Source organism: Lycium barbarum, chromosome 1 (genome assembly GCF_019175385.1).
Source record: "Lycium barbarum isolate Lr01 chromosome 1, ASM1917538v2, whole genome shotgun sequence".
Taxonomy (NCBI): domain Eukaryota; kingdom Viridiplantae; phylum Streptophyta; class Magnoliopsida; order Solanales; family Solanaceae; genus Lycium; species Lycium barbarum.
In genome coordinates, this window is record NC_083337.1 from 155,343,883 (window position 1) to 155,469,729 (window position 125,847).

The 125,847-nt window shown below is 34.9% G+C and overlaps 11 protein-coding genes and 2 non-coding genes across 18 annotated transcripts; 7 read left to right on the forward strand and 6 right to left on the reverse strand.

Moving 5' to 3' along the window:
* Positions 1–7,149: 7,149 nt before the first annotated feature.
* LOC132620957 (probable 2-oxoglutarate-dependent dioxygenase AOP1) lies at positions 7,150–10,077 on the reverse strand. Its single transcript, XM_060335189.1, has 3 exons — positions 9,627–10,077; positions 8,772–9,093; positions 7,150–7,614 (listed from the first exon to the last, which is right to left on the reverse strand). Exons 1-3 carry the CDS (start codon positions 10,001–10,003, stop codon positions 7,366–7,368), a joined length of 948 nt encoding a protein of 315 aa, XP_060191172.1. The 5' UTR covers positions 10,004–10,077; the 3' UTR covers positions 7,150–7,365.
* Positions 10,078–13,383: 3,306 nt separating this feature from the next.
* On the forward strand, positions 13,384–13,500 carry LOC132618440 (U5 spliceosomal RNA). Its single transcript, XR_009574103.1, has one exon. It is a non-coding gene; the product is annotated as a U5 spliceosomal RNA (small nuclear RNA).
* A 2,987-nt stretch (positions 13,501–16,487) lies between these two features.
* On the forward strand, positions 16,488–19,270 carry LOC132598558 (V-type proton ATPase subunit c''1). The gene is made up of 4 exons (XM_060311505.1): positions 16,488–16,680; positions 16,752–16,829; positions 18,537–18,707; positions 18,822–19,270. The coding sequence occupies exons 1-4, from the start codon at positions 16,568–16,570 to the stop codon at positions 18,991–18,993; spliced, it is 534 nt and encodes a 177-aa protein (XP_060167488.1). The 5' UTR covers positions 16,488–16,567; the 3' UTR covers positions 18,994–19,270.
* A 14,073-nt stretch (positions 19,271–33,343) lies between these two features.
* Positions 33,344–50,570, forward strand: LOC132598573 (uncharacterized). Of its 2 annotated transcripts, none has more exons than XM_060311538.1 (7): positions 33,344–34,012; positions 35,008–35,315; positions 35,522–36,193; positions 36,536–36,664; positions 37,455–37,658; positions 38,467–38,667; positions 50,061–50,570. In XM_060311538.1, exons 1-7 carry the CDS (start codon positions 33,736–33,738, stop codon positions 50,181–50,183), a joined length of 1,914 nt encoding a protein of 637 aa, XP_060167521.1. In that variant the 5' UTR covers positions 33,344–33,735; the 3' UTR covers positions 50,184–50,570. The 2 variants fall into 2 exon arrangements, with proteins under 2 accessions (XP_060167521.1, XP_060167513.1); XM_060311530.1 differs by lacking the exon at positions 50,061–50,570 and adding an exon at positions 41,093–41,610 and having other exon boundaries at positions 33,346–34,012.
* LOC132598593 (boron transporter 4-like) lies at positions 48,299–50,060 on the forward strand. 2 transcript variants are annotated; one of them, XM_060311567.1, is made up of 3 exons: positions 48,299–49,026; positions 49,123–49,261; positions 49,944–50,060. In XM_060311567.1, exons 1-3 carry the CDS (start codon positions 48,626–48,628, stop codon positions 50,025–50,027), a joined length of 624 nt encoding a protein of 207 aa, XP_060167550.1. In that variant the 5' UTR covers positions 48,299–48,625; the 3' UTR covers positions 50,028–50,060. The 2 variants fall into 2 exon arrangements, with proteins under 2 accessions (XP_060167550.1, XP_060167546.1); XM_060311563.1 differs by having other exon boundaries at positions 49,938–50,051.
* Positions 50,571–53,278: 2,708 nt separating the features above from the next.
* On the forward strand, positions 53,279–58,098 carry LOC132598564 (boron transporter 4-like). Its single transcript, XM_060311518.1, has 13 exons — positions 53,279–53,505; positions 53,636–53,718; positions 53,820–54,012; positions 54,109–54,247; positions 54,744–54,909; positions 55,108–55,274; positions 55,692–55,865; positions 55,971–56,066; positions 56,178–56,294; positions 56,492–56,817; positions 57,145–57,424; positions 57,516–57,653; positions 57,827–58,098. The coding sequence occupies exons 1-13, from the start codon at positions 53,396–53,398 to the stop codon at positions 57,857–57,859; spliced, it is 2,022 nt and encodes a 673-aa protein (XP_060167501.1). The 5' UTR covers positions 53,279–53,395; the 3' UTR covers positions 57,860–58,098.
* On the reverse strand, positions 58,011–61,932 carry LOC132598587 (protein DUF642 L-GALACTONO-1,4-LACTONE-RESPONSIVE GENE 2-like). Its single transcript, XM_060311550.1, has 3 exons — positions 61,800–61,932; positions 59,825–60,337; positions 58,011–58,799 (listed from the first exon to the last, which is right to left on the reverse strand). Exons 1-3 carry the CDS (start codon positions 61,867–61,869, stop codon positions 58,264–58,266), a joined length of 1,119 nt encoding a protein of 372 aa, XP_060167533.1. The 5' UTR covers positions 61,870–61,932; the 3' UTR covers positions 58,011–58,263.
* Positions 61,933–62,470: 538 nt separating this feature from the next.
* On the reverse strand, positions 62,471–62,578 carry LOC132618579 (U6 spliceosomal RNA). Its single transcript, XR_009574195.1, has one exon. It is a non-coding gene; the product is annotated as a U6 spliceosomal RNA (small nuclear RNA).
* Positions 62,579–66,812: 4,234 nt separating this feature from the next.
* On the reverse strand, positions 66,813–73,632 carry LOC132598606 (cytochrome c1-1, heme protein, mitochondrial). Of its 2 annotated transcripts, none has more exons than XM_060311579.1 (9): positions 73,433–73,632; positions 73,327–73,359; positions 73,146–73,231; positions 68,778–68,965; positions 68,124–68,403; positions 67,985–68,056; positions 67,626–67,742; positions 67,475–67,540; positions 66,813–67,158 (listed from the first exon to the last, which is right to left on the reverse strand). In XM_060311579.1, exons 1-9 carry the CDS (start codon positions 73,449–73,451, stop codon positions 67,042–67,044), a joined length of 978 nt encoding a protein of 325 aa, XP_060167562.1. In that variant the 5' UTR covers positions 73,452–73,632; the 3' UTR covers positions 66,813–67,041. The 2 variants fall into 2 exon arrangements, with proteins under 2 accessions (XP_060167562.1, XP_060167570.1); XM_060311587.1 differs by having other exon boundaries at positions 73,448–73,631.
* A 6,147-nt stretch (positions 73,633–79,779) lies between these two features.
* Positions 79,780–84,315, forward strand: LOC132598616 (putative cytochrome c oxidase subunit 5b-like). Its single transcript, XM_060311601.1, has 6 exons — positions 79,780–80,308; positions 80,920–80,999; positions 81,134–81,184; positions 83,241–83,307; positions 83,409–83,488; positions 83,838–84,315. The coding sequence occupies exons 1-6, from the start codon at positions 80,143–80,145 to the stop codon at positions 83,898–83,900; spliced, it is 507 nt and encodes a 168-aa protein (XP_060167584.1). The 5' UTR covers positions 79,780–80,142; the 3' UTR covers positions 83,901–84,315.
* Positions 84,316–96,304: 11,989 nt separating this feature from the next.
* On the forward strand, positions 96,305–100,233 carry LOC132598622 (uncharacterized). Of its 2 annotated transcripts, XM_060311621.1 has the most exons (10): positions 96,312–96,450; positions 96,570–96,718; positions 97,379–97,493; positions 98,078–98,114; positions 98,199–98,268; positions 98,342–98,446; positions 98,731–98,881; positions 99,157–99,239; positions 99,674–99,767; positions 99,857–100,233. In XM_060311621.1, the coding sequence occupies exons 2-10, from the start codon at positions 96,688–96,690 to the stop codon at positions 99,939–99,941; spliced, it is 771 nt and encodes a 256-aa protein (XP_060167604.1). In that variant the 5' UTR covers positions 96,312–96,450; positions 96,570–96,687; the 3' UTR covers positions 99,942–100,233. The 2 variants fall into 2 exon arrangements, with proteins under 2 accessions (XP_060167597.1, XP_060167604.1); XM_060311614.1 differs by having other exon boundaries at positions 96,305–96,718.
* A 721-nt stretch (positions 100,234–100,954) lies between these two features.
* Positions 100,955–105,189, reverse strand: LOC132598638 (monothiol glutaredoxin-S15, mitochondrial). Its single transcript, XM_060311633.1, has 7 exons — positions 105,030–105,189; positions 104,053–104,159; positions 103,486–103,620; positions 103,235–103,334; positions 102,916–102,982; positions 101,248–101,326; positions 100,955–101,176 (listed from the first exon to the last, which is right to left on the reverse strand). The coding sequence occupies exons 2-7, from the start codon at positions 104,122–104,124 to the stop codon at positions 101,117–101,119; spliced, it is 513 nt and encodes a 170-aa protein (XP_060167616.1). The 5' UTR covers positions 104,125–104,159; positions 105,030–105,189; the 3' UTR covers positions 100,955–101,116.
* A 3,414-nt stretch (positions 105,190–108,603) lies between these two features.
* LOC132598647 (uncharacterized) lies at positions 108,604–112,176 on the reverse strand. 2 transcript variants are annotated; one of them, XM_060311644.1, is made up of 3 exons: positions 111,919–112,175; positions 111,464–111,803; positions 108,604–109,885 (listed from the first exon to the last, which is right to left on the reverse strand). In XM_060311644.1, the coding sequence occupies exon 3, from the start codon at positions 109,835–109,837 to the stop codon at positions 108,899–108,901; it is 939 nt and encodes a 312-aa protein (XP_060167627.1). In that variant the 5' UTR covers positions 109,838–109,885; positions 111,464–111,803; positions 111,919–112,175; the 3' UTR covers positions 108,604–108,898. The 2 variants fall into 2 exon arrangements, with proteins under 2 accessions (XP_060167627.1, XP_060167633.1); XM_060311650.1 differs by lacking the exon at positions 111,464–111,803 and having other exon boundaries at positions 111,919–112,176.
* Positions 112,177–125,847: the final 13,671 nt, after the last annotated feature.

Genomic DNA, 125,847 nt, shown 5'->3' on the forward strand with positions numbered 1-125,847 from the left:
TTCTTATGGATCCGGCGTTTAACAATATTTGTACTTCTTCCTCTATGAATTTACTTCTATCATCAGGGAATCTTCTTCGGGATTGTTTTACGGGTCTGTGATAAAGATCAATGTGCAGTTTGTGCGTTGCTACCTCTGGTGCTATTCCTGTCATGTCAGCATGGCAAAAAGCAAAAATATCTATATCGTCACATAAAAATGAAATATACTTACTCGGTTGTTGTAGTTTGCATCCAATGAATGTACGCTTTTTCGGAGATGCATCATCAAACGGCATTGGGTCGAGATCCTTAACTACCAACGTTGATTGCCCCTCTATTAAAGGATCTTGTATAGTTTCTATTTCGGCATCGTTAATGCTTGATTCCGTTTGTTGCAGTATTTAGTAGACTTGTTTATCCCTTTTACCTTCGCTTTCCGATTCAAACTATTCTACCCTTGGCACGCGTTTCTTTATCGCCACGGTATAACAGTCTCTCGAAATTCTTCGCTCTCCATGAACTTCGCCTATGCCCCACGGAGTTGGAAATTTGACCACTTGGTGAAATGTTAATGGTACTGCTTTCATGGCGTGAATCCAGGGACGTCCAACTATCATGTTGTAAGCCATCGCAGAGGACATGATTGAAAAGACAGTTTGCAGCTCAACTCCACCTGCTACTACTAGTAAAATGATTTCACCCAGAGTTTTTTCTGTTGAATTATTGAACCGAGTGAGCATGATGGATTTGTGGATGATTTTATTTGTCAATTTCATCTCCTCTATAACCCTGATGTTTATGATGTTGGCAGAACTTCCCTGATCAACAAAAACATGCTTAATATCAGTATCTACGATGCGCAAAGTAATTACTAACCCATCATTATACGGAAATTGCATATTATCGGAGTCACCTTCATTGAAGGTGGTACAATCTTCGGCGAGAGCCAGCCTATCCTTTTTTTCACTTCTGGTTGTTACTGTTTTGAACTTCACGCCTGAAGTGTAAGTGACTTTGTTAATGTCCAGCCCTCCTGTAATATTGATATCTGCACCACCTGTAATAAAATTAACTACTCGCTTTGGCTCGAGAAATGGTGGCGGCGCTCCTTGCTCCCTGTTCCGATAATATGCTTGCTTGCCTTTCTCCGAAAGCAACTCCGTCAAATGCCCTTGGTGTAAGAGTTTGACGACTGCCAATCGCAATGCATGGTAATCCTCAGTACTGTGACCATGTATTTTATGACAACAACAACAACAACAACCCAGTGAAATCCCACATCGTAGGGTCTAGGGAGGGTAGAGTGTACGCAGACCTGACTCCTACCAAGGTAGGACGGTTGTTTCCGAAAGACCCCCGGCTCAATAAAAGCATAAAAAGAAGTCAGATACGGTTAGATAAGGTTAAGAGATTCGGATAAGAGATTTAAAGCGATATGGAAATGAAATAATGCAAGCGACACAGATAATACAGGATAATCAGAGCACAGAAAATAACCGATAATAGCAGAAATCAGAGCAGATGACACGGGATAACCAAAGCACAGGAAATAACACATAATAACAGATAATAGCAGAAATCGGAGCACAAGAAATTATATTGCAATAATGCGACTACTAATAAGAACGGATAACGAAACTATCTACTAGCCTTCTGCTCTAATTTGGGTCCTCCAAACCCTCCTATCTAAGGTCATGTCCTCGGTCAGTTGTAATTGCGCCATGTCGTGTCTAATTACCTCTCCCCAATACTTCTTCGGCCTACCCCTACCTCGTCTGAAACCATCCATGGCCAACCTCTCACACCTCCGCACTGGGGCATCTGTATCTCTCCTCTTCACATGCCCAAACCATCTCAATCTCGCTTCTCGCATCTTGTCTTCCACCGAGGCCACCCCCACCTTATCCCGAATATCCTCATTCCTAATCCTGTCACTCCTGGTGTGGCCACACATCCATCTCAACATTCTCATCTCGGCAACTTTCATCTTTTGAACGTGAGAGATCTTAACTGGCCAACACTCTGCCCCATACAGCATAGTCGGTCTAACCACCACTTTGTAGAACTTGCCCTTAAGTTTTGGTGGCACCTTTTTGTCACATAGCACTCCGGAAGCAAGCCTCCATGTATTTTATGAAATTCACAAAAATGTTCTTTTATGAAATTCACAAAAATGTTCCGGATTTCTTTTACTCGGATCTGATTTCATTTTCCTAAGCCATTTGACCCTATTACCCAATTTGTTCAATGCTACAAGTATTTATGATGTCGAAACACAGAAATTATAGTCCGTGCGTTTTGGAGCTCCCTGTTGTAAATTCTTTGGGAAGTCCCTGCTGCTGGTGGTGATCTATGCCGATATTGATTATTTCTTCGTGTACCTTCGCGGCTTCCTCGTGAATAATATAGATCATAACGTTCTCTTCTATACGTTCGATCTCCGTCGCTTTTTCTGGAATTGCTTCTACTTGATGTATCCCTAGTTGATGGTAATGATTTCTGTCACGCCCCAAACCTGGGCCTGGACGTAACACGGCACCCGGTGCCTGACTGCATGTGACCGAGCGAACCAACTGGCTGGCTGAATCAACATGTGATACCAAAACATAACTAATTTATAAAATAAAACTAACACATCCTGATTAACTAAAAGTCTGACTGAAATATCATAATGCGGAAATACTTAGACAATCTGAACATATCTGAAAGTAGCCAACATGGCTAAACCAAAACAACTGAACGAAAGAGTATAACTGTCTACAAGGCTAACATAACAAATATCTGACTGTCTGAACTGTGTCTATGAAGCCTCTACGAGTACTGAATAATAGAGCTGTCTATAAACTGAAATAACTAGATAGCTGACAACGCCCCGAAGGAAGTTGGGGCTCACCAGTAGCTGATACGTGCACTCCTAAATAACTGAGTCGTCAATCTGTATATGCATGCCCCAAGCAATAAAAAGGGACATCAGCACATTTGAATTGTATTGGTATGTAAAGCAACTGAAGCAATAAAATACTGAAACTGAAACTGATAACTGTAACTGTAAAAGCAAGGAAGTAGAGATATGCATACTCCCTGCTCTGTATCTGAATCATCTGTATTATTTGTGTTTGTATATGTGGGGCCTCGGCCCAATAATAAATGCACGCTATGGCCTCGGCCTAGTAGTGCGTCAGTTAATGGCCTCGGCCATGTATACGTATACACAATACTGTGCTGTGCCCTCTGGCAAAATCACATATGTATAATTATGGTTAATTAATAAGGACTGAGACCATAACAACAATGAACAATGCTGAACTGAAATAAACATGCTGGACTGAATTGAAAACACTGACTGTTTCTGAGCATACTGAATTTCTAGACTGAGATTCATGTGGTAACAATACATAAGTCTATAAAGATTACGTGATGAGTTCATGATATTCAAATTTATAACCATGAACGAATTCTGTAACTGCAACCTAGAAGATAACAGTTCTACAACATATCATAAAACTGGGCTAAACTGTATTCTGAGTCAAATTACTGACAAGTATGAAGAATGAGGCGTAGGGAGAATCATGAACATTCCCTAACGTAGATAGTTAGCCTCACATACCTTAATTCCAGCCTTTGAGCGTAATACAATGTTCGTCAACCGTTTCAACTCTGATCTATATCAATACAAGTCAAAGGGATTCTATATTAGCAATAATATCCATGCTTTTACTCATCTAAGCATTTTATCAATTACTTAGTGGGCATAAAGCTCCACAATCTCCATTAATGGTGATTTCTTCAACCAATTCCCATTCTATTACTTCTAGGTGATTCTACAATCTCAATTGGGTGTAATTAACATCATTCTCCATCACCCATATGATTATAACAATCTCAAGTCAACAATCCAAAACCTTACTATAGTTCGTGTAATTCGCTTTACTAAACCCATTTACTATTCACCCAAGAACTCATCAATTCACTATTATGAATGATTAGAGTGTAGAAGCATTACCTTTTTGACGTTCAATCCTCTTGAATTCGAGTTCTAGGGTTTCCACGCCCAACAATAATGTTTCACTCACAACTCTATCGATTAGAAGGGTTTACTCAAGTTAGAAAGAGATTAGGGACTTGAATTCAATCTAGAATCATGATAAAACATACCTTGTAGGGTTCTCGAGGCTTGGGACTTGTTCTCTCTGACTTTAGGGTAATTTTTCGTGACTAGGGGTGTTAGGAAAATAAACCCTACACTTAAATATAACTTAAAACGCGAACTCCCAACTTTTGACCCAAAACCCGACCTGTTATGCGATGGGCCCGCGCCGCACATGAAGCGCACGACCCTCTGCAGGTCAATATTCAGAGAGGGTGTTTTTGTGCTATTGGCCCGCGACGCGGGGTCATTGCACGCGCCCTCACATGCCCTGAAAAGCGACGTGTGTCGGTTCTGTGCAATGTTTGGTAAAATGGACATAACTTCTTGTACAAAGCTCTTTTTGGGCTCCACAATATACCATTGGAAATATATTTCAAAGGGCTACAACTTTCATGTTTTAAGTTTCCTCAAATTCCTAACAGATTTTCACGAAATTTGACTGGAAGACAGATGTATCGAAAACTTAGCCGATTCTATAGAATTTTAAGTGCCTTACTATTAGCCATATTTAGACGATCATATCTCCTTGCTCCGACCTCTGATTGGCCTGGTCCTTATGTCGTTAGAAAAGTATTTCTACGTACTACAACTTTCATTAAGGGTACTTTCCCAAATTCCTCACTAATCAACGAGTTATGACTGCCCGAAGTAGGCCTATCAACCATTTTCGTAAAACGTCCAACCCTTCAGTTTTTCCACTAGAGCTCTAATGATACGGGGTGTTACAATTTCCTCATGATCAGATTGATGATATCTTGAATTTTTTATCAGTATTGATAATATATATCGTCCCATGTCTTCGCCGGATACTCAATTAAGTGTTTGGCGAGATCCTTTGTTGCAGGCCTTCCATCGGGATGTAATACATGTCGGAATGCAATCCCATCCCATTTGTCTTTAATTTGCGGCAAGGTGTTGCGGTGTTTCAGGAAGCGATGAATAAATTCTTATATAGTTTCATCCCTCATTTGTTTGATGTTGAATATATCTTCCATTCTTTTCTCTGTTTTCCTTGCTCCAGTGTGTGTCTTCTTGAATTTATTTACCAAATCCGCAAAGGATTCAAGCAAATTTGGGGGCAAGCTTTCATACCAATCTAGCGCTCCTCCTATTAACACTTGACCAAACTGTTTAATCATAACAGACCGAGTCATCTTTGGCCCAAGATCACAGGCTCGAATAGCGGATGTATAGGCAGTGATGTGATCTTGAGGGCCGGTAGTTCCATCATATTTTTTGATTTTTGGTAATTTGAAACTTTCTGGAACGTTTTCCAAATCTGCAGAATCTTTCCATGGATGATATATGTAGTCACTATCGTCCTCTTTTTTTATAACGGGTAGTGCCCCAGGTATTTTACTGATTCTTTCCTCGTGCTTTTTGAATTTTTTCATATGCTCCTCGAACCGCTGCAATATTGGAACAGGTATAATTGGGTTGATATCAGCATCGCCATGACCCGTTGCCTCTGCTGTTACGCGGAGATCATAGGCATTGGTTGGCTCTCCGTTTAAGTTTCCTTGTTCAAGGGGTACTGGCCGACTTGAGCTAGAAATCCCGTTTAGTGGAGGTGGTTGCGAGGAATTATGTCGTATTTCAACCATCATTTGTTTCATCACCTCCGCCATCTCTCCTATTGGGTTGAAGCTTGATTTGGGTCCGCCATTGATGTGTTTCCTGTTGTCCCGTTAGTTGGGTCAACCAGTACCTCTTCATTGACATTTTTGTTTCCGTCAATGGGTGGTGTAGGTGTAGCTCCTGTCATATCTTAATGCAAAAACAGAAGAAAATACCAAAGTAATAACGCTTGCGTAAACGGAGATCAAACTACAAAGCCAATTGTAGAATTCCCACAGACGGCGCCAAACCGTTTGAGTCAAAATTCGTATTTTACCCAAATAGTTAAATTTGAATTTGTTCTAAGGTTAATCACAGTTGATAGTAATTTGATACAGATGTTAGAATTAACACATGCAAGTTATTTAAAGGTTAATAAAGAATGAGTAAATAAAAGGAAAAAGTAAACTTATGCCAATCATAGATGAACAACAGTGATGGATTTCTTCGTTCTCCAGAATGAATAAGAGTTTGATGATAAAAGAATAATGATAATGATAATAAGGAGTGAATAATCAATAATCGTCTATTTTTCGGTCTGTCTTGGCTGCCCAGATATACAAGTGAAAGTCCTATTTATAGGTATCTGGTCCTATCTGGTGCTCTTCCCGTTGTATGTATGTAACATCAATCATTAATTGCTGAATTAATGATTGTCATTTAATTCCTTAATTCTAGCTGTTAGAAACTGTTTTGCCGTTACTGTATTAATTATATTTAATGCGTAATCAAGAGGGTCTCGTTTTCCGATGATGCTCTCTTCATTGACCACATCGTCGGTATCAGCTACTTTTCCGCAAATGCTTTGCTCGGCATTACCATCTGATTTCTCTACATCATTGTATAAACTGACACGTGCCGACTAGATGTTGGTCCACGTGTTAGGTGCGATTTTTTACCCATACATGTTCGTCTATGAAGTCAAATTTCTCATGGATGCCTGGGTATATATTTAGTAAAGAGTTTAAGTTATAATATATTCAAATTATAATTTACGCGTAAAATATGAGATTTGTAATGATAAAATTGTATCAAAATCCTAAGAACATTCACCAAAACCCTTTCCCCCTTCTTTTAGAGAACGTGTACGAAAGTAAAATCAATTACATTGTACGCATAGAAGTAGAACATATGTGATCTATTCTAGTTTTATATTTGAAGGAGACTGGAATTTGCTGTTTCCCGATTTCTAAGCCTTTAATTATTTACAGATCATCTCATTGGTGGTTTTCGCTTGTATTTGTGTTTGACACCTCTTCCCAAAAAAAAAAAAAAAAAAAAAAGAACGCGACGGAGTCATCTTAATTTTTTTAATCAAGAATTTAGTACAGATTATTTGTGCTATATATTGTAATTATGCTCCTCCTAATTTGACTACGGGACGAGTAAAATTTTCGATATGACAACCAAAAAGAATTCCCAAATTTTGTGATAATTTTATTTGAAAAATTACATAGAGATATGAACCTCATGGTAAGAAACTTATTCGTAATCAATATTTACACCAAATCATATTCACTGAAACTTAATTATAAACCAGCTGAAACTTATTTTTTTTCTTTTTTCCCTCTTTTATCTCCTTGAAATTAAAATAGTACAAGTAATTTAATTTGCAGGTCAAACACCACAATAGGTTTTGAGAGCACATTCGAGCCTTCTGTTCTCTTCTTTGCTAAAGAAATGAAGATAATCAAGATGGTTGAATGACTTGAATTGTAAAGGGTGGTCCTCATCAACCAGCTCTTTTGGTGTTTCAACCATTACTGAATCTTCCATGAAAGAAAATTGTGCAATGGAGTATCTTGCTCCCTTCTCTTCCATCATCACTCTATGATGTGGAGATTTTATCCTATTGTTGCTCCATGCCTATATCCAAGAAATATCAAATATCAGTACATATCACTGATTGAAGGAAATTTAGTTTTATACATACACACACACACTAAATTTACACCAAAAATATTACACTATTGGTATACATTTATTTGTTGTATTAGGTTATTTATCTTATTTTTCAAACATATAATTATTTCGCAAATTATGAGTTGTTACTTGTAGTTATAACTAGTATTTGTTAGGAATCTTATCATTTTTAGCTAGCCGACTAAAAGAGTTTTCACTGTACATAATAGTTTGTAATTGTCATCGTTGTATACTCAATGCATAGCAAGTGTGAAATGTACAGACAATGATTATATGTACATTGTCTATACAATGGTATACGTTGATTATATATCGTATACTAATTAACCAACATTTGTAAATAAATAATTAAGACTCGGGTTATTTTTAGTTGTGGAATTTATTTGGCTGATCGTATGTAGTGCAAAACTTATTTTTAAATAATTAAACAGTTCTATACAATGGTATACGTTGATTATACATCGTATAATAATTAACCAACATTTGTAAATAAATAATTAAGACTCGGGTTATTTTTAGTTGTGGAATTTATTTGGCTGATCGTATGTAGTGCAAAACTTATTTTTAAATAATTAAACAGTTCTATACAATGGTATACGTTGATTATACATCGTATAATAATTAACCAACATTTGTAAATAAATAATTAAGACTCGGGTTATTTTTAGTTGTGGAATTTATTTGGCTGATCGTATGTAGTGCAAAACTTATTTTTAAATAATTAAACAGTGTATATTATAAAAGCACTTGTATACTATATATGTCTGTGTATAAAAGTTAAACTCGTAATTTATTAGCACGTCATGTATTTATCACTCCATTTATTTTATTTATGCGTCTTATTTTTCATTTTAGTTTATTTAAAAAGAATGTTACTTTCAAAGAGCTTAATATTATACAAGATTCAAAAATCTTTCTTACTGTCTTAATTAAACTCTGTATTCAATCAAACTAACACGTAGCTCAGTTGGTTGGTTACCTGACATCTTGTTGGTGAGGATTTGAATCCCCACGTTGTAATCCCCTCCCCCATTTTCCTAACTCCTGCCCCCTATGTAATAAGAAAATCAAACTAACATATATAAAATAAAACGGGATACCATGATTGCGTCGCCAGCCATGACGACAATGGAGGAAGGGGAAAGCTCAACACCGAACCACTGACCATCTTTCCCTTTGATCTCCAAACCATTAACTTGATTCTGATGAATTGTTGACATGAAGCTCTTGTCCGTATGAGCAACAAATCCCAGTTTTGCTTCTTGTTCTTGGGCTTCTTTATATTTCATTACTCTAGCTAGATAGTTCACTGATTTGACGTAAGAATCATAGTACTTCTCTACACCATAGCTCTCGAAAACCATTCTCACCACCATTTCTTCTAGTTCTGCTGCTGCTTTCGAGTATGCTAACAAAGCTTGACTAACAACATCAAGAAGACAAAAATAAATAAATAAATAAATAAATAAATAAATACATAAATAAATAAAGAAGAATAATGAATTAGGGTATGTTTGGTGTGGAGGAAAGTATTTTTTGGAAATCATTTTTTGACTTTCTCATGTTTTGCTGGATCAAAAGGTCTAGGAAACTATTTTCAAGGAAAATAAGTTCCTTAAAAATTAGGAAAATGCTTCTCTGTTAATAGTAGGAAAAACAAGTTTCATCAATGGTATTCCACATTGATCGTCTCTTATCTGTATACCATCCCCGCCTTGCCCCCACCCTACAACATCTCCACCACCCCCACCCCCACCCCATAATGTTTGTCAAGATTATATATAAATATTTTTGGGATAGAATTTTTCTATTTTTCGGGAACATTTTCGTGGAAGAAATTTTCCGTCATACCAAACGCCCCCTTAGTGCATTACGTTATGAATCAATCAACAGTGTCTCAATCTCAAACTAGTGGGGGAATCCGCAAAATCGAAATGACATAAAGAAAATAATACCTGCAAACATTGTTCCCGTTAGGCCACATGAAATTGGTGAAATTTTGGATGCCTTCGAGTGTATTGGCGTTATCAATGCCCATGCTCTCATAGAGAGGAATAAATGGGATTTGGCCAACATAACCATACAAAGGTTTGCTAGACTTATTTTGGACTTTAGTCTGAGTGGGAAGATCAAATAACTTTTCTAGTGATTGAAAAACATCATTATGGATCTTTAATGAAATTTGATCGTACAATGCTACAAAACAACCGTACTCTTCAAGAGCACAAACAGCTTCTTTACGTGTCTTGGACCATGAATTTGTGCCTGGTTCCAAGTTCTCCTTTGTGAAATCAATTATGGGAAGTTTGTGGGAAACAGTTAGAGAACCCATGGATTATACTACTCTTTTTGTAAATTTAATTGCTTGAAATTGATGTGTTATACTATTGTGAGAAACAACTTCAATTTTCCACCTCTCTTATATAATGGTTGTTAATGGACTCACAGACATATGATAATATTAATATTGGGCTGTCATAGCTTCAATTGTTGTTACGTTCTTGGAGGCTAATGATACAGAATATTCTGTATATTTTCAGGACCATAAGTACGGTGCAAAATTTATTTATGCGTGGTTCTTTTAATGAGTTCCTATATGACAAAGGTAGTGAATTTAGATTCAATTAAGTACAATTTTACCATGCTCGCTATCACTTGGAAGCAAGCTGTCTTGAAATATTTTCTTTTATTATCATGCAATCATGGTATTGGAGAAGCCATTAGTGGATGATTAAGGAAGACAAAGGAGCTAAGTTTTATTTTTCTTTTCTTGGGTTTTAAAGATGCGATTTCTTCTAGCGTTATAGCCTATAGGTAGTATAAAAGCTAGAGTAAATTACACCATAGGTCAAGTACGGTAGCAATGCTATCAAAATCGACCTATTTTTTTTTTTAAATCTTTCAAAAAATGACCCACTCCCTCCTCTTCCCTCTCTCTCTCTCTCCATCCTCCTCCCCACTCTCTCTTTTTTCGCTTCACCCCCATCCCAACGACGGCGCCGGCGGTCGGCACCATTGGAAAAGACAGAGAGAGAGAGAGTTCGTGGCCCTTCTCTCTCTCGCTCTCTCTCCTGCCCTCCTCCTCCTCCTCTCTCTCTACCGCGCTTCCTCTCTCTTTCTCTGACGACTACGATTTTTGGCGGCTCAGATCTGGGTGCCTCCTCCCAGTGATGGCTCATGTCTGATTAGAAATTACCTAGATCTAGATCTGTCATCTATCGAAAAACTCATCGAGGTGGTGGTGGAGCGGAGGTGACGACGGTGGGGTTCGCCGGAGGTAGTTGAGGTTGGCAATGGAGAAATGAGGGATATGGGTTGGGGTAGTGAAGGTATGATAGTATATAATATTGTAGATGGGTGCAGATGGGTGTATATGGGTATATGAGTGTATATGGGTGTATGGGTTATAATATTGTATATGGGTGTATATGTATATAGGCGTATAAATATGTATAAACCTTCAAACAACTATATACATAATGTACTTGTCTTTTATATATAAGTGTATAATATTGTATAACAATGTTTTTGGGTTAAAGCTTTGCAATGTGAGTTTTGAGCTTTTTTTGTAATGTAAGTAAGTAAACTGTATACTTATGAAATTTCCCCTAAAAGCTATTCACCGACAATATAATTATCTACTACAAGTATGGAATTGCAACCTGAAAAATAAAGTAAGCTACTAATTTTTCAATGTAAGTAAAACGTTCAATCACGGATTACATGGAAAAGGAAACAAAACTGAATCTGACAAAAGAATACAACAACATACCCGGTGTTGACAAAAGAATGAATCAAATAATTAAAGGCCCCTTGAGAAGTTCCTATTCATTTTTTTGCGCGGATTGTCCTTCAAAGGCGCTGGTATATAATTTTTGTTCCTCAAATTGTTGGTCTTTAATTTTTTTCCTTCGCTTAAAAAAGTGGCCGAAAATACTCTGAGGTTCTGGATTCGAACCTCCGCTCAGTAAAAAAAAAAACAATTTTCAAGGCAAAGCTTCGCGAAAATTTTGCCTTATAAGGCAGAATTTACTTTGCGAAATTTTACAAGGCAGATATTTTTTTATTACTCTGCTAGAATTCTATAAAAGTTGGGTCAGGCCTAACTTTTGCACGAATAGGCCTAATTTTGCTACGAAATTCCGCCTTGCAATTTTGTTTTATTTTTTGTTTGAGTCGAGGTTTGAACCCAGAACCTCGGGATATTTTAGGCGAAGGGCAAAAATTCAAGACCAGCAATTTGGGGGACAAAAATTAAAGACCACCCCCGAATAAGGGCAATCGTGAAAATTGTCCGTTCATATTTTTGATGAGCCCCGCACTTTTCTAACCAAAAAAAAAAAATTGGAACCAAACTAGGCTTCACGCACAGATTATGTGCATGAAAGGGGTATTTTATTTTTTTTATTTTTTTAAGCTATCAAAAATCACGTTTTTTTCATACTTTGGGCAAAGATTAGTTATGTTTTAAAACCCCGAAATATCAATATTTTATATAGAACTTAATATATTTTTTTGCGTACAATAACGTCGACTCATTACATCAAGTATACCTAAACGTTTGGATCGTCGTTTTAGGGGTTGTAGAGTGCCCCGAAGTAAGTTTTGTTTGCTAGGAAACTTGACATCGCGTAAATCGGACATCCGAGCACAAAGTTATGACCATTAAAGTTTCAACAATTTACAACTAGTTTTCTACCTATGCTCCGGTCCTTATTTTTTATTTACGTGAGTGAAGAGGCATATGTATACTTGATGTAATGAGCCGATATTATTGTACACTAAAAAAAATATTAAGTTCTATATAAAATATTTATATTCCAACGTTTTGAAACGTGACTAATCTTCGGACAAAGTATGAAAAAAAAAATTAAAGATAACAAGTTTCCAAACTTACTTCGAGGCACTTTACAACCCCTAAAACGACGATCCCAACATATATGTATACTTGATGTAATGAGCCGACATTATTTTACGCTAAAAAAAATATGAAGTTCTATATAAAATATTTATATTCCGGTGTTTTGCAACGTGACTAATCTTCGGTCAAAGTACTGAAAAAAGCTTAATTTTGAGTTTGATTTCCAAAAAATAAAGTTTCCAAGCAAACAAAACTTACTTCGGGGCACTCTACAACCCCTAAAATGACGATCCAAACGTTTAGGTATACTTGATGTAATGAGCTGACGTCATTGTACGCAAAAAAATATATTAAGTTCTATATAAAATATTGATATTTCGGGGTTTTGAAACATAACTAATTTTTGCCCAAAGTATGAAAAAAAAAACGTGATTTTTGATAGCTTAAAAAAAGAAAAGAAAAATAAAATACCCCTTTCACGCACAAAATCTGTGCGTGAAAGGACCAAACTTAAAAAAGTTACAGTTTGGTCCTTTCACGCACAGATTCTATGCGTGAAGCCTAATTTGATTCTTTTTGTTTTTTTTAATGGGTTAGTTTGATTTCAAAGTTTTTTTTTTTTTGGGGTTACAAAAGTGTCGGGTCCTATTTTTGATAGGAGTATCTAGACTGAATATAGAATAAGGAACTATTTCTCGACCAGATAGTAATTCAGTGTATCCATTGAAGTGGAGGCCATAGTGGTAGCCACTGCCGAAACTAGAAAAATCGTCCCACATCAAATATTACTGAAGAAGCGAGCAGCTGGTAGTCGTATATAAGGAGCTCAAGCGCCTCAATATAACTCACACAGCCACGCAATGAGCACATAGCGAACTATTCTTTCGCCTTTTACTAAAGAATACCGTGTGCGCGTTGCATATAGTGGCATACGCTAATTTTTGGAGGGATTCCTTCAATGGAAACCCCAACAATACTAGTTTTAACTTTTCAATAAATTTAACTAAAATGGGTAAACTAAAGCCAGAGCTTCTCCACTAATACAACGATCAAAGACAATATTAATCCAAGAGATTCACTAATGAATATAAACATGATTGCTGTTCCTTAACTCTGCCATATTATGCCACAATTTTATTTAAATATAGAAGTAGAAACTACAAAATTTGATAAAGAATGAGCTGTTTTTTGCTCTAGGCAGTCTAAAATGGTCTTTTATTTTTATTGCCTATCCCCTCAATCAAAGCTTTTCCTTTTGGAAAATTTCAAGTTACGGTTGGTAATTGCAGGAGTCAACATGAACACTGGGTCTTTGTTTTTTTGACAAAATCAAGTGAGCTACACCTATATTTGCAACGTTAGTTTTAACTCCAAAGAGCCTCATTTTCTTAGTTGAACCAAAGGTGCTCCACTTTGTGTTATTAAAAGATGCTCAAGGGTATTTTTAAGCTATAAAAATTAACCTACTCTTAAACACAAGCGACAATTTTTTAGTTTCAAACTCTGGCTATAGTTTACCAATTTATTTTTTCACTATTGAGTCGTTTGGACATGATTTGAAATCATGATGATTTGAAATTGAGTTTTGTTTGGACATGAAATTTGAATTTCTTAAGTTTTATTTTTTCTCATAGACATAAAAACAGTAAAATTGAACATGAGTTGTATAAGTAGGCATTTGGACATGCGATTGCATCTCATGAGATGAAATTCTAAATCATCCAAAAAGGCATGATTTGGGATATCAAATCATGATTTCAAAATTTTTAAATGTAAAACTTGACCCATAAGTTTATATTTTGTAAACATAGATCCATAAGTTGGTAGATATATTTACCAATCATGTTTACCAACTATTTATATCAAATATTAAAAGATCTACAAGTTGGTAGTATATTTATAACAAATTTACTATTACCAAACATGTGGAGGATTATATTAAAGAGTAGTTACACTACAACTCGTGTTCAATTTTCCATTTTATTAAACTAAAGTTTGATCAATTGATGTTGTATTTTTTAGAAAGGTCTTCTAGTAGCGTATTAATTTTGTTATGAACTATGACTTGCTCATTTGGTAAGATTGTATAAGAATTGGGAAAGTTTTTATGGTTTTCACAACTTGTGGGGTTTTTTTATGTCTATAAGAAAAAATACAACTTAAGAAATCTAAATTGCATATCCAAACATGATTTCAAATCATGTCCAAACGACTCCTAAGTAAATGCATTTGATAAATGGTTAGTAAGAGTAAATTTGTCATAAATATACTACCAACTTGTACATCTTCTAATATTTGATATAAAAGGTCGGTAACAAGGTTGGTAAATATATCTACCAACTTATAGGTCTTTTTTTTACAAAATATAAACTTGTGTGTCAAGTTTTACATTTGAAATCATGATTTGGAATCCCAAATCATCCTTTTTTGGAGAATTTAGATTTGCAATCATGACATGAAGTTGAAACTGAAATTTTGTGCAAATAGTTTAAACAAGTATTGATTTGAAATCAAAATATGAAATCATGATTTCATATCGCATGGCCAAACGCCTACAATTTGCAGGATTATCCTTCACTGGCGGTGGTTTTTAATTTTTGTCCCCTAAATTGGCGGTCTTTAAATTTTGCTCTCTGCCTTTGGGCCTTAAGGCATGCAAATTCTGGCTTAAGGTTCAAATTCTGCCTTAGAATTTGCATGGCCAGTTTGCAAAAGGCAGAAGCAGAATTTGCAAAGACAGAGGCTAAAATTAAAGACCACTAATTTGAGGGCCAAAACTTAAAGACCACCAATTTGAAGGTCAAAAATTAAATACCACCCCAAATGAGCACAATCTGCGCACAAAAAAAAAAAAGAAGCTAAAAATGGACTGGACCTTACTAATAACAGCAAATTGGGCCACTTTCTGCCAACTTGTTACTGGGCTGCCAATTCTCTACCGGCCTTTTGCGCGGATTGCCCTTCTTTTGGGGTGGTCTTTAAATTTTGCCCCTCATATTTGCGGTCTTTAAATTATACCCCTCATATTGCTGATCTTTAATTTTTTTCCCTTCTCATTGCAACCCTGAGCGTTCACGCAGAAATCATGAGGTTCTGGGTTCGAACCCCTGCTCAAACATGAATTAAAAAAAAATTGCAAGGCAAGGTTTGAGTCGCGTGTATGTCGAACTCGACATACACTTGTTAAGGAATTACCAAAGTTATGTCGGATCCGGCATACTCATGCCTTATGGGCAGACTTCGCATAAGTATGCCGGGTCCGACATAACTTTGGTAATTCCTTAACAAGTTTATGCCAGTAGGGGCATAGTTATGGGCAAACTTTTAATGAGCAAACTTTTAGTTAAGCCTTAACTAAAAGTCTTGTCCTAGTTATGCCTTATGGGACAGACTTTTAGTTAAGGCACAACTAAAAGTATGCCCCATAAGGCATAACTAAAAAGTATGCCCATAAGGCGAAACTTTTCCTTAAGGCAAAACTAAAAAAATTTAAGGAAAAGTTATGTCTTATGGGGCATACTTTTAGTTACGCCTTAACTAAAAGTTTGCCCCATAAGGCATAACTAGGAAAAGACTTTTAGTTAAGGCTTAACTAAAATTTTGCACATTAAAATTTTGCCGAACCCGGCATAAACTTGTGAAGGAATTACCAAAGTTATGTCGGACCCGGCATACTTATGCCAAGTCTGCCCATAGGGCATAAGTATGCCGGATCCGACATAACTTTGGTAATTCCTTAACAAGTGTATGTCGGTGGGGGCATAGCGAAATTTAAAATCTATCTTACGATTTTCTTTTTAAATTTTGACTGAGTGGGGATTCGTACCTGGAACCCATGAGTTTTCGCCGAAGGGCAAAATTTAAACATTTCAGGGAAAATTTTAAAGACCAGCCCAAAAGAATGTGGAAATGGCCCAAATAAGAAGGTAGTGACCCGATCCAACACGACACATGGTCTTCTTTTCTCTCTCCATTGATTCGTCCTAATCAGTCGATTGAGATCAGGATTCATTTTTGTGTGGAAACTAATCAAGAATGGCGGGTCACTCGAGTTCATGGTCGCGAGCGTTGGTACAGATCTCTCCCTACACATTCTCCGCTATCGGAATTGCCATTGCCATCGGTGTTTCTGTGCTTGGTGCTGCCTGGTAATCTCCTTAATTACTCCCTAGGGTTTTGTATTTATCTAATGACTTACCTCTCTTCTCTTGGATTTTAGGGGAATATATATAACTGGAAGTAGTTTGATTGGTGCTGCCATCAAAGCTCCCAGGATTACATCCAAGAATCTCATTAGGTAAATTTACTTCTCCTTTTCCATTTTTATTTACTTTAACGCGAATTTATAAGGGCTAATATCAATGGGGACACGTAGGGTTAGGAAAAAAAGGGTCCTAGCATTAAATTCTGTATTGTTAATACTAGTATATTTGGTTATGCATCACTAGTAAAAATATTTGGTTTGTGGTGTATAAGAGCATAACTTGCTGGAGTTTATGTATTTCCTTTTTGTTTGCCATAGAATGGAATATAAATATGTTTGTTAGGCTATAAGCAATATTAGGATGAAGCTAATTATTGACTTTGGTCTCAATCTTTGTATAATAATCCCTTTATTATAATTCATCGCTAACAATTTATGGTTCTTTTTAAGTGGATAACTATTGTGTATAACTAGTTCGTGAAACCAAACAACCCCTTGAAGAATTTTAAGCCGATGTCATTATGTGCGTTAAAGTGTATAACATAGATTGATATTTAACTTCAAAGTCAGAGGAATTTGTCTTAGAAGTATTGCTTGTGCGAGATGAGAAGTTGAGTTAAACTTAGGGAGACCAAATTTTCTAAGAACGTGTTGTTTTACCTTACTCTTTACTTGCAGAGGTGCAGGTTATGTTTTTGTTCTGATGGTAGTTTGGCCCCGTACTGTGAGCTTAATTACTCAGTTTTCTTTATCATTATTGTCGCTCTTCAAGAGTGGTAATTCTACATCTGAGCTTCATTTGGTCAACTATCCCATTATACTGTCTGCCTTTTTCATGAACTTGTGTCTCAATCTTGTCCTGCCTCGAATCTTGATAAGGCATCTATTAAAGTTGTACATATGAAATGTTGAAACAGTGTGCCTTGATGAGAGAGTAGAGGTATATGGATCTGGGTAGCGGGACGATTATGGTCCTTGATATGCTTGTCTACTATTTGTAGACAAGTGTGAAATGGACCTTGGGGCTTGGACTGATAAGAAAATGAACCCGGGCCTAACTCAACCCTAAAAACTAGCTTATAACCATATAAAGAAAACATCCCATCCTTAAAGAGCCCATGTGGGAACTCATCAACCTCCCAACTAGAGCGTGGATAATATAAGCTAGGGGCCCAACATCAGAATGAGATGGATGTGGCTCTGATATCATGATTAAAAAGTGGCCCTTGGGCTGATAAGAAAATGGACTTGGCCAAAGAGCCTGTTTGGATGGGCTTAAAAAAAGCAGCTTATAAGCTGAAAATAACTTATAAGCCAAAAAAAAATAAGTTGGGGTAGCCCAACTTATTTTTTTGGCTTATAAGCTGCTTTAGAGTAGCCCAATTTTTTTTTTTTTTTTTTTTAGCTTATAAGTTGTTTTCAGATTATAAGCTGCTTTAGATAAGCTAAGCCAAACGGGCCCAATTATTCTTTTGGGCTTATTTTAAGCATAAAATGGCTTATAAGCTGGCCAGCCAAACACTCAAAAAAGCTGAAAACAGCTTATAAGCTGTTTTCAACAACTTATAAGCCAATCCAAATGGGCTCTAACTCAACCCCAGAGTTAGCTCATGAGGTGAGGATTTTCCAAAATATAAAAAGATCATCCCATCCATAAAGAGCCGATATGGAAACTCAACAGAGTCAAAGGCTCATAGTCTACTGGATATGCATAATGTTACTTATTATTGATGATTCGAATCTTTAGTTTGTTCCCAGTCCTTTGTATTTGTGCAATGACTTATAAATTTTGTTTGTCAGTGTAATTTTTTGTGAAGCGGTTGCTATATATGGTGTTATTGTGGCCATCATTCTTCAAACAAAGCTCGAGAGTGTTCCTACCTCTCAGATTTATGCACCAGAATCTATGAGAGCTGGATATGCAATTTTTGCTTCTGGAATCATTGTGGGCTTTGCCAATCTTGTCTGTGGGTGAGTCTGAAATATACTTTTTCTAGCACATGGATTTCTACTTTGTGGTGTCAAGTTCAAAGCAATATGTTTCTGTCCTTTAATTATTGTTGCTTCTTTTATTTCTTTACAAAGGTTGTGCGTTGGAATAATCGGAAGCAGCTGTGCCTTATCCGATGCACAGAACTCCACGCTTTTTGTTAAGATCCTTGTAATCGAGATTTTTGGTAGCGCACTTGGGCTGTTCGGTGTTATTGTGGGAATTATTATGTCAGCTCAAGCATCTTGGCCATCCAAGGCTGCATAAGTCTGCGCATGATGTGCTTGTTATTATTTTTATAACAAACACATAAATCTTGGCCATCCAAGTCTGCATAAGTCTTTGCATTATGTGCTTGTTGTCAATGTTCAAATTATATTGTATTATGTATTATATGCGTCTGCACGAGTCCTCATTTTGTCCCTTTCTTCTTTTTGGCCTTTCGCAGTGCATTTTGATGTGCAATTACTTTGTCAACTACTTTTGTTAGTCTGTTCATTGATGTAATTTTTCTTAATAAAGCTATTGAATACTAGTTCTTCTACTCTGTTTCAAAAATTGTGCTATTGAATACTATTTCAATTTGTATTGATGGACCCCATCTGTAGCATTTCACAATACATTGGTAAATAGATTTTGATCCTCTAGCATGCCTGATTTCGGCATCCAACTAAGGCTAAATCTTACTATTTGTTTGATTGCCACTGATTTAGAAATGGCCAAGCTGCCCAGTGGACTGGCCAATACAACCATTGTGCGAGTGAGACTTGTTACTTATCTCATGACAGGGATAGTTCCATCTTGCTACATACTTATCCACCCCCCACCCCCCGCCCCACAATTCTTTATCCTTGGGGAACACTCAATAGTCTCATAGAGAAGGTGCATCGGGCAACAGGAGAAATAGTGGGAGAAAGGTTTAGTAGATAAGATATTTATGGGATAAGAAGCAAAGCAAGAGCTGCAGTAAACACCTTTCCTTTGGATTAATTGTCATAGAATCTGCTCATTCTAATGGCAAGAAATCCTTGCCATGGAAGAGCTGTTGAATAAGTGACTGATTATGCAGAGGCTGATTAATCTGTCAATGCCAAAGGACGCCATGGCCAGCTAAAAGACCGGATTCTAACCTCTATACATCAATCTGGCTCAAACAAGGTAAGTTGTGGAGTGTGGAGGGATGAAAGTAGTTCAGTCTGAGTTTCAAACTATAGTCCGTCATAAAAGCGTTCGTAAATTCACTGCTTATTCTGTGGGGACACCCACGAAATCAGAGCAAAGGCAAAACTTCAGGTGAAGCAAAAGCTCTGTTCAAGCTGGATATATTTTCTCATACATATGAGGATCTAACTTCAGTTCATCTTATGGGATCTTCAAATTGAAATGGGAACTCGTTTTACAATTCGCTAAGTCAAATTTGCTGCCTTAAAAATTAACAGAAACTTTTACGCAACATTTTGTACGTTTTTTTGCCATATTAGCACTGCCTGGAAACCTCTTGGATTGACAGCAATTGTTCTTAGTTCCACAGGATCTTTAACCGGTCTTGCCCACCATTTTGTTAAACAGCATTGATGCCCACGTGAAGGCTGTCCAAATTGCAGTCCATACATGAATTATTGTACCTTCATGTTGCAGATTATAAGTAATGATGTACTGCAACATGAATTATTGTACCTTCGGCCTTCCTGTTACAGAGTAAAAGTAATGATATACTGCAACATCGAGGACCAAAACAATCTTGAAAAGTTTTCTTGAATAACAAAAGAAGAAATGTGCAATACATTCTAAATTGTGAAAGATCCTTCGACCAGTTTTTGCTAGCGATCCTAAAATTGTTGTCTTAGCTCTTGAGCCTTTTTTTTATGGGTAATTTGACGTTCAATTCAAACTCATTAATTAGCATGACGTTCTTCTTTAGTCTACACTAATTTTGGGGAAAAAAAAGTTATTCTGGGTCACAACCAATAAAAGGTCGCTGATTTGATAAAATGCTAATTTAAGAAGCATTAAGTTGTAACTTTGAGCTACTTTATAGTAACACCTTTTCTGAAGCAGTGACACAGTTTCATAATTCTGAACATAAGAGGGCCAGGAATCAACTAGTATTAGTATTGCATATACAACCCACATGAAAATAAAATAAACACGTTATAAAAAATTTCATGAAAATATTTGCTTGATTTTATATAAATAAAAAATATGAATAACGCATGACGTCCCACCTTGTCGCTTGTATCCTACATATAATACAATTTTACCGCATGGCCAACACGGCAACACCCATGCCAACAGAAAGAAGGATTATCATTCCAAGAGAATATAAACTAAATGAAGTAGATGTGTAGATGTTTAGGCCAATTGACTAAAATAAAGATGTTCTTTGCAGGGTCAGCACACATTTGTAAGATATTCATTAATTTAGAGCCTGTTTGGATGGGCTTATGCCTATAAGCTGTTTGCTAAGCTAAAAAAAATAAGTTGGATAGTCTCCAACTCTAACTTATTTTTTTTGGCATATAAGCTGCTTTAGATAAGCTAAGTCAAATGGGTCCAATTATTTTTTTGAGCTTATTTTAAGCACAAAATGACTTTAAGTTGGCCAGTCAAACACTCAAAAAAATTAAAAACAGCTTATAAGCAACTTATAAGCCAATTCAAACAGGCTCTTACTCCATAGCTAGGCTCTTACTCCATAGCTTTAATAAATAATCATTTTCTTGTTACAATATTTTTGTATCTCGAGGCAACAAAAATTATGAAAAGAAGTGTGACGCGTGGTAGGTATATAGGAGTCATTGTTCATGCTTCTTATTTGATGATCATCTTTCTTAAACCAAACCATCAATAGTTTTATATTATATTGCTTAGTTGTTGGACTGCACTAAATGAGTACTCTTTTAGAATCTTATTTTCTTTGAATCTAAAGAAAGGCAAAAGGAAAAAAAGGGGTAAGCCCAACTTGAGAGAAAGTCCAAGAAACAGTATAAGACGGCAAGATTCGTGTTTGTAATTAAACTTTCAGATGATGAAAGAAACTGGACAATGCACAATATGACAAGCAGGCAACCAACAGAGAATCAGACTTGCAAATATTAGAATTCCAAATATTAAAAGCACTTGTAAGTCAACTTCAACAGAGGAAAATTCTAAAAGGCCAAAAGAGTGTGAGTTTCTTTTATCACATGGTTGGTGGCAGTAAACGTCCACATGAAATTAGGCATGGCAATGGGACAGTGTGGGGAACTCTTCTTTGTCCACATATTGTGAAAGAACCGGACTACGCAATCAAGGCACAATTACCATCGATGAGGGGCGGTCCGTTGAATATAGTGGTGGATCGGAGGTTAGAGGCGGAGCTAGAGGTCTAGTAACGACTTCGGCGGTACTCAATAACCTCAGCCAGAAAATCCTATACATGTATTACGAAGTTCACTCATTAATATAATATATATATATATATATATATACAACTAATTTTTTGAAAAGCAAGTAAGATATTTTTTTTAAAATTCAAAAATCATATACTCAAAAGCATGGATTCGTCCTCTGGGCCGAGCCACATGCAATGGCCCTTTGTCAATAAGTTATATTGCATAGATGTAAAAATAAAACTTTGCTCCCCTTAGAAATATAGATTCAAATGCTAGATGTGATTTCTCAATTTTATGAATTCCGTAATCAAAATTCCTGCCTCCACAATTGATTCAACAACCTTCGTCGAAAAATTATATATTTTTCACGAATCTCTCCCTCACACACAGACACTTGTCCTAATGTGAAAGAGTAAGTTCAATAGGACTATTATAAACTACAAGGGCTATATTTATAAGAATTAAACCAAGAGTAGAAAATTTAAATTATTTAGAACTTGATATATATTTGGTAGTTTGTTTAATCTATCTCTAATCCAGCTATAAGGTCATCTAATTTGTCGAGCAAAATAACAGTGACTTTCTACTTATGCAAATCTTAAAAATCAGGATTTAATTCGATGTGATTAGCGATAAGAAAAATATAATTACAGTGACTAACTTTATTTATTTACTTAAATTTTGATAGGTAAAATTATCCGATATCAATAGAAGATAACAGATGAATAATAAAATAGTTTAAATAGGCACTAGCGGTCAAGACACTACCATTATAAATTGACCTACCAACATGGATCATGGGTTCATAAGCTGCCTTTTTTGTCCCAACTATTCCCTACATGTCTTAAAGATAAACTCCTAGTACACTCGTATTTCGTCCCTACATGTTCCGAACTATATATTTCCTGTCATTTCAATCTCTAATCTAATTTTTCAATGTAAATAAAATTAGATCACAGGATTCATACTGCTGTGTTGGTTCGTTTTCTTCGGCTTCCAAATGCTTCTTAATTCAAGGGTTAAAATACTCTGAAAAAATTAGCTGAGATGATTAATGAGTGCTGAAAACTCCACTTTATAATAAAAACTAACTTGTGTGAGGAAGTGCATCATTTCTTGATGAGGAAAAGAACACATTAACAAATCTCCCATGCACGATGAATAGATGTTATGTTGAACATTTTTCTTGTTTGTACCCAAAAAAAAAAAAATACTATTTTCTCCGCCTCAAAATGTTTGTATGGTTTTGACTTGACACGATGTTTAAAAAAATAAAGAATATTTTAGAATCTTGTGGTCTTAAATTAAAGAAGTGTAGATTGTACCAAAATACTTTTTAAATTTGTGGTCTTAATATGCCCCGTGTAAAGTTGAAATAAGAATTGCAAAAAAAAAAAAAAAAAAAAAACCGATACTTATTCTTTTTTAAACGGACTAAAAAAAAATTAAGATAAACCTTTTGAAACAGAGAGTAGTAAACTCTTTTTCAGAAGTGCTACTCCCTCCGTTTCAATTATGTGAACCTACTTTTTTATTAGTTTGTGTTAAAGAAATGACCCCTTCCTATATTTACAAATAATTTACTTTTATGCAATGTTTTATAGTCAGACAAAATATATATGACTCATTTAACACTATAAGTTAAAAAGTCTTTTCTCATTTCTTAAATTCTGTGTCTAGTCAAATAGGTTTACATATATTGAAAACGGAGGGAGTATTTCTTGATGAAAAAGAAGAACAAACACATCTCCCTGGATTTCAATCATGTGTGAACTAAATATAGATGCGTAGCTATGACTAACACGGTGGCATGCCAACCAGGAGAGTACTAATTTCATACGTGTTTCATATTGCCTCATTTAAAAAGTTAATAAAAACAATCAAGTATACAGCATTTAATTCAAAAATTTCTTCTATCTGAAGTAAAAGCATCATTCTACTTTTCATTCTTGCATAAAAAAGATATTACTACTAAAAGAAAAGTAAGTAATCATTCAGATGTTTTGTTCCATTATGTGACAGTTATGAATTAAAATTCTGAAAATCCACCCAACCTTTGATCTTAACTAGTGCCCTATTTCATTTGAATTGAAATAAACACTGCTCGAGATTGTTGGAAATTCTTTTATTTTGACATAATGCATCTATGGTATATTATAATTTAAGTTGCTCCCTTAATTTGTCAGACAAAATTATTATTTATGTATTAGAACTTTGCTGGTGATTTAGTACTCCTTCGAAGTGAAATTAATGCTCCGCCGTTATTAATACACCACGTCTCATGAAATTGGTACTACACTGTCGTCATTGCATAACATTTTTTCATTATTATCCAACCTACGAACAGTTTCTATGTTTTAAACTTTTCATTAATAGCATATGAACCAAAGATCATTAAAGGATATGGTCGGGTGAATGAGATTTTTTCATTTTTTAACAAAGAAGTCTCGAAGTTTAAGCCTTAAAATAAAGAAAAACTTGATAGAGAGTGCTCTCTTCTTTCATGGGTCATAATGGCGTGAACATAAATTAATCGCATAAGTGAATAATACCAAATAACTATTATTTAAAAAAATGTAAGAGAACTAAGGGGTTGTTTGGTTGTTGGTTAGAAGTTAAATTATTCATGTATTAAATCATGCATAAGTAATATCATGTTTGGGAGCATTATTTTGCTATGTAAGTATAAAATTTGACAATTCCTCCATAACTGACACATGTATAAGTGATCAGGAATTTATGTATTGTTTTATGCAGGATAGACTATGGAATACATAATGCTCCCTCTATCCAATTTATGTGTACAGTTTAGTTTCGAAAGTCAAACTTCTTCTACATAAAAATTATTATAAGTCACAAAAATAATAAATTTAAAATATTTAAAGAACATATGAATAAATTGCGGTCAAAGATTTTCTTGTTTGACTTTCGAAAAATGAAAAGTATCACATAAATTGAAACATAGAAAGTACATAAATAATTATATCATAGATTCTCTCATAACTAATTCTTACATTTTTACTAATACATGCATAATTCTAACCACGACCCAAATAACTCCTAATGTTATTAGTGAAAAAAAATGCTAAATGCGGTTAAAATACTTTTACCAGATTAGCATATGCAGGAGTCCAAAGGAGATGTGACCCAACACCAAAATCTTTTTGAATTTTGGTCCAGACCGCGATCTCCTGATAAGACCCCACTCCCCTCCATTGCTAACTGCGAAACCAACGGTCACGTTCTTGGGCTTTGTTTCCTTTGAATTTTGCCGCACACGTTTCCCAATTACACCCCACTCCACCTTTTTTGTTCCTTAATTACCCTAAACTTGCTTCTTTTCTGTAATTTACTTCATTTATTTATTTACTTATTTATAATTATTTAGTATCCAGTGATCTTAATTTAATTGTGTTGGTCTTTTAGAGGTGGAAGCTGTTTATCATTAATTATATATTCGTATGAGGCTCGAACGAAAACCTCTTATTAATAGTTAAGTGACTTAATTTGATTGATCATTGCAGCGTGACCCACTTTGAGGGTAAAACGCTCACTTTAAAATTGGATTCCAAACTCAAGAGTTCAAATCTATTTTATTGAGGACTAATAAAGAAAAAAAAGTTCAATTTTTTTTTCTTTGATTTGTCTTTACATTTAAAAAACAAAAGGTGGGCTTTTCTCTCTAAATTATCAAATTAACTTATTTATATGTTCAGGTTCTACAATATTTTAAATTATTTATTGAAAAATTGAAAAGATTTGATATATCCATAGCAATTGAAAATAGTCCAATTATACTTTCACGTGGCTTATACTGTATCAGCCGAATTAAATCAAATTTTTTCACGGTGAAAAATTTATTACTAGTAGACAAGTAGCACATATTATAGGTATATTTGAAATTAGACTTTACGATCATTCGTTATTTACGTCAAATTAATAGATGCATGATATATATTTGTATATATTTTTTATCACTTAGTTATGACTAATTAAAATATATTTTTACTTTATTTAATCACTTAATTATAGTTCATTGATATAATTTGATGTAAATATTAATGAAGGGATTACATATTTTGTATATTTGGACCTTTCGTTAGTACTCCCTCCGGATAAAAAAAATGTTCACTTATCAAATCAAAAAAGAATTAATCTTATCTTTTAAGATTTATCCCTATTAAGTGTTATGTGATCAAATCCTAATATTTATTTAATTAGGAGTAGTTTAATCAAATTATTTATTTTTGTGTAGAAGTTAATATTTTTTTAAAAGATGTGTAAATAGTTAGGTGGATAACTTTTTTTTATCCTAAGGGAGTATTAACTTGTGGACTGTGTCATTACTCATTAGGACATCTGGGCCTACTGTACAATCCCAAAAAAGTGCATTTTAAATAACGGTGTGATAGTTCTTTCGGTTAAAAAAAAAGGGGGGTGGGGGGGTGGGGTCACGGTAAAGGTGCACTACTGCACTGTCAACAAAAGAGAACGGAAAAGGTCAAGAAGAAAATTTGCAAGCACAATCTTTGGGATACACAAAAGATAGGTACGATCAAATATAAGGGCAAGGCAGTAAATGGCAAAAAGCTGCCAGGTGGGTAAAATCACTTAGCCAGCTAGTGTAAGGAATAATTCAGAGTCTGACGTACACACATAATTTTCTTAAATAAGAAAAAGAAATGCCCACCTAATTAATTACTTTATTAATCACGATTACACTAACCCATAACCCCTAATTGAAAACTGAAGAAGAAAAAGAAGTAAAAACTGCTTAATAAGTTAAGTTAACATATACTACTACTATAGACGTAGTAACGAAAAAATAAAGAAAATAATATCAATATGGTTAAAATTATTCTTTCCTTTCTTTTTCTTTTATTCACGATTCACGTTTTCATAAAAAAAGGGAAATAATTTAAAGAAGATTGATCATTGCTTTTAGATTTTTCATCTTCAACCATGAGATTGAAAGATCAAGTAACTAAAGAAGGGCATTGCAAGGTTTAAATCTTATTAAGATTCAATTTTCCATTTTTTTGTACTATGGGATTTGGTAATTGATATTTGAGTAATCAAAAAAGGAAGGATGGAGTTACAACTTACAAGAGTGGGGTTCGAGGCTCGAGGGAGAAAAGAATCAACTAAGAAAAAAGATTGTAAACGATACAATCAAAGCATCCCATTTATTTAGTCATCAACAACATATCGTATAATCTCACAATTGGGTTTCATTTATTTAGTCATATCAAATAAATAAAGAACTTAAATTGTGTATATATTAATTTTTAAGATATTCTTAGTATCAATGTTTAGTTTATTAATGCAGATTAGTTATTATATTTATTAATTTTAATGAATATTATTGTGAAACCTTATTTATAGTATCTTATAAACAAATAGTTTAAGTTTTTATTATACTGTCAAAGTAAAAATCTTTTCTTTTTTATTATATGGGATCAAACAAGGGGCAAGGAAAAGGAGGTATTGAGAATCTAATCCATCCTATTGTGATTTGTGAGGGATGTCATCTTTAAGCATTGATGATCAGTTCAAGTAATTTAAACTCAATAAAGAGAAAATATCCATTTTTTCGATATTTTATTTGATTTCCTCAGTTTTTGTAATTGTAATAATTTATGGTTCATTCATACCCTTATTGTTGTATGGGGTGAAAAATGCACTCGGGGTTAGTTTGCGAGACCAGATACTCAGTAGGACCGGAAGATCTATTCAGCTAGCTTCCACTCCCGCCAACTCAAGTCACGTCCACAGGTCTCGATCAGAATGCCGCAGCAAGTATACACGTTAGGTTTGCAGAAAGGTCACATCATCCATACTGCAGGTTTGAAAAGTTGAATGTTGGCTTATAAACACTTAGCTTAGGGCAGAAAGAAGGGGCTTCAGCTTCTTCCTTTTTTTTTTTTTTTTAATTTTTTTTTTATTCAGCTTCTTCCTCATGCTCATGTAAACTCTATTATTTTTTCTCTCACCAAGCAATGTACAATGTACGGGAGACCAACACTTACTTATTTTTAGCTTCTTGGATCCTTTTTCATTATCTTGGTTTCTTATTAAGCCTTACCCAAGATCCACACTACTCCGGACCGGGCTCATAAAAGAGTTCTCGGGATTAAATACGTCCCACTTATCTTCAAATCCTGTAAAAATAAATCTCTAACTGATTTTCTAATTAAATCCGTTTTTACCGGAAAACAGTTGTTACTACTCCTTCCGTCTCAAAATATTTGTTGTCCTTACTAAAAATACTTGTCTTAAAATATTTGTCGTTTTATTTACCCAAGATAAAATTAAGTAGCTTTTTCCCATTTTACCCTTGTATTAATTACATTAATAGGTTGATTATGTGAGTTCACATACCAACATTTAAGAGGTTTCATCATTAATGGAGTAAATATTTATTGAGAAGACAGAACACGCTGAAATATGTTAAGAGGGTAAAATAGTTAAATACTCCCTTATAAATGCTTTTTTAATGGACATGTAAAAAAATACGACAAATATTTTGAGACGGATAGAGTACTGATTTCATAGTTGACGTGTCATTTAGGAAGTGTTACACCTCGGAAATTTTTCGTTGGTACGCAAGTGAACGAACTAGTGAGGAACGACATTTGATGACTCTAGTTGAGATTTTAAAGATGTTAGAGATGAGGGAAGAGGATTGCCAAGAGAAGGCGAAAGCATTTGATAAGTATCGAGAAGGAATTACGAGCAATGAGTTAGCAAGGACTTAATGATGCCTTGGAGAAGAGTTATAATGTCCCTTAGATCGATAATGAAGTGTTGAACAAGTGTTAAGAAGGTTCCATAAGGATCGGAGATCAAACAAAGTGACGAGAATAAGTTCAGTGGACTGATGGGTTATACGACTCATTATACGGACCGTATAATGTTATACGGACCGTGTAATGGATCGTAAAACCATCACAGAGAAGGTTGCTCGCTGGTGGGATTATACGGTCAGTTATACGGAATGTATAAATTTATACGAACCGTATAACGATACCGTAAAATGGTCACAGTGAAGGGGTGCAAGGCAGCCCCATTTCACGGATGATTATACGGATCGTATAATGTTATATGGACCGTATAATGGTCCGTATAATGGGTCCCGACAGATCAGCTGTATGTCATTAAATAAGGGACCAAGTTCACAAAATCATTTCCACATTTCTTTCCTCTCTCTAAAACCTCTCTCTACATTTATTATACAAGATTTCAAGGATTATTAGCCATCAACAACATCAAATAAGGGAATCAAGAGTAAGAACCCATCAAAGATCATCTAAAGTCAAGAAAGCCAAATGGAGGAAAACTAGGGTTTTGCTCAAGGAGGAGTATTATCAACTAAGGCTAGTTTCTACCACTTCTAAGGTAAGATTCATGATATTTACATGATGTTTAAGGTATTGGAGAGTTAAAATACATGGATTGTAGAAAATATGGTAAAATGGGTCATGAATGATGAATAGTGACATTTTGAGGAATAGTTTGAGTTGAATCATGAATGTTGTTGTGTCGTGATATGAATGTGTTATAAATGGTATTAAGATCATGAACTAGACACTTTAGGAGAATGGAAAATGTGGATAATGTGGATGACTAATGGCCATTGTTATGATATTAATGAAGGTAGAAACGCTAACATTGGAAGGGAACGTGCAAGTGTAGAATAGTCCGACGAGAAGGTATGTAAGGCTAACCCTTCTTTCATAAGGCATGATTCTTGGCCAAATTCCTAATTCCTCTATATGAGTATGTTGTCTTCACATGGTTGATATTCCGAACTCATAAGCTCACGATCCTTGATATGTGCTACGATTGTATTACGCTCCTCACATGACGAGTAGGCCTATAATGTAAACGTAACGATAATGATAATGATAGTAATAATGATGCTAAAGGTGCCTATGGGATATTATATGTATGTGTGCCTATGATGGGCTATAATGAAACCCCGAGCTTATAACGCCGGGTAGAATATATGTATATGAATATGTATAAAGTATGTATATGATTACGTAACGCGCGCACACCTCTGCAGATGGTACGGATATCCCTGATGCCTTGGTAGGGCCAGGTATGTATGACCTTGAGCCTTGGTTGGCCAAGTATGTATGAAACACAGAACCTTCATGGTCGGGCAAGTTATGTATATGTATGTATATATGTGAGTACGTTATGTATATGAGATGTAAATGATTATGAGAGTAATTAAGTACGGATGTGGATGTATGTATACGAATACGCAATAGAAACGGAATGCCCCTATGGAAAGCAAGTAAGTGCCATGATGATGATATTGTTGTCTCTCCTCCTATGTTACTGCCTAAGTTGTCTATTATGCTTCTATATTGATGTTGATCATGCTTTACATACTCAGTACATTCTTCGTACTGACGTCCTTTTATTTGTAGACGCTGCGTCATGCCCGCAGGTGCACAGGGAGACAGACTGGATTCATAGTTACTTATTCAGAGATTGCATAGTAGAGCTCCATCTCATTCGGAGTCATAGCTTTTGGGTACTTATTCTTTTGTGTACATAGTTATGGGCATAGCGGGGTCCTGTCCCGCTCATGTGATATGCTATACTCTTAGAGGCTCGTAGTCACGTGTATGTGGTTAGTTATGTCTGGTCTTGTCGGCTTATATTTTGTATATCATTTTGTTGGCCTCGTTGGCCCATGTACATTGTTGTGGCATAGCTGCCCATGATGATTAAAGATGTTGTCGTCCAATGGGACTAGTATGATTGATGCTTAGAGATGTATGATTAATGATGTGGCTCACCTAGATGCAAGCATAAGTATAAGTTAAAGGGTACCCGGGTGGACTAGCACCGGGTGCTCGTCGCGGCCCCCTAGGCGGGTCGTGACAGGAAGCTTCAACCTAAAATGAATGGACTCACATGGTGCGGTGATAATCAAATTTACTCCTCTATTTTCACTAGTAGTTTAAATTACTCTTACATTGGAGCTAACTTAAAGAAAGTACTCTATCCGTTCCTATTGATGTGATATGGTTTAGAACCTGTTTGGATGGGCTTAAGCCTATAAGCTGCAAACAGCTTATAAGCTAAAAAAAATAAGTTAGGGTAGTCTGACTTATTTTTTTTGGCTTATAAGCTGTTTTCAGCTTATAAGTTGCTTTTGATAAGCTAAGTCAAATGGGACCCATTATTTTTTTGAGCTTATTTTAAGCACAAAATGACTTTAAGTTGGCCAGCCAAACACTCAAAAAAGCTGAAAGCAACTTATAAGTCAATCCAAACGGGCTCTTAATTAAGTACGGAGTTTAAAAAAAAAAAGATTTTAAAATTTATGGTCTAAAATAAGTCATAGATATTTATGTGACTGTCAATTATTTCATTAAGGATAAAAGAGAAAGTTTTAGGTTAAATTATTTTTAAATATAAAAAGGGAAAATTTCAGTAATGTACAATTTAGCACACAAAATTACATTTGGGTAGCCATATTTTTAAATTACAAACCTATGGCCCAACAAATTATGGCCGCAGCTTGTATATACAGCATTATACAACAATGTACAACTTTATACAATAATATACAACTTTATATACCTACTGTAGACAAAGTATGAACCTTGTATAAAAATGTATAATTACGTATAAGAGGTGTTTATACACACTTCTGCAGTGTTATGCAGTGTTATACAGTGTTTATACAGTGTTAAAAGTGCAACATAATGTATGTGTTTTATACACACTTTACCCTTAAAAAAATACCAACATTAGAAAGAGATTTGGAAGGAAAAAATAGCATCTTCGAGTTTGATTTTTTTGGGGGGGGGGGTGGCTATCTCGGGTAATAACTTTTTTTAAAAAATGGGATGAAGACTACAAAATGTAAATAAAAAAAAAAAACTATGGCCATTTCGGGTAAATACTTTACCCAAAATGCCATAGAGTGTTATTTCCCCATATAAAAATGCATCATTCTTTTTGAGACAGACAAAAAAAAAAGTGTATCACATAAATTGGATAGATGAAGTAGTTTTTCTTTTTTTGCCAAACCCATCGACGGCCCCTTGTGGTCGTCAAGATTTTTCACTTGAACACCTCAACTAAACCTTGTTTCATTTAGACACTTGAGGTAGGGTTCGACTGTGCCATTAGACACTTTTTGCTAACTTGACAACTTGCGTGATTTCCACACCAAACTGGCGCGTGAAGAGCTCAAAGAGCAATTTTTTTTTCTTTTTTATTTCCTTCTTCTTCTTTATTCTTTTTCTCTTTCTTCTCCATTTAATAAACCTTCCACCATTAACAAATCTTCCACCATTGATATCTTGTCCACTGGAAAAAATGAAGATCGTCACCACCCCATCTCTCCCTAAGCGTTTACAAGATAAGAAAGATGATTTTTTTTATTGGTAAATATATTTAATAAACAAAAGAAAAATAACATTCCCAAAAACTTTTTTTTTTTTAAAAAGAAAAAAAAAACTTGCCTTTAATAGAGTCTTTAGAAAGCTTGAAGGTTTAAATGGGTTAATTCATTTGATGAATATTTTTGAAAATTAATGTTGGGGTTGTCATTGGATCTTCGTGGGGAATCTTTAGCTGAAGTTATAACAAATTTGGAGGAGTTTCTCTTGAAAATTTGGATTAAAATCGTGGTTGGAATAATAACAACATGAAGATTGTGAAGAACACTAAGAACAACCATTCATTTCAGAATTTTCAATGTGTCCATTTTTTTCTTTTTCTTTTTGTTAATAATGTGTCATTTTCTGATTAGGTGTAAATCAAGTTTTTTTTTAAGAGTATTACTTTTATTTTGTTATTAAATATTTTAAATAGTTTTTCCTTTTTTATTTTACTAAAAAAGACACATGTCCTCATTTTATTCGTCATTTGCCACGTCAGCTGCGAGTTTATTACACATACTTTGTAAAATTGGCTGATTTAGCGAAAAATATCTAAATGATACAATTAGACTCTATCTCAGGTGTCTAAATGTTGAGGTGTTCAAGTGAAAATCTGAACCACCACAAGGGCCGCCAATGGGTTTAGCCTTTTTTGTTTCCAATAATCAAGGAATATAATATCGAAAATTTAACAAATGGGGTAAAAATGCTCAATTTTAAATGGTACACTAGTGAATCCTCAATAAATAAAGGGGAAGATTTTTTTTTTTTTTTATTAAAAGCAAAATACAACTCGTCGACACAAATAAGGAAGACACAACACAGACGAAGACAAAGAGGGGAAGGTGCATGCACGGGGGGGGCAAAAGCCTAAGGGGAGAGAGAAAAAAAGAAACAGTTCAAATAAACTCCCGGCGATAAACCAAAAGTCTCCTCTCTGAATTTATATTTATATATAAACACTTTTTCAACGCATAAACAGAGAGGAAATTTCTTTTTATTTCCCCCAAACGGAGAAAAATCATTTAAAACTTTTCTCTAACTTTAAATTTAATCAAAGCATCATCGCTGACCCGACCCGGAAGGCGTTATATTCGCCGCCGGCGAGATATGGCCGCTGCGCCGCCGCCACTTTGCCACGTGGATTTATTTCATCTTCGATCTGTTTTTATTTCGCCAAGCCCTACCTAAAAAGAAAATATTATATTCTTTTTTGAATTATGATAATAATGGGTTCGGGTGGAAAAGGAATGTTAGAGAAATTGAAGAGATTTTTGAAGATTATATATTTTATGGTGGCAATGTTGGCATCGTTGCTTGTACTATCAGCACCACTACTTGTGGCAATTGGTGATGTATTGGTACCAAGTGTGTTGATTTCGAGCTTTACGTGTGTTAAATGTTACAGTTTTAAAGAGCATTTGAAGAGATATGCTTTTAAAAGCTCTTTGACGGATATTCCTCTTGTTTCTATCATGAGATCTCTTATCATTACATGTATGTCATTATTTCTCGGTTTCTTTTTTGCATTTTCAACAATGTATTGTGTTTGTTATGTTGTAATAATTAATGATAGCAAGGATTGTTTAGTGTAGTGTTCTTCTGATTAATGCATACTGTACATAATTCTAAAATGTTGGTTTTTGATTAAAGCTTGTTTACAATTTGCGTCTGTACTTGTGTCCAACTTGCTTATCCTTTTTTCTTAGTTTGACTGAGCACGGAGTTTAAGAAGCAAAAGTGAGACTTTAGAATCTTGCGGTTTAAACTTGTCATACAGAATCTTGGAATTGGAAAACTTACCAAATGTAGAAAGAGTTTGGGGACAGACGGAGAAGGAAAGTAAGACATTTAAATTGGGATGGAGGGAGTGCTTTTTTTTTTTTTTTTTTTTTTTTTCTCGCTTCAACTTGAAATTTAGTTATTTGCTGATATTACCTGCAGCTTGATGTTGTATTTTGGCTTTGCACTTATAGTTCCCTAATGTAACATCTTTAATTTGTATATGGATATCTAAACCCTTTTCATGATGTCCCTTAAGATGTTTTCATTTTAGTTTTGATATGGTAAACCTCAGTAACACTTTCCTGTGAACCAACTTCCCTACCTAGGAGACCAACAATTGCCTTTCCTGCTTTGCTCCCTTAGTGACTCGAGGTTGAGAGTGTTTACCAGTAGGCTATCTCCCCATTGCCATGTGTTCAGATGGCTGAGTTAGATTAATTTCTCCTTGATTTGAGCTTCTTCTTCCAAGGTCTAATAATTTGTCAAGATTTAGTCTTTTAACTAAAATGGCGTAGTTAGATTAATTTCTCCTAGGCTTGAGCTTCTTCTTCCAAGGTCTAATAATACGTAAGGTGTAGTCTTTTAACTAAAATGGCTAGATGGGGTGATCTGAATTTAACTTTTTAAACATCTAATGACCTTTTTTCGGGTTTATTATCCAGTTACTGTTTGCTACAAGACTAATTCGTTTTTGTTTTTGATCATAGGTGTTTATTCTTTATGCGATGGCCCTGCTCTTTCACATGGACCATACCTTGGAACAGTTACATTCTGTTCCATAATTTCCGTTATTCTTCTTTCCATCAAAGCTTGTGTTTTCTCTGTCAATTCATATCTTGAGGTTGAAGCTTCATCTTCTATCTCAAGACAAAGGATTCATTTGAAGAAGTCATGGGGGATGCCTGTGTTGTTTCTTTCTTCGGTAGTTTTTGCTCTTGGACATACTGTAATTGCTTACAGAACAAGCTGTCGAGCAAGGAGGAAGCTTTTGTTTCACCGAGTTGACCCAGAAGCTGTAAGCTATTAATATGCCCTCTGTTTAGTAACTTTTACTTCTTGAATGTGTTTCCCTCTGGGTGAAACAATTCTCTAATTTTCACAAAATGAGCATGCTCTTTGCCTAACTATTTTTTTGAATCAAGGTTACATCACTGACCTTTGATGATACAGTTATGGTGAAGCCTATAAGTTTTTGACAATTGGTTTCCTCTATAATTACAGGTCCTTCCTTGCAAAGTTGTTTTCTCTGCATACAATAAGGTACCACGATCTCCAATTCCGGCAGGTAAAGCAAGAACAGATAGTGAAATTAGGAGAAAACTTGCAGGATCGGCTCATGAGGAGGGGGAAGTCCCTGCTATATTGCTTGCTGATGTTGACAGTTCATTCATTTCTTGCCTTGGTCTCTCTGTTCATTACAAACTTTGCTTGCCTGGCTCAACTTACCGTTCTTTGTCTTCCACGACTTCTTCTGCTAACCCGTTGCATGTTTTATCAAAAAGTGATTATCGTATTCGGAGGAGCTACAGTAGTCAATTTCATACCCACACTCTCTCTATGCCTCTTTTAGATGTGTCTCCAACTTCCCCAGTTCTGTCTGAAGAAATCCCTAGTTTCAGCCTAGATGAAACTGGTGATGAAGATGATGTTGGTAATGCGGGATGTTCATTCCCGATACGAGATGTAGAGGGGAATAATCAGTTGGGAATTGTTCTAGTGCATGGTTTTGGAGGCGGGGTTTTCTCTTGGAGAAATGTGATGGATGAGCTAGCCCAACAGATAGGTTGTGCTGTCACAGCCTTCGACAGGCCAGGATGGGGATTGACATCTAGGCCACGTCAGAGAGACTGGGAGGAGAATCAATTGCCTAATCCCTACAAGATTGATAGTCAGGTATTCTCATGCTTTTGATCGTATGTTCTAATGAAGTCTGTTGTCAAATTTAGCATGAAATCCAAAGAAAAGAAAAAAAAGGGCAGCCCGGTGCACTAAGCTCCCGCTATGCGCGGGGTTGGGGGATGGGCCGGACCACGAGGGTCTATTGTACGTAGCCTTATCCTGCATATCTATAAGAGGCTGTTTCCGTGGATGACAACAATTAATTAAATGGAAAAGAAGTGAGAATGTTAAGTAGCACCAGAGAATGAGGAAATTTCTGGGTCTTTTGGTTTGGGGGATCATTAGTTTATGATATTTTAGGCGTTCTGTTAAACTGTCCTACTTTAAACTTTTCAGGTTGACCTGCTTCTCTCGTTTTGTTCGGATATGGGTTTTACTTCAGTTGTACTTGTTGGTCATGATGATGGTGGATTGCTTGCACTGAAGGCTGCACAAAGAGTTCAGTCATCCACAAATTCGATTAATGTGAGTTGACATTTTTTTAGGATAAGTAGGATAAGTCAACAAATTCGATTATTGTGAGTCGACTTTTTTTCTTTTTCTTTTTCTAAGTCAATTAATGTGAGTGACTTGCGACTGTGCTTTCTTCTTGTCACGTACTTTTGTGTGCTCTACTATTATCAGAACTGCATGAACTGAAAACTTGATGAAGTCATGATTTAATAAATAAGAAAAAATTCCCAGTGGAGGCAAGAAACTCTAGGGGATTTCTTCACCTCTACAGAAGCCTTACCAGGTACCTGTGCTGGTGGGAGGTAGCAAGTACCCAGAGGAATAGTCGAGATGCGTGTAAGATACAAGGACACCAGCTTCGTAAAAAAAATGTCATTAGCCCCAATTTTTGCTTGAGTAATTTCAGTTCCCGTAGTGAGTTGCACACCTATATGTTTTTTTTTTTTATTAAGCACCGGGTGTCCGGGTCTCTTTGAGCCCCGACTAATCCCGGGGGTGCACAGGCCCTCGGCAAGGAGTTTCCCGCAAGTGCACCACGGGTAATTCAGGGTTTTACCCCAGTCCGATGGCCCTCAGTAATTGTTTGCACCCAGTGGGTTTCGAACTTGAGACCTTGAAAGGGAGCAAACCCCAAGGCTCAGAAATTGTTTGCACACCTATATATTGCATATTTCATTTGAAGAAAATTGATATGGAGCTCTCTAGAATCAGTTTTAAATTCAAGTTGCCAGTAAATGATGTGCACCTCCTTTGCATGTGTTCCTGAGTAATATTAATCTTCTTGATTGCTTTTGCCTTCTAGGTCCATATTAAGGGGATTGTATTATTGGATGTTAGCCTGTCAAGAGAACTGGTTCCAGCCTTTGCAAGGATATTATTGCGTACTTCTCTTGGAAAAAAGCACTTGGTGCGTCCACTGTTGCGAACAGAAATTACTCAAGTTGTTAATAGACGTGCATGGTATGATGCCACCAAGTTGACAACTGATGTTTTGAGCCTATACAAGGTATAGAATGTGTTCTTGCTGTTTGTTTATTGATACTAGGTAATAACTGCTCTTCTGGATTAAAACTGATACCGTTTGGAATAAATTAATGTGCTCCTTAGATTCTCTCCAGTCGGACGTTTTGTATTTCACACCTGTGTGATCTAAACCTGATATTGCTTGTGTTAGCATATGTCTTACCAGGATTAACTAAACAGGACAAATGCTACAATAAGAATTAAAGTAAATACTTTCTTAGATTTTCTGATTTTAAGGAGAAAACCAGAAGATTTGATCTATTTATATTCTATCATTTTGATATAAACAAGAGATTTTGGTGGGAAAGAAGAATGGGGTATAAAGTGCTCACTGAAAGTTTTGTCTGTCATATTCAAAGAATTTGTTCCTGCATTTGCAATTTTGCTAATGGTGGGAGGCCATTAAATGTTGTACACAAGGTACAGGCTTCTTTTCTATGCTACTGTTTTTTGACTGATGAACTCTCTTTGGGGCAAAATTTATAAGAAAACAGAGAAGACAGTGAAAGGTAGAGAGACTAACAACTTGGTAGAGACCGTAAAGGATGCATCTACACTTAATTCACTGGATCATATAGTATATGTACCTAAAGTTGAAGTATCTTAAATGAGAAGATTGATGGTGCTTAGGACACCTTTAGTTTGGCCGCTATTCGGACAAATATTTCTTCTCATGTTTTCTTACTTTGAGTACTCAAATGTCAAGTCGTCCAGTCTTACATTTCCACTCTAGATATTTATAGATTATGATATGATCATGATATCGTCCTTCTGGTTCTGTGTGTAAGCAGGCCCCATTATGTGTGGAAGGATGGGATGAAGCACTCCATGAGATAGGAAAACATTCATCTGAAACAGTCCTCTCACCAGAAAATGCAGCACAACTACTAAAAACAGTTGAAAGTTTACCAGTTCTGGTGATCGGAGGAGCTGAAGATGCACTTGTACCTATAAAATCTGTTCAAATCATGGCATCAAAACTTGTAAATTCTGTGAGTTCTCCATCTCTCTCATCATATTTGATCTTTGTAGCAGTAGTCTATTTTATATCACGGTGTAGCTTTGTATGAGATAGAGTATGGAAGGATTCTTCTTATTTTTTCTGTTTCTGTGTTTTATGATTTTGCATGTGTTTTCCTTCTTGATTAAAAAAAAGAATGTGTTTTCCTTAACCTCGTACCACCCGTTTAGGCATTTGTGCAACATGTTGTTTCTGATGGGAAAACCCGTTGAGTTAATTTCAAAAGCTGAAGTTCTATACCTCTAGGAATTTTGGTTTATAATTTACTCAATTTGATGACGTGCTGTACCATGTGGGTTGAAAACTGAACTGTTCAACAGTTGTTTTAGTTTATCATTCTTGGTGATTAAAAGCCTGTTTTGTTCTATGTGGTAATTCAAAATTGATTTTCTCGTCTTAGTGCTGTTTTGGATTGTTTTCTCAAGCAAGCTTGAGAGTCTTTCTTCTTGACCTTCTATGATGGGGTTTTGGAGTATATTCTTAAATATGAAAATTTCCGTTAAAAGCGTAAAATGGAACTCTCTGGGAAAACAATATCATAACACGTCATCCAAGGAAAATAAAAGTATCATGGACTGTTGTAGACTAAACGGAGTAAACCACAAAAGCAAGAATTACTGTTGCTTAAAGCCACACTACAACTATTGGTGCACAAAGCAAAACAATAGAATTAAAGAATTTCGTGAATGCGTACCTCTTAAAGATGGTTTCTGAGATTCCATTTTGTTAAAGTAAAAGAACATTCTGGTTTGAATGTTAAAGTAAAAGATTGGAAGACACAATATGGGATAACATACTATAGGAAAAATGTTTTGGACGGGTGAGCTTCCATAGCACAAGAAGACACAGATACAATTCAAGTTTGTGATTTTAAGAGAAGCGTATCTGAAACATCCTTCATATAAAGAAGACAAAAGTCATAGATAGCCCACTAAACTTTGCCACATTTTCCTCTGGGGTACCTAAACCGAGGGTTGTACCTATTGAGTACCTAAATCAGTCCAAATTTGATCCCATTGGGTACCTTTTTCACAATAATCAGCAAAATTAAGAGAGTGTATTACACTCTCCATGACATGGCAACTTTGTCAAATGAAAACATGACACGTGGCGGTGGGGGGGGGGGTCCATAATAATAATTAAAAAATAAATTATACAACCCCCCTCCAAATTTCATCTCCTTCCCCCTCCACCCCCCCCAACCCCCAACCGCCGTCCCCCCACCCCACCAATAATTTATTCCCCTTTTCTTCTCTTATTTAGGTCTATCAATGTCTTTACAAGACCCACCAACCTTTAAATAAGTTAACCAATAAAAGGTGAGATAAAAAAAAAGTCATAGTAATGGTGAATTCCCATTTTTTCCCGTGAATAAGATGGTAATGTTACTTTTCAGATCTAAAAAGGACAAAGAAAATGGTGGTAAGAAATAACATCCAATTCACAAATTAATTTTATATAAATAATTAAAAGAAATGAAGTGTTATAATGAAGAAGAAGAAGAGGAAAAAAAAAAAGGAAGAAGAAGAGGAGAACTTACAGTGGAGAAGAAGAAGAAGAGAAAAAAAAAAGGAAGAAGAAGAAGAATAAGAAAAGAGGAGAACGTACAGTGGAGTGGGCGAAAGGGAAGGGGTGGGGTGGGGTCAGGGGACAGACGGGGGGAGGTGGGTTATTTTTTATTTATTTACCTAGAAAATTTTATTTAAAAGAGGTAAAAATTTAATCAAGAAAAAAAAATTTAAGGAAAAAAAGGGCTGTCCACGCACCCAACAAAAAGTGGACCTAATTGCTGCGCCACGTAGGCAAAAGGTACCCAATAGGATCGAATTTGGACTGGTTTAGGTACCCAATAGGTACAATTCTCGGTTTAGGTACCTCAGAGGAAAATGTGGCAAAGTTTAGGGGGCTATCTATGACTTTTGCCTATAAAGAATGTGCATTTACTAGGTGGTTTACACATGGAAACCCTACCAACCATCTCTATTAAATTAAAAGAAAAGAAACCACTTTCAGATATTCCGAACACAAATGACACATTGTTCAAAAAGTGAAAAAGAATTATTTATATGTTCCAACTTTATTGCTCGTATTTTTCGCATTATATGTCTCAAAAGCATATGTATAATATGTCGGTTTCGTCACATGTCTGCTTGTCTAACTATGGTAAAGTTCAATGTATTAGTGCATGTCATGAAGAAGCATTCATACTTACAACCCTTGTAGTAGAAACTAAATTGATTTCTGTCCGACCGTTTTTTCGCCTATTTTTGGAGTCACAAGAATTTTTAACTAAAAGTGCAAGTTCGGGAAAACATACATGTTGTGTGTTGTTCCTGTGCATTAACTGCAAATTTGATGCTTAGCCCTGCTGATCTGACAATGATCTCGACTTACAGAGACTAGTCGCCATATCTGGATGTGGACATCTTCCACACGAGGAATGTCCGAAAGCATTACTTGCAGCCATGTCGCCATTCATCAATAGAATTTTAGCGGAACCACAACTGCAACATCAATAGGGGTGCTTTATGTCAATTCGCAAGTATTTATTCAACTGAGCTTTTTGTCCCTTTTTTTACATATATCTTTTGTAATTTTTCTTTTCTAAATTTACTCAAAAGGTAGAGTCCAATTCCATCTCTCCTTTTGGTAGTTTTAATTGTGAATTTGCAGCTTGAGAGTTAGAGCTTTCAAATGTAATCTTTCCACCTCCCTCTTTATTTTCGTTTTGCAGATTCTTACGTTCGGTTTTGGTTTCTGTTATCCACCACATAAGAGTGGAGATAACATCTGTGTACCATTTCTTTTTCTTCAGAACAGTGTAGCAGATTTCCTGCTAGAATCTCTCTCTCCCTCTCTCATATTTGTGAAAACTCTGAGTAACACTATGTTGAATACAAGAACAGTTCTTTCTTTTTTCTGTTTTATACGCGTTTGTCATCATGAACGACATGCACTGATATATTTAGTTGTAAATAATAAACAAATAGGGTTTTTTGCCAGGTTGGTTGTGGATTCGTGGCTAATTATTGTGGGGGTCCATCCCCATGATTGCAAAGAAAGAATTTGACACCAATCAAATTGCAACTTTTGTCGAAAATAGTTGGGTATAACACTATGTTAAAACTCTTGAGTATAACACTATGTTGAATACAAGAACAGTTTTATACGTCTTTCTTTTTTCTGTTTTATACGTGTTTGTCATCATGAACGACATGCACTGATGTATTTAGTTGTAAATAGTAAACAAATAGGGTTTTTTGCCAGGTTGGTTGTGGATTCGTGGCTAATTATAACATGAACATCAGTATCATATGTTATATTTTCGCGTTTCCATTTGTCACGCTCCCTCTTGAGAATATTTCATTTGTAAGGTCTTTTTAAGTATTATCAAGATGAATATTCTCAATTCAAATTAGGAATGTAATTATTTCTTTCTTCATATTTTTGTGAACTTGGTCATCTGTTGCATAACACAATTATAATAGCCCTTCAATATACGACTAATACCAAGAAGTTAAATGCTGATAATAAAGTCGTAGATACTAGGAGGCCGATTTTACCCCGTGCAAGTTGCTTGACATAAAGGAAGCAAGATTCAAAGCAGACCAAAACAGGAAGCAAGTGAGAAGCTTAGTTTTAGGGTAAATTACCTAAAAACACTCCTATATAATGACTAACCTGTATATATCACTTCTGCAATTGGAACTCTGTGATATAAAATAATATTTGAACTTCTTTGCCACTTTATAAAACGAATTCCATGCTAAGGAAATTCAAACATCACGTGGGGTTTGGTAGAGGATAGCTGGGAAGTGGAAATTTAGCAATTGGAATATACAAATGATAATTCTATGAACATGTATGCTCATTTGACCAAACTTTCGTTATTTGCTTTTCTTAAAATGACGTCTTATCAAAAAGTACTTGGGAGAGCTGCAATTTATGTTTAGTCAAAACATTTTAAAAAGCTTTTGTCAATACAAGAAATATAATTTATTTTGATCAATATTTCATTTTTGTTGAGCGTTAAATTACCCACAATAAAAGGATACACAAAGATTTACTTCCGATTAATATGGAAAAATTACGTGTTATAGCTACTTTTAGTACATAATTAGTGATATTAATTATCTTTTGTTTTAATTACTAATAATAACTAAATACTTTTTGAATTTAACTAATATAGCTACATAGTAACTTTCAGTTACTGGTGCACAAATACATCTGAAATTTAGCACCCCCAAGACTTTTGGGTTGTGGACTAGTACCCATAAATTTGGACCGAGTTGCATTTGATCAGTGGCGAGGGTTTTTTTGGTGGTCTAGAGTTTTGAGAAGATGAAAAATATATGTATGTTCTATGACATAACTACCAATTGTTGTGGTTGGTGGTGTATTTATGTAAGTTTTTCTATATTTTTGTGTATTTTGTTCAAATTAATTCCATCAGTTCATCTAGTTTCAAATACATGAGTGACGAAAATACATTGTAAGTTTCTATATATTTGTGTATTTTGTTCAAATTAATCTATCAAATACATGTGTGATGCAAATTGTTACTCACACAAATACATGAGATTTAATATAAAAATACATGGGGTTTGATTGGTAACTTCAAATACATTGGTTATGCTATCAAATACACGTGTAAATCCAAATGAAATCAATATTGAAAACTTCAAATACATTACCGCTAAAATACTGGGTGATGCAAATTGTTACTCACACAAATACATGAGATTTAATATAAAATACATGGGGTTTGATTGGAAACTTCAAATACATTGTGTCACGACCCAACCCCATAGGCCGTGACTGGTGCCCTAATTGGGCACCCTGACATACCTATCCATATCGATCACATACAATTAGCATATACGACCACAATTACTATATGCCGTCTCAAACTATATCAAATTGTATCGAACATATTTCAACGCAACCATATGCGGACATATATATATATATATATATATATATATATATATATATATATATATATATATATATATATATATATATATATATATATATCAAAAAGCCGGCAAGGCTATCAAACATATCAAGAGCCGACAAGGCTAACAGATGTATCAAAAGCCGACAAGGCTAACGTGTGGCACAACGACCCAAAACATATACAAAGTGCACACCGACAAGGCTGCCATAACGAATAGGGTCGTACAAACACATCTGTACAGAAGTAGGCACACACACCCACAAATACGTCTACAGACCTCTAAACAGACCAACAGAACATATGGCGGGACAGGGCCCCGCCGTACCCCTGAACAAATATGTACATACACAACGAACAAAATGTATACCAAAATATGTGCTCTGAAATGAGAAGAGCACTCCAACGGCAGAAGGGGGTGTCCTAGACTGGAGGATCACCAAACTGTGCGTCTGTACCTGCGGGCATGAAACGCAGCCCCCGAAGAAAGGGGGTCAGTACGAAATATGTACTGAGTATGCAAAGCAGAATGTACAAAAAGCAAATCTGAGATATAAACGAAATGGAAGTATCAAACATAAGTGCAAATCCAACATATCAAAATTTGTTTACTTTAAAAAAAAACATGTAAGTCATGCATCGGGTACAGAAGAATATGGTCGCCCACCCGTCGATGGCGCCATAACACCAGAAAGTCTCAAATCTCCGTATCCCCGTCACATATCACATCACAACATAACGCCATACACAACATAACACCACAATATAGGTGGAACCCGACCCTCTTTTGCGAGTAGCTCGGTGAACCATAAACACAGCATAACTCCGGAGTATATCAAAATGCGCACGACAACAGAGCCGGCCCGGGACTCGGCGAAGGGATAACAGAATGCACGAGTAGAGTCGTGAGTAGTTATATGCACAAAATTATTATCACAAACTCAAACATAAGTAAAAATGATCATATTCGAAATCGAAATAATAGTCATACCAAATTCTTTCAAAGATTCTCCGAATTACATAAAGGAAGGTCGCGGGACCCACGGACGGGTATCGACCCGAATCAGGCCCGCTTATGGAAAACATACTCATTATACATCATGCAAACTCTTATGGAAATGTTGGAACAATCCGAGCCTTTATGCGAAAGATATGACATTCAAAAATTACGAAATTCATTAAAGCGAAACCTTTTTGTACAAAGTTTGGAAATCCCTTCTTTCAAAAACATAATGGTTCGTTTTTCATCAAATCATACCTGAGAGTGCCAAGGAATATACATATAGATCATATCATGCTCGGATTTCGGATTTGGAATTTCCTTAAGGCTCTAATCTAGCCTATGTGAAACTAAGGCATGCCAAGAAAAGAAGGTTGCTTTACATACCTCGTACGCACTCCAAGATAGCCAATTTAAAGTAAATCCCAATCTACGCCTCGGGCTCCCCAAGGTCTACAAATACGCCAACGAATACCAAACATTAGCTAAGGGCACTTAAGCCATTCATTCCAACTATTCATTAAATTCTACAGAAAATTCGGCAGCATTTTCCCCTGTAAATAGGCCATCCCGAGAAATTAACTCGCTCAAAATCAACAACAACAACCACAATAATCAACCTAGCAACATCGATAATCAATTCGAAAGGCAAAATAATAATAGCAGCTCTCTTTTACACCATTCGACAACTTTCCAATCATTCAATTCAATGGCTTACTTCCAAGCCACAATATCGTTCGTACATTCGATTATTAACCCAAACCCATACTAACAACATTCTCATAAAATATACGAATTACATCAAACGTACAATAAGCCTTAAATCAGCCCCTACCATTCCAACATCATTTTTGAGTCATTAAATGCTCAATTCCAACTAAAATTCATAACGACGACAATTAAAACGCTAAGCGATAGTAATGCGATCTTCGACATATTATAGGACTCACATTCGTCCACACTACACATATACATAGGTTAATGGTCCTCATATATAAAGATTGCATTAAATGCACAAAGTTCTTCAAATCAGTCCGCACATTTATCATATCAAACTTGGGACATTAAACTCTCATTTCCAACATAAAAGTCATCACAATAACCATTACGACGCTAAGCGATATTAATTCATTCTTTGCCACACATTGGGACCATATATACGGCCACACCCACATCTATACATATACACATTTAGATGGTTCTAGTCTATCTCTTCACCCTATAACAATCAACAATCTACAAGGAACTAATTTATCAACTCAATCACACAACACACTCATACCCCTTACACGACCCACATACCAAACACAAGACCCAACTTCAACATTCCATATTTCATGATTTTTATCCATTTTAGCATACTACAATACTCATACAACATTTATAACTCAAAAACAAGATTAGAACTCACCTTTCTTCTTCAATCCACCAATAGGCTAGGGTTTGCAAATCTCTTAAATGAAAGACTTGATCACTCCAACAATGCTTCCAAGTTACTTAGGGACCTCTAATTAGTTGATTTGTACCCAAGAAATATTTTTAGAGTGGCTCAAAATGATCTTGGTTTTCCATGGTCTTGGCCGTGAGCCATGGTTTTGGTTCCTCAACCTCTTGTTTTATTTTCTAAGTGTGCGAATGTGAAATGAGCGAAAGATGACTAAGTGGTCATCTTTTAAGTCCCCTTAAAATATCTCCTATTGTCTTTGGCCCACACAATGTGTTGGACCAATTAAAATTGGCCACACAATGTGTGGGACCAACTCCCCACTTACACGGCCACAAGGCCTTTTTTGGCTAAATTTTTAAATTCCAAATTTATGAATTGTGGTCCCAATTTTTCCTAAGTGTTCAATACCAACAATTTCATATATAACATATAGCTCAAAATAAAATCAAATGGTCAAAAGTTCCGACTTCAATTCCCGGAATGGTCTTGGCCTTAAATTATCATAGTTACTCCGGGTTGTCCCAATGTTTAAAAATACGGGACATAACACATTGGTTATGCTATCAAATACATGGGTAAATCAAGAGCGAAATCAATATTGAAAACTTTAAATATATTGGCTGTTGAATGTTTTCAAATTTTGAATTTTTGATTTTTTATGTTTGAATGTTGAAGATTGAATGGAGGAATAGAAAATGGTTATGGAAAGGTAATCTAAAATTTGATTTTGTGGAAGGGAATGGTAAAAAATACCAATTAATAGCTAATTAATTGATCCCACCGTTATGGCCTTAAATCAAGGGATATGTTTTATTTTTTACTGTGTTACTATGTATTTATAAGCATAAAATGCATCCGAAAAATACCTTAATTTGGAAAAACATAGCTACAAATAATCATTTTTAAAAGGTAGCTATAAATGATAGAAAATTATCAAAAGGTAGTGTGTCAATTTTACCTAATAATATTTCATTCTAAAATTTCCATAAAGAATAGTCCAGTCCAGACTGTCTCTTTCTCTTTTCCGGCCTTTGTCGATAAATGAAAGTTGAATACATGAACTAGTGAAAGTAATTATGTTCGCACATAATAACCTTAAGAATTTCTTGCACATAGTCTTGTTTTCAATTTTGGTTGGCAGCATAAAACCGAGTTCTCTAATATTCCAACTTAATTGGCCAAAAACCTTCATGCATTTTGACCTTAAAAAATCCCCATCCCTCCTTTGTTTCCAGCTAACCCTCAATTCTACTTTTGACAAAAGAGATTGGAGGCGTTATATAGATAATTACTTACCCACGTCGAGTTCTCTAATATTACATAAGCACTGGGTACTTGTTCTTAACTTGACATTGGTAATTCTTTTTTTTTTTTTCCTTTTGACATTGCTACTGAATTCCAAATAATATTCCACACTAGTTGGGTTTTATTCCACCAAAATCCACTTTTTTTTTTTTTTTTTTTTTTTTTTTTTTTTTTTTTTTAAATTTCATTCAGTATTACTACTTGTACGTATTATAAGTCTACTCACCAAGACTTTCCTAAGGCGTGTGATCGAAAAGGAAAAGTAGGAGAAGAAGCAAGCACGCCATCTGCTTAAAATACTTTTCCACCTACTACATAGTTAACTTATAGAGTACTAATTTATAAAAATTAAAGAAAAAGAAAAGAAGCAGCAAATTAATACCATTTGCATCTACATAGCTTTGGGAAAAAAACAGTCAGTCAGTTTAAGAGTAGCAATATTAGCTACGAAAACGCATATTCCCTGAAATTTCAAACACGTTTATTTAAATAAGCCCATGGTCTTTGTGCTTCGTCTCTTAGGGTATTTTGTTTATGTTGTTAAACCATTTTCATTTGTCCGCTTCTTTTGATAAGTCAATTGAGACTGCAATACATATATTCTGTTCCCATATAAACCCCGACCTGGTACAACTTGACTAGTACTTCTTGTTAGGTGTAATTTACGTATGGACCTATACAAAGAAGCAGCTACCTACCAGCGACAAAATCTTCCTATTTTTTTTCTTTCTTTTTTTCTGTTTTCCTTTTTTTTTTTTTTTTTTTTTTTTTTTTTTTTAGAAAAAGAGACTACTGTGTTTGCCAATGACCAGTAATTCTATAAGTCATCACTGAGAAGTTAGGGCTGAAAGACAACTCAACTCAAGTCCACAATATATAGTAGGAGTATGTCTTTATTAATTTCCTAGTGAGATTGTACACTTCGATTTTTTTTAACAGTATCGCATGTTGAATAGTAAAATACTTTTGTATCATATAACATACTCATCAATATTCCTTGATGATCAGCAGAGATGATGAAGAGTACTCTCAAAACTCCATTCAGAGGCATTGTCCATGATTTTAGAGGAAGAGCACCTTGCTACAAGCACGATTGGCTTGCTGGACTTACATCCGGAATATCGTAACTATACTATCCTTTTCAGAGGGATAATATTGTTTTCAGAAATTTTCTGAAAACAATATTGAACATATTCTTGTTTCTTTTTCTTATCTAACTGATGCTTCTTTTGAACATATATCAGGATATTGGCTCCAACTACTTACATATTTTTTGCATCTGCTCTTCCAGTGATAGCCTTTGGAGAACAATTGAGCAGAGATACAGTTTTTTTTTTCTTTTTTTTTCTTTCATATTTCGACTTTATTACATTACTAGAAAATTAATGAATACTAATATACTATGGATTTATTTTGCATCTAAATTAGATGGGAGCGTGAGCACTGTGGAAACTTTAGTTTCAACAGCTATATGTGGTATAATACACTCCATATTCGGTGGGCAGCCTCTTTTAATATTAGGAGTTGCAGAACCAACTATTATTATGTACACTTATATGTACAAATTTGCCAAAGGAAGAGAAGATTTGGGACAGACCCTTTACTTGGCTTGGGCTGGATGGTATGTTAATTAAAATCATCTGTGTTTTACATTTTCAGATATATACTTAAATTATTTGTGTTGAGATGAGAAATTATTTTCATAATGATTCTGCAGGGTTTGTGTGTGGACGGCACTTATGTTGTTTCTTTTAGCAATATTTAATGCCTGCAACATTATCAATCGATTTACAAGGATAGCTGGGGAGACATTTGGGATGCTCATTTCTGTGCTTTTTATACAGGAGGCAATTAAGGTAACTGCAAGAAGAAACAGGTGGTCTTCTTAAAAATTATATAGCTCTTGGTAATATTGATATACTACGTAGTATGAAGTCTTGACTTAGGATGTCAAATTTAGTCCATCAAAGTGTACAACCCGTCCAATCCATTCACATTTAAGCGGAATGGTCTGGGCATGTATTCATTGCGGGTCGATTTGAGCATAACACAAGTTAGCCCATCTAAAAGTTTGGGCCAATTTGGGCGCCGTATGTAGCCCATGATCCAAAGGAAGCTATAACACATAGAAAAATGTTTTTGGGTTTTGTTGGGTTATTACATGCAAAAATTACATCATAAGTCAAGCTTTTAGAGTTAGGTACATAAATAACACAACTTTTAAAGTTTTTGAAAAATAACACCTTTTATACTTTAAAGAAATCACTTTCAGATATTCCGAACACAAATGACACCTTGTTCAAAAAGTGAAAAAGAATCATTTATATGTTCCAACTTTATTGCTCGTGTTTTTCACATTATATATCTCAAAAGCATATGTTTAATATGGCGGTTTCGTCACATGTCTACTTGTGTAACTATAGTAAAGTTCAATGTATTAGTGCATGTCATGAAGAAGCATTCATATTTACAACCCTTGCAGTAGAAACTAAATTGATTTCTGTCCGACCGTTTTTTCGCCTATTTTTGGAGTCACAGGAATTTTTAACTAAAAGTGCAAGTTCGGCAAAACATACATATCGTATGTTGTTCCTGTGCATTAACTGCAAATTTGATGCTTAGCCCTGCTGATCTGACAATGATCTCAACTTACAGAGACTGGTTGCCATATCTGGGTGTGGACATCTTCCACACGAGGAATGTCCGAAAGCATTACTTGCAGCCATGTCGCCATTCATCGATAGAATTTTAGCGGAACCACAACTGCAACATCAATAGGGGTGCTTTATGTCAATTCAACTAAGCTTTTTGTCCCTTTCTTCACCTATATCTTTTGTAATTTTTCTTTTCTAAATTTACTCAAAAGGTAGAGTCCAAGTCCATCTCTCCTTTTGGTAGTTTTAATTGTGAATTTGCAGCTTGAGTGTTAGAGCTTTCAAATGTAATCTTTCCACCTCCCTCTTTATTTTCGTTTTGCAGATTCTTACGTTCGGTTTTGGTGTCTGTTATCCACCACATAAGATTGGAGATAACATCTGTGTACCATTTCTTTTTCTTCAGAACAGTGTAGCAGATTTCCTGCTAGAATCTCTCTCTCCCTCTCTCATATTTGTGAAAACTCTGAGTTACACTATGTTGAATACAAGAACAGTTCTTTCTTTTTTCTGTTTTATACGCGTTTGTCATCATGAACGACATGCACTGATATATTTAGTTGTAAATAATAAACAAATAGGGTTTTTTGCCAGGTTGGTTGTGGATTCGTGGCTAATTATTGTGGGGGTCCATCCCCATGATTGCGAAGAAAGAATTTGACACCAATCAAATTGCCACTTTTGTCGAAAATAGTTGCAAAGGGTTGAATTTGGCACCAGTCAAATTGCAACTTTTTTCAAAAATAGTTGTAAAAGGTTGAATTTGGCAGCAGCCAAATTAAATGCAAGGATGAAAAACGGCACATTTCATCCCTATAAATAGCAAGCTGTCCACCATCTTTAAACACCAGAGAAAAAAAATTATAGAGAGCAAGGTATTCCATAAACTGTAAGAAAATAGTTTGTGAAGAAAAATAAAGTGTGAGGGATATTGTAGTGAGGTGGGAAAAATCAAAAGAGTGTTTTTTTCTTTTTGAGTGTGTAGTGGTCTTTGGAGTATTTATACTTGTGACTACACAGTGTAAAATTTCTTACTATAGTGATATCAGCTGCTCCTCTTGGCCGTGGCAGAAGGGTTTTCACGTAAAATCTTGGTGTCATTATTGCTTCATTTAATTCTTGCTGATTTAATCATAACTTAGTGTTACGCGTTTATCACTAATACCGTGAATATTATTTTTGCGAGTCTATTTTATTCCCAACAATTATAACATGAACATCAGAATCATATGTTATATTTTCGCGTTTTGCTCCATTTGTCACGCTCCCTCTTGAGAATATTTCATTTGTAAGGTCCTTTTGAGTATTATCAAGATGAATATTCTCAATTCAAATTAGGAATGTAATTATTTCTTTCTTCATATTTTTGTGAACTTGGTCATCTGTTGCATAACACAATTATAATAGCCCTTCAACATACGACTAATACCATGAAGTTAAATGCTGATAATAAAGTCGTAGATACTAGGAGGCCGATTTTACCCCGTGCAAGTTGCTTGACATAAAGGAAGCAAGATTCAAAGCAGACCAAAACAGGAAGCAATTGAGAAGCTTAGTTTTAGGGTAAATTACCTAAAAACACTCCTATATAATGACTAACCTGTATATATCACTTCTGCAATTTGAACTCGTGATATAAAATAATATTTGAACTTCTTTGCCACTTTATAAAATGAATTCCATGCTAAGGAAATTCAAACATCACGTGGGGTTAGGTAGTGGATAGTTTTCCGGGGGGGGGGGGGGGGGGGGGCGGGGGAAGTGAAAATTTAGCAATTGGAATATACAAATGATAATTCTATGAACACGTATGCTCATTTGACCAAACTTTCGTTATTTGCTTTTCTTAAAATGACGTCTTGTCAAAAAGTACTTGGGAGAGCTGCAATTTATGTTTAGTCAAAACATTTTAAAAAGTTTTTATCAATACAAGAAATATAATTTATTTTGATCAATATTTCATTTTTGTTGAGCGTTAAATTACCCACAATAAAAGGATACACGAAGATTTACTTCCGATTAATAATATTTCATTCTAATATTTCCATAAAGAATAGTCCAGTCCAGACTGTCTCGTTCTGTTTTCCTGCCTTTGTCGATAAATGAAAGTTGAATACATGAACTAGTGAAAGTAATTATGTTCGCACATAATAACCTTAAGAATTTCTTGCACATAGTCTTGTTTTTCAATTTTGGTTGGCAGCATAAAACCGAGTTCTCTAATATTCCAACTTAATTGGCCAAAAACCTTCATGCATTTTGACCTTAAAAAATCCCCATCCCTCCTTTGTTTCCAGCTAACCCTCAATTCTACTTTTGACAAAAGAGATTGGAGACTAAGTTTACGTTAATTAGTTATATAGATAAATACTTACCCACATCGAGTTCTCTAATATTACACAAGTACTGGGCACTTGTTCGTAACTTGACATTGGTAATTTTTTTTTTTTTCCTTTTGACATTGCTACTGAATTCCAAATAATATTCCACACTAGTTGGGTTTTATTCCACCAAAATCCACTTTTTTTTTTTTATTTTTTTTTTTATTTTTTTAAATTTCATTCAGTATTACTACTTGTACGTATTATAAGTCTACTCACCAAGACTTTCCTAAGGCGTGTGATCGAAAGGAAAAGTAGGAGAAGTAGCAAGCACGCCATCTGCTTAGAATACTTTTCCACCTACTACATAGTTAACTTATAGAGTACTAATTTATAAAAATTAAAGAAAAAGAAAAGAAGCAGCAAATTAATACTACATAGCTTTGGGAAAAAAAAAGTCAGTCAGTTTAAGAGTAGCAATATTAGCTACAAAAACGCATATTCCCTGAAATTTCAAACACGTCTATTTAAATAAGCACATGGTCTTTGTGCTTCGTCTCTTAGGGTATTTTGTTTATATTGTTAAACCATTTCCATTTGTCCACTTCTTTTGATAAGTCAATTGAGACTGCAATACATATATTCTATTCCCATATAAACCCCGACCTGGTACAACTTGACTAGTACTTCTTGTTAGGTGTAATTTTCGTATGGACCTACAAAGAAGCAGCTACCTACGAGCGACAAAATCTTCCTATTTTTTTTTTTATTATTTATTTTCAGAAAAAGCGACTACTGTGTTTGCCAATGACCAGTAATTCTATGAGTCATCACTGAGAAGTTAGGGCTGAAAGACAACTCAACTCAAGTCCACAATATATAGTAGGAGTATGTCTTTATTAATTTCCTAGTGAGATTGTACACTTCGATTTTTTTAACAGTATTGCATGTTGAATAGTAAAATACTTTTGTATCATATAACATACTCATCAATATTCCTTGATGATCAGCAGAGATGATGAAGAGTACTCTCAAAACTCCATTCAGAGGCATTGTCGATGATTTTAGAGGAAGAGCACCTTGCTACAAGCACGATTGGCTTGCTGGACTTACATCTGGAATATCGTAACTATACTATCCTTTTCAGAGGGATAATATTGTTTTCAGAAATTTTCTGAAAACAATATTGAACATATTCCTTGTTTCTTTTTTCTTTTTTCTTATCTAACTGATGCTTCTTTTGAACATATATCAGGATATTGGCTCCAACTACTTACATATTTTTTGCATCTGCTCTTCCAGTGATAGCCTTTGGAGAACAATTGAGCAGAGATACAGGTTTTTTTTTCTGTTTTTTTTCTTCATATTTCAACTTTATTACATTACTAGAAAATTAATGAATACTAATATACTATGGATTTATTTTGCATCTAAATTAGATGGGAGCGTGAGCACTGTGGAAACTTTAGTTTCAACAGCTATATGTGGTATAATACACTCCATATTCGGTGGGCAGCCTCTTTTAATATTAGGAGTTGCAGAACCAACTATTATTATGTACACTTATATGTACAAATTTGCCAAAGGAAGAGAAGATTTGGGACAGACCCTTTACTTGGCTTGGGCTGGATGGTATGTTAATTAAAATCATCTGTGTTTTACATTTTCAGATATATACTTAAAGTATTTGTGTTGAGATGAGAAATTATTTTCATAATGATTCTGCAGGGTTTGTGTGTGGACGGCACTTATGTTGTTTCTTTTAGCAATATTTAATGCCTGCAACATTATCAATCGATTTACAAGGATAGCTGGGGAGACATTTGGGATGCTCATTTCTGTGCTTTTTATACAAGAGGCAATTAAGGTAACTGCAAGAAGAAACAGGTGGTCTTCTTAAAAATTATACAGCTCTTGGTAATATTGATATACTACGTAGTATGAAGTCTTGACTTAGGATGTCAAATTTAGTCCACCAACGTGTATAACCCTTCCAATCCATTCACATTTAAGCGAAATGGTCTGGGCATGTATTCATTGCGGGTCGATTTGAGCATAACACAAGTTAGCCCATCTAAAAGTTTGGGGCCAATTTGGGCGCCGTATGTAGCCCATGATCCATAAGGAGGCTAATAAGACATAGAAAAATGTTTTTGGGTTTTGTTGGGTTATTATATTGGATCATGATTCATTGTTTAGCTTAAATCGTCCAACAATCTTGATCCAAACAGATTTGGACGGATTATGAACCAAACAGTTTTTTGGTTTAATAAGTTTTAACCCCTTCAAATTTAGTCCAAGTCGCTTATTTGACACCCTTTTATAACTTAACTTGAGGTTGCATTTTTAATGTGGATTTGTAGGGGTTAGTAAGCGAGTTCAAAGTTCCCAAAGCTGAGGACCCAAATTTAGAGAAATATCAATTCCAATGGCTCTATACAAACGGCTTACTTGGAGTTATATTTTCCTTGGGCCTTCTCTACACATCATTGAAAAGCAGAAAAGCAAGGTCATGGTGGTATGGAACAGGTATATGAATTGTGATGTAACATTAATTAGTAATATCATACAGTAGCTTTTCTTAAGAGTTTAACTTTATAGGTTAAATTATAGTGATAGTGCAAAATTTCTTTACACATCAATGTACATAATATAAATTCTTTTTCACGAAGTTGCATGTATATATTGTGTGGTGACTAATAGTACTTTCTTTTCCTATTAAATCAGGTTGGTTCAGAAGCTTTATTGCTGATTATGGTGTTCCATTAATGGTCCTTGTTTGGTCAGCACTCTCATATAGTGTGCCAAGTAAAGTGCCATCTGGAGTTCCCAGAAGGCTCTTTAGTCCCCTTCCTTGGGAATCTGCATCTTCACACCACTGGACTGTAATTAAGGTGTGTTAATTGTGAACGGATCGATGGATTAATTTTCTAATGCCTGATGGTTATTGAAAAATCTTGAATGGAAGCAGCCATTGATATTTATGTTGGCATAAAATGAGGCCCTTCTTTGCTCCTTGCATGAATGCAGGATCCTTCTTACACGGGGCTGCCTTTTTTTATAGAAAAAATCTTGAAATTCGTGGAATCAGTCATTGATGTTTATGTTAGGATAGGATGCGACCTTTCTCTTATCCTGCGTGAACGCAAAATACTTCGTATACCAGGCTGCCCTTTTTTATTATAAAATCTTGAAATTTTTGGAATTAGCCACTGATGTTTGTGTCAACATGAACGCAGGATGCTTCATGCACGAAGCTGCCTTATTTATTGAATAATCTTGAAATTGAACACATGATATCTCAATTGCAGGACATGGGGAAGGTTCCTCCAACATACATCTTTGCTGCCTTAATTCCAGCTCTAATGATAGCTGGACTTTATTTCTTTGATCACACTGTTGCTTCACAAATGGCACAACAAAAGGAATTCAATCTTAAGAATCCTTGTGCTTATCATCATGACATCTTGCTCTTGGGATTTATGGTATCTAGCTATTCATCTATAGCTGATTTCTTTTATTGTTTTCCATTTTTCATCACTGGTGTAATAAATCAAGATTATCTAATTACACGAATGGTATCTCCTTAGACTTTGCTTTGTGGTTTGATTGGAGTTCCTCCTTCAAATGGTGTCTTGCCACAGTCCCCTATGCATACAAAGAGTTTGGCTGTTCTCAGGAGACAGGTAATTACCAATTAGCATACTAGAAACTCTAATAACTACTTGTTATATATGCTAGTGATTTTGTGGATGCTACTCATTCGAATCCTGAAAACTTTCTGCAATGTGAACCAGCTGATTCGGAGGAAGATGGTCAAAAGTGCCAAGGAGAGTATAAAGCGAAAGGCTAGTAATTCCGAAATTTATGGCAATATGCAAACAGTTTTTGTAGAGATTGATAGTTCTGCTGATGTAAGTCTCTTCTAAGTTTACTTTTTGTTGCTTATCTTGGCATTGGTTTTGCGAAAATATATCAATTTTAAGCTTATTTGTTCAAAGGATTATTCATTCACTTGTTAAATGATGTTGTAGTCCGTGGTGGTGCACATCTTACTTCATGCCGGTGAATATTGAGCTTTGTAAAATGAATGGTTTGTGTCCTATTGCAGACAACAGTAGCTAAAGAGTTGGAACACTTGAAGGAGGCAGTAATGAAAAGTACTGAAAATGATAATGAGGGAAATGCAGAGTTCGCATTTGATCCTGAGAAACACATAGATGTCTACTTGCCTGTCCGAGTGAATGAGCAAAGAGTGAGCAATCTATTACAGTCGCTACTAGTAGCAGCGTCAGTTTGTGCTATGCCAGTGATAAAGAAGATACCAACCTCAGTTCTTTGGGGATATTTCGCCTATATGGCTATTGACAGCCTGCCTGGAAATCAACTCTGGGAAAGAATATTGCTTCTCTTCATCACTCCTGGGAGGAGATTTAAGTAAGTCCACCTGGTAATTCACCAATAATGTTTTAAGTACTTCAAAAAATAATGAAGTACTTTTTGATGCCATACATATATGAAAAAGATCTAAGTTGTTTATACACTGATAGTATAAAGAAATTTTATGATTTAACTTTTTAAAAAGCAAGTTCTCATTCTGTCTCCTAGAGTACTATATCAGACTTGATATGAAAAGTTACTTGATGGCGTTAAAAACTTATGCATTGGTAGTGCACAGAACTTAAACTCGTAGGTAAACATGAGCATTGCTGCATATACGAATCCTATTATTTCTTCAACTGATTTGAGTTACCATGTTGACAGGGTCCTTGAAGGGGTGCATGCATCTTTTGTGGAGTCGGTCCCATTCAGATACATTGCAATTTTCACAGTTTTCCAATTTATGTACTTATTATTATGCTTTGGAGTCACTTGGATCCCCATAGCTGGCATTCTCTTTCCCTTGCCATTTTTTCTCCTTTTAAGCATAAGACAACATCTACTACCCAAGATTTTCCAGCCTCATCATTTGAGAGAGCTAGATGCAGCTGAGTATGAGGAAATTCCTGGTGTCCCTCAACGTTTGCGCAGCTTCTCTTCTAAGGTATTCCAAAAGTTCAATGTCTGCTAAATTGTTGATTCTCTTTTCAAGTTTATCAAATTATGAAATGTCAAATACTACTTGTTTTTATTAGGAAAAGGAAGCACCTCCTTATGGAGCTGAGCAAGGTGAAGTAGACATTTGTGGTGCTGAGATATTAGATGAACTTACAACCAGAAGAGGGGAATTCAAGATCAGGAGCAAGAGCTTTAACGATGATAAACGCCCACAGGTATCTTGAGTCACTTTAGCCTATAGTTGGAGACCATATAAGTTATTGACCCTTCAAAACAGAAGTGCACAGAGTTGGTAAAATTGAGAAAACACCTATCTAAAGCATTGCCATTTGCATAAATTTGCCTGGAGACTTTGAAGTATAGCACAGTTGGCATTCTACTTTTTCAGGTTCATGCAACAACAGAGAATTTGAGTAGTTGATCAGCTGGGGAGAGTCAAGGAGACAGAGACCAAAAGTAGTCTTGAATATTTTTCTCACTAAGACTAATCCTGGAATTTTTGCTCATGTACACTTTTTCAAATGGAAATCAACAGGGAAAATACCAACACTGAATGGATTTAGTTCAATATATGAAGGAACACATAATATGTTGAACCAAGAAGGTTCTTTCATTTGATTATTCGAAAATTTGTATAAATACATGTAAAATACAACAATACATCATTTTTTTTTAACTCTCTTGCTTGTATGACATGAAAAAGAAAAAAGAAAAGAGCAACACATCAACTATAGTACGTATTACAAGGAATATCATATCAGCATTCTGTCATGCATAAAACATAAACTGAATCAACAATTATCAGACTTAAATAATTAAAAGGATCTATGGACGGTGGGGATTGCGAACTCCAACCAATCTCACATCATCGACCACAGGACCACACAACGAGCCCGAATTATCACTCTTCATATGATAATACGTGCTCAAAAACCTCACTCTAGTACGTGGTGCAATCGCCGTGAACCTAAGTCTAGCCCTTTTGAATCCACCTTTACCTTTAGATTCATAAGGAAATTGCCTAGTAATTTTCCCTGCAAATGCCTCAACAAGCATGGATCCTTCACAAGAATTGCTAGCATCTCCAATAGAGAAAATTAAATCATATACTTTTCCTGGTCTAGTCCTCACTACTTGTGCTATGGCACTCTCTCTTCCAGCCACGAGCTCGACTGCTCGCTTGCCCTCCGGCACGTGGAAGTGTTCGGAGTCGATGTATTTGACTGCCTTGAGAGATTCAATCATCCATCCCAGCAATGGAGAGTGATCATCTTCAATGTTTGGAGGGATTAGAACGCCCCATGTTGTGTTAGGGAAAATGTATGGACCTACCTCAAAGTTTCCATTCTTCAACATGTTGTCTGCATGCATCGATTATATATCATCAATATGAATTAGTAATTTGACACATTATAGCCAAAGTATAAATTCCATCTTAAAAAAAAAAAAAAAAAAAAAAAAACTTGAGACTACTCTATATCAAAATCCTAGTATTAAATATAGGCACATGTCATGTACTCATTCAATTTTAAAATTATTGCTCACATAAGCCAACTGTAAGTAAATTGTTTATGATAAAAGTAAAAGGATTTGAATTATATGTACTAGCAGAGTAAAGAACTTTTATGCTATTAGTGTAATTTAATTGAATATATCAAATTAGCAGGTTATTATTCTATTTTCTGATTATTATATGTGACTTGCTAAGAAAAGTATACCGATTCGTATATGTCAACTTAACCTGATAATTTGAAAAACTCAATACATTATAAGTACACAAAAATTTAAACTCAAAAGTAAATTCTTCCCATTCGATGCAATTTAACATATGGTAAAATATTTTTCTAATAGGCTCCTGACTCCACTGGTTATGAAATATTAACTTAGTTACTTTTAAAGTAACTTAATGGTACAAATCCATATATTATCAGTGTATTAATTAAAATTATATCCACTTGAAAAAGAAGATAAGAAGTAAGTAACTAGTTATAACCCGATCCGATTTTAATCCTTTTGGGAATTTCAAAGGGACGCCAACTCAAGTTCAAGCCAAAAATGGAGCAAATCAATTACAGCCAACTACTTCCTACGTCTCAAATTATTTGTCGTGATCTTTAGCAATAGTTGTCTCAAATTATTTATTAATTTAAAAATTCAAAACAAAATTAATTATTTTTTTCTTTTTACCCTTAGTAGTAATTGTTCTTGAAGACTACAAACACCTCAAGGTGACACATAAATAGAATAAATATTCAGTAAAGAGAAATTACATATTAAGACATAAATAAAAGTAAAATAATTAAAAGCCCTTTCTAATTAAAATTTCTATAAAGGCCGATAAAAGAGAATCAGGATAAATAATTTGATACGAAGTTGGGACACTAACCTGCACGTCTTTTGGGAGTTTTCAAAGCCTTAAGAGCAACGAAATCAATAAGTGGGCCACAAGCCGGGTCCTTCTCCACAGCTGGATTATGTATCACAACATCAATCACGTTAGCCTCTGCCAAAAAACCCCACGAATACGAATCCCATCCTTCAGAACTATACATAGTCTGTAGTGGCAACATTCCCCAATCATTGGGCTCAGAATTAGGTGAAACTGACACATTCAGTTTCTCTTCTTGGGCACAAGTCCTAGCAAATACAAAAGAGATCGAATAGAACACTCCTTTTGTGACTTTCACTTTGGTTTTAATGGATGCGTCTTCACCTAGCCTAACAGCGTAATCTCCTTGTGGTACTGGAAGAAGCATGTCACCTTGTGTTTGGCCTGATTTAATGTATTCGACGTAACCTGATATTTCCCAGTTGGGTATTGCGTGACGGTTCACTACTTTTGTTCCTTTCATTTCTGATGGCTTTGGACCTAGCTCGAAGTTGCCGTTTGGCAATATTCCTGATCATTCAAACAAAAAAAAAGAATTATTGAAGGGTTAAAGAATTGCTACAACAATGATCTTCACAGAGAAAGAACGTCAAATTGTAAACAAACTTTGAGAAGGAAATAATTTGATTACTAGTAAAACTAGAAACTAATTTTAGTTAGAGTATAAGTAGGATTCAACTTTCCTTAATTTTAATTACTCTAGTGTAAATTACAATTTCATTTTGTTTAATAAAAGGTAAACATATTTACTTAAAAAGTTACTGCATTAAGTGTAAAAAAAAAATGATACACTGACGGTGCGCAAAACTTAAACTCATCAAACTATGATTTAAGTTAGAATTTAAGTTGTTAGTGTAAAGAAGAATATTACACTATCAGGTTACTCAAAAGATATTTACAGGTAAAGTGATTTATAACCTTGAAAATGACAATTTTAATAAACGTCATGAAGATTTTTTACACCGTTAGTGAAGTTTAATCTGTAATACTAGGTTAGTTATCATTTTTACCAGTTTACAAATTCTTATAATAAAATTTATTTGCAATACCTTTTAATTGATATAATTAATTTTATAAATATTCTTTAAATTATTGTCCGAACATAGGTCTTCAATTCAACCAATTATTATAGAAATTTATCCTCAAAAAGCCTTCAATCTAACCACTAGGGTAGATCTGCATCAACTCGATGGATACATCTAATTTACATGGATTTAGCAAACTAGTCTTTTATTAGGCCGGGAAAAAGAACATGTACATGTTGGCTGCCATCATAACTATCACAATTCACATATTCCCTTCAGTAATCACATGCATGAATAAAGCAAGTCCTTTCTTTCTTCCTTATTTATATCGCATTGCTTGTGGGGAAAAAATTGGAAATAAGCCGGTGTTGAGCAAAAGGATAATAGCCTAGCAATTATTTTTATTTGGTACAATCAATTGTGGGGTATAGAATGTCATATACTAAATTGGTGCCGCGAGATCGGAGACAAGGCTAGATCATCCTATCACTTAAATGAATTATTATTATTATTATTATTATTTAGGCTATAATTAGTTAATTAGGATGGATTAAGGAAAGTTGCATGGTACATATGTCTTGTAGCTAGTACATAACTGGAGAATGATGTTAATCTTAACAAGTGGAAACTTGACGATTTTACAATTTTACTAATTTCCTCCTGCTCATTTCAGCACTCCTAGTAAACTACTATAGTTTGTGGTTTGCACACAAGTAGCATTCATTTTTTACTAATTTATTCTTTTTCGTTTATATCATGATGAATATACCAAACGCTATAGCATGCATGACGAATACAACTATCAGAAAATGACTTCATAATATAAATCATAAGAAGTTAAATTTTAATATTATCAAATATCAATGCAGTACTAAATGAAACATAATCACACATACTGCCCAGAATTGAAAACAAAAACCGAAAATGGATAGTAATTAAAAACTTACCATCCTTTTGTGATGAAGCAACATGGATGGTGGCACAGAGCAGCACCAATAATATGGCTGCCTTCTTCATTTTTATGAATTAGAGACACTGAAGAGTGTGTGTATGTGTGTGCTGAAATTCAGAAACGTTCAACCGGCTTTTATGAGTTTCTGTTTATGAATTTGCCCCAAGGTGAGAAGTAAATTACAAAAACTGCCACTATTTCTCTTTCCTAGTTGTGACAACGCAGCAAAAGGTGCACGTGCATTCCTCGTGCCGAGGGGACAAAGATTTGGAAAAACCTAATTAAATGCTAAAATAATTACTACTACTAGTATCCTACTATCCTGTAGTAAATAAACCAAAACGACATCGCCTAATTAGTCATTCTCCTCGGCCAGAGTCGGGTCAAGATTCGAAGACCATGTTCATACACATGGAATTTTTTTTAGTTAAGTCGAATTATTGTCAAATCGTCTTTAACTCTTTTGTTTTGAGCATTCTAAATTTTAGCATATGATCTTCTTCCTTCTCATCCACAAAGTCTCAGGTACCATGGATTATAGTCAACGAAAAGGTCGTATATGGTAAAGGTTTTTGACCAGTGGCCGAGTGGCGTGTGCACATGTTCCACGTACTAACAAACTGTAGCTCAGCCTCCGTATAACCTTGTCATCTCATTGAGTCATTCCGCTTTTTGGACCATTTCTCGATTAGTTTTGTGCCTTCCATCGTTGCACAGGGACCATGCTAATCTTTTATGTATCGTTTCAATTTTATCGGATGTTCCCGAAGGACCGAGTCATTCCGCTTTTGCTTCTTTTTACATATTCTCACGTCTCATATTATCTTTATCTGATAATTAGAATATGAAAAGGATAAATATAAAAAAGAGTTATGGTTAAAAACACACATAAACGATCATTTTTTCCCCCGAATTTCACACTTAAACTATAACTTGTTTCCTTTTCTTGCTTGAACTATCACCATCTATATATATTAAAACACACTTCAAAGCTGAGGCCAACTATTATCTATTCCATTTTCCTTCTTAAACTATCACCATCTATTCAACTAGGTGTGTTGTAACGCATAGATGGTGATAGTTCAGATAGATGAAGGGAACAATTGATATTTTAGGCGTGAAACTGACGAAACAATGATTGTTAATGTGTGCTTTTGACGACCATTATCTCTTAAAGAAAATAACATTAATACTTTTGAATTTTCTCTGTTTTTAATTAAGGAGAATCTATTAGTTATGGCTCCATTAACAATTAGAAATATTAATATGAAAACATGGAAATAAATTGATTTTAAGAATATTGGAATTACTGAAGGAATTTTGCTCTCTCCTTCTCATGATTTTTGTCTGAAACACTTTGATTGGGATGAAATTTTAAAAAATAACAAGATTTTTGAATTTGTGATTTTGAATACATAGATAATTATTTTTATAGTATATTTTTCTTGCGTACAGACAAAAAAAGAAAAATGTATAATATAAATTAAGACAAAGGAAGTAATTTATAAAGCTTTGTGGTGATGATCCAAAAAGAGTTTGATTTACCACCGACGGAAGCTCAAATATGTTATACCTGCCATAGGGCACATGGTTCTGGCAGGATAATGTTGGGTGGTTGTACTCCAAGCTGATTTATAGTTATCCTCAAGAAATGACGATGTTGCAAAAACAACCATAAAATCAGACTATTAAAACCAAACATACCAATGGATTGTGAAAACAGAGGAACGTGATATAGTAGGAAATTGGGAATATAAGACATTCAAGATCTGGTACTGAAAGCATTCCCATGTGAAACTCAGTGCATCCTTAATTTATTTGTCTTTCCTGTCTTTTTCAGTGAAAGAGTTTTGGCAGCTCCGTATTGGTCGGCAATAATTCGAAAATGTTTAATGAGGAGGGCATGTGCAATTAGTGAATGGTGCAATTAGGTGTCACTGCTGCTATAACAGCATGCATGTGTACAATGTAAGTAATTATCCATCTTAATTAGTATGGTACGGGTGTGGGATGTAGGGTCAGATTTGGGGTAATTAATTTCTACCACTTCAACTTAAATTCATTACTTCCAATTCGAACGATATATGTATAATTATGGTAACATTCGGTCATTTATCATCCCAGTACAAGTTGAGGTATAAATTATGTAAAGTGGTTCACAGGTTATAAATTTTGTAGCTTCATTTATTTTTAAGGTATTACGTTCAGATTCTAAACAGGAGGCTTTAAAAGAAAAGGGAGAGAGCAAATATTGCTAAACGGGCTGCAAGATCAGTTGGAAGTTATGTTGTGGAAGTGGCTGTGCTTTTCCTCACACGTCATCTTAAGGAAATTTCTATTCATGGTTACGGTAACATAAACAATTATTGTACTCTTTTTTATAATAGTGGAGTCCGAACCAGCTTGCACGCATTTCAATTAATTTTATGTGGTACAGATAGAAAAAAATTATCGAGTGTTTTTGCTCCTGCTGAATTTTGAACCCACTTCATTAACTCCTGGGCCAGACGTACCCTTAGATGCTAAATAAATATTTTACTTTCTATGTCAAATGGTATAAGCCGAAAGTCTTGATTTTTAACATAGAGAAAGTCCATTGTGTCCAATTAGGGGTGTACATGGACCGGGTTGGTTCAGATTTTTTAAACACCAAACCAAACCAATTGCGTCGGGTTTTTAAATTTATACACCAAGCCAAACCAATAAAATTCAGACCTCGGATTTTCTCGGGTTATTCGGTTTTCTCGGGTTTTTCGGGTTTTTTTTTCCGGAATAGTCTTGATACAAAACATATAACTTTTACTTCAAATATTTCGTTAGTCCTAGTAAGGTACAACTATATAATTAAGGTGTTTCTTAAGAAAATAATACAAAATGTGAGAAGAGTGATGACATTGTATTAAAATATTTAACAAAAGCTAATAAAATCGGTTAAAATAAATATTGCTAATTAACAAGCCATAAAGAAAATGACCATAATCTAAAAATATTAAGTCATGCTAAAATAAGTACGACAAATAAGTATTAATTACATGACAGAAAAAAACTTAAGTTATGTATTTTCACTCTCTAAATCAATTATGCAAAACTAAAGAATAGATATCCAACATTATTGTCATTCCTAATGGTAAATTGAATTTCTTTTGTTAGCATTAGTGTTGAGTTGGTTTTGGTTTGGACTTTATTTGAGTTACTAACATCCATATGATATAAAACTTGTTGACGTTCAAAATTCTAAGTTCAAGCTTGAATAATAGATAAAAACCTACGAAAAAATTTAAGAAATATTTATAAATTACATTACAAATAAATATTTTTATGTATAAAATATTTTAAAAATTGAATACATGTAATGTCGGGTTGGTTTGGTTCGGTTTGACTTTTTTTAGTTAAAATCAAATCAAACCAATTATGGTCGGTTTTTTTTTTCAACACCAAACCAAGTCAAACCAAACCACTAGTCGGGTTTTTTTTTCAAGTTGACTCGATTTATCGATTTAGTACGATTTGTCGGTTTACTTTGTACACCCCTATGTCCAATACAATAATACTTATGTTACACCAATGTGCAATGTACGTACTGTTACATAACCAATAAATCTAGTCGTGAAAACCTACAAATGCACACCCACCAAGAGACAGATACACATGCTATCTTTACACACATACTATCTTTAGATCTTTGATGATTGCAATAGGACAATGATCCACTATTATTTTATTGTCATTATTTTAACATTCCATCATATTAGTAGTCATCGCTTTGAGTCTTTAAAAACAAATATTCTAAGAGTTCAAAGTTCATCCAAAACTTATTTTTAAAACTTTACTGTGGCTATTTCTCTATTCGAAGGTTATCACGAATTGAGTCTTAAAATTCGACCAGCTTTACTCTATAGGAAGATATCTTTAGTTGTGGTGTATTTGACCAGCTTTACTATATGGGAAAATGCCTTTATTAGTGGTGTATTCCAGTTTGATCGTCTTTTGTTCAGTTTACATCTTGTCTACATTTATTATGAACAAAACCTTCTCTCGACTTGTGAACTATCAATGTCTCCCACTCCCACGCATGAATTATAATGTGGATTGTTTTCTTCGCTGAATGACTTGTATGATTTTTGTCCAAGTATTTCTGCCTCATTCAATTAGCTTGTAACGTGTGGCTACATAGCCACACATTTTTAGAAAAACGGAACAAAGGAACTTTCAAATAAAATCCAATATCTTTTGGACAGTTTGAGTCAGTAATTCACAGTTTACTTCTTTTGCTCTCTTTTTTGTTTCTTTTCTAAAGGCATGACTTAGTCACCTTGTGAGAGAAAAAGGTATTATAAGTTCGACTGTTGATCAATAACTTGATTAATATTGGCGTTCGATATATGGTACTCCATTCACTTATCTGCTTGAGATTATGGAGTAAACCCAGCAAATATCAGCTTCGCAATGTGGTCACGAGTGCCAAAGTTATGTTATAAGACAGTTTGGTCTTCAGAGTTGGTTTTTTATTTAAATTTCAAAATCAAATAGCATTGAATTTACTTTAGAAGATTTTTTTTAAATTTTTTTGGTAATTTATCATGTTTCAATTTGCCAGTTTCAAATTTACAAGCTAGTATTTCATGCCAAATCTTTTTAAAAAAATATTTCAACAAAGCCACTAGAACATTTTAGGCATTCAAAATTGTTAAGAATTACAAAAGAAAAACCATGTCAATCCACCAACACACACACACACAGAGACACACACACAGATATATATATATATATATATTCCATAACTCTACCAAGACTTGGACATATGGGAGAAATTAACCCAGCATCGCTTTTGCTGAGATTCGAAATTGGTTTCAAGGTTGTCATTCCAGCTCTTCGACTGTTAGGCCGCCCCCTTTGGGCAATCGAGTAAACAACTATAATTTGCTACTAAACATTTTTCAATGGTCAGCCCTCTGGTAGCTTAGAACAAAAAACGGAAGAGCAAGAATGCACAATTAACATCCCCACGTCAGGTTCCAACATAAAGTTCTCGTATAAAAGATGCGAGTACCATAAATAGTTGAGTAGTTATTTATTTACCCTAAAAAAGAATACCTGCAGAGAGACAGTGCCAATGGCACTCTATTGTATAGACTACGTTGTATAACGCTGCAAACTCAAATCATTGGATAAAATGATAGTAATATTATTCTCTAACCCCTTGCACGCTCAGAGTGTACAGAAGGAAATCCTCGAGATCAATTGACAACATCAAGGACCAACTTGCGAGATTTGAGGACAGACCATCTCAAACGACGGTAGTAAGCTGCTTGGAGAAGTGCAAGCGATAAAACAAATATCCATTTGAAACCCATCTGTAAGAATTAAAATATGTCAGTCGGAAATACATATTATGGCACATAGTATGGATGATCAACTGATAATAAGGATCCAACCGGGGTCAAAATGCACACAAATCTGCCACTCAGAATGTGGTAGTAAAACACTAAACTTGGTAATAAGTGGGATAACCTCAGCAAGTTACATTCTTTGAGGCTTCAGCGGCATACAAAGCTACATAAACACTCTTTTTGGAAGAACTTCAATTAAAAAAAAAAAATGGTGCCCACAAACTAATAAACAAAACAGGGATTGATGTAAATGCAGGAAGGGGAAGTTGTTGCAACTTACCAGCTTTCTCTCTTCCATTTCTGGCTCAGCAGCCCATGACAAGAATGAGACAACATCTTTTCCCATCTGTCCAGCGTAAGCATTATAACTTCCGCAGAAATGGTTCAAAACATAAAGCAGATGTACGGGGGGAAAAGGAAAGATATATTACCTGTGCCTCCGTTGCAGGGGTGCCATCCTCATACTCAACAGCACCATCATTAAGCATTTTAGGCATTGCTATAGCTCCACCAGGGAAGTAAGGATTATAGTGAAGTCCTTCTCGAATCTATAATGAGAGTTGAGCAGCAAAATGAATTTTACTGAAATGAAGAATTATTGACAAGTTGGTATCAAAAGACAGACACAAAGCAGGGTCAACCGACTAAATTGGATGTGACAGTACCAATATCTCCTAGCAACATCTTCAGATGCATTCTTTTATATATAACTATTTTAATATACTAGTTCCTCTATTCTAAATAAAAGAAAAACAGTCACAAAGCAAAAGTAGCTTGAGACAGGAATTACCGAGACACCAGCAGGAGGGTTGCGGTAGCCAGTTAGAAGAGCAAAAACATAGTTTTGACCATTATGACGAGCCTGAAAAGTGGAATACATCAGGCAATGTAGATCAAATGTTTGTCAAACCTCAGAAGACAATCAGTACCTTAGTAATTAGACTTAGATCAGGAGGATAGGCTCCTCCATTAGCAAACCTTGCAGCTGCTTCATTTGCGTAAGGTTGAGGGAAACGATCACTCAGCTTCCCAGGGCGAGTAAACATCTCACCTTCATCATTAGGCCCATCAACCACCTCAATTTCTGCTGCCATGGCCTTGGTCTCTTCCTCAGTGTATGCGACACCAACAAGATCACGATATGAAACTAGAGACATTGAGTGGCAAGATGCGCAAACTTGCTGGTAAACCTGGTGACCTCGCCGGATCCTGTATCAAAAAAAGAGGCACACAAGCTAAGTGGCTTTTGATCTTATTTGAAACTTAGTGTAAAATAGCTCTGGAAAACCAAAAGATTCATATTCCTTCTCCAGATGGTAAGAGACTTGAAAAATAAGGCTACGCAGTATGAACACCAACTACACCTATACCTATCACGATACACGGGAAAATACTTGTAAGAACACAGGCTGAAATACTTTTGCTGTGGACAAATATTTCCCATATGATATATAATAACTAAGAGAAGAACTTAATGAACCGCACTTTTTTTTGAGAAGGAACTTAATGAACCACACTACCGATAAAAAGAGAATATAGACTAAGAAACTTTAACAATCATGTAGAAGCACATAAGTACTTACGAAGCATGGTCATACGAACTGAGAATGCCTTCGTGAGGCCAGGGATAGCTGGGACACTCTAGTCCATGCTCTGCCTCATCAGAATATGCAATTGTTGCAAAACTAAGGAGCCCAGACACTCCAGCACCAAAGACTGCAAGTGCTCTGAAAGACTTCGAGCCAGCAGATCCAAGTCCATCCAGGCCATGCTTCAAAATAAACAATAGAAATAGTTTGATCAGCTGAAAATATTCCATGTGCTTTTACTTTTCCTTTGATCAGGCATTCCAAGTGCTTTTATAAGGCATCCAATGCAAAAGTTAATGATTTACCAGACACCAACATAAGCAAAGAATTCTTCTAGGAAAGGAAAATCAAATGAAAAAAAAGGCTAGCTACTTTGAAATATTTTATCATCTCCTGAGCTAGACAGCAAGAGTTTCATCTCTTTGGTGGTGTTATATCATAAAAAAGCCTTTGTTTATCCTCCATTTGCCACAGTAAGCCAACCAACTTCAAACAGTGCATGGAATCAATATCCTTGTAGATGAGGAACTGCTCACATCAAAGATACTACAGCTGTCATCTAAGGCATAAAATATATATTGGCACAGAGCCAAAAGCAAATTCAAGTATATGGCAGCAATTCTAGGGCACATCGCACTTTCTAATTGTTCAGCTTAACAATAGAAAGGAGAATTGAGACATAGCATCTGAGGTTGCATTAATCGAGGATACGTCAGTGGGAATTGTTCTATTTCCAAACTTCACCTTAGATTCTTATAAGAGATTTTCTTGAATGCATTGTTTCTCCTCATATGACTGAGAGATATGATGTTATATGGTAGTGAATGCTGGGCCGCTAAAGTCCAGCATATCCACAAGATAGTGTTGCAGAGATACGGATGCTAAGATGGATGTAAGGTCATACAAGATAAAAAATGATCACATTCACCGGAAGGTGCAAGTAGCATGCATTGAGGATAAAATGCGAAAAAGTCGCTTGAGATGGTTTGGTCATGTCCTGCATTGACCTACATATGCACCAGTCTGGAGGTATGAAACTATGGTGAATGAATGTGTTAAAAGGAGACGGGGTAGACCTAAATTCACTTGGAAAGAAGTTGTCTCAAAAGATCTACAGATCTTTGGTGTCAATGCAAACTTAGCTAAATATAGGGCATAATGGAAGAAAAAGATTCACATAGGTGAATATGTATTAGTGAGAATAGGTTTTAGACTTGTTGTTACTCCCTCTGTCTCGATCCATGAAGGTGTTTGACTGCGTACGGAGTTTAAGAATGAAAGAAAGACTTATAAAGCTTGTGGTCCAAAATAAGTCATAGATACTTGTGTGGCTAGAAATCACCTCATTAAAAGTAAAATGACAAGTTTAAAGTTAATCTGTTACTAAATATAGAAAAATGTCATTATTTTTGGGGCTGACCTAAAAAGAAAGAGTGACAAATAAATTGGGACGGAGGGAGTATTATTATCACTATTTATATATATTTAATTTTTCACTTTTATTTTATTTGGTATGATTATGATATGAATGAGCTTAAGGAAGAATTTGGGATTAACATAGCCGACCTCAACTTGTTTGAGACTGAGGCATAGTTGTTGTTATATGTGATTGAGAGATATGAATAAATATACAACAACAACAACCACCACCCAGTGACATCCCACAACGTGGGGTCTGGAGAGGGTAGAGTGTATACTCCTACCAAGGTAGGACGGCTATTTCCGAAAGACCCTCGGCTCAATAGAAAGCATAAAAAGAGGTCAGATAAGGCCAAGAAATTCAAAGCGATATGAAAATGAAAATAACGAAAGCGACTAAACCCTGATGAAGCAGTTTGCAAAGGGGCAGTAGCTATCACAGATAAAATAAGATAATCAAAGTACGGGAAATAACAGATAGTAGCAGAAATCAAAACACAAGAAATTATATCGCGACAATGCGACTACTAATATGAAAGGATAAACGATACTATCTACTAGCCTTCTACCCTAATCTGAGTCCTCCATACTCTCCTATCTAAGGTATGTCCTCGGTAAGCTGTAACTGCGCCATGTCATGTCTAATCACCTCTCCCCAATACTTCTTCGGCCTACCCCTACCTCTTCTGAAACCATACATGGCCAACCTCTCACACCTCCGCACTGGAGCATCTGTGTCTCTCCTCTTCACATGCCCAAACCATCTCAGTCTCGCTTCCCGCATCTTCTCTTCCACCGAGGCCACTCCCACCTTATCCCGGATAGCCTCATTCCTAATCATGTCACTCCTGGTGTGCCCACACATCCATCTCAACATTCTCATCTCGGCAACTTTCATCTTTTGAACGTGAGCGATCTTAACTGGCCAACACTCCACCTCATACAACATAGTCGGTCTAACCACCACTTTGTAGAACTTGCCCTTAAGTTGTGGTAGCACATTCTTATCACATAGCACTCCGGAAGAGAGCCTCCATTTCATCCACCCTACCCCAATACGATGTGTGACATCATCGTCAATCTCCCCGCTGCCTTGTATAACAGACCCAAGATACTTGAAACTACTTTTCTTATGGATGGCCTGGGTACCAAGTCTCACTTCCACGCCAGCCTCCTGAGGTGCTTCACAGAACTTGCACTCCAAGTACTCTGTCTTGGTCCTACTCAGCTTGAACCCTTTAGACTCCAGAGTCTGTCTCCAACCCTCCGGCTTAGCGTTAACTCCGCTACGAGTCCAACCCTCCGGCTTAGCGTTAACTCCGCTATGAGTCTCGTCGATCAGGACTATGTCATCCGCGAAAAGCATACACCATGGCACCTCACCTTGAATTTGTCGCGTCAATCCATCCATCACCAAGGCAAATAAAAACGGACTAAGAGCTGATCCTTAATGCAACCCCATCACAACTGGGAAGTGCTATGTGAAATAAGATAATCAAGTTTCTTCTGTTTCATGTCGGGTATTGAATGAAGTCAAGAAGCTTCAGATCAGATGCTTCATATTGAAGCTTAAGAAGTGAGCAAGGCGATCAGACATAGATTGACTGACACTACCTTGGAAATGCGGTAGTGGAGTAGCTGTCACAGTGGAAAAGGCTGACGACATAAACCTTGTTGGATATTGGTGACAGGTTCAGTAAAAACCCATGAATTGTGCTTTACCATTTTTGAAATTAAAGCAAGGGCTATTCAGTAGATATTGATACCGAAATGAAGTATCTCACCTCAAATACACTGGCATTCTATTAGAGGGTTTTGCACTCTTTGGATTTCAAAATGGAACCTGAATTGTTTGTAGAATAATGGACAAAATGATCTCAACTGCCTAAGCAATTGACCTTATGTTCTATGAAAAGTAGTATTGTATTATATGACTGCCAGGTAAAGCAGCCAGCTCATTTTGACCTGGAATTAAGCCCTTGCGCATCATGATCACATGGTGAATTCATATGCTAAAAGGAAAAGGGAGAGAGAATGAAGGAAAACAAAGCCAAAACTCCTATAGAACAATCTTGGAAGGTAACTTATTCCTGTCCAGAGTTTTATATGAACACTTGTGAACACCTCTATCTCAGAACCAGGCCTAAATAGTAAAAAGAAACTATTGAAGGAAAAGTTCCTCTGCACAAACTCATTAGATTGTTCAGTATCCTCCTAAATTGGAAATAGAACGCCTGTCATATTAACAAGGTCAGAAAAGCATGATGGATGGTATAAGTTACACAATACCACCTTGTCAAAAAAGGGAAACGATCAACATAAACACTTCTCTCCTATCTTTGGCACGAAGCGTTTAGTTATTATCAATTGTGAAGCATTAATAATTTCAATCACAACGAAGGAGATGTTGTACTGTATGTAGCATTAATTAGGTACAGTTGTCTAAATTCAAATATCATTATGGTGGCAGTCTGCAGATAGAATTAATTGGAGCCAATTCTATTCCTCCTATGAACCTGCTTCATGCTGAAGCTATTTTGTACTTCTTCCATTTCATTTTCTATAGCAATCTTTCCATTTTCTGATGCCACAAAATGGAAACATTCCATATATATTCAATTTAACAACTTCCAACTATTCAATTTTTAAACTCTAACGAGACGTTTTAGCGATCAAATTAACTTTTCAACTATCACTAAATATCCCCTTCCACTATCACTAATGTAATATAAAAGTCAAATTTACTTTTTAACTCCGTATCCAGTCAAACGTTGTCGCATAAAACAGGACAGAGAAGATATCAAATAATATCTAAGTTTTAAGCAAACTAGCATAAAATCACCCAAAGCTTCAAATCAGAAAAACAGAGTTTTATAGTTCATCAATGGAACATATCCACAACAAATTTGCTCCTGCAAATAACAATATCCTATAAATTGATACCTTAAGTGCATCATTTCCACTGGAAAACTTCGATTCATTCCTGTGGCTAGCTGTTCTCGCAATAAACCGATTGATTCTCCCAAATCCTGAATTTATTAAAAAAAGAAGAAAGTTTCTAATTTCACACAGGAAAACAAATGATTATGATATCGTAATAGATGCTGAGAGTTGAAGCTGATACCGTCAAATCCTATTCTGATCTTCTTCCCTAAACCTGTAAAAGGTGACAAGATTTAGCTCATTATTTCATTAGCATAAATGAAATCCAAATCGAGATTAGGATTTACAGAAAATAATATTACTCATGATTTCACAGAGAGTACGTTGTGCAGAAGAACGTAACGTATGCTATGACTGCACTGTTGGAGATGATTTTGCTCATAGACTTTTGAGAATGAAGGGTCAGAAATCCATCCAGTCTTCAAGTCGGGCCGCCTGATTTCGGGTCAAATTCGGGGTTGCTATTGCCTCGCCCTGTGGTTTAATGGAGTATATGCTGTTATTCGTAATTTCGGGTTTAATATTATTAATTAAAAAAAAGTTAAATATGTTACGAAATCAAACAACAACTATAACAACATTGTAATCTTATAAGTGGGGTCTATATAAAGAGTAGAGTATACACATTTTATCCCTACTTTCGAAAGTAGAAAGGTTGTTTCTGATAGATCATCAGTTTTATAAAATTAAACTAAAAGAATAATGATATTGAAACATGTAGACAAGATTTGTGGAGAGAAGATTTTATATATATATATATATATATATATATATATATATATATATATTCTCCAAATGTTCTTCCAAGTATAAGGCTTAATACCCAGATGGACCCTTAAACTTGACATGTTTTGTAAGATAGGCATATAAACTTATAAGGTGACCAGATAGACACTTAAACTTACTCAAAGTGTATTTTTCAAGTTTTTCAGTTGTTTTGAAAACAAAAACTATATTTTTCAAACACTCACAATTTTCATGGCCAAACAAGCCCTAAATATATCACAAAATATTTTTTTTAAAATGCAAAAATAAGGCAAACGCATATACATGAGACTATAAATGTGCACTTAAACCAATAAATACTCGCTAATCGCAATTTTGCAGCTTTCAATTAACTCGGATTTTTTTTTACACTTGAATAATTAAAAAACAATAACTTTAACCAATAAAAATCCTTAAAAAAAGAAATTTCAAATTAAGAAATTTCTTTTTTTTAAGGATTTTCTTCTCGGCTTTACAGTTTTCTTAATTTGAAATTTCTTTTACACTTGAAATACTGAACTTAGAAATTTCTTAATTTGAAATTTCTTTTTTTAAGGATTTTTATTGGTTAAAGTTATTGTTTTTTAATTATTCAAGTGTAAAAAAAAATCCGAGTTAATTGAAAGCTGCAAAATTGCGATTAGCGAGTATTTATTGGTTTAAGTGCACATTTATAGTCTCATGTATATGCGTTTGCCTTATTTTTGCATTTAAAAAAAAATATTTTGTGATATATTTAGGGCTTGTTTGGCCATGAAAATTGTGAGTGTTTGAAAAATATAGTTTTTTATTTTCAAAACAACTGAAAAACTTGAAAAATACACTTTGAGTAAGTTTAAGTGTTTATCTGGTCACCTTATAAGTTTATATGTCTATCTTACAAAACATGCCAAGTTTAAGGGTCCATCTAGGTATTAAGCCCAAGTATAAAGTGTATTTCATATAACATCTCATGCCTTCCTTTTTTACTAAAATTCTTTTAAGTATTTTTTATAATTGCTAGTCATTGGAGTAAACTTAATAGAGTAACATTTTTATGTAGTTTTCTAAAGATGCAGATTTTATTGAGAAATTGACATAGATAAATTAATATCTGGACCACATTGAAAATGAAATATTTTATACATTGGATTCATTATTCTATGTAATTTTTTTAAGCTCGGTTGTTTCTTACATTTCTGATATTTTTAAGAAGTGATTCAAGTCATCCTTAATTAGATAATTATTAGATTACTTGGAAGGCTACTTAGAATTCTGAATATACATAGTCTACCATTTGTTTATGTCCTTATTAAGATAATCATATTACTTAGAAGGATACTGAGATTTATATTACATCCTTAAATGGCTGGAGTAATCAACATTTGACGTTGTTTCATTTTATATTGTCAATGTATATAAATAGACTAATTCTCCTAGAGTTAATTTGTTGTTAATTACTATTCGATCGGCGGTGATGCATATGGAAGACTAGTTATCTTTTCTTATATTTTGGTTCATTTTCTTAACGGAAAAGGGCCAAATATACCCCTGTACTATCGGAAAAGGGTCAAATATACCCCTCGTTATAGTTTGGGTCCAAATATACCCCTGCTGCTACACTTTGGGTCAGATATACCCCTCATTTTAACGGAGAGACACGTGTCATCATCCTATTGGTCTTTTTTTTTTTTTTTTAAATGTCCCTTAATCAATAAAAATCCAACTCATAACCCAGTATCTAATAAAAAAATACATACCCATACCCGGTACCCAATTAAAATGAAATCTTTGCTCAAAAAAATCCATGCCCATACCCGGTATCCAATTAAAATGAAATCTTTGCTCCTCCTTCGCCGTCGGTCCATTTCATCAAAGCTTTCATCTTTATGCATTTGCATTTTGCTATACTTTTGCTTTTTTTCCATCAATCAAAATCTAATTCTTCTTCCACTTCAGCAAATTTTTCATCTCTCTGCTTTTACTATGCTACTGTGTTGTTTATTATCAATCGGATGGAATTTTTTCCTATTCAATATTTTCAGCTTGAACAAAATTTTCAACTTTATGTATTTACTATGCTATTATTTTCTTTATCCTCCATCAAAATTGGTTTCTTTTCTTCATTGCAACAAAGTTCTTAGCTTTCTGCATTTACTATGCTATTATGTTATTTATTCTCAATCAATATTGAATTCAATTTCAATGGTGAATTGGATGGTCCCACTATTACCATATTTAATCTGCTCCAAGGCATTTAATCTGCAAAGAAGAAAAGGGGGAGCAAAACTTTCATTTTAATTGGATACTGGGTGTGGATACGAATTTTTTTAATGGATACCGGATTATGGGTTGGATTTTAATTAATTAAGAGATAATTTAAAATAGATCAATAGGATGATGACACGTGTCCCTTCATTAAAACGAGGGGTATATTTGAGCCAAAATATAACGGCAGGAGTATATTTGAACCTAAAGTATAACGGCAGGGGTATATTTGGACCAAAAGTATAACTAGAGGTATATTTGACCCTTTTCCGTTTTCTTAATTGCACAGAAAGCGGTGATTAGTCTCTGTTGGAGACCAATGAAATTCCAAAATCATTTCTCGAAGTAGGGGATTAGAGTTCCAAATACCATTATTTGTTGGGCAATCTTAAAGAGATTGCTAGTTTCAAACCTTCATCTCAGCATTTCCCTTTATCCCATGACATTGTTCTTAGGTTTTTCCTTCTACCATCGCTAGAAGAAAATCTATGGGACTTACTAATTACTATCAATTTTCTTTTCAGCTCACACATGATAGGTATATGCTTAATTTTACGATACTTACATTCTACTTAATTTCGTTTATCAATATTTGGATCTGATTGAATACGCTAAGTACGCGTAAGGGTACATTTAATTGCGTAACTAATTAATTTGTTTTCACAAGTTAAATTGTACGGATGATGTAAAAATTCTTCATAGGTCGTGTATATATATATAACTTAAATCCAACTGCATCATTTATATTAGCATCTCTAAAGGAACTATTTTTTGTTTACACGCTAGCTAATGTAAGATATTTTACATAAGCAAGTCCTTCATGAGGTAATTACTTTAATAAGCATTGATTGGAGACATAGCCTAAAATATATATGATAAGTGATCCTGCAAGATTTGCTCGAGGCATTGCTCAAGCAGCAAAGAGCCCCATGGCATTTATGCCTTTCGGCTTAGGCGCTCGTCACTCCATTGGACAAAATACCCACGAATGTTGATCCGCTTCTCCTTTGAGCTTGCTCCAACTTACAAACATGCTCCTACTATTCGTATGTTCCTAACTCCACAATATGGAGCTCCAATCATCTTCCAGAAATTGTAGGTTCTATTCATGATATAACATTGCTGATGATATGAGTTGAATTTAAATGAAATAGGGAAGATTTATATAGTCGACTTCAACTTATTGGGATTGAGGCATAATTATTTTTATTGTTTATTCATATAACACATGGTATCTTCTTGCTAATACATCTACCGTATTCCATATTACAGATCTTTTGTTTTCAATGTAATCCCCTTTGTTCTTCCACCAACACTAGAACTACCAGTAAGATTTTTTATTATTATAAGAATTTTCACCTGCAACTAGCAACAGCTATCCTACGTACTGTTCCTATAGTTACAAATATAATATGTGTCAGAGATCCAATAGGTCATGTAATATTTTTAACACATTATATTGACAATTGTTGTTTTATTCATTAATGGCAAGTATTTTCTTTATTATCATATATGTTTTGCTGTGTTTGATAAATTTTGACGATGGCCCTTGATTAAATTTGTGAGACTTGTTATCTTTATAACAATGAGAATTGTATTAATAGGTCTGTTAAAATTTGATCTAAACATATTGAGCTTAGTCGTTGAATTATTAAGAAAAGTATATTCTTAATCCGGTTATTATCAATTAAGACCAATAAATATGTATTGATATCTATTACAGATGGCGATTAGCAGATCTCATTTCCAGAATTATGAAGAGATGGTCAAATAGAAACGATCTAATTGAGAATTTCTAATGACCAATTAGTATTATGTTAAGCAGTTCAGAGGACATTTTGTGGAAAAAAGTTATGGACGTAAAATATTTTCTTTGACCTGAGATTGTCAGAGTAATCAACAAGTTATATGATACTTTGATTTCGGACACGCCTAATACTCTAGGGCTGTAGTTGAATGGAGATTGTGTATGACTGCGTATGATGTTTTTGGAATTAATGATTGATCAAATTGAATCCATTAAAAAACTGGCAATGAAATTTGAACTATATTGTCATATATAAATTATAATATAAAGACAGAATATAGACCTTGACTAGTGTATTTTAAATGAATGAAGAAATGAATTTCTTAAATCATTTGCCTTTGCTGTCAAATGTAATGATATGAAAATATAGTTGGTAACCTATTGAAATTAAACAATACCCTGAAGTTAATCTAGAGTTGCAGTGAACAATGTAAAAATATGTAGTAATGTAGTATTATTTTTCTAACGGAAAAGCGCCAAATATACCCCCGTACTATCGGAAAAAGGGTCAAATATACCCCTTGTTATACTTTGGGTCCAAATATATCCCTACTGTTATACTGTTGGCTCAAATATACCTTTCTTCCGTTAAAGTTGTCTAAGTTGGACATTCAATCCTACATGGCATTATCATTTAATGAGGTGGATGCCACGTGGCATGCCACCTCAGCACCCTAACCCATTTTACCCCTCCCCTCTATTTATTCTTCCACCATTCAAATTTTCTTCCCCCACTACCATTGCCACCATTATTATCGACTAAAAGTAGTAAAACAATAAATACCAAACACCCAACCAGTACACACTATCTAGTCCATTACTGATATAATACACTGCCCAAAAATCCATCAATTGAACGTAGCAAGTAGAAAACGAAATGGAGAAGGGCCGAAGGGGAGTGATGGGTTTGTGAGAGCTGATCAAATTGATTTGAAGAGCTTTGGATGAACAACATGAGAGACACCTTAACAGATCATGGACTATGGGAAAGAGCAGCAATAAGAAGAAACCGTTGGATGATTCGTGCATTAACTACTCTACCGCTACGACGGCAGCCGCCACAGTCACCGCCTCTGCCGCGTCCCTCTCTCTATCTAATTCCTCCGGCGTCAAACCCAAGCAAAGACACGACTAGGAATTGACCCTTCCAAACTCATTTAAGTTGTTTACACCACGGAGCAGTTGCTGGAAACAGAAAATTAACATTCTGGCGAAAATATGGTGGTAGATTCACCGTCATCAGAAATGTGGCCGGAGATTCCACTTCGGAGAGAGGCAGTCGTCAATGGTGGTGGGGAATAAAATTTGAGGGGAGGTGTAAATGGGTTAGGGTGCTGAGGTGGCATACCTCATTAAATGACAATGCCACGTAGGATTGAATGTCCAACTTGGACAACTTTAACGGATGAGGAGCATATTTGAATCAATAGTATAATGGTAGGGGTATAATTAAACCTAAAGTATAACAAGGAGTATATTTAACCTTTTTCCGATAGTACAGGGGTATATTTGGCCCTTTTCCGATAGTACAGGGGTATATTTGGCCCTTTTCCGTTTTTCTAATGAGTATTCGAAAATGTTACAAGATGAAAAAGAAAGTAGCATATAATGTTAGGGCTGAAGAATACTTTCTTTTCTATTTTTGCTAGGAATCCTATAAAAAAAAATTTACTCGCCACTAACAAGTCTTTGACATGCATCTATTCAATAAGGTTTATAACTTAATAAATATATGATCATGATAAAATACTAGAAATAGATATTCTTATCTTAGTTTATGCTAACTCACTAGGAATTGCTATGTGCTGTTCTTTTCAGAATGCCATAGTAGTTGAAGTTGAGCTCTTTAAAACATTTCGACCCAAAAAAAGCTATACTTAAAACATGCAAATCAGAAATGTGTAATGGTTAGTTATTAAAATTAGAAATTGAGCAGAGCAGGTATCCACATTGGTGAGAAATTATCGCACGAGCGAGTCAACCCTTGGGCTTCGGGCCTTACGCTCTCTCATTTCATTCCATTCCATTCCATTCCTCCACTCCCAAAATCCGTGCTGTAAAAAAGCATAACATAACAACAGGAAAGAAAAAAGCACAGAGTGATAAAGCAACTATTGATCTCATCACAAACAGGGCCACACCTGAGATCATATCGAAACCCTCTCTTGAAGAAAAATCATGTGGAGAAGACTTTCTTCCCAGCTTCGGACTCTAAGCCCAATCCGATCCAATCGGCTTTCCGCCGCTGCCGCCGCCGCCGCCACCTCCTTATCTCCTTCTCCGTCGCCGTCGGCTTTCCGGCCTACGGTTCCTTTCTTCTCTCGCCACTTCAGTACTGCTTCTGGTAACGCTAATTTCATCAGATCTTACGCATTTACACACACACACACACACACACATATATATATAATATATAGTCTGTTCCAAAATACTTATCAGTTTTTTTGCTTCTCGAAAATCAAATTTACTAATCTTCGGAGCTAAATTAGATTAGATTTACTCGTATTTCGAAGTTAAAATTTAAATATATATACTCCTTCCTCCCTAAATACTTGTTGCATTTTGCTTCTCCAGAATCGATTTGACTAATCTTGGGAGCTAGATTAGATTAGATTAACTCGGTATTTTAAAGTTAAAATTTAGATATAAAACTATACGAGACGTACTGGAATTCTTCCCATATAAGTACGGTGAAAATATACATGTCAAAATGTTGGTCAAAGTTCATGTAGTTTGACTCTTAATAAGTGAAACATGACAAGTATTTTGGAAAAGAGGGAGTGTGTATGTGTGTTCTCAAAAAGCGAAACATGAGGAGTATTTTGGGAAAGAGGGATTATATATGTGTGTGGGTGTGTGTTTATTTAAATTTATATATAAGCATGTATGTATATTTGGTTTGTTTTGTTGTGAATGGATTGTGACGAGAACTGAAATCGTTGTTGTGTGGAACAGAGAGTGTTGTTAAGAAAGTTGAGGATGTAATGCCAATTGCGACTGGTCATGAGCGCGAAGAGCTTGAAGCTGAGCTGCAAGTGAGTTAGCTTCATTCGTTAAGATTTTGATGTTATATATTTTGTTTGTGGTTGTACTAATTCAAATAGATTTATTTAGGCATAATTGTGACTATAACTGATTCTTGATATGTGTGTATTTGTTTCTTGCTTAGGGAAAGGGACTTCTCGACATTAACTTTCCTGAAGGTCCTTTTGGCACAAAGGTCAGTGTGGATACTAGTTTCGCATATAAATTAGCAAACAGCAGGTTATTACTTTTTTTTTTTTTGTTAAATTTGTTGTCACTTAATGAAGTTGTTTTATCTTATCTGATGTATATTGTTGTATTAGATAGAGTCAGTAGTTTGCATTTGTAGTGATGCTTAGCTCTTCCTATCATGGATAATGTGCATTACTCAAGAATAGGTATTGTTGGAGGTAGCTGTTCTTAGGCATTTGACTGACTTTCTCAATAAATACTTAGTATTATGTATGGGTGCAAATTCTATTAGGTCATATTGAGTTAAACTAAACAGAAGTTTCTTCCGCCATCAAGTATTTATTTTGTAGGATATGTTTAATAGTTAATATAAGTGTCTGAAAGAAAATGCACATGTTCGCCTTCGAAATCCCAATTACTGTTCCTTCATATATATCTAGTTCTGAAATTTTTCATATATTTTCATAAAGCCACTGCAACTTTCTTAAGTGAAGTAATAGGCCGCACATAGGTGCTGCTTTCCCTCTTTCATCGCTGGAACATGTCATGGTACAGCATTTGATCCGTCATAGTTAGTAAGACCTGGATGACTGTTTCGAAATTCCACAGCGAACATGATGCTTGTTTCCTTTAAGGAGGGGAGGGGCATTGGAGCTAGTTTATATACTTCCCTTATGTTGTTTTTTTTCACGAGTGAAATTAAATAGATGAGCTTCACCTCCCCTCTTATGTGCAATTGTGGAAGGGTCAGAAAAGAGTGAGGACTGTCAATTCTCTGTGCTTTCACTTTCTAACCAAATGGGGGAATATAATCTTGTCTCACTTTCTCTCCTTCCTATTCTTGCTTCAAGCGAGCTTAATCATATTTATTATGAACATAATAAGAATAAATCTCTTTAATTGAAGTGCAATGTTACTTACTTCTTCTTCATATATGTGTATTTCTGCGGAATATGGAGTAGTCAATGCTATCTCCTTGTATGAATCATGTTCAATGCTATCTGTTAGATGACATGTGAGCTCTAATGGCTAGTATTCTTATTACTCAAATGGTGCCCCTAGTTCTTCACGTGCTTATGTTCATGTGCTGATGCTCGTTCACATTCTATGAAGCTGGAGCGCAAAATCTTTTGAATTTCTGCAATTACCATGTATATGGAAACAAAAAGTGATCATTTTGTATGGCATCTTCTGGTCTACACTTGTACATGGAAATAAACTATGGTCTGCTTAGATGGGTTGTAACTTGTAAGCAATGCAGTTCTTGCACCAACAAAAAGACATGTAAATGTGCGAATAAGACAATTAACTCGCATGCATGCATGTATAATTGGGCAGCATAACAGTTTCTCTGGTGTGAGTAGCTGAAATCACTACAGATTCTCAGAGTATTGTTACAAGAAACTTCATTTTGCCTGAGTATGGTTACTTTGACTAGATCTTTGAGGATTCACTAGAAATGCTGATACCATACTGGAGACTTTAGAACTTCTGCAATTGTACATGAGGCTCTAATTGTCAGCCAAATCTACCTTTTCTTCTTTTTTTTTGCTCTCTGATCTCCACTTCTTTAACCTTCTGTAATTTTGATTTTGTAAATACACAGCAGTTTTGACATCAACGAAATACCATTTACCCTTTCAAAAATCACAAGAAACTTGTCAAACTTTGAACATATTCATGTCAAGCTCATACCTGAATCCGATTCTCTCAGCACGTAGGTCTCCAATGTCCAATCTGTTGTGACTAAAAACGTTCCTTTGATTTTTTCTGTTTTTCACAATTTAACACACTCAAATGTAATTGTTGTATTACCGTCAGTGATGAAATCTGCTAATGCATTACATTGTGTGCTTATGAGTCTTCAGACATATTTAATTTGGATGTGGACTGCTGCTTCTTCTTATGTATGATTTAGGATAAAGAATTATTTATCAACGAAAAACAAAGGACTATGTGTGAAGAGATTGTTTAGATTGATAGCTACTAAAATTATTAGTTATCTTTCCAATTAGATGTGTGGGAACATGATCAAATATTTGAATATATTTTAAATGCAGGAAGCACCAGCTGTTGTTAAATCCTACTATGACAAAAGAATTGTAGGATGTCCAGGAGGTGAAGGCGGTAAGTCTCCCTTACAGATTCAGATAAAAAATGTTTCTGTTACAGATTTTTTTCCTTTAGCCAGTTCACTTAATCGTCTAACTTGTTTTCTAATTTAACAGAAGATGAGCATGATGTTGTTTGGTTCTGGCTAGAGAAGGGCAAGCCACATGAATGCCCAGTATGCACACAGTATTTTGTGGTAAGTACGGAATTTCTGTATTCTTGGGCCATATTATCAAGTTCTAGGCTGTATGGGAATTGGTAGGGATGTGAGTTCATAGTCCTGCGGCACTCCTTAATCAGGGGGAATTTTTGATTCCTTGCAGCAATAGGGTGACATTTTCCGTCTTCTTCTTTTTTTTCCTTCAATTTTTGAGAGCAGAGGGAGGAGGGGAAAGGGAGTAAGGAATCTGAGATGTAAATGATCTAGTTCTAGGCTTCTAGCCATCAATTGTTCACGTATGGTGGTGTTACCCACAAGGACCTTAATATCTTAAGCTTGTACTTACAGTGAAGCTCATACTGGCAATGATTTTAATTCTATGCAGTTGGAGGTGGTTGGCCCTGGAGGACCTCCTGATGGACATGGCGATGATGATCATCATCACTGATAGCGTTTGCAACTTTTCTGCCGGAATAAATCTGGTTGAGATGATGAGAGATTTACTTGCTCTACAAACTCAGGATTAAAAAGTTCTGTGGTTTCATCTGCTTTTAGTGGATCAGTTGTTCTTACGGCTGCTGTGGCGGCAGTGAAGTTGAATAGTTTTGCTTTTAGATTTTAATGTTAAGACGTGTCATGGTCTATTGGAATTTGGAATTACAAACCCAGTTTCTCCAAATGCAGAGCTCAATAATCGATATCCACATATTGGATTTTTTGGTACCCAAAAAAAACATATTGGATCTTTTTGCAAGTGTTTCTTTTTGTTTCGTTGAAGTGGTCATGTTGACAGAACTTGGACATGAACCAAATAATGTTTTGTCATTACCCCTCACCCAGACATATGTTTTGTCATTACCCCACACCCAGACATACTTTCATAGCACTTCCTTTATAAATAGGTAAATTGACAACATGTGACATTTGCCGTGAAAGGTGATGTGAATTGAGGAGTCACCATAGCTGGGCTACTGAATTCTTTTGGGGCGTGTTAGCTCTAAAGGAACTGCCTGTAATGTCAGTTACTTACACACTCAGGTGGAGTGGGTCTACATTTGAAGTTATATGTTTGGCAAAACCTATTTGGACATGGTTTTGATCCAAACTCGGGGAAGAACCATTTAATATGTATAAATAATCTATCTAGGAGTAAACAAAAAGGATTGTAATACATAATCATAGACAAATCCTTGCTTAAGGTTGTATGGTTGATTGATATTTCAGTTTACCAAGATAGATGCGTTCCGAGGGAAGTTGCGTAGCATATGAATCATCAAATGAACAAACTAGGAAACAGATTCTCAAAATGCGGGGATCAGTTTGCCTGTATCATATAAAATTTGTGAATTTAACCTATAGTTGGATATGTATGATGTGCCCTTTTTATTTTCAAAAGAACGAATAGTGCAGGCTCGTGTTTTTTTAAATTAAAAGAAAATTCTAGGACCAAGGAAAGAGTAGTAAGAATTGAGCCCTCATTTATTGAATGGGAGACTCCTGCTCCCCTACCAATCTATATATATAATATAAAGCTAGGGGACAAGGTGATGTGACACCTCTCTATGGCCACTATTGATATTTATCTTTTTTGTCAATTTTTTGACCATTTTACCTCATTTTTCTAAGTAAAAATGAAATATAATCATGAAAAAAACCTAATTCAATACAAGCATTAAAAGGTTACTTATTGCAATTAGATGCTCAATGTTCAATTCTTTAATCATGGAGAAAAAGGAACGCATACCGTCTCCATTTGGGGCAATACTGAAGGAATTGATAAGGCCTTTTCTTCCAATTTTTTAGTATAATAACTCTCATTAATTACTGCCTTAACTTGACCAACTCAACACTATTCTAATATGCATAATTAACCTGATGAATATAAAGAAAAGAAACGGCAAATATCAAAACATAAGCTTTTAATTACAATAATTATAATAAATCCATCAAAATTGTGGCAGAGATTATGGAGGAGGAGAAGAGTTGTGCAAGTTATGGAGGTTGGCAATATATCAGCTTGTGAAATTGTTGTGTTTCGGCTGTAGCATCCAAGGAAATTCTCAACACCCAGCGACAACGACTTCAAGCTTTCTTTTGTTTTCGTATGTTGATTTAATTAAATATATATCTTAAGATCTTACTCCAAAGATCCAACACCATCTTCTCCATATTTTTACAGCTTCATTGGTGATTTTTTTGCAGTCATGAAAACAGAACAAAAATTATCGGGTATCGCTTTTTTCCTTCATATTTATTTCCTTCTTAGGGTTAAATTGGGTATGTATTTAAGTTATATATTCCGTTAGAATAAGAAATTTTGCATATTCGATTATTTTTACATGTTATATCGTGTAATTTATTTTATTTTCAAAATTATCATATCTTATATGATCACGACTAAAAACAGGTTGAAAATCGAAGGTCAAAACCAACGAAGCAAAACCAAATTTGACAATATCGGAAAAGAACGGTTTGGAAGATAAACCGACGGATTCCGTCAAAAAACCCTGAACTCCAATGTAACTTCCGTCTTTGGTCGGTTTCTTTTTCAAGACCGGAGGGGATCCTTGGGAGTGGACGTAGTTTAAACCGAGGGAGACCATCGGTTGTTTAAATATATAAATTCCGGTTTGTATGATAAAAAATATATATATTTATAATACAATATTTTTAATATAATATGTTTATATAGGCAAGGGTTGTGTAACTGTATGTTCTTGAATGAATACTAATAAGTTGATGTTGACTTCTTTCCTGCAAAGTGGTAGTACGAAGACGATTGAATATGAGGAATAAATGGGAGAAACTTTTGACGTCAATTCTGTAATTTCTTTTCTTGATTTAAATTTAATGAAATAAACATTAATTTTAGGTTTGTTGATTTTTATAGATGAAATAAAATCAATAGTAACGGGCAAAGGAGAAAGAAGAGGAAGAGTTGGTTTATGTATATGGGGTTATAATGTTTTTTATATTAGTTATACCAGGAGCTAGGCCAAACAAAATAAATATCACATAAAATAAAAAATTGTATAATGACATGGGTAATTAGTCGAAAATTTTAAAAAATATAATAAATGAGATTGATAATGATGAAGGCAAAATAAACATAGCATAGAATAGGAGGAGAATGTCAATTCTTCAAAATTGGAAAAGATATTTGATTTTAAAGCAAAATTAGAGAGGAAAAATATTTTTTACCCATAATTTAAGGGATTTGTTTTTCTTTTTGGATAGATCTAATTATGTCAGGTGATAAAATGTCAAAGTTTTTTTTTTTTTTTCTTAGAAAACAGTGATAATAATAAAACGGATTAAGACTTAAAAAGACTATTTTATAGTATATTCAATTTTCGAATATAGGAAATTAGTTTATAAAGGTAATGAGATATTTCATGACCGCGCGAAGCATGGTTACATTTTCCATTATATTGTAAGCTTGGGTATGCAAGGTCGTGTAAAATCATTAGTTGCAGCTTCGGTAGAATTTAGTAATTTTGATCAAGATTCTGTATTTTCATTAAGAATTATTTTAATATGTATAAGTAGTTCTTGAACGCACTAAGTTATCCCATCCTAGAATATACATAAATTTAAAATCCTGAATCCGCCCCTCTAAGAACATAAGTGTACGTGTTACCATGATAGCTGCCCATGTTTAGCTTCCAGGAGGCTCAAACATGGAATAGCGAACATCTATCGAACTCTATAGAAAAAGGCAAAAAAAAAGGAATATAAAGTGAAGCATATTGTTAGGAGTGACGCGGAGAAGAACTAGGAAAAAAGTGTGAACTAATAAGACAATACGAGAGAATGGAAAATTTTCCTTTTCTGGTACAAAATGAATATTTTTTCTCAGTTAAAAAGCATCTTTTTGTAATTCCTTAAATATGGACAACTTTTTTTTTTTTTTTTTTTTTTTTTTTTTTTTTTTTTTTTTTTAATGTTTTGGTTCGAAGTTTAAAGAAGAAGCAGCAATACTCCATGATCCATGAATATTCCTGACCCATACGGCCATAAGGACAGCTAACCTTGTAATGGTGGCTCAGAAAAGAAAGGTACTTTAGTGTAATGGGAATCAAAATAGAATTCATTCTCATCATAAAAAAAACAAGGAAATTTTACCAATTATGGACAAATACCCAAAGAATATTGCTAGCTGTTTTATATGCGCTTCTATAGTTCTATTCCTTTCTTTTGGGATAAAAACACAGTGAAAGAGGAGAAAATCAGAATTGGATCCGCAGTTTTGATTAGTTAGTATAATTGATAAAATATTATTGTGCATGAATATACTCAAACACTACTTCAATTTATTCAGACTTTCGTATATGAAATTAAGAGTGAAAAAAGTTTAACGTGGTAAGGGACGAGTTATAGTGAATAATGTTTAGTTACTTTACTTTAAAGTGAAAAAAGTAGTTGCATAACTGACCGTTACGTGAACTTAACTTTACATTTAATTTCTACCAGATGAATCATTTCTCGTTAGAGCTGGACAAAAATGAAATGACATTAAAATTCCCTTTTGGTTCTGGCATCTCCATTATTTGTCCTTTTCTATTTAGATAGTCACATCACAGCTTTTGATGATTAAAGGCGGATGCGAATTCAGGATTTTAAGAGGATGAATTTACTTTAGATTTTTTTTTTTAAAAATACGCAAAAGTACGTTTAGTTGGGTTTGATCTCACAAACTCAAGAGATTAAAGGTAGCACATAGTCAGTGCTCCATTCGGTCTAGTTTGAGCATGTGTTCCTTTAGTTAATATTAGATATATCTTACGAAATATATACATAATATACTGAGTTTAGTCGGGTGATTATGTGTTCACGTGACCCATTTTTTATACCTGGATTCACCCCTGATTAAAGCATGCATCTAATTCTAAGACGCTTACATTTGCGATCCTTGACAATATACCCTTCAACAAGTGTATTTCCACTTGTAAAATTTAAGGACAGATTGATTTCTGACGTGTTATTTAATCTATTTTTATCACGAGCAAGTTATTTCCGCCCGTTGAAATTTAAGGACGGATTGGATTCTAACATGTTATTCAATCTATTTTGATCTAAGTAAACTTTAAACATTTTAGATCATGTTGCTCAATCTTATTTAATCCACTCAAATTTCTCAAGGAGCTACATGTTTGATACCTTTGGGGTGTCATATTTGCTCATAAAAATGTAACTCGTTTAAACTTGAATTGTTCTAGTTAGATCATGATGCGCTTCTCCACCTATTTTGATTCATACATCTTGTCTTAAACAAATTGTAAACAGGTTGAGTGATGACATTTGTTGGCTTGAACCCATCTAAATTAACATGCCTTGATTTTTAACTAACTTGGTCGTTTGACACTCTATGGTGCTCTTATTGCAATTTCTCTCGTAAATAGTGGCGGAGCCAATATTTATAAAAAAATACTAACAAATATTAGGTAAAATGTTATAAATTAAATTTGTACTTTTAATATAAAATAATTTCTGAATTTCATTTGCCACTTCGCCAAAGAAAGTTCCCTTTATATGAAAGAGATTCAATCGTTTATATATAATAATAAATAAAATTCATTTTTAGCCTATTTATACCATAGAAAATTCAATTGAATCTCCTTTCCTCCGTTTAGCCCCACTTCTGCTTGTGGAAGACCATAATTCTTCTCTCTCTCTCTCTTTTTTTTTTTTTTTTTTTTTTTTTTTTTCTCTCTTCCTATCAAGCCAAAGTGGGCCTTAAATAGTCTCTCTTTATTGCTTCCTAGTTCCTACTGTAAATAAAGGAAAACAAATACAAATCAAGTTTGATGCTTCATTGTAAGCTCTCAGCACTCGACGTACGTAGGGTCATCAACAATTAGAAAGGGAGGATTCACGCTTTGATAGTCACCAAGAACCAGATGGGATGATTCATGCATTGCTAGAGTGATTACAAGGCGGCTCAATAAAGTTGGTAGGCTAAATGAAACTTTATTAAAAGGCCTTAAGCTTAAAAAAGTATTTCATACATATGTTGAGATGCAAAAGTTAAATAATCATGACAATAAAGCTTATCAATCACATCGCTAAATAGTTCTCTTTCCTTTCTTTTTATGAATTTCTTGTCTTTTATGCCTTAAAATATTAAATCTTTTATAAAGAAAATTAACAATAGGACATACTATTCACAAAAAATAGGGCCGAAAAAATTGGAGCCCAAAGCCTTTGCTTGAGAAAGGGAAGATTCGTGCATTGGTAGAGTCATCAAGAATTAAAGGGGATAATTCATGCATTGATCAACTCACTTTGCCAACAAGTAAGCAAATTTAACGGGAAGAGGGGTTAGGTCATGGAATAATATTATCCTGCCAACCTTCTCTGTTTTTCCCTTTTTGTTATTCTTTTCTCTTCAAAAAAGGCATAGAGGGTGTTTGGTATGAAAGAAAATATTTTTCCAGAAAATAAGTGGGTTACTTACTTAATTATTATATATTGTTTGGTAAGTAATTAAGCAAAAAATACTATTCCAATAGCTATTGTATATAATACAGGCAAACTTATAGGGGATGGTAGTGGGGGTAAGGGTGTGGTGGAGGTAGGGATGGGGATAATGACTGTAGGGGTGAGATGTGTTGGAGGGTGAGAAGTATATAATTAATGTGGAACTAGAAAAATCATTTTCTTATTTTTAAGGAATTTATTTTCCTAGAGAAAAGATTTTTCAAAAAAATTTATCAACCAAATATAAAAAAAGTAGAAAGCATTTTCCAAAAGATATTTTCCTCCGTACCAAACACACTCAATAGTATGATGAACCCATTTTACACTATTAATGTAACAGTTTACTTGTCATACTTTTCAAGTTACTTCCCATTTATTATAAACAGACTTGTAATTACCTTTTGGATGATTTAACTGTTACACTAACAGCATATAAAAATTAAGAGTCCAAAAGTATAATCAGATTCCAGTCTTTTAGTTACAACCGTTCCAAATGGCATAGGAATAAAGGTCTCAGAGGAAAATTGCAACCGTGTACAACAAAATATGCAAGAAAACAAAGACGAAAAAGGGACAGCCATCATTTAGAAGTTGAAAAAGCACTTATCTTCATTGAGGCCAGTTTTTCCTTAAACTAATTCTATCATCAACAACTTTAATTTTTTTACAACTATTAAACAGCTTTTTTGGTTAAATCTGGACAAATTAAAGAGGTGCTAGCCATAAACTAGTGGCAACAGCATATCTTGTCGTTGAGTTAAAAATTAATCCCCCACCAAAACCTGATCTTGATTCTTGAGTATCAAGAGATATGATTATTTTCCTATTTAATTATACTCCTGTAACATGAGTGATACACTATTCGTTTTAAATGGGGTAATGGAGTTGACATTCAAAAGATTACATTATAATTACTATCCAAGAAAGAATTCTTTTCAACGGAATAATTGTTATGTCCGCAAACTGAAATCTTTTTGAGATCACTTGGACAACCTGACAAATACGTCCATTAAGATCACTTGGACAACCTGACAAATACATCCATTATGTTGGCGGAACTAATATTTTCATTAAAAGGATTCAAAGTATAAAAAATTAGACCTACGAAAAAATACATTTTTATTAAGGGGATTTAAAATATAAAGAACTAACACTAGAAAGTCGAAAAAATCAACATTTACTATATAAATATAAACAATGCACAATGCATTCATGACGATAACTCAATGTTGATGGTTTGATAAAAAAAGGATCCGAACCAATTCTTACCCCTAGCTCCACAATGCATTCATGACGATAACTCAATGTTGATGGTTTGATAAAAATACATACTGCCTCTATTCCATGACAGTCACTCTTAATCTGTTCAAAGAAAATCATATTATACTGTGTTTAAAATTACAAATTTAAAGGGGTACTTTTGGTATGTATTAAAAGTTCTTATCCGTATTAATATAATGTAACTATCTTTAATGTTCAAAAAAAAAGTTTTTCTTTAAACATCGTATATAACCAAACAGAAAATACAGGAGTAAGATCGAACTGTCTAGTCATTTTTCTAGAGGTGTAACAAACGTATAATAGAAGGTCCTTTAACACCTATCGAGTTTACATTCGCCAATATGCCCATAGAGGTGGCAAACAGGTGATTGGGTCAAAACTAGGCGGGTCAAAACTAGTCAAGTCAATGAACGGGTTATAACCCAATCCGCCCAAATTTTATTTGGGTCAATATGGGTTAGATCGATATGTGTAAAATAATGGGTCATAACTTAACCCGCCCAACATAACCCAAACATATCCGTCCTCATAAAATGACCAAATTATGAAGCTACTTATTAACAACGTTTTGATTCGAGTAATCATGTGGCCAAATTACGAGATATCAATTGAAATATTTTGGCTTTCTGGTCAATTAGTATTAAATGATTACATATCATTAAATTAATCTCTTTACAAATTTCTTAAACATAGCTGGTTAATTAACTCTCAGTATTACTTTTTAAAACTGAATTACCGTATGACATTTGGAAGTAAAACTCATATGACTAATATATACTCATAGATTACTAGATAGAGATAGAGAAAAGGTGGAAAAAGGACACAGATGATGAATACACGAGCTCAAATTTTAAACTAGAAGATTTAGCAGCTCTTCACGGGTTGATTTATTGACCAGTTAGGTAGCTCAAGTTGACATGTTTAAAAGATGGGTCAGCTTGGGTTTCAACCCAAATTGACCCGTACAGAAATATTACTGACCAAACCCGTTAAAATTTGAGCGGATCGGGCGGTTTGAGCGGGTTTGCGTCAACTTTGACACCCCTATCATGTTGAATTTTTAGTTATATTTAGAACCTTGGTATAAGCTTCAAACATGGCGAAAAGGGTTACTCAGCATTTGCTTCCCTTTTTTTTCCCCTGAAAAGATTCTTGATGCTTTTCTTAATTGTCCTAGCGTAGGTTCAACATCTGAATGATAATTCTCTAGTTTTAAGTCAACTACTTCAATCATGCTCTATTTAATTGGGTTAGTCATTCAAATTCATCTAAATATGTACTTTTCAAAATTATTGTCACCATTTCGATATGTTCTTATGTTTTTAGGATGTAAGGATATTGCTAAGACATATCACATAAAGATACTTTTAATATAGTGTATCGTTATTTCATTTTTTAAATTAAGCTAGTACGTGTTTTTTTCAAAAGGCCTCGTACAATAAAAAATATCACTATACCACGATCAATAAGCCTAGCCCTCGAACCAAGCGTAACGTGGCCTATTACCACGATCGATGAATCAATTGAAATTTTCACTGTGTGTCACCCACTTGATCGAGCATTCATGTCTGTTGAAGCCTCGAGCTAGCTTTTTCTTGTGCACGTGTATCTCCAAGTTACTTTTGATATGGTAAAGATAGTAAATCGACCTTCACATCATCCCTACGCCATGCTCACATTCGTCTCGCCGATTTATCGACTCTAATACCAATTGTTGAGTTAGGTTGGAACGGTGATACTGTCTGCTTTAGGTCAAGCTCGCACAATTTTCTCCTAAAGACCTCATAACTTAACTCCCTCAGTTTCAATTTATGTGAACATATTTCCTTTTTAGTCCGTGCCAAAATGAATAACCTCTTTTATAATTTGGAAATAAATTCACTTTATGAAATGATTTACAGCCACACAAATATTCAAGACTTATTTTAAACCACAAGTTTCAAAAGTCTTAACTTTTTCTTAAATGTCGTGCCCAGTCAAATGAGTTCACATAAATTGAAACAGAGGGAGTGTAAAACTGCCCAATATTTTCAACTACTTTATATCAACATACTCAACAGTAGAATGATGTCTCTAACACTATTTAGGAGGATACAACCTTTGTGTTTTATTCAATTATTTTTGCTCGTCCACCTTAAAGTAAGGATTCCCCTAACTTAAGTCCACGATTCCATCATGCACAAAAGAAGGGCCCAGGGCCACAGGGGGACAAGACGAAGCGGCGCGTAATGGGCCGAGGAATCCGTCTTCTATAGGGCCCTGCACTAAAATTTCATCCTGTAATAAAATATCCTTTTTTAAAAAAATATCTCATCCTGTAATAAAATTTCACGTAATTAAATTGATTTATATGATGGAATGTGTATTAGTTCTTTTTAACATTTAAAAAGATGCACACTGTTAGTGCTGTGTATACAAAAACTCTTTCCGATTTTGTGGCATCGTCTTTCACAAAATGAACTTCGTGTTTATCTGTTAAAACAGCTTTAATGTCCTCGTTAAAAGTAGCTTTGCTTGACTTCTAGTAATCTCTGATTTGGTATTCGAATCATAAGTCTCAGCTTATTCCTTGCTTGCCTCGCTTTTAGGATGATATTTCTACTTGAATAAGTTTACTCATCAGGCGGACCCATGTATTAGGTTTTGGTGCTCGAGCACCCCATTAGCCCAGGCGAATACTCTATATAGACATATAGAAAATATTAAAATTTTGGTATAAAATAATAAATAGCACCCAAGAAATAATAAAAGATCTTGATGCTTTGATTAAAAGGTGGTAGGCTTAAGACTAAGCCAAAGCCAAGGAGGAGTGGAGTTCAAACCCTAGACAAAGAAATATATTTTTTTTAATTGATTTTAAAGTGAGCACCTAAGACTATTGAATCCTAAGTCCGCCACTTCTCTAATTAGTAATCAGATAATTAACGAATCATTTAGTCAAATTGAATCTGGAAATTGGCCAAATTCTTCACTGATAGAAACCAAAATGAAGGATTTGACTGATAGAACAAGTACAATCAAAAATCAAATAGAAAGAATTACAAAAGAGAAAAAGAAAGTAACTCCAGAAATAGACATTAGTCCTAATAAAATAAATAATATTAAAAAATTAGAATCGCCAAAAAATATTTTCCAAATATTAAAAAGAAGAAATACTTGATTAATATGGAAATTCCATACATGTGTCAATCAACAGTGCAATCAGGGGCGTGCTCCTTTTTGCGACGGTATGGTCTAATAGAAGTTAATTGACTCATATAAAATAAGTGAATATTAGTCTTCACGACAAGTGAGGGATGACTCAGTGGTTAAGCACCTCCACCCACGACCGGTAGGTCCTGGGTTCGAGTCACACTGGAGGGGAAGTGTGGAAACACACTATAAATCCTCCTAAATGGGAGGGGAAAAAAAAAAAAAAACATTAGTCTTCACAATAAAATTCCCGTTGTGTTCTATTTCGTCAAGTTTTAGGCCCGCTTGATCATGAAATATTTAAGTGTTTTGCGAGATTTTTTTTAAATAATTTAACTTTTACTCGCAAATTCTGTTACGAATTTTATTCTACATGTGAACTTTCACAAATGTTGCTTCGACTTTAACATCAATTACTCCTCCGTCTAAAATAGATTATCTTACTTTTCTTATTAGTTTATCCCAAAAAGATTGATTCATTTCTACACTTAAAAATAATTTAACTTTATGAGATGATTTACAATCACACAAATATTTAAAAAGCTTGTTTTATACCACGCATTTTAAAAGTCTTTCTTTATTTCATAAATTTCGTGCTAAGTTAAATTAAAATAATCTTTACGGAGTGAGTATTTTTTGGGTTTCAAATTTAACTCAAGTGTTGTAGAGGGAGAGTGAAGACAGTCATGCAACTTTTGTGGTTGTGGAGTCCCTTTTCAGTATAAAACGAACAAAAAAGCTCATGATGAATTTTTAGACTTTGGACTTCAAGAAAAGAACTTTGAGCCACTAATTTATAGGTGGCAAATTCAGAAAAGCTAGAGAGAGAACCAATTTTGAAGATAAAAAGCTCATTTACTTTTTCCAAATGTTGTCCCAAAGATTTCCAGGTTGGTGACAATATCTATACCTTTATCTGTACAGCCGAATTTACATCATATGGCACCTTTTTCTGAACGTCCCAGAAAATTTAACATTATTATTGCTATTTAAATCTTAAAAAGTCATACTATCCCATTTTTATAATTAAAAATTTAACTTTAAAATTCACATTTCATCTTTAATTAAATTATTTATAATTCTATAAATATTTAAAATTTATTTTAGACTTCAAGTTTGAAACGTCTTACTTTCTTTTTAATAGTGCTACATAAGTTGGGACGAAAGAATTATTATTTTAATTATTCTTTTAGTATTACAACTCAAATGTGTGTGCGCTTGCCCGCACGTGTAATATATATAATGACGAATCCAAAAAATCCAACACGTGGATTCAAAAATTATAGTGGAAGAGTTAGACACAATTTTTAGATTATCTTTGCATCTTACTTTTTTATTAAATTTCATGTTCAGTCAAATATCGCTACATACGTTAGAACGGAAGAATTATTATTTTAATTATTCTTTCACTATTACGACTAAAATGTGTGTGTTTGCTTGCACACACGTGTAATATATATGAATGATGAATTCAGAAATTCCAACACTAAGGATTCAAATATTGGAACGTAAGAGTTCAAACAATTTTTAAACAACCTTTGCCACTGCACAATGAAAATAACTGGACAACTGGCATATATTATACGTATCTATAGCTGGTGAAAATAGCAATGTGAAATTTGTGCTCACTTCCTCAAGTGCTTGATTGAACATTGTTGGGAGGCATAACAATATCACAATGATGATAAATTGGACGATTGAACTTCCACTTTTTAAAAATAAAAAGTTAATGGGTATCCATCAATCATCAAACAATACATAAATAAATGATTGACAGATTTTTTCTTTTTTCTTTTTTTTTTTATACCAAATTGTTATTACTCCTTCTTGTTTTCAGTAATATTCTTAGCTTTATTTATTGCCCTGCCCAACAGGTATAGATTCTATTCTCTCTGTAACTCTACAAGCTCTCTCTCTCTCTAAGCTTAATTGGAAATTAAAATGGACGGATGAATTTTTGTGCTCTGCTTTGATTCTCTGTTTCAAAAGATTGCCTGCTTTTTCCTTTTCATGGATGCCCTTTATATTTCTTTATCAGTTAATAGGTTGTGTTAGGCACAATGTGCAGCTGGTTCACACATACTTAAGTCTTTATTTTTTGTTTTCTGCATATTCACATGCCTTATTCTATTTTGGGCCTACTCTTTTTTTTGGGTATAAATAGGGACTACTGGTTGGCTTGTCTTCATTGCATTTCAGTACCATTTCTCAGTTCACTTGTGTAGAAGCTGGTCTTTCAGACAGTACTACTGAGGTTGCATTTCATCACTGAAGAGAGAGATATGAGTTACTTAAACCCTTCAACTGGCTCTGGTTAGTTGCATTCTTTTTGCTTTTTGATACCCACCTAGTTTAGCATTGAGGGTTGTTGTCCTCTCCTTTTGAAATGCTTTAATTAGCTTATTGATGTTATATAATATCAGACTGAAATGGGCTTAAATGGAGCAACATGGTTCATATAGTCAATATAGTCGACCCCAACTTGCTTGGGATTGAAACATTAGCCTGTTTGGCCAAACTACTTCAAGGCCAAAGATAACCTTTTTTTTTTTTTTTTCAACAAAGAAATGTCTTTTTTCAAAGTTGAGGTATTTGGCCAATCTAGAAGGAAAAGTGCTTTTGAGTTGAGCAGAAACTGTTTTTGAGAAGTTGAAAAAAGTAGCTTCCCCCAAAAGTAATTTTGAGAAATACACTTCCGGACACTAATTGTTGTTCAAAATTGTTTTGTCAGTTAATTAGCCAAACACAAACTGTTTCTCGCCAAAAGTGCTTTTTTGATATGCACTTTCCAAAATAAGCCGACTTTAGAAGTTTGACTTGTTATTGTTATTGTAGCTTTTGTTTTATGTCCTTATGGCAATAGAATGAGTAAAGCCACTTTGACATTGCAATAGCTATAATCTGTGTGCTAAACATCTTTGTTTCTTCAAGCATTTGATAGTGAACTAATAACTTAGTCAAACAACATTACAGGAAGTAGAACTTCTAGGAGCACATTCGAGTTTGGGAGGACATATGTAGTGAGGCCCAAGGGAAAACACCAAGCTACAATAGTTTGGTTGCATGGCCTTGGTGATAATGGCTCCAGGTAAAATCTACTTTCCTTTTAAGCCAGCATTTTATGGTTAAAATATCAAAAAGATTGTTCCTTTCTTGTGCTTAGCTATGACTGCTTCTCTTTTTGTAATTTGACACAAAAGCAATTGTATGAAGTCACCATGATAAGCCACCTATGATCAGATGTTTAAGTGTTTTCTGCAATTGCTATTTCATTCAAACCTTTGGAGACATTTATTTTATGCCAAAAATTGGTGAAGGAGAATATACATACTATACCCTGAGCTATTCATGAAAACTTTTGAGCTTTTCTCATCCTTCATATTAGATTTTTGAAACTGTTCTCTTAGTATGGAGTTCCCTGTATCAATTACAAGAATCTACAAGGGAAAGGTGTTATTCTGTTAAACCAGGAGAAGAAAAAACTGGTTTAGAGAATGTCAATTACTGACGTGTCCAATTAAGAAGTCGGTCATTGTTAAATGTTTTTGTTAGCTCACACTTTTAAGATTCTTAGATTAACTCTATTGGTGGGAAAAAGCAGAGGCACCCAATCTCACTTTTAGAATTTGTTTGCTATAATGGATTTGCTGATTGTTTCGCTTCTTTATGCAGTTGGTCCCAACTTTTGGAAAGCCTACCCCTTCCTAATGTAAGCAATGAGCTTAGATAACTCCTTAAATTTTATTCTTCTTTATCCTAAATCATTGTTTGTGAAACTATATAACCTTTGCAGATCAAATGGATATGTCCAACGGCCCCAACTCGTCCCGTAGCTATACTTGGTGGATTTCCTTGCACTGCATGTAAGAATGAAACCAAACGTGTCACATGTTAACTTTAGTAACTGTCACTAAATGCCACCTTATGTTATTTCAGGGTTTGACGTGGGAGAACTTTCTGATGATGGTCCTGATGATTTTGAAGGCTTAGATTCTTCAGTTGCACATATTGCAAACTTATTGTCAACTGAACCTGCTGATGGTAAGTTCTAGATAATCCTTCAATGTAGACCTAAAAATACTGGTATCTCCTGTGTATTTGTTATGCCAAAATCCGTATACAATCTGATGTTCTTATTTACTACTGTGAATGCTTAACTAGTCGCGTAAATTTCTTAGATTGCCGGATAGAGTGGAACCAGTATGGGGACTAACCCCAACAAGATTGAGATTGATGCTTAGTTGAATGATTTTTTTGTTAAATATTTGTTTTGTTAGGTTTATTTTATTCACGATCTGATTAGCAATTTAAACTGTATGGTACAGTTAAACTTGGTATTGGAGGCTTCAGCATGGGTGCAGCGACTGCGCTCTACTCAGCAACTTGCTTTGCACAAGGAAAATATGGAAATGGAAACACTTACCCAGTCAACTTAAGGGCTATCATAGGTCTAAGTGGGTGGCTTCCAGGTTCAAGGTGTGATTTCCTATCATATCTCAAACTATTAGTCTTATAACATCTCTTTATTCTCTTTCACCTGGGGAATGACATGAATTAATAGCTGCAATAGATTTTGGATAAATTATATATAGTCTTAAAATTAGCTTCTTAACCGTCTAAAGCTTCTATTATTCAAGCGCTCTAAAAAAGGGAGGTACAATAAAAAGTAAAGAGTGCTTATATAGTTATTTTTGTGTTTTTTCTTCTTAAACAACAAACTTACATTGGAGTTAACAACTGGAATTGTGCAGGAACGTGCGGAACAAAATTGAAGGATCACCGGAGGCTGCAAGACGTGCATCGTCTTTGCCCATTCTACTCTGTCATGGAATGTGTATGTACTTTACTTGCAAATACTTGTATAAAACCTTTTAGTTACTATTTTTAGCTTATACATTGCCATAGTACGTCTCTCTGAGTCCTCGAAGGTCCATACTTCTGATCTGATATACAAGTTCCCTAACTTTACCTCGGGTCTTTTATCACTCCGCAACCACAAGAAACAGAAACAGTAGTTATGGATACAGCTGCTAGATTGCCATTATATAAGAGTGTTTAGAGCAGAAAATTGTCTTTGTTGAATAGTGGAATTAGGCTTATTTTCATAGAATATCAACTATATGCTCCTTGAACTCTTATGAACTAAGGCAGTCTTGACCTTGTTCAAAGGAGGGCTCTTATTGTTTTCAGCCTGTAATTCAAGTTCTAGACTATTAGTAACATGTAATTTGCATAACCACTTTTACCTTTTTGTTTTGTAATTTACAGGCGATGAGGTTGTTCCTTACAAATATGGAGAGAGGTCTACCCTTGACTTAAACTCAGCTGGATTCAAGAATCTTGCATTCAAAAAATACGATGGGTATCCCTCATATTCCGTTTTTACTTTGCAAAATTGTAGTTTTCATGGCTTAAGGAAGTGTTTTCTAAAACGACTATCTTATTCTGCAGGCTTGGTCATTACACAGTGCCAAGAGAAATGGATGAGGTGTGTAGTTGGTTAAGTGGAAGGCTCGGCCTTGAGGGTTGCCGATGATAAATTCACTCAAGAGTTTCATGTTGTATAAGTAATTCAGGAGTGATGACAAATGCATGATGAAGCAATAACATGGGAGTATACACTTGACAGTTCTATGTAGTTAATTATGCCTTTGGTGAATTCTAGGACCTCAGTCTTCCAGTTTTGACTCGAAAATAAAGTTTTGGATGTGTTTTTCATCACTTGTAGACACTACCTGGACATTTTGTTCTCTTCAATTCTACTCAGAATTTTGGTAGTTATTGTATCATGTTGTATCAATATTAATGGATATTGTGCCTATTGTGTATCTCTGTTTCTCTCTCCCTCCCCCTCCTGCCCACCCCAACCGCAGTCCACACACACGCGCATGCTTGTTTCTTTCATATTGTGGACCTTAAGTTCCATGGAAGAATATGTTACAACTGAAACACCGAAGAATTGAAATCTTAGATCAAAACACTATGTATGGTGGTATGAACCATCTCTTGTCTCACCAATCTAGTATTGCCATAGAAGAGAACTGCGTTTACGGGTAGCATATCTTTGAAAGATATCTTTCCCGTTTTTCACTACGCCCTTTCAATCTTGAACTACTTGAACAAGAAGGGCAACGTTTAGACGTTTAACTAAAAGCATCATCCATTTTCCAACTAGCTAAAGATTTCCAAATGGCCACTCTCTTTGATCACCAAAAGCAATTTCATCCATTTCTACTGAGTTGGAAAAGTTTGGTGTAAACTCCAACTTTCTCTGGGTTGAAGGCCAGAGTTTTCCTGGTAAGACATAATAGTGCAGAACTTCATTTAGAAATTTGATGGCTCAAACTTTTTTCTCACGCCGGTTGATTTCTCTTGCTAAGATACGGCTACCCTAGAAAAATCACCTTCCCCGAGTGACTGCTGTATTGTCAGTTGACGTGCATATGTCGATGGTGTATCTCACATGCAAGTTACAGATACTAGAAATACTACTAATTTTGAGCAAAAGACATTGAATTTTATCAGTTTAATTAAGTGGAGACAAAAGTATGAAGAATATTATTTGATCGTTTCCACTAAAATATGGAATATGGAATTAAGTGTCACTTTTATTACAGCTCGCAAGCCTAAAGATTACAAACTCAATGCTAGAAATATTACAATAGTTCGACACACAGGCAGAACAATTCTACTTTCTGCAGTAACATTATCTCATTCTGATTTCCCCTCGTTGGCCACGATAGTTTTCAGCTTTTCCTTGAGTTCACCGCTCTGCATGAAAAAAGAATTGATGAACGTTTCACTTAACCAATCGAACTAGATTCACATAAACAATAAATTACCTGGTGCATATTGAGGATGATATCTGATCCACCGATGAACTCCCCCTTGATAAATATTTGTGGAAATGTGGGCCAGTGGCTGAAATATATACAGAGACCATGAGTCCTCGAGCAAACATATAGATAAGTTGCACATTATGAAGAGTAACAACTAAAGTTAGTATTTTTATAACAGCAGTGTCTGGACAACCTTGCACACACCTCGACTAATCCCACCAGGTACCTACTACCTCCCACCAGCACACGGACCAGGTGAAATGTAACAATTACTTGGAAAACTTATTTTTCTCAGTGTAACAACTTTGGATTGAATACAGATCTCACAATGTATTAATGTCCCAAAGGTTAGGAAGAGGAGGCGGTCAACAGTTTTTTTTTTTTTTTTTTTTTTGGGGTACATCAGTGCATAAACGGTACTCTGGGAAATGACTAGTTTTACTAATACCAGATTTATTACCTCAAGATGGAGGCTAAATATTCCTATTTTACATTTGAGTCCAGAAACTCATGCATTGGTATGACCAACTAAGAGCAGTTAGAACAAGTTAGAAGCAGAGAACTGATGCCTACAGCTGATTATCATAAGTCCCTTCAAGAAATACATATACCAGTTAATGTGGTTTTGTCTATGCATTTAGTTACCAAGGAAAAACTACAGAAACAAACAATTTGAGAGTTCAATATCAGCAATCCTAGTCCAGGTTCTTTGAAGACGAAAAATGTGATTCAGTAAGAAGTCTGGACTATGGTGGTAGGCAAAACGCCAACAAGCTGGATAGAAGCAGAAACTAGAAGCTTCTCTGCCGAAATATCAGTGTCCTAATTCAAAGGATAATTCCTTTTCATGCATGAACTATATTGCAGCCATGTTAAACATGCCAAAGAAAATAAAAACAGAGAAAAAGAATCAAGAACATGTGCACCATTTATTTAAGAGGCAAGTTTTGAGTCATTTCTTCTTTATGCATACCATAGATGCTACGGAAAGAAAGAAATAGAAGGGGCTCTGAAAAGGTGACAGAGGCAACACATAGCTTAAAAATAGATGTACAAGAATTTTTTGGTGTAATCAAGATGATTTTCCTTTAGAAAAGAGATAAACTACTTGTAAAGTTCTATGGTCCCCACTTGATGCTCTTTAAAATGCACTCACCATATACAAAAAATGGGTCATATTAGAGATAAAAAAATGTAGTATATAGCCTACATATAACTCAAATAACTATAGAGCCAAAGAGTCATCACCAGGATTATGTAAATGTTGGCACCGCCAGCTAAATCAATGTCATACCATAAGAGCAAAAATAATCAATTGTAACCGCATTTAGTCACAAGAAAAAAGCTGCCTTGACACTCTAACCTCCATCAGGGGAGGTCGCCAAAATAGCATCTGACCTTATGAACAAACCATTAATCATTTCCTGAGTTTACTACGATAGTAAATGGTAGCTGATATCCCACAGCTCAGAAAATATTGACCCAAATGACCCCGATTTATCGCAATGATGTGCGTTAACGTTAAAAAAGATAACTGCACAGATCACATTAGAGGGCGAAAGATGGCCACCTAACATCTAGAATTGGGTATCAATCCCTTGAAAAAAATGCAATTACAAATTCGTCAATAAAAAAATTGTAGAGCCATAGACCAGTTAGCATCAAACTAACCTGAAAGCTTTTACAGCATTCTTAAGCTCGGGATCTTCTAAGATATTTCTGGCACTTATAGGAGCATCTGCAAAGACCATATTAATTGGTAAGAAGATGAAAAATAATTAAGGCCAGGCTATAACAATATTAATACTAGTAATTGTTCAATTTATGATTCTGAGGGTTCTTATCTGAATAATAATAATGAGGGGAATCCAGAAAATTCTAAATTGCAACTCCTTGATAAAAATTGACCTCTACCAGAAACCTACACTTGCAGGTGAAGAAGATGCAAAATCCAAGAACAAGAGATACCATTTATAACATATGGACTTACTGTATGCTTTCAGCACTCTGACAGCCAATGAGCTGAATCCACATTGAGGAAATTCGGGAACACCTTTCATGTATATCATCACAGGATTTTCCTTGACATCCTACAATAGAAGGCCGACAGAATAACTAAATTTGAACACTTAACAGAACAGCATATAAGCCAAAAGGATAACACAATCTCTATATTCAAGTATTGAAAATAAAAGAGCTTTGACTTGACAACAAACAGAAAATAGATAGTGACTAAGCTACCTGCTCAACAATATTCTCCAGAGAAAGACCTGAACTCTCAAGCTTACTCATAGGTCTAAAATCTTCATGAGTGTCAGGATCACTAGGCACACTAGTTGAATACCGCACTTCACCCTGGTAGATAGACCTTGATGTCTATTACACAAATCAAGCAACAGTTAAGCATAATAGTTTCAAACAGATATAACATAAAGAGCCTTAGGGAAAAAGAAACCCTTCTGTCTTATCCCGTTAACGGGCTAAACAAATTAGTACCAAAGTTGATGCCCCAAAATTTCATGAGAAGATACCAGATGGAGACATATTTTCGAAGAGATTAAACCAAATGTTCCTAATTTCCCAGATTGTATTTAGGTAACGAAGAGATAAGCTATAGTGTCCAGCGCAGAGCAAAGGGATGCACAAAGTTCAAAGGGAAAAAAGAAGGTAAGGAACTCCTCATAGTAAAGCTCAAATTTTTATGTTGCACGCGACCAGCTAGGTTAGACAAAGCAGTGGAAAAAAGGCACTAATTGATGCATTGTTAACAGTAAGCATAAGCAGGATGAGAGTAGTATCAATTCTCACAATAGCAGATGAACGTGCAAGCGGATAGGCTGCAAAACGCTTCAACATTATTTGAGATAATGATCTCGCCATAATTTCAGACCTGAAGTTTGCTCAAATTCTTTCAGCTGCAGGGATAATTAAATAAGAAAAGTTACAAATCAGTTCTTAGTGCTTCACACTCTCAAAAAGATAGTAAGAAACCTGAGCTACAAAGCATACTGTCCCCTTATCAGACCAATGAAGCTAAAATATCAAAATTATGTTCAAGTAGAGACTAAATAGTGGATCCATATAGCTGACCCTGCAACTAGTACAGGATTGAGGCACTTTTGTCGTTGTAAAGACTAATAAAAAAATGGTATTATCAAAGACATCCCATCTCTATGACCCAAGAATCATGTCAAACCATAACAAAAGTTCTAGCCAAGGGCGAATTTAGGTAAGAGATATGGGGCACGTGAACCTGTGGTCATTCCGAAAAATTAAGTATTTTATGTATATATTTTCTAGAATTGAATGGTGCACTTGGTTGAATGCTAGCTAAAGAAGAGGGATCGCTTCCTACTTAATACTTTCTTTTTTCTCCCTTTGTAGTGGTGCACTCATGTCCTAAAAATCCTAAATTCGCCTCTGCTAGCCAAATGCTCTAATTTCAAATTTGGGTTAAACTAAAATATAAATATATAAACACCAAATTCGTAGAAGCAATTCATCGAACACACTATAAGCATATGAAACTAAAAAAAATTCAAACACCCATTTCAGCAAACAATAAAAAGCTTGGATTTTGATTTTCAGTCAATGAATCCAATTCACTGTTCAAAATCAATCGAAGGGAGCACGCAAAAATTAGAAAATAACATGAAAGCAATTACTACTAAATCACGACAAAAAAAACTGGTGTTTTAAATAAATCTGTTGGCCTGCCAAGCAAATAATAACACAATAGGGAAAGGTTAAAAGAATGAATAGATGGGGAAAAATCGAATATTTACCACTCAGAGAAGAGAAAATCACAACGAATCCTTTGGTTAGGCTTTGTGTTTTGCACTTCTAAATCAGGTTTACGTAGTAACGGTGAGAGGGTGATGAAAAAGGAACAAAAAACGTGTATTATCTGTTCTGCCCTTAAAGGGTTCCACTAAGTTTGGGATAATTTAGTCCGTGTAACAACAAGGTTATATAGTCCCACCGTTTGTAATTATTTGTTGGCACATACGTACAATAAATATTTAATGGATGGAGATTAGTCAGATAAGGGTAAAATTAGCTAAATACCCACTTGATTAGTATTTTTTAAAGAGTGTGTAAAACCAAAAAAGAGACAAATAATTTAAAGCGGAAGAGTAACAAAATAAAGTGAAATTCTAATATAATTAGGTGATAAAAATTACTTGAAAAGCACATATTATCCGTTTAATGATCTATTAAAATAGTGGATAGGAATAAAAAAGCATTTTTCACGGATGATACGCTATTTATTGATCATTCGTTCTACCACAATGATTTAGAGAAAAAAGACATTATGCTTGAGAAGTTCAACCATCTTATTTTTGCGAATGTTTCTATTCCTATTTCTTAAAGCATCTATATAACGGCACGTCTAAGATTTTAAGAGTATGAGTATTCTATTAGGACACGTGTTCAACCTCTAGATTCCTACAGTGAAATTATATTTTTGAGATTTTAGGTTCATAATTTTGTTTGCAGTAAGTTTATTGATATTCACATATAAATTTAGATTTAGTATAAACAATGTTGGGATTTGTTGAACCACTATAAAGTAAGCTGGGCTGTATACAACTCTGGATAAAGATAAACAACACCGATACATATGTGAAAGTAAATAATTGGTGGATTAAACATTGACACATTCTCAAATCTCAAATGTTGGTATTTGTAGTGCTCTATGTATTCTAATACTTTTTAAAAAAAATATTACATAGAGGGTAGAGAAAATGGGGAAGGAGATTATAACGTGAAGATTTAAACCCTCGCCAACAAAGTAAAAATTCAGATAGTCAACCAACTGATCGACTAAATCCCTACTATTCTAAAGTATTTGAAGTTTGGTTTAAAAAGAAAACCAGCTTGCACGTCGTCAAGTACAAAGTCTTCGTAAAGAATAATGATACACTGTATCCATTTATTAGCTTAGTGTATACATGTAAATGAGTATCAATATATAATATAAAGCTAGACATATACAATTTTATGTGCCACCTCTCTATGACCTCCATTGATATTTATCTTTTTTCTCCTTTTTTTGCCTTTCTCACCTATTTTAATTCATTTTATTGTAAACAAAAATCTGAACTATTACTCCCCAACCTTTCCCATTCCATATAATAACAAGCTTAATAAGAGATTCAATTTTTATTAGGCCTTTTATTACTACTGCAGTCCGTTAGCCTTCCCAAAAGAAGACCAACAAGCATATTTTAACTAAAACACTGACGTTGGTATTCCCCACTAATGCTTTGTTAATGCTAATAATTACTGGTATAGTTAATATGCAATTAAACTTTAGAAATGAAACTTCCATATATAAGGCGATATAACTTAGCTGACATGATCCATTTTCCCTTCATTCTTTCAACTTCCCTTACAAAAGCCAAAATAACAGCAAATTTTGTAAATGCAATAATATATTTTAGTTTCTAAAACCTTTCATTTACAAAGCCTCTCTTTTTTTTTTTTTTTTTTTTTTTACTAAATGAAGAAAATTAACAGTGATCTTGCAAACTATATATATTATGATACGGTGAAGAAATGAGTATGATGGAGCTAACAATAGTCATTAATATAAAGAAAGGAGTTGTAGAAAGATAACAATAGCTATGAAGGAACTAGAAGCAGCCAAGGATCCAGGATAAGAACCTTAACGTCCTTAATCTGTATTCTCTTGTATTCTCAATTTCTCACTTTTCCGTCTTTTTTCTATGGTTGATTTGTAGCACATATTTTTAATAGTTTGTTTGTAGTTTTTATTCGAGAGAAAATAATAGTAATCTTGCAAATTATATATATTATGATATGGTGAAGAAATGAGTATGATGGAGCAACCAATAGTCAGTGATATGAAGAAAGGAGTTGCGGGAAGATAACAATAGCTATGAAGGACCAGAAGCAGCCAAGGATTCATGATAAGAACCTTAACGTCCTTAATCTCCATTATCTTGTATTCTCAATTTCTCACTTTTTCGTCTTTTTTGCTATGATTGATTTATACACATATTTTTAATATTTTGTTTGTAGTTTTTATTCGAGAGAAAATAATAGTAATCTTGCAAACTATATATATTATGATACGGTGAAGAAATGAGTATGATGGAGCAACCAAATAGTCAGTGATATGAAGAAAGGAGTTGCAGGAAGATAACAATAACTATGAAGGGAACAGAAGATTGAGGATAAGAACCTTAACGTCTTTAATCTTCATCTCTTGTATTCTCAATTTTACACTTTTTCGTCTTTTTTGCTATGGCTGATTTGTAATAATCGAGAGAAATGAAACAATGTTTACATACTAATGCCTTAGAATGTGGTGCAAACTTGATTTTGAAACATTAACTTATTCATATTTATTACAAGTTCTAAAAACCAAAGGCAGTAGGCAAAACATTCTGAATTTTATCTCATGAAATAACTTTAATTATCATAAGTGTAAGCATTTTATGGTTTTAAGAATGATTTACATGTCAATTGTTGTTAGGGTAATTTATTTGTAATGGTGCTTTAATATTTTAATATGCATTTATTAAATTTCAACTTTTTTTTCCAATTCAACTCTCTACATACCTAAAGCCATCTAGCATTCATATTGAGTATCAATCATTTTTTAAAAAAAAATAAATTAGAGAATTTTTTATCCCTTGAAAATAAATTGATTGCCCAATTGAATAGTTTTGATCGACAAAGAGAAAAGATCGGCTTCCTATTATTTGAAATATAAAACTAGGCATTTTTGTCAATATGGAATATATTGTGCTCTTCACCATAAATTTCGTCTTTAAGATAGATGTGAGAGAAATCTGAGTAAAATTTGGCTCAAGTAACAAATTAAAGTAGGTTCATTTTTACTTTTTTTTTTAATTTCTCCTAAACGTGAAAGGAATGTATATTGAAGTCTAATTTATAATAAGTGTAAGAAAAAAAAAGATAGAATAATTTAAATTAGTAAAACATCGATCAAGGTTACATGGTTCTTTTTAATTTTTTTTCTTTCTTAAAAAAATAAAAAATATCATTTAAAAAATTAAATGATGAAGTTTTTTATGCCTGCGCGAAGCGCGGGTAACTTCAGTACCTATAATGATCGACCTTCTATATTGTTGTCGTATGAATGTTGAAAACGTTATATTGGTCCAATACTGCAACATATGCCATAGCTGGAAAATTACGAAAAATAATGTTGGAAAAATGATTTGCTAAAAGCATAAGGTTAAGCTTAACATCCTTTAAGCTGCGACCCCCCCCCCCCCCCCCCGGGAAACCCCCACCATGATCTTAACACACTTTATGTTTCATAAGTTGAGCTAGTTTCGAGAGAGGGGATACACAGACACCTGTTCTAAAAGCATCAAAGTAAGAAGGGAAAAGAATGAAGAGCACGCATGGCAATGTTCATTCGAGAGTACAAATAACAGCAGTAATGGCGTGGAAATTCCTCCACATCCAGTGCTGACGAGATACCCGAAAACCAAAGAACTTCAACCTGAAAGGCAAAAGCTGCACACTACAGTTAGAAGAACCAAAACATTAATTCACTGGTTTAACGCCTGAAGGAGATTGTCATGAGCCTTGATGACCTATTTGTGTCTCCTCCAGTTTCTGGTCTTTCCTCGTGATTATCTGATGAAGCTTACCTCCTAGATCTCCTGTTTTCGGATCTAGCACTAGTTTGCGATCGACTAGCAGTCCTCCCACCCTCAAAGTCTGAAAACTCATCCAATGTCAAAGGCAAAAATGGAAAGTCATTCAGGAAAGTAAAGGAGAGCTCAAATTCAAAATCCATTAATAAATTGCTGTCTTCACTTAATCCATCCTCAGCCTCAGAGTACCCGTCTAGGAGGTCAAATAGACCACCATCAAGAGGCAGATCACTTAAGAAGTCATCTTCAGGAATGTCATCACCAAACGGATTCTGATATGCACTGAGAGTATCCCCAAAGTCTCTTTGAATCTCCAACCTTCTCCAATCAAACTGTCGTTGGGGGTCAGCCACGGCTGGCCTGTCAGAAGGATGCTCAAGCCTGGCATGCTTTCTTAGTTCACCATAATTGCCATTGAAATTGCACGCCTCCGAAGAACAACTCCTATGTTTGGAATTCATGAATTTACGAGCTGCCTCTACAACAATCCATCCTTTAATCTGTCCCCGGCAAAGAGGGCAGACAAGCTCTGGTTGCTGTCCCCCAGTAGACCAGGTTGTTCTTGATGAAGGTTGTCCATGACTTCCCCTGTGGAACATTGTCCCTGATATAGTACCTCCCTCTTGTTGATCTTCTGAGTGTGTCCCAGATGATAGTTTACAAAATTGATCAAGACAATTTGAATGACGGTAACTTGTGTCACACATATAAGGAAGGCAACCCTTTTCCCGTGATGAACAAAGTAGAAGGACAGCATTGTGCGGATGCTCCATACATATAGGGCACCTAGCTTCTTCCCATTCTCTTTCATTCCCTACTGGTGGCAAGGAACTCTTGAGCTCTAGGTCAGAATTCTTTGAGCTGCAAGCATAAGGAGATGCCCTTGCCCCGTTGAAGGACGAAGAATTCACCCTTCTATCTTTCGGCATGTTGAGCTGTAGTCACTTGATTTCAACTTATATGCTCCAATACTGCTTCTGAAATGGGCAGAAGAAAAAATGATAAATAATCAATTACAACTAATCATCAATGCACAACCGAAACACCAGCTCTTCATATAATTTTAAAGTGACGCTTTTTTTTTAACATCAGGGATACCATGCAACTCCCTTCTCTATCTGTTCTTTCCGGAGTGGGAGGAGCATCGCACTGATGAAGAGAAAATCAAGCAAATAATGTACTCTCATTTTAATACTCACATGACAAAAAAATCAAGCATTCCATTATGTCTTCTTGTAAATAATTACATCGGCGGATGTGAAAAATCTTTGAAAAGGGAACTCAACTCTTGATGCCAGATAACTGCACTAAGCCTAGAAAGCTGAAAATCATATTCTTCTCTTCAGTTCACAAATAAAGGTCTCATCTATATACAGTGTTCTTTCCCCTTCCCGCTTGAGGTTTAAAGTTTAATTAACTTAACTCCCATCAACTACTACTAATGGCTGAGTACACTGCAACATATCAATTCAACCCCCGAAAAAGGGGCTAAGAAATGACTCATATAGATGCATAATCCCTCAAGTTTCCCACCTAAGCCATTAGCATAGAACTTCTATGATCCAGCATAAACTATTAGGTATTACTGTATCTGTATATCCATCCATGCTTCCAAAATTCAATAGATAGTCTCTTAAGGCTATTCCTCAACATACTACAGCTAAAGGAGGGATGCGATATTTTTTCCAATGTAAAAAATTTATTTATGATTAATCCTCTGAATCAGTATAAAAGGATTCATAACAGCAACCCCATTTAGCTGGGATTAAGAAGCAGTCAATTATTGATTGATAATGTGTAATTACCAATCCCAACCAAGTCAACTGTTCAACTGATTGACATTTCTTCACAGAGTCAGTTAAAACCTTAACTTCTCGTCAGATATCAGCGGTGAGCAAAATAAACATTCTAATTAACAAAAAAAAAAAAAAAAAAAACTTTATTGGACAAGCTAGGAATAGAAACAATTTAACCGATGCTCCTAACAGGGTCGGCATATCCTACTAGTAGAATAGTTGGAATTGTGAAACCAAGGTTGAAATCCAATCCTAGCAGAGGGGCAAGTCCAATCTGCCTAAACCTTGGAATCCAAAGCTACCTGGTATTATTCCTGATAGAAAATAGCATATCCTACCTTATCAAAACAATTCAATTGATAAAATTGAACATATAACTCTGTTAAAATCATCCTTAAAAGCTAAAAACAAACAAAAAATCATTCTCAATTGGGATAAGTAGCTCTAATTAGCTTTCATCTTGTCCCCTAATTAGGATTTACACCGAAATTAAAATAGTAGAAACCCTGGACCTAAATTTAAACCAACAAGGTCATTCAGAAAAGTACACATATATGATCAATTAACCTTTGCTTTGTCGAATTCAAAAAGAGCGGATTGGAAGCAAGAGATATTTACCTGTCCTGACTTAGATCTCAATTTTCAGAGGGAAAAAAAAATACATTTATGAGAGAATTATTATATATAAACAAACAAAAATTCAAAAGTTAAAGCTGAAAGATGAACATGAAAATGGATTTTCACATAAGATAGACGAACCTGGGACTAGATTTACTAGGTCAAGCTTTAACTGCCACCAGTTGGAGCTTACAAAAATATTCCACAGCAAAAAGAAATTGAAAGGTATTGAGGTTGAGGGAATCAGGTACCGAATTATAATTATGTAGAGTAGGAGGAAAGCTCAAAGGACTAAAATGTCCTAAAAATGAGTCTTATAACACATAACGAGACGCCGCCGCGGGCTACCGGCAGATACCAGGAAGTGGGACAAATAGGCAGGAATGGCATGGGCGGATAATATTTTAGTTCACTTTATATATGCTGACAGCCTAATTTCTTTTTATAATAGTCCTTCCTTCCGTCTCATAATAAGTGTCACCTTAATAAAAAAAAATACATTTATGAGAGAATTATTATATATAAACAAACAAAAATTCAAAAGTTAAAGCTGAAAGATGAACATGAAAATGGATTTTCACATAAGATAGACGAACCTGGGACTAGATTTACTAGGTCAAGCTTTAACTGTCACCAGTTGGAGCTTACAAAAAATATTCCACAGCAAAAAGAAATTGAAAGGTATTGAGGTTGAGGGAATCAGGTACCGAATTATAATTATGTAGAGTAGGAGGAAAGCTCAAAGGACTAAAATGTCCTAAAAATGAGTCTTATAACACATAACGAGACGCCGCCGCGGGCTACCGGCAGATACCAGGAAGTGGGACAAATAGGCAGGAATGGCATGGGCGGATAATATTTTAGTTCACTTTATATATGCTGACAGCCTAATTTCTTTTTATAATACTCCTTCCTTCCGTCTCATAATAAGTGTCACCTTAAAAAAACAAGATATAAATTAACTAATTTTACCTAAATTGACTAATTTTTTTAATTCTACCCTTAGACAATAAAGTAACATCTAAATAATGATTGAAAAAGTCAAATAACTTGATATTATTGGATTCTCAATGTCAAAATGTTTACTTCTTGTGCATGCTCTACTCAAAAGGTAAAAGTAATTTATTTTTATTATATAGGGTTAATTTAGTAAACTTCACATTGCATTATTGGTTTCTTAATAAGCGTCATCTTAGCCAAAAATACTCCCTCCGTCCCATAATAAGTGTCATCTTAGCCAAAAATACGCATATTAAGAAATTACTAATGCAATGTGAAGTTTACCAAATTACCCATATGTAATAAAAATAAATTACTTTTACCTTTTGATTAGAGCATGCACAAGAAGTAACTTTTGACATTGAGAATCCAACAATACCAAGTTACTATATGGTTTTCCAATCATCATTTAGATGTTACTTTAATGTCTAGGGGCAGAATTGGAAAAACTAGTCAATTTATGTCTTGATTTTCTAAGGTGACACTTATTATGGGATAAAAAATTTAGCTAAGGTGACACTTATTATGGGACGAAGGAAGTAATAAATTAGGCAACTTAGTGGCATAACCTAGTCATTAATGAAATGCATTGAAAATCATGAGCTCTCGGATTAAAACGTTAACGAAATTAGAACTATTAAGTGATTTCTTTTTATCTTTCAACTGTTTAAATTTTGGAAGATAAAATTACTCGATACTGAAAAAATACATTAATGTGCGCGTAAAACTTGAACACTACTGTTATAAAAAGAAGTTCAACACCCAAATTGATTCATCTACTGCACGTTACAAGTGTACAAGTAAAAAGGGATGAGAGTCGATAGCAATTAGGTGTTGAGACACCGCGAAAAAAAGAACAGTGGGTTTGAACGTCAAGGCCGAAACTTTTTTAAGAAGGATTAGAAAAATACAAGAATAGAATATCGCATCTAAGATTCAATTTGTTTTACCTAAATAAGTTATGAATTACTATCAATATACTAAAGCTTCTTTTATATTAAATCGATACATGTAATAGTAAAAACTTTATAAACTAGTATTCGCTTATTCGAAAATGATATGAAAGGTTATTAAGTAAAGTATTACATAAGTCCCTAAAATGATATTTTCCTTGCATAAGTGATTAGAATGACGCCTCGTTCCTTTGAAAAGAGTTGACTTCTTCCTCTTTAGTGCAATCTTGTGAATAATCTTCATTTAAAAAATAAAAACGTTTACCGACTAATTAGAAGATAACATAAACCATTACTCCTTGCGTCCCATAATAAGTGTCAATTTAACCAAAACACACATATTAAGAAATTAATAATGCAATATGAAGATTAGCAAATTACCTCTATATAATAAAAATAAATTAATTTTTCCTCTTGATTAGAGTATGCACAAGTAATAAAACTTTTGACATTGGGAATCTAACAATACCAAATTTTTATGTGGCTTCTTCAATCATTATTTAAATGTTACTTTAACTTGTCACTTTTTGTTTGAGGATAGAATTGAAACAAACTAGTCAATTCGTGTCTTGATTTCCTAAGGTGACACTTATTATGAGACAAATTTTTTTGGTTAAAGAGACACTTATTATGGGACAAATTTTTTTGGCTAAGAAGACACTTATTATGGGACGGAGGGAGTATATTATAAACATGTAAATATGCAACTAATGAATAATATTGCATTTAAACCTAAAGTTAATTCGGAATACCATCGCTATTAATGTTGTAAATACTTATTCACACTGAATATTTATATCTAAATAAACGATTAATCTTGAATATCAATAAATTAAAGTGAAACATAGATCATTTAATCAAGGTAAGTGTATATGCAAAACATATAAATTACATTTATTGGTTTGACGTAAGTGCCTAATGAGACTATGTTTTAACCTTAAGGTTTAGCTAATTTTTAAAAATATATTTAGACTTTAGCTTGATGAGCGAATTTCAAACAATTAAAAGCACCGAACTAGTTGCTTTTATTGGGATTCTGACGAAGGAGTTTTGGAAAATTGCAGAGCTGGTGTTTGGCTGATTTGATGGAGGAGCACAAGCGTTTTGCTGAGACAAAGTGGAGAGAAAAACAAAAGTCAAATTTCTGAAGAGTTTTGATATTTCGTGCATAAAGCTCTTTAATTTGGAGAAAGGATTAAGGAATCTTCCTGTAGTGATGCCTTATGTAGTAGTAGTAGTTAATTCGGGCTATATAACTATTACTAATACTCCCTCGGTCCCAATTATTTACGTGTTTTAGTTTCGACCGACATCAAATTTAAAAAATAAATGAAGATTTTTAAATTTTGTGGTATTAAATTAAAGATGTGTATCGTTCTTTAAATTTTGTGGTTGAAAACCTGTCATGTTAAATGTTGGAATTGGAAAAATTGTATAAGAGGCAAATCATTTTGAAATAGACCAAAAAAGAAAATAAAACACTTAAATTGGGAAGCGAGAGGTGGTATATAAGTAAGCTGAAGCTAGCACTTCTGCATGGTTTGTACTTTATATATGTTTGGTGCATTCGTTGTAATTCAGGTGCACTTTGGCCCCGTTTGAAATCATGGTTTGAAACCCGGTTTTAAATCATATTTGGACACACAATTTAGATATTTTAAGTTGTATTTTTTCTCATAGACATAAAAACCCCACAAATTGTGAAAACTATCAAAACATTCTCAATTCTTATATAATCTTACCAAATGAGCAAATCATAGTTTATAACAAAATTAGTACACTACTAGAAGGTTTTTCTAAAAAATGCAACATCAATTAATCAAACTTTACTTCAATAAAATCGAAAATTTAACATGAATAGTAATGTAACTATTATTTAATATAATCTTTCCACATAAATTAAAGGTTGGTAGACATAAATAAAGGTTGGTGGAAATTAATGAGATTGGTAAACGATTGATGGGGGTAATTGTTAAAAATATTTATCAACTTATGGGTCTTTTTTTTACAAAATATTAACTTATGGGTTAAATTTTGTATTTAAAAAAGTTGAAACCATGGTTTCAAACTCTAAACCATGCTTTTTGGATGATTTGAGTTCAAACCATGGTTTCAAACGATGACTGAAAATTGATGACCAAATGCTGATTTCAAACTATGATTTCAAAATTGATGGCCAAATGCATACTTTGATTTGTATTGAAATTAAGTTGTTTGTGTCTGAGTTACACATGGTTAGTTTCCAACTTTAAATATTTGAATTAGAAATTTTCAAATTTCAAACATAAGAATTTAAAATTAGAAACTATCTAACCTAACTTCAAATCCAAATATTTAAAATTTTCAGATTTTAGTAATTGATGCCGTGTAAAGTTATTAATGCTGCAGAAATGTCACGTGTGGATGGAGCTGGCAGGTAGGAAGTCCTCAGTAGAACTGTAGATCTAAGAAGACGCGGTTTGCCTGACTTGAAATCGAGTAATCGTTCAGCATGATTTCAACTGTCAATACAACTATAGTACGTTTCAGCCATACATTGACAAGTGTCCTGCTATATGACGCGTGTAGTCGACAAGGCCACTTAACGGTTAGCTTTGTTTTTTCTTTTTTCTTCAAAAGTTTGGATTTCCTTATTTGGTGGGCGCGAAAGTAAAGGGAGAATCTTTTTAGTGTACTCTATCCATTGCAAAAACAACTGTCTTTTTAGTCCATGTAAAAAAATAAAAAAATAAAAATTCGGTTATAAACTGCTTGTACATATTGTCCGCTTTAGCGCACCTCACGGCTTTAAAACGCGTATACGAATGAGGAGGGCCACCAGGCACCATTAGCTCACTTGTATAAACTGTCCGCTTTGGAGACTTCAGGCTCCTCACGGTTTTCAAACGCGTATACAAGTAAAGGCTTCAGGCCCAGCTTATAAGCACGCACACAATCCCGTGTGCGAGCGATGTGGGAACTTCAAGTTCACAACACACCCCCTCATCGCGAGCATCGTGCTGATAACGTGTTATAAACAACTTGTAGATATTGTCCGCTTTGGCGCACCTCACGGCTTTATAACGCGTCTACTAAGGAGGAGGGCCACCAGACACCATTAGCTCACTTGTATAAACTGTCCGCTTTGGAGACTTCAGGCTCCTCACGGTTTTCAAACGCGTATACAAGTAAAGGCTTCAAGCCCAGCTTATAAGCACACACACAATCCCGTGTGCGAGCGATGTGGGAACTTCAAGTTCACAACAAATTCCTGGTTTTGGCACCTTTTTAAATAGGCTTAATACATAAGTTATCCCCTAATTTTTTTTTTTCATTTTTATATTTCAACTAAGTGTTGTTCCTGTTGAATTCCTAAACTCGTCCTCAAGTGTGTCTATCAAACCTCCTAAATTTGATTTTTATTAGAAGCAGAAATTAAATTGGGGAATGAAGGTTGAGTAATATTTTAGACATGTGCTAAGCTATTCTTTAGGTCATGGATAGGGGTGTACATGGACCGGGTTGATTCAGTTTTTTAAATACCAAACCAAACCAATTGCATCGGGTTTTTAAATCTATAAACCAAACCAATAAAAATTGAATTTTTCGATCACGGATTTTCTCGATTTTTTCGGGTTGCTAGAGTTTTTCGAGTTTTTTTGGGCAAAGTCTTCATACAAAACATATCACTTGTACTTCAGGTACTTCTTTAGTCCTATTAAGATACGACTATCTAATTAAGTATAATAACACAAAATGTGAGATGAGAGATGGCATTGTACTAAAATATCCAATAACAAAAAAGTAACGAGAAAATCGCATAAAATAAAATGATCATAAACTAAAAATACTAAGTCATGCTATAATAAATACGGCTAATTTATAAGACATATAGAAAATGATCATGATCTAAAAGTACTAAGTCATGTTAAAATAAGTAAGGCTAATAAGTATTAATTACATGACTAGATATTAAAGAAAAAAATAACATAAAGTTATGTATTTTCTGTATTTTAGAATCGATTTCCTTTGTTAGCATTAGTTTTTTTTTTTTTGGTCATTCCTAGTTTTTTTATTTTAACATTAGTATGAATTTGATTTTTGTTGAGTTACTAATATCTATGGGCTATAAATCTTATTGGACTATTCAGAATTCTAAATCCAAGCTTGAAATAATATATTAAAAGACAAAAAACTATGAAAAAGTTTAAGAAATATTTATAAATTACATTATAAATAAAAAAAAATTGTGTATAATTTTTTTTTGAAATTTTATATATGTAATGTCGGGTTGGTTTGGTTTGGTTCGGTTTAACTTTATCTAGTTAAAATCAAACCAAACCAAACTAATGGCGGTTGGGTTTTTCTTTCTAAAACCAAACCACTAGTCAGGTTTTTTTTTTCGGTTTGATTCGGATTGTCGGTTTAGTGCGGTTTGTCGGTTTCCTTTGTACACCCTTAATCATGGATTTGTCGGTTTTTGCTGGTTTTGCTCTTCCACTGCCAGCTTAATTAAAAGCTACTATTTTTTCCCTCTCAATCGCTGCTAATCTTAACTAAAAAGATGGCATAATTAAATTAGAATATATATTAGTATGTTACTATATTGAAGATGAAATACTATGTAAGTCGGATTGTGTTTGATAGACATACTTGAGGACGAGTTCAAGGGTTCAATAGGAACAACACTTAGTTGAGGTTCATTTTTCTCATTGACATAAAAATTCCAAAATTTGTGAAAATCATCAAAAATTTCTCAATTATTATACAATCTTACCAAATAAGCAAATCATAGTTCATAACAAAATTAATACGCTACTGCCTATTAGAAGGCCTTTCTAAATAATGGAACATCAATTGATCGAACTTTAGTTCAATAAAAAGAAAAATTACACATGTGTTGTAGTGTAACTATTCTTCATTATAATCCTCCCACATGGTATGATGTTATGATTGAAGAGGGAAGAGAGAATTTGGGGGAGAAATTAGGTTTGAAATTGGGGATCGATTGATTGAAGATTGATTTAGAAAGATGAGTTATTTTAGTCAATAGACAAAGGGACAGGTGGCGAGCAGAAGTGGAGAGATCAAAAGTGTGCAACTCACGTGCCACTTAAAATACACGGTGGAGATTAAATAGAGATAAAAGACATCAGACGGTCCAGATTAATTGAGCAGTTACAAGTTGTTACAAAGATATATTCTCACAGCTGGAGAATGGGATCATTATTGAGAATCTGGTATATTTAACTTCCTAATTCCTCTTCTCCTTCTATTCTAACTTCTTCTTCTTCTTCTTCTTCTTCTTCTTCTTCTTCTTCTTCTTCTTCTTCCTCATTCATTCTTCTTCTTCCTCATTCGTTCTTCTTTCTATCACAGGTATCCACCATTGTTGGCCACCATTATTGGAACTGCTCAAGCTCATCTCATTATAATAGCTAGAACTATCTCACTGTAATAGCTAGAACTGTACTCAAACCATTATCAATAAAATTCCCCCCTTTCGATTACAATTTGTGTGCAATTACATTCAATTACAAGTCATAACAACGTGGTATCAAAGCAAATCCTGGCCCAATGACTGCTCCAGAAACAAGATCGAAGTCCAATGAGGAGTTGGTAAAAAAATTGGACACTCAGCTTCAAGGTCACATTTCTGAGTCCAGTAGAAAATTGGAATCCCATGATGGTAAAATAGATGAGTTGGGTAAGAAATTAGACTATTTGATGGGAAAATTGATTCCCCCACAAGAAGGCATACTGGGCAGTGCTCCAAGAGGATCCCAGCAATTGGAAGGGTCGAATAGTAGATCTAGAACCAGTGAGCCAGCAGACAATGGTTGGGGTAGAAACCAGATGACTAACCACCACCCTAGATTGGAATTTTCCTTCTTTGATGGGGTAGATCCTTACACGTGATTGAGGAAGGGTGAAAGATACTTCCACTACCACTATATTGTTGATCCAGCCCAGAAATTGGATATTGCAGTGTTCCATCTTACTGGGAGAGCTGAGTTATGGTACTTCTCCTATCACACAAGTAAGGGTGAAATTAGTTGGAAAGAATTTGTGGATGCAATTTGTAAAAGATTTAGAAATGCTGATAATAGTAAAATCAACTTAGTAGGAGAATTCAAGTAGGTGGAACAAAAAGGAACTGTAGATGAATACCTAGAGAAATTCGAGGATCTCAAGGCTTGGGTATTGATTAGGAACCCAACCATCCCAGAGGATTTTTTTCATGGAATTCTTTGTAGAAGGGTTGAAGGAGGATATTAGGAACACAGTAAGGTTGTTGGACCCTTACTCATTTAGTCAAGCAGTTGACAAAGCCAGGCATCAAGAGAGGGTTCTGATAGCACAATAAAAGAAGGACAAGGCTCAATGGAATAAGAGTGTGCATTTTAATGGGGGATAAACAAATTACAGTACTAACAGGGCATCTGGAAGTACTAGTGGGGTTCAAAACAACAAGTTGTTTGAGTCAAGAAAGGCCCAAGGTCTATGCTACAAGTATGGAGATAAATATCACTTTGGTCATGTGTGTAAGCAAAAGCATCTCAATGCTATGTCTGCTGCAATAGAGCATCCTGAGCTAGAAGGATTAGAAGAACAACCCAGACCAGAGAAGGAGATAATGAAGATTCCTGAGGATGAGATGCTACCTGAGGCAATCAACTTAAATGCCTTGTCAGGTACTGAAGTCCCTAACACTATTAGGTTAAGAGGTGAAGCTAAAAAGAACAAGATTAATGTGTTGCTGGATTCAGGAAGTACTCACAGTTTCCTGGATATTGAAATGGCAAAGAGGATAACTTGTCAAATTTGTGAAGCTAAACCTATGAGAGTGACAGTGGCTAATGGGAATCAAATCATGAGTTTGTATATTTGTCCAAAACTTAAATGGTGAGTGCAAACAGTGGAGTTTGAAGATGCTATCAGGTTGGTGAGACTTAGGGGCAATAATATGATTCTTGGTGGAGATTGGATGAAAAGACATAATCCAATGCTTTTAGACTTTGAGGAGTATAAGGTGGAGGTGACTCATCATGGCAAGAGGGTGGAACTGAGAGGAATATACCATAAAACTGAGCTAAGGAGCATGACACCTACTGGGGTAAAGTAGTTATTAAAAAAGGGGCAAGCTATATGGGCTCATCTCTTTACCATTACTGCTGATGAGTTGCAAAAGGAAGTGATACCTGAGGAAATACAAATAGTGCTGAAGGGATTTCCATATGTTTTTGCTGAACCTAAGACCTTGCCACCAAACAGGAGCCATGATCACTATATTCCCCTGAAACATGATGCAAATCCAGTGAGCATAAGACCTTACAAGTATAATTACTTTCAAAAGAATGAGATTGAAAAGCAAGTAACGGAAATGCTTAACAATGGGATAATTCAACCCAGTCACTCCCCATTCTCTTCCCCAGTTTTGCTAGTTAAAAAGAAGGATGGGAGTTGGAGGTTTTGTATAGATTATAGAGAACTCAACAAATTAGCTATCAAGGACAAATTCCCGATACCACTAGTAGAAGACCTGATGGATGAGTTGTGTAGTTCTTGCATTTTCTCAAAAATTGATCTTAGGGCAGGGTATCACCAAATCAGAATGGGGGAGAAAGACATATATAAAACTAGTTTTGTCACCCATTTGGGGCACTATGAGTTTAGGGTCATACCCTTTGGACTCACAAATGCCCCTGCAACATTTCAAAGTTTAATGAACCATGTCTTTAGGGAGCATCTAAGGAAATTTGTGTTAATCTTCTTTGATGATATTCTAGTCTATAGCACCTCTATGTCTGAGCATCAAATACATCTTGCAAGGGTATTAGAACTGCTAAGGGGTGAACAGTTTTTTGCTAAGTTGTCTAAATGCTCATTTGGACAACCTAAAGTGGAGTACCTAGGACATGTTATAACTGGAGCAGTGGTGTCAACTGACCCCGCTAAAATAGATGCTATGGTGAGCTGGCCAAAACCTAAGTCTATTAAAGCCTTGAGAGGGTTCCTTGGGTTAACCGGCTACTACAGAAGGTTTGTACAAGGTTATGGTATTATCAGTAGAGCACTGACAAATATGTTAAGGAAGAATGCCTTCCATTGGTGTGAGAAAGCTGATGTTGCATTTGAAAAATTGAAGACAGCTATGACAACTGCCCCTGTCCTGGCCCTGGCTGACTTCAATAAGCCCTTTGTCATAGAAACTGATGCTTGCTCCAAGGGCATTGGTGCTGTCCTCATGCAAGAGGGGAGACCACTAGCTTTTTTCAGTAAAGCTTTGGGGGTTAGAAGTCTAGGACTCTCCACTTATGAGAAGGAATACTTAGCTGTGTTGTCAGCTGTTGATAGATGGAAACATTACCTTCAATGTGGTCACTTCATTATCAGAACTGACCACTAGAGTTTGAAGTTTTTGTTGGAACAAAGAGTGACCACTGCCCTACAACAAAAAGGACTAACTAAGCTACTGGGTTGGACTATGAAGTGTAATACAAAAGAGACACTGAGAATAAGGCTGCGGATGCACTATCTAGGAGGGGTGAAGAAGATGCTACTGAACTGAATGCCATATCAACTGCTGAGCCTACTTTGATGATGGAAATAATCAGTAACTATGAGCATGATCCATTTGCTCAACAACTGATTGCTGAACTAATCACTGATCCTGGAGGGAAGCCTGATTATAGCTTACATTAGGGGTTGATAAAGTACAAAATGAAGATTTTTGTGGGCAGAAGTACTGGTTGGAGACTGAAGATTTTTGAGTTACTCCACCAATCTCCATTGGGTGGGCACTCAGGACAGCTAGGTACTTATAAAAGGATTCAGATGGTTTTCTATTGGCCTGGGATGAAAGCTGAAGTGGCTAAACTGGTCTCTGAATGTGATGTTTGCCAGAGAGTGAAGACTGAAAATGTGAAATACCCTGGGTTATTACAGCCCCTGCCCATCCCTGAAACACTATGGCAAGACATAGCCATGGATTTCATTGAGGGATTGCCTTCCTCAGGGCAAAAGAACACTATCCTACTGATTGTGGACAGATTAACCAAATATGGGCATTTTCTGGCCCTAAAACACCCCTACAATGCCAAGGGTGTTGCTGAACTCTTTTTAAGGGAAATATACAAGCTCCATGCTCTGCCTAAAACCATAGATTCAGATAGAGACACCATCTTTACCAGCCAATTTTGGCAACAACTATTTACTTCTATGGGAATCAAGCTAAACATGTCCACATCCTACAACCCTCAGTCAGACGGGCAGACTGAACGACTAAATAGATGCCTAGAAACCTACCTAAGAGCAATGGTTTTTTCTAACCCAAAACACTGGGTCCAGTGGTTAGCACTAGCGGAGTGGTGGTATAACACCAACCACCACACTTCTCTTCAAACTACACCATTCCAGGCACTGTACAGCTACCCACCACCACAAATTCCTATGGGATCTATGCCCCACCCTATGCATACAACTGTGGGTGCTAATTTAGCTCAAAGACAATAAATTCTACACACTCTAAGGGACAACTTACAGCATGCACGGGCACGAATGAAATTCTTTACAGATCGTAATCGTTTAGACAGGGAATTGCAAGTAGGGGACTTAGTTTACTTGAAACTATAGCCTTATCGACAAGCATCGGTAGCAGTTCAGAGAAATTTGAAATTGAGTGCAAAGTTTTATGGGCCTTACCGAGTTACCAAGAGGGTCGGAGTTGTTGCATATCAGCTGGAGCTGCCAAGTGGGTCGCAGATTCATCCAGTCTTCGACGTCTCTCAACTCAAGAGACGTATTGGACCAGACATCACTGCTCAACCACAACCACCGATTTGCGACGTAAAGGGCCGTGTGTTGGTACAGTCGGTGGCTGTCTTGCAGCGGATAATGGTTCGACTGAACAACGCTGCTGTTACACCCCGGAAGAGTCTGTACTACTTGAATTAAAACAAGAATGAATGAGTTATGAAAGTTCAAGAAAAGTTAATTGAGTTAGTAAGAATATCGTTATATATATGGTTGCCTTAAGTATCCCGAGGTGACATGGTAACCTAAAGGATTTGAAATCGCGATATGAGTACGTATATGAGGTAATGTGAGTTCCCTTTTAATGTATTTGAGATTATTAGTAATGATATAGAAGATGGACAAAAGATATGAATATACTTTTGCGATTGGAGTTTCGTCGAAGCTTCGTAAGTTCTCTAGTTATGTTTAAGGTTATTGTGATTCTCCGGACCCTTCGAGACGTGTATGGATTGTTATGTATGTATATAAGTATGTATATGTATGTATAAGAGGTTACATGAGGGTTGGAAGAAGATTAGAAGTTAAACGAATCTAAACGAAATGAATCGGAATAACTTCAGTAAAATCTCGGACCAGATTTTTAGCCCATATTGTTGGAGGCATATCTCCTACTGAACTGAATGCCATATCAACTGCTGAGCCTACTTGGATGATGGAAATAATCAGTAGCTATGAGCATGATCCATTTGCTCAACAACTGATTGCTGAACTAATTGTTGACACCCAATTTTGTCCCGCCTCTCCTCCGAAATACCTATTTATACTTCTGGTGTTTTGAGAAACTGAAAAAATATGCATTTAGGTTTTACTATTAACACCCCACGTTTTATTATCCGACTGCAATTATTATTATTATTAATTATTGTTACTATTCTTAAATTATTATTATTGCTAATTATCATTAATTATTTTTTATTCTGGTTATTTCCATTATTATTATTATTACTATTATTATTATTAATTAGTATTATCAGTGTTATTTTGTTATTAATTATTAATCATCATTATCATAGTTGTTTTATTATTGTCATTTTTTTTATCAACAATCGTTATTTATTATTGTTGTTATCAATATTATCTTATTATTATCATTATTATTTTATCATTATTATTGATTATTACTATAATTATTAACTTATTATAATTTTGTTATCAATAATTGTTATCTTTGCTATTATTATTCTCATCAATTTATCGTCATTTTACTGTTATTTTTTTTATCGATAATTGTTATTTATTATTATTATCATTATTTTTTTTATTTACTAATTATCATTATTATTATTATTAATTATAATTATTATTATTGTTATTTTGTTATTAATTATCAATATTTGTTATCTATTTTTTTGCCACTATTATTATTATTATTATTATTATTATTATTATTATTATTGTTATTACCACCACAATCATTTATTGTGGGCATCAATATTCGTCGTCATTTATCATTATCATTGCTATTAATTATTAGTATTATTATTATTATTATTATTAGCAGTATTATTACCGCTAGTTATTCGTTACAGTTATTTAGTATTATTGAAACTTGCATTTCTCGGCATTTTATCAACTCCCGCATACGCATCGCATTTATTTTTCGCACATTTAAAATGATAGCTTTATTTATTGTTAAAATATTATTGCGCGGTCATTGCAACATGATATAACTTTATTATCCGGGTCTTTTACAATTACACATATTTCGTACCAGGTGATATTCTGGCACCCTTAGTACATCGTTAATCAAAATGTGTCTCTTATTCAAATTTAGAAGCCAAACTATTTCTTGCACTCAGTCCGTATTTTTGACTTACCGGACCCCAAATCAAAGTCCGATTAACTCCTAATATTTTTCGGACTAGACCATGTTTTTATCTCAATTTTTTAGACCAGTACATGTTTTAATTCACTAGTCCATCCTTTTAGAACCCAGTCTAAAATTGACCCGGTCCACAAATGGACCGGGTCGAAACCCTAAAAAGGGTTCCCCTCATTTTTTCTTCCGCTTCCGCCTCTTCTTCTTCCTTTCCTCTCCATCTCTTTCCTCCCCTCAAAAACCCTAGCCGCTATCTCCTCTTTCCCGCCTCTCACGCCGCTCCCCACTCACCCCCTTTCCCTCATTCTTCTCCGCTCCCCACCTTGCCCTGTTCCCCACTCAGCTTTGTCTCCCCCCGCTCCTCCTTCACTCTGTCTCCAACACACACACAAAAAAAAAATCGTTGTATAAATAGGGTTTTCAAAATGAGTAAAGGGATCTGGGTTTTTTGGGGGAGAGAAAACAAATTCTTGGAGAGCAGAAATCCTTTTAGAAAATATCGGTTCTTTTAGCAGCGTGTTTGAGATTCGGGGATTTTAAGAATCCCTTACAAAAAAAAAGCCGAAGAATACAGATCGAAAGAAAAACCAAAATCCCCCCTAGAAAATATTAAGTTTGTAGCAGTTACATATTCCTGAATATTTGGTTTGACATACGAAATCAGTTTTTTTTTCTGTTTTATTTCGCCCCTGGTATTGTATTGAATCTGAGGTATGCAAGCTCAGATTCGGTAAGTTCGAGTGTAGATCGGAGATTCGAACCCTACTTCGCTGCACTTGAAGGAGGTCAGTAATCCTCCTTCCCCCTTCGCTTCAGTTCTATTTCTATGTAAACCTATCCCTTTAATTAGTTTTCTTTTGTTTGTTTTGTTCGTATTTAGTTTGGTTATTTGCATTTTTGTTGTTTACTGTGCTACCAGCCTGCTTTTCCTCGTTATTATTAATAGATCATGTTCA

What these genes read in the sequence shown, in the direction of transcription:
- LOC132620957 (XM_060335189.1), bottom strand. Translation starts at nt 10,003, where the DNA reads ATGGGTTCTCTAACTGTTTCCCACAAACTTCCCATAATTGATTTCACA. An exon ending in AACGGGAACAATGTTTGCAG is followed by an intron (nt 9,094 to 9,626) that starts GTATTATTTTCT and finishes TGATGTTGTTAG; the next exon opens with TCAAGCTTTGTTAGCATACT. An exon ending in TGGCTGGCGACGCAATCATG is followed by an intron (nt 7,615 to 8,771) that starts GTATCCCGTTTT and finishes TCTTGGATATAG; the next exon opens with GCATGGAGCAACAATAGGAT.
- LOC132598558 (XM_060311505.1), top strand. Translation starts at nt 16,568, where the DNA reads ATGGCGGGTCACTCGAGTTCATGGTCGCGAGCGTTGGTACAGATCTCT. An exon ending in ACATCCAAGAATCTCATTAG is followed by an intron (nt 16,830 to 18,536) that starts GTAAATTTACTT and finishes TTTGTTTGTCAG; the next exon opens with TGTAATTTTTTGTGAAGCGG. An exon ending in TTTGCCAATCTTGTCTGTGG is followed by an intron (nt 18,708 to 18,821) that starts GTGAGTCTGAAA and finishes TTCTTTACAAAG; the next exon opens with GTTGTGCGTTGGAATAATCG.
- LOC132598573 (XM_060311538.1), top strand. Translation starts at nt 33,736, where the DNA reads ATGATAATAATGGGTTCGGGTGGAAAAGGAATGTTAGAGAAATTGAAG. An exon ending in GAGATCTCTTATCATTACAT is followed by an intron (nt 34,013 to 35,007) that starts GTATGTCATTAT and finishes TTTTGATCATAG; the next exon opens with GTGTTTATTCTTTATGCGAT. An exon ending in CATCCACAAATTCGATTAAT is followed by an intron (nt 36,665 to 37,454) that starts GTGAGTTGACAT and finishes TTTGCCTTCTAG; the next exon opens with GTCCATATTAAGGGGATTGT.
- LOC132598593 (XM_060311563.1), top strand. Translation starts at nt 48,626, where the DNA reads ATGCTTCTTTTGAACATATATCAGGATATTGGCTCCAACTACTTACAT. An exon ending in TACTTGGCTTGGGCTGGATG is followed by an intron (nt 49,027 to 49,122) that starts GTATGTTAATTA and finishes ATGATTCTGCAG; the next exon opens with GGTTTGTGTGTGGACGGCAC. An exon ending in TTATACAGGAGGCAATTAAG is followed by an intron (nt 49,262 to 49,937) that starts GTAACTGCAAGA and finishes CTATTTTTGGAG; the next exon opens with TCACAGGAATTTTTAACTAA.
- LOC132598564 (XM_060311518.1), top strand. Translation starts at nt 53,396, where the DNA reads ATGATGAAGAGTACTCTCAAAACTCCATTCAGAGGCATTGTCGATGAT. An exon ending in TGCGCAGCTTCTCTTCTAAG is followed by an intron (nt 57,425 to 57,515) that starts GTATTCCAAAAG and finishes TGTTTTTATTAG; the next exon opens with GAAAAGGAAGCACCTCCTTA. An exon ending in ACGATGATAAACGCCCACAG is followed by an intron (nt 57,654 to 57,826) that starts GTATCTTGAGTC and finishes CTACTTTTTCAG; the next exon opens with GTTCATGCAACAACAGAGAA.
- LOC132598587 (XM_060311550.1), bottom strand. Translation starts at nt 61,869, where the DNA reads ATGAAGAAGGCAGCCATATTATTGGTGCTGCTCTGTGCCACCATCCAT. An exon ending in TGCTTCATCACAAAAGGATG is followed by an intron (nt 60,338 to 61,799) that starts GTAAGTTTTTAA and finishes TTGAATGATCAG; the next exon opens with GAATATTGCCAAACGGCAAC. An exon ending in AACTCCCAAAAGACGTGCAG is followed by an intron (nt 58,800 to 59,824) that starts GTTAGTGTCCCA and finishes CGATGCATGCAG; the next exon opens with ACAACATGTTGAAGAATGGA.
- LOC132598606 (XM_060311579.1), bottom strand. An exon ending in ACCCTCCTGCTGGTGTCTCG is followed by an intron (nt 67,743 to 67,984) that starts GTAATTCCTGTC and finishes CTCTCATTATAG; the next exon opens with ATTCGAGAAGGACTTCACTA. An exon ending in AAATGGAAGAGAGAAAGCTG is followed by an intron (nt 67,159 to 67,474) that starts GTAAGTTGCAAC and finishes TAATTCTTACAG; the next exon opens with ATGGGTTTCAAATGGATATT.
- LOC132598616 (XM_060311601.1), top strand. Translation starts at nt 80,143, where the DNA reads ATGTGGAGAAGACTTTCTTCCCAGCTTCGGACTCTAAGCCCAATCCGA. An exon ending in AGCTTGAAGCTGAGCTGCAA is followed by an intron (nt 81,000 to 81,133) that starts GTGAGTTAGCTT and finishes TTTCTTGCTTAG; the next exon opens with GGAAAGGGACTTCTCGACAT. An exon ending in ATGTCCAGGAGGTGAAGGCG is followed by an intron (nt 83,308 to 83,408) that starts GTAAGTCTCCCT and finishes CTAATTTAACAG; the next exon opens with AAGATGAGCATGATGTTGTT.
- LOC132598622 (XM_060311614.1), top strand. Translation starts at nt 96,688, where the DNA reads ATGAGTTACTTAAACCCTTCAACTGGCTCTG. An exon ending in CTTGGTGATAATGGCTCCAG is followed by an intron (nt 97,494 to 98,077) that starts GTAAAATCTACT and finishes TTCTTTATGCAG; the next exon opens with TTGGTCCCAACTTTTGGAAA. An exon ending in GTCAACTGAACCTGCTGATG is followed by an intron (nt 98,447 to 98,730) that starts GTAAGTTCTAGA and finishes TGTATGGTACAG; the next exon opens with TTAAACTTGGTATTGGAGGC.
- LOC132598638 (XM_060311633.1), bottom strand. Translation starts at nt 104,124, where the DNA reads ATGGCGAGATCATTATCTCAAATAATGTTGAAGCGTTTTGCAGCCTAT. An exon ending in TTGCACGTTCATCTGCTATT is followed by an intron (nt 103,621 to 104,052) that starts GTGAGAATTGAT and finishes TTTGTGTAATAG; the next exon opens with ACATCAAGGTCTATCTACCA. An exon ending in CAGAGTGCTGAAAGCATACA is followed by an intron (nt 102,983 to 103,234) that starts GTAAGTCCATAT and finishes TGGTCTTTGCAG; the next exon opens with ATGCTCCTATAAGTGCCAGA.
- LOC132598647 (XM_060311650.1), bottom strand. Translation starts at nt 109,837, where the DNA reads ATGCCGAAAGATAGAAGGGTGAATTCTTCGTCCTTCAACGGGGCAAGG.